The 123,369-nt window shown below is 38.7% G+C and overlaps 6 protein-coding genes across 6 annotated transcripts in view; 2 read left to right on the top strand and 4 right to left on the bottom strand.

Annotated features, from left to right (window-relative positions):
* Positions 1-16,148: 16,148 nt before the first annotated feature.
* LOC145785530 (atlastin-like) lies at positions 16,149-28,979 on the bottom strand. Its single transcript, XM_082597189.1, has 11 exons — positions 28,843-28,979; positions 25,334-25,542; positions 24,324-24,644; positions 23,813-23,968; positions 22,982-23,041; positions 22,496-22,733; positions 21,667-21,851; positions 20,961-21,041; positions 20,555-20,725; positions 19,700-19,759; positions 16,149-18,945 (listed from the first exon to the last, which is right to left on the bottom strand). Exons 1-11 carry the CDS (start codon positions 28,874-28,876, stop codon positions 17,992-17,994), a joined length of 2,469 nt encoding a protein of 822 aa, XP_082453315.1. The 5' UTR covers positions 28,877-28,979; the 3' UTR covers positions 16,149-17,991.
* Positions 28,980-31,321: 2,342 nt separating this feature from the next.
* On the bottom strand, positions 31,322-54,303 carry LOC145785697 (uncharacterized). The gene is made up of 26 exons (XM_082597392.1): positions 54,174-54,303; positions 53,535-53,701; positions 52,385-52,495; positions 50,732-50,861; positions 50,072-50,196; positions 48,688-48,815; positions 47,787-47,958; positions 46,930-47,056; positions 46,424-46,562; positions 45,524-45,690; positions 44,681-44,772; positions 44,287-44,336; positions 41,233-41,428; positions 41,005-41,115; positions 40,663-40,762; positions 40,269-40,453; positions 39,884-39,973; positions 39,066-39,185; positions 38,538-38,609; positions 38,076-38,215; positions 37,087-37,245; positions 36,641-36,804; positions 36,218-36,334; positions 35,152-35,261; positions 34,447-34,540; positions 31,322-33,931 (listed from the first exon to the last, which is right to left on the bottom strand). The coding sequence occupies exons 1-26, from the start codon at positions 54,301-54,303 to the stop codon at positions 33,834-33,836; spliced, it is 3,294 nt and encodes a 1,097-aa protein (XP_082453518.1). The 3' UTR covers positions 31,322-33,833.
* Positions 54,304-65,994: 11,691 nt separating this feature from the next.
* On the top strand, positions 65,995-72,613 carry LOC145785987 (uncharacterized). The gene is made up of 3 exons (XM_082597680.1): positions 65,995-66,293; positions 66,792-67,061; positions 72,086-72,613. Exons 1-3 carry the CDS (start codon positions 66,263-66,265, stop codon positions 72,172-72,174), a joined length of 390 nt encoding a protein of 129 aa, XP_082453806.1. The 5' UTR covers positions 65,995-66,262; the 3' UTR covers positions 72,175-72,613.
* Positions 72,614-75,840: 3,227 nt separating this feature from the next.
* On the bottom strand, positions 75,841-83,208 carry LOC145785532 (dipeptidyl peptidase 1-like). Its single transcript, XM_082597190.1, has 9 exons — positions 83,093-83,208; positions 80,941-81,097; positions 80,626-80,726; positions 80,046-80,275; positions 79,728-79,892; positions 79,470-79,575; positions 79,164-79,296; positions 78,678-78,919; positions 75,841-76,998 (listed from the first exon to the last, which is right to left on the bottom strand). The coding sequence occupies exons 1-9, from the start codon at positions 83,135-83,137 to the stop codon at positions 76,714-76,716; spliced, it is 1,464 nt and encodes a 487-aa protein (XP_082453316.1). The 5' UTR covers positions 83,138-83,208; the 3' UTR covers positions 75,841-76,713.
* A 5,247-nt stretch (positions 83,209-88,455) lies between these two features.
* On the bottom strand, positions 88,456-89,332 carry LOC145785916 (alpha-tocopherol transfer protein-like). Its single transcript, XM_082597611.1, has one exon. It carries the CDS (start codon positions 89,330-89,332, stop codon positions 88,496-88,498), a length of 837 nt encoding a protein of 278 aa, XP_082453737.1. The 3' UTR covers positions 88,456-88,495.
* A 31,866-nt stretch (positions 89,333-121,198) lies between these two features.
* LOC145785650 (uncharacterized) overlaps positions 121,199-123,369 on the top strand; it is an 11,418-nt gene continuing 9,247 nt past the window's right edge. Inside the window, exons 1-2 of the mRNA XM_082597333.1 lie at positions 121,199-121,371; positions 121,925-122,024. Coding sequence (XP_082453459.1) covers positions 121,232-121,371; positions 121,925-122,024 — 240 coding nt within the window. The 5' untranslated portion in view covers positions 121,199-121,231. The remainder of the gene's footprint in view (positions 121,372-121,924; positions 122,025-123,369) is intronic.

The raw sequence follows: 123,369 nt of genomic DNA, 5'->3' as shown, positions 1-123,369 counted from the left end.
TGACTAGGATACGTTGAAACTGAGAAACATTCACAGAAGCCCTACGATACGTTGCATTTTTAAGATAATGTATTCAGACGTTGAATCAATGTACAAATGAAATGTTATGCTAAATGGGTTCTTGGAACAATTCGAAAGGCTTCTGTGAATGTTTCTCAGCTTCAACGTATCCTAGTCAGCAAAGTTTTCTTTTCTACTCGATTTCAACGTTTAGCGACGTTAACACGATAGGCCACACATTTGGTTAGCCTTTTCATTCTGTTACTACAATGTAAAAATGAACTGCGTTCTTGGAACAAATTTTTGCTGGTCGGGATAACTAGGCTACGGTACCCGATAATTTCCTTTCAATCCAAGCTGTAGGCCACACATTTGTTGATCCAAACTAATCATTTTAACTATTCAAAAGTACTAACTTATAGACATAAACAAAATTTATTTTATTTTTTTTTGTAACATTTTCTTTATTTTATTTTCCCTTCATATCTTAAATTTTTCTGAAGGTGTTGCGACCGTGCCAAATTTCTTTCCATAGGCGCCGACTTTTCAAAAAACCTTGGGGGGCGAGAAAGGTGATGACGTCATAACCATAACGCTATTTTACTCAATTAAAATAGTCTTTGATTAAGCTTAGTGTCTTGTTTATATTAACAAATAGGTCGCAAACCAAATTTATTAGAAGCGCTGCTTGAAAGGATTAGTTTTACGCATGCAGTACGCCTAGTTGTAAAAATTTTGATATTGTTAGCTCATAATTGGAACTGTTGGAAAACAAGCCGATTCATTTCCTTTTCGTGCGAGTGAATAACAACGATCAAGACAGTGAAGTTATCGAAATAAAACGCAAAAAATCATGATCTCAAGCAGAGTGAAAACCCGCTATCAGTTTTATTAACCTCGTTTCGCTAATTACTTTCAAAGCGTTAACAACTGCGAAGTGTTTTCTCTTCTGTTGTTTATTGAAAGTCTTTATAGTCTTTTATTGAATACAGTAGGCTATACTCGAGTAAAGGTCGAGATGTTCGCAAGTGATTTTCACCTCAAAAAGACAAGTTCAACTAACACGGGACAAGCTGTTGTCTCCAGCTCGGCAATTTTCAAAATGAACGCACTAAAAATCATTGTCGACGTAGATTACGTAAGTGTGAAATCGCGTCGGCCTAAGTAAAAGTTTTGAATACGTTTATTTGCAGTGATTCAAACTTAATTTTCAAATTCAATGATTTCTTGTCAATTCTAAACTTTATGCACTTGTTGAGCAATATGCAAAGCTCACGAGACAAAACAGAAAGAGGAGATCATTTTTTTATTTTTGCGTGTAGGATATAATCGTTCTTATTATAACGTAACATTCCATGATCGTTGAAGTCGATGTCAAACCTTAGCGGCCGCATAAAACAATGATGTCAGGTTAGCTAGGTGATAATAGCGGTAAGAGACGTCGTTAATGCAGGCAATATCTGCGACCAAGACCATTAAACACCTTTTCTTTTATCGGTTTTCGATTTAATTCTCACACATTGCGAAGAAAACAAATGCGTTCTGTTGAATCATAATTTTCTCACAGCGGGAAGGCCTCGTTGAAAATAGCGCGTCTAATTTAGCTGGTTTATTTAATATTGCAGTGAATAGTTACGTGACTATTCCAGCAGTGCAAGTTACTCTACCATCTACTTTGAAACTTCCATACCGCATGAGAAAGCCATGCGATCAGCTGCTGTTTTGCGGGCAAGAGCAACGTAGGCTTTTCTTGCTTTCGGCATTCTTTAAGACCGTTTAAATTATCTAAATCTCTTTCACGAAGTGTTTTATCTTTGAAACACCACTTGTCATCACCATTTTTTTTGCCCTTCAACCATAAATTTACGGGGGGCGCCGCCCCCCGGAAGTCGGCGCGTATGTTTCTTTCAACTCAATAACTTACTTCGGTCACAAGCACGTTTCAACGTTCGTGTTTTGTCGCTTCTACCTTTTTCTACACCTTTGCTATGTTGACGTGTATTGTTTTTCATATGATGGTCAGAAATAAAAATAAAAACAACTGAACTGACATGACGAATTGTAATTTAATAGTTTAAACATTTTATTTTTATTCCTTTCTGCACGATTTCAACGTTTAGCGACGTTAAAACGATGTAAAAACGGCAATTGTAATTACGCTACGGTATCCGATAATTTCCTTTCACAAATTTCAAAAACTCGCCGAATAGGGCACTCGCCGAAAAAGGCTCTCGCCGAATAGGGAACTCGCCGAATCGGACTAGTCGAATCGGACTCGCCGAATCGGACTCGCCGAATAGTAGCAGACCCGCCATCGTGGCCTACCGGGAGCTCCTTCTCGGTGGCCAAATCTGCATGCTTGGAAGCCAAAATACAAATAACGATATCACAAGTACATAGAATTAACTTGCAACAATGCTAAAATGATCACTTAGCGTTGTTGAAGTCTTGGCCACGTCCTGCAATAGAATCGTGGTACCACGCAATTCAACTGCTTAACGGGATTGTAATCCGGTATTGCGGGACCATCTTACGACACTAAATTGTTTCAACTGCTGGCAGCTTAGTAAATTGTTTCAACTGCATACCGCCTTTCCTAAAACTTGACCATTTATTCCGTTATGATGTCACTATTGAGGGTATGAAGTCACTAACCCACAGCTGGAACATTTCTCAACTGAAAGACGTGAATACACGTGTTTCCCCTTGGATGTCAACTAACCTAGTTCTCTTTTTTGACATAAAAACGACAATATTGCTAGCCGATGTAAATTAGCATTTCGAATTAACACTTTGTTAAAATAAAAGTGGGGGATTACAAACAAGACTTAAAGCTGGTGATCGCAGCTGGATATATGCCATATGTACTGCATATTAACAGTTTAACACTTCTGTACAAGATTTGACTTTTTTATCTAAACTGTTGGGCCTACAAATCTAAAGCTAAGATAGCACGAATTTTAAAATTCAATAGCCTTAAATTCAACAGACAATAAACCAGATCGGTAATAATATGTAGTTTAGATTTTGTTGTTTCAGTTCAGTTGATAGACACTCAATTTCACTGGCGCCGACTTACGGGGTTATGAGGTGGCCATGCCACCCCGTAACCGCTGTGGCGGGGTGGCAGCCACCCCGTTTAGGTTACATTAATTACTGTAAATAAATGTAATTTGAACGGACGTTTAAATGTTTTTTTGATCATTGGTTTTCGCTTCAAGTCAATGTAAAGCAAGAGGTGAACCAATACAGTATATATTGCAAAGAAAATGATTGTTTTTGTCACAAGCATGATACTCGCGTAACATCAAGCAAGCTACGTGAAGATTAACGCAACACGTGGCTACAAGTTTTTTTCCTTGTTGTTGTTGCGATCGTTTTATTTGTTACTTGTCATAAGTCATTGTTACATTTGTTAGGTTTACAATGGGATTTATTAATCAATAAAACACGATCTTTCCATTGCCTCTCTCAAAAATCTTTTTTGAAAATATTTAAACTGCTCATAATATCGCTATAAATTATGCCAGCTATAAAATACTTGGAAATAAAATTATCTCGATGATTGATAGCTCCACCCCCTAAATGAATGTCTATTTTCAAATTTCATTAAAAAAATGCAATTTTCGAAACTTTTTGATTTTTATTTAAAAAGTGCACTTAGTGAAGTAGTAATTTTAACGTTCTGCAAATTTACATGTTTACATGATTCTATTTGAGGAAAGCTACACCCCCTGCCAATTTCCAATAATAAAAGCAACCTTTTTCAATTGCTCAAGATTTTGCATTTTGAATTATTTTCCGATTTCAATTGGAGTGTACTGTCATTAGGCTGGGCCAAAAAAAACAAGTTGTTCAGAATTTAATATAAGTTTCCTACAAGTTGTGAGTGAGTGTCAGAAACACAAAAATGTAAATTTGATGAAAAAAAATTAACGTCTTACGGTAAGACAGTCTGTTACCATGGAAACCATTACCGACAACTATATAAAATGCCTGAAATAATGATTTATCACGCTTTGAATGACCCTCAGAGATGCTGCTGGTACCAAATTATGCAGAATTGAAAGCCAAAGATGATATGACAACTAGACAGTAGGTGTGATACAATTTAATAGAAAATATTTGCAAAAAAGTCATTTTTGTTTCGGATTTTGTGTATAAAATTCAAACTTTCTGTAATAATAGGCATATTTGTTTTCTAATTGCTGGGCCTCATTTCTAAAGGCATGAATACCAAGACCTTGCTGTGGCTCTTTGACAAGTGTCCCCCTATCTTCAGTGTACCAGGAAATAGAGCTTGACCGATATCACTTTTTCAGGCCGATGTCGATATGATATACATCTACGAAAAATTTGTTACTAAAGTTATAAAGCAACAAACCAGTCCGAGAAAGTTTATGCATTGGTTGCTTTAATAGAAAAACCATTCTTAACATTAATCACAAAAAACACCAAACAAAACAGAAACAACCAGATGCAATACTGTTTTGTGTTCAATTCAATAATCAAAGTTCAACAGTTTCAAATTGTAGTTCAAAAACATAGTTTCTCAGCATTAATGCCAAAAAGAGAACATCTTTTGTCATCGTAAATCAGTCCAACACGACAGGAGTTTCTGCTAGGATTCGCACAAAGACCGGTGTCACCGCCACTAGCCCGATAAACAGAAGCACAAATACAGCAATTGGAGCGGGAACTCTAACCAGGCAGCACCAACTAAATAGGCAGCTAGAAGAGCGTCCTTCCACGTGCACGGAACAAGACATTCGAAAGCATACCCACGTGCTGCGTGCAAAAATGGATTATGTGCAGCCGTGCACATAATTAAAACAAGAGAGTTTATTAAATCGGCGAAAAATAGCCGATACAATATATCGGTCAAGCTCTACCAGGAAACCATGGATTCGCTGGCCCTTATCCACCAAACTGGGAAACAGGTTCTTCTTCAGTACCATGGGTATCATAAACAACTGTAGTAAGCCAGCCATCTTCAGTCTAGTGCATTGGAAACCGCCAGACTTGTAACAAAGGACTTGCAGCACTGGTGAGCAAATACTAGTATTACCCTTAAATCGTGGCAAGCGATAGAGCAGATGATCCTTACAGTTATTGAAGAATACAAACTAAGGAAGAGTAAGAGGAATAAGTCAACAGATACAGAGACCAAAAAAAGGGAAACACGGCAAACACGAGGCACACATTTAGGACTGGAGACAGAGTTTGGTAGAAGTCTTCTGCAACTGGCACGTAGACACCACATCCATGAGTTGCTTAGAGGGCATCTTGCTCAATTGTATATGGCCCAACCACAGGACCCAATGAACAGCTGTTCAAGTGTTCAAGCGACTGGTCAACAATTGGAGCGAATTGAACCACAACAACTACACAAAGTACACAATGGTCGAAGTGACTGCTCCACAAAGAGAGTTGACAGTCTATATCATATACATAACATCATCACCTTCCTTCAGACATGGATCAAGAACAGCACCAAGGAGACACTTCGACATGACTACCTGGAGCTGACAGAACTGACACTGCTATTTCTTGGAGGGACCGTCCCTGTCAGTCGGAGATCCATCACCATCAAAGCGCCTGGGGCATCCACCACGTCGTTGGATTAGCAAGACATTGTACACGTTCAAGGTGGCACTCTTCCGATACCAGCTTAGGGATGTATATGCACCCGAAGAATTGGAAGACATCACCACTCACCAGTCTTGCTGTATTCTTGGCAATCTTCTACACGAAAGCATGGTTAACGTGCACGAGTGCTGCCGATGCACCATCGAATGACCTGGCACTAATGAACCTCCTCAAGGTAGAGGCCAGTATCAGCAAGGACCCAATGAAGTGGCCTGCCAAATTTCTCTCCTTTGTTGTTCTGGCCAGACAGAAGCTACAAAACCATATGTGGTATCTCTCAGAGAGATTGGTCTCTTTGGCACTCTTCTCGGAACGAACATCATCTGACAAACAGACGATGAGAAAGGCTATGCTGATTGCTGAGGTACCATGACGCGACAGACAGTACACAGACAAGAAAACAGGAGATGCCAGCCTCACATCAATTGGGCACAAAACCCCTCAAAGACTTCATTGGACATTACTCTTGGAGCATGTTTGAGCTCTTGAATATAGACTCCAGCTTTGGCAAGCTCCCCATTGCACAATGAACCACCTCAGACAACTACCGTCATGGCAAGAAAGTTGTGGCCAACTTCCCTGTTGTCAATGACGCAGCAAAGCGGGCATTAGGACTCGCCACAGATTTGAACACAAATAAAGCCTCCAAACCTGAAGAGCAGCTCCGGGCACTGTACGGAGTTGTGAAAGGTGTCCGAGCGAAGGTGCATGGACAGGCAACGTCAACTGAGGTTGTGACAAAAAAGTCTCTGGCCTCCGTTGTGTACGGGACTAATAATATGAATGTTTATTGTATGAGTGTGTTGTGTAACTGTGTATTGTGTACTGATGTTACTTGGAAGTAATTGACTTCCATTGGTAGATTTTGGGATAACTAATTTTTATTTTGTTCAATAATGGACCATAAATGTGAAGAAAATATGTTTTTTTATTTAAAAGTTGAATGAATTGTTTCATAGACATCGTGTATATGTTCCATGCTCTTTGGCTGTCTTTTCTGCATATTTTGGTACCAAAATAAGCCCTGACAGTCATTTACAGCCTGAAAAATCACCAATTTAGTCAATTTGTTGTCTTGCCGGAAACGGTTGCTATGGTAACGGACTGTCTGACCGTAAGATGTCATTAAAAAATAAAAATTTTATCATGGGTTTGCTCCTGATACCCATTCACAACTTTTAGGTGACTTACAACCTCGTAGTATAAATTCTTAAAAATAACCTCTTTTTTGGCCCAGCCTAACTGTCATCTACTTCATGGCTTCATGCTTTAATTTCTACTTTGTTATCTACTTCATGCAGTAATATTACGTGTCAATGTGTGACAAACTGTGAGGCGGGAATTTATTGGTCTGACATAGGAGTTGCTTGTTCCATCATAGAAAAAATTACGAAAAGTTGTCCGGTAAAAGTTTTCGCCGACATTCCAGTTTTATTCAGCTTAAAGATGCCACCGAAAAAGCGTTCAAAGTTGCAGCCCTCCATTGACGCATTTTTTGTTGCGTCTAGTCAGGATTTCAGCCAGCATGAACGTGATCAAACGCCTGAACGAAACGAAAGTGTGCCACTGCCAAAAGGCGTTAGCACGAGCAGGATAATCGCTGTTGAAGGGAGAAGCTATCAAAAATCGTGGGGAGCGAATTCCTGTGGCTAGAATACGATAGATGCAAAGGTAGAGCATTCTGTCCAATTTGCAACTGCTTGATCTATTTGCAAGCAATGAAACAATTTCATTAATGCTTCCAAACGTGGTCTGCATTGTGAAATATACTTATCGTTGCCTTCCACCACCTGCAAGGCGGAGCGATCGTTTAGTGCACTCAGGCGCATAAAAACCTACTTGCGATCTACCATGACAACTTGACCAGTTGATTAACAGTTGGATTGACAGAGCTGCTGTTCGCAAAAATACTTTTGCCAAATGTTAAGTGTCAGAGCAGCAACGTAACAATAAAATTCACGACATACCTCCTGTGCTTTGTTTTAAAGTTGCTTTGTAAATTATCGAGCTACGAATCATGTGTGAAAAGACAATTGCATCTACAAAACACGCTTAGTAAAAAATCAAACAAAAACGTGCAGTTTGAAAGTTTTTAGGTTGTCATATTGTGCTATCCGCCACCCCGTGCAAAAATAAAAGTCGGCGCCTATGCTCAATTTGTATGTACTTTTTGTTTGTTTATCGCCAACAAAGCAATAAACTGTTCAGTTCAGTTTATTGTTTTGCTGGCGATAAACAAACAAAAAGTACATATATATACAAATTGAGTATCTATTAGCACAACAGGATGGCAGCAAAAGACCTGTAAGGTCATCTATGTAAGGACCTAAGGACCTAAACTTTAAACGAACCAGCTTACTACTTAGGCTATCACTAATCACTATGGTATGGTAATAAAGCTACCTTGACTTTTGTAGAAGTCATAGCTCATTTTTGCTGTTTTATTTATTTGCTTGAGATGTCCAATTGTCCATACATGCTACACAATACACATCCATATGGAATTACATGAGAAAAAAAAAACAAAGTGAGGAAAAATACACGTACAGGAGAAAGGGTGCAACCTAATTCGTACAATGAACAATTCATACCGTCAGTTTGTACCTTGAAAAGATCAAGAAAAAAAATTAAAAAAAGTTGAAGTCCCTGATTGCAGTTTCCGCATACATTTTTAAATTTTCCCCCTGAAACAATCGAGAAAAAATAGCACAAAGCCGAAGTCGCTGATCGCAGTTTCCGTTTTTCCGCAAACATTTTAAAATTTCCAGTAATGGTCCTAAGAGTTTGCCGAAGTCGCTGATCGCAGTTTCCGCAAACATTTTAAAAGGGTTGGGGTTAGGGTTGATTAGAGTTTCCGCAAACATTTTAAAAGGGTTAGGGTGTTTCTGCAAATAAACAAACTGAAAAAATCAAGAGAAAAAAATTGAACAAAGCCGAAATCACTGATTGCAGTTTCCGTTTTTTTGGAGTTTCCGCAAACATTTTAAAATTTCCGGTAATGATCCTAAGAGTTGGCCGAAGTCGCTGATCGCAGTTTCCGAAGATATTTTAAAAGGGTTAGGGTTGATCGGAGTTTCCGCAAACATTTTAAAAGGGTTAGGGTTGACGCAAACATTTTAAAATTTCCGGTAAAGATCCTAAGAGCTTTTGTTTGTTTGCGGAAACTTCGATCAATGCCTTCAGTTTTTTTAATTTTTTCTCTCGATCTTTTGAAGGTACGAACTAACGGTACGAATTGTTCATGGTACGAATTAGGTTGCATCCCAGGAGAAAGACTACAAAGATCTCCATCTTCCTTGTACAACAATTTACAAGCAATATCATAAAATTTGATCTTAGTTCACCAGTGTTCAGCAGGGCACAAATTAGATTATTTTTGGAGTCTGAGCAGTGTAACAAAAAATTATATACATTTTTTCTCAACAGAGCATCAATAAAGTTAGTATATACCGGTACATCACAGTGAACTTGGTGAGTACTAGTAGTAGTAGTAGTAGCCTACTCTCACTTTCATATCTATGTAAACCGAACACATGTCTAAAGTCTATATGCCTTATTATAGGCAACTTTAAACTTCCTTTTCCATTTAGCATAGAAAGTTGTTCCACAGATGTGAATTATGAAAAGGCATAGGCTAGGTAATACAATTACATCGAACGCAGCTCGTTTTACATCCACACTACAATGTTTGACAAATGAAGGCACATTATTAGCAGCACAACACAAAGCTCTGATTTGTCTTTTTACTTTTAATGTCAAGCTTTACTTTCTACTGGTTTTCTGATTTTAATTGCTTTGTATCATTTGGGTGGCAGCTCTGACTTTGGTGATCTTTTTGGTCTTTTGCTGCTATCATTGTTGTGCGAATTATTAGCGTCTAATATATTTTTCTTTATTCGCTAACAGAACAAATTAAAGGATCAGACTTTGCATACAAAAGTTCAAAATTACAGTAGCATGCCGACCAAACACATTGTCATTAGGCCCACAACTAAACTACTGTGGTGGATAAAAAAAATGTTTACGTAACTAACATAACGCACGTTAGATTTTTCAATTCGGCTGCAGACTTGTGAGCGACTGCGACGCATCCTGGTTGATTTCATAGCCCCAAACCCTTCCCCTGACTTCTGGAAGTTCTGGGTTCTGTAAATGCTGTAAACCTCAGGACCAGGTTTTTTTTCATTTTCTGGCCGTCTGTCTGTCAGTGCTGCCAAATAATCTTTTCTTTCAAAGAAAAGCAGCCCAAAATAACGGTAGTCTGGGAGCCTACGACAGAAGATTTCACCCCATAAGGTACAAAAGGTTTGAGCCCTTGAAGTTACTGGGGTCAACCATGTCACTCACAAAAAGTATGGAAGATTGACCGCACCGGGTGGATCTGGACCCTAGAGCCCCCTAAAAAGCCCAAAAAGGGGGTTAATTTCACCCCATAAGGTACATGGACCAAACTTGGTGAAAACGAAGTTCTATGTCAGGACATCACAAAAATATCAAATCTAACAATATTTTCGAGTGGAAAGGTGATGTAAGACTCCCCCCAAAGTGACCCCCCAGGGGGTTAATTTCACCCCATAAGGTACATGGACCAAAGTTGGTCAAAACGAAGTCTTATGTCAGGACATCACAAAAATATCAAATCTAACAATATTTTCGGGTGGAAAGGTGATGTAAGATGCCTTCAAAGTGACTTCCCTTAATGTGACCCCCTCGGAAGGTTTATTCCACCCCATAAGGTACATGGACCAAACTTGGTCAAAATGAAGTCTTATGTCAGGACATCACAAAAATATCAAATCTAACAATATTTTCGGGTGGAAAGGTGGTGTAAGATGACTTCAAAGTGACTTTCCTTAATGTGACCCCCTCGGAAGGTGTATTTCACCCCATAAAGTACATGGACCAAACTTGGTCAAAACGAAGTCTTATGTCAGGACATCACAAAAATATCAAATCTAACAATATTTTCGGGTGGAAAGGTGATGTAAGATGTCATCAAAGTGACCCCCAGAGGGTTTATTTCACCATAGAGTACATGGACCAAACTTGGTCAAAACGAAGTCTTCTAGGGCACCACAAAATATCAAATCTAACAATACTCTCAGTTGGAAAGGTGATAAAAGACCTACCCAAAAGTGAATCTCCTCCTATAGTTTAATTTACTTCATCCCTTTCTCGAACCAACCTTGGTGTAACGAAAGTGCTATGCCAGGACAGTACGAATGGATTAAATTTAAAAATATTTTTATATAGGTTTTGATGAAATACATTCACAAGCTGTCCCATGATGCATGAAATGGAACTATAGCCTACTTTACAAAAAGTTTTTGTATAAATCATATTAAGTCAATCGAAAAAAGGCAACAGGACATGACAATACATGGCTTTGTAACACCAAAAACAGAAAGTACACAAGAAGCATATAGGCTACAGTAGCCAGAAAATTGATCCAAGATCTTGATACCACCACTAAATGTGGACTTAATCGAACAACTGACTATCCAAATCAAAACGTTTCGAAATGAATCATTTGGAACGTTAATTTAGGCAGTAATGAACATTTTCCAGCTGCTACAATAAATAACCTAATAAACCCAATGCAGTAAATTTTTATTTAATGCCATTTGCTTCATGTCTCCAATCAGTTATCGTAACTGTTCATTCATAAACAGAGATTGTTCGTGTAAATGTAAACGGTCGTTTCTTTATTCTTCATTGTCACTGCTGTCGCTTTCACTTTCTTCATCTTATTCTTCAGATTCATACAATTCTCCTGTTATATACAGAGATAAAGCAAGCTGTCTGCGATGTACCAGCCCCAAGCAATGTGGTTATCCGCACGTCTGACACTGACTGTCTTGTAATTGGCTTAGGTTGCTATGGAACTTTTGATCCTTCATTAAAGATATGGATAGAAGCTGGCTTGCAAAGCAATAACACGCAGCGGTACATCAACATCAATCAGCTGCATAGGCCTACCGCACTTGGAGTGACGATTTGCAAGTGTTTACCTGCATATCATGCCTTTACAGATTCTGATTACACCTCGTCATTTAGCAGGAAAGGGAAAGTGCGGCCGCTGAAATTACTCCAAGGAAACCACGAAGCGCAGGCAGCTTTTAGCCAACTCGGACACGACAAAGAAATTAGTGAAGACACTATCATCGCCATAGAGAACTTTGTGTGTAACATGTACAAAAACAAGAAAATTAATTATGTCAACGAAGTCCGTTTACAAATGTTTTTAGACGGCTACAAACCCAAAAAAGAAAATGAAAGGATATCATGCATACCAGAAGCTACTGTAGATAGTAGTACTCTACCACTTTGTTTACGAGTACTTCTCCAGAAGACAAGGCGCACACATCTCATCACAAGATGGTGGTTATCTTCAACTAGAAGTGAACAAGCAGCAACGTTGCTGCTAGAGTATGGCTGGAAAGAAGAAGGAGGTTCTTATAAAGTGGTGTGGTTTGAAGGTAAAGGTATAAAGCATCTTTAGATGTCTCTGCGTGGAATCTGATCTCATCCAGGAAAGTCAAGAAGAAGGTAAACAGCATTGGATGTCGCTTGGGTTACCCTTTATAAATATAAAACTTTCTCCTGGTCTATCAGTCGTTTACTTTCTTACTGTAAACATTAGCCAATAACTGGCTGTAAAGTTTCGTTTTAGGAACCTATAACCAATAGTTTCTGCAATCTTGAGAAAAATGCCTGGGTGCACTAAATAACAAATAAATGTTGAACTTTTTCCAGTTAATAGTAAGTTGCAATGTTGCATTATTCGAAGAAAAATAGACGTCTGTAAAAGATAATAAAATTACTATTGTATGTTACGCATATCTGTAGTGCATAATAGCAATTGTTTCGTACAGTCTTTATTTCTCTGTATATAACAGGAGAATTGTATGAATCTGAAGAATAAGACGAAGAAAGTAAAAGCGACACCAGTGATTGATTGATTGATTGAATCTTTATCCTCGGACTGGGAAAGCTTCTTGCAGAGCTTAATCCTGGCAGTTTCGCATACTTGTAGAGGCTTTGAATCACTGGCGCAGGCCCGGTCACCGAGATTGACAGAGTGAAGTTTCCGATTGTTGAAGGCTTGTTGTCGGGGAATTATTCCATCCATTAGATGCCGCTGAATGGAGAGCAGCCCTTAACGTGCGTTGCTCAAGCGCACACCCCGAGAGTCGAACCAGCGCCGCTATTGATCTTGAAGCTTCTTCGTTCCAGAAGTGACGCGCTAACCAATTGAGTTACCGTTTACATTTACACAAACAATCTCTGTTTATGAATGAACAGTTACAATAACTGATTGGAGACATGAAGCAAATGGCATTAAACAAAAATTTACTACATTGGGTTTATTGGGTTATTTATTGTAGCAGCTGGAAAATGTTCATTACTGCCTAAATTAACGTTCCAAATGATTCATTTCGAAACGTTTTGATTTGGATAGTCAGTTGTTCGATTAAGTCCACATTTAGTGGTGGTATCAAGATCTTGGATCAATTTTCTGGCTACTGTAGCCTATATGCTTCTTACGCACTTTCTGTTTTTGGTGTTACAAAGCCATGTATTGTCATGTCCTGTTGCCTTTTTTCGATTGACTTAATATGATTTATACAAAAACTTTTTGTAAAGTAGGCTATAGTTCCATTTCATGCATCATGGGACAGCTTGTGAATGTATTTCATCAAAACCTATATAAAAATATTTTTAAATTTAATCCATTCGTACTGTCCTGGCATAGCACTTTCGTTACACCAAGGTTGGTTCGAGAAAGGGATGAAGTAAATTAAACTATAGGAGGAGATTCACTTTTGGGTAGGTCTTTTATCACCTTTCCAACTGAGAGTATTGTTAGATTTGATATTTTGTGGTGCCCTAGAAGACTTCGTTTTGACCACGTTTGGTCCATGTACTCTATGGTGAAATAAACCCTCTGGGGGTCACTTTGATGACATCTTACATCACCTTTCCACCCGAAAATATTGTTAGATTTGATATTTTTGTGATGTCCTGACATAAGACTTCGTTTTGACCAAGTTTGGTCCATGTACTTTACGGGGTGAAATACACCTTCCGAGGGGGTCACATTAAGGAAAGTCACTTTGAAGTCATCTTACACCACCTTTCCACCCGAAAATATTGTTAGATTTGATATTTTTGTGATGTCCTGACATAAGACTTCATTTTGACCAAGTTTGGTCCATGTACCTTATGGGGTGGAATAAACCTTCCGAGGGGGTCACATTAAGGGAAGTCACTTTGAAGGCATCTTACATCACCTTTCCACCCGAAAATATTGTTAGATTTGATATTTTTGTGATGTCCTGACATAAGACTTCGTTTTGACCAACTTTGGTCCATGTACCTTATGGGGTGAAATTAACCCCCTGGGGGGTCACTTTGGGGGGGGTCTTACATCACCTTTCCACTCGAAAATATTGTTAGATTTGATATTTTTGTGATGTCCTGACATAGAACTTCGTTTTCACCAAGTTTGGTCCATGTACCTTATGGGGTGAAATTAACCCCCTTTTTGGGCTTTTTAGGGGGCTCTAGGGTCCAGATCCACCCGGTGCGGTCAATCTTCCATACTTTTTGTGAGTGACATGGTTGACCCCAGTAACTTCAAGGGCTCAAACCTTTTGTACCTTATGGGGTGAAATCTTCTGTCGTAGGCTCTCGGTCTACGGGATTATCACTGTAAATACCATACGTGCATTCCAACAAGTATTTAAAAAACAATAGTTAGCTTGCTGGTTAAACGCTCGACTGAAATCCAATGGCGCTGATTCGGCTCTCAGGGTGTGCCCTTGAGCAACGCATTTTAGAACTGCTCTCGGCTCTCCATCCAGAGGTATCTTGGTGGATGGAATAATTTACCGACAACAACTAGGCTATCTGAAACTTCACTTTGTCAATTTCGATGACTGGGCCTGCATCAGTGGTTTAAAGCTTCTACATGTATGCTACGTTACGATAGCTCAGTCAGTTAGCGCGTGACTTCGTTAACGAAGAAACTTCAAGTCAAAAGCGGCGCTGGTTCGGCTCTCAGGGTGTGCGCTTGAGCAACGCATTCTAAGAACTGCTCTCTATTCAGCGACACCTAATGGATAAAATGACTCCCCCGCAACATCACTTCATCAATCAGAAAACTTCACATTATCAACCCCAGTAGCCTACCTGGCCCTGCGTCAAAAACCATAGCCTACCTCAAATACAACATTGTATCTTTAGAAAGTGTGCAGCGCCGAGCAACAAAACTTGTCCCATGTCTCCATGACCTACCTTACGATGAAAGACTAGACCTATCAACACGAACACTTTGAAGACTCCGAAATGACATGATTCAAACTTTCAAGTAGGCTATCTTCAAAATTTTTATGATGTTAGGCTAATGAAAAAGAACTTTTTTCCTTACATGAAAGTGTCCACAACACTCGAGGTCACAAATTTAAAATAAGTAGGCTACTTTCAAAACAACAAAGCGAAGAAACTTGTTTCCGAATCGGATCGTTAATAAATGGAATAAGTTACCCGAGAAACTTGTCACAGCACCTACTTTGAACAGCTTCAAAGCAAGATTGGATCACCACTGGTAAAATAGAGAAGTTAAATTTGACCCACTTGAGTAACGTAGCCTAGTCATATTTTGCAAGTAGGCTATCTACTGGCCGCCTCCACTAACGTTGATATTCACTACATCTTGTAACTTGTAGCCTATATAGCCTACCGTATGTTGCTCACTATGTAGGCCTATGATGTATTGTAGGCTATAGGCTACCTATCTCTACTGACAGTTATATTCTATCTCATAGGCCTATGGAGTCTCCAGCCCCAGGTGTTTTTGTTTGATTTTTAGTGTTACCGTATGCTGTGCCCTTATAAGATATGTATGCTTTAGGTAGCATTTACTCGTTGTTCCTGTTTGTTTATTTTTTCTCTTGTTTATGACTTCCTTGTTGGTATTCTATTTCTTTTTTTTTAATTTATTTAATATTGCTACGTAGGCTAAGTTATGAAGGTGAAAAAGCACTGCTGTGCTTGTAACACCATTATTATATATTATTATACAAGTAGCTTAGGTGCGAAACTACCAGAAATAACCTATCAAGGCTTTGCCAGTCCGAGGATAAAGATTCAAATCCAAACCAAAGTACGGTAGTGTGAAACTGTCAGGATTAACCTATCAAAGATTCTGTCAGTCCGAGAACAAATAAAGATTCATTAAAAGAGCAAGTAAGCAAAGAGATTAGAGAAACAACGTGCTCATTTTTATCTTGGCACAATATAAATTTACTTGTATCAAATAAATGGTAGGCTACAATTAGCAGTAATCCACTCATAGGCTACAGAGGCTCTGTAACAGAGCTGTAGTTAGTTCAGCGACATCTCGAGCACGATAGTGGTGGGGATGACCTGAGAACAATGTCTAAGACTCTAGGCTATAGCCTACTCTTGCGTAGCAGTTTATTGCAGTAAAAAAAAAAGAAATGACACCATCAGAGCAAATGGAGATGACCAGCCTGACACCCAAAATCAAACCATTCATACAACGTAGAATAGAACTGCAGAGCGCTTGGATTCAAATAGAAATCAAACTTGATTGACACATTGATTATTGGCTCGTAACAAGCTAACAACGTAGACGGGCGCAAAACTATGTGTAGGCCTATGTAACGAAATTGCAAGAGTGTGGCCGAGCACTTTGCGGAATTCCAATCCTAAGGCTGGTGAAAAAAAGCAAGGGCGCCGTGAGACACGCAGGAATTAAATAGCTATGAAAAACCTCCAGGGTTACACAGATTTCAGAACCAGTAATAAGTGACCTCAGAGAACGTAGACACGATGTAGCCTATAGTAGCCTACATAAAGCTCACAGGAGCTACACTCTTTTTTCAATCAACTTCACTTCCGACGGAGGCTGTGTCAGTTTTCGTTCTATCTACTTTTGATGACACTGTCAACTGTCAATGCTGAATGAATGAACTTGACTTCAACCAGTAGGCTACGGTACGATCTTCTATCAATCACTCAAGTTTAGTTTACGAACACATGTGGTTGCAAAACAGCACTATAAACTTAAATCTCAGAGATAAAAGTAAGCAACTTTAAAACAGGCTATGTTTGATCCCAGCACAGTACTGAAGTAGGCTATACAGCATATACTTAAGCATTGGCTACACTAAATATTAGAATCGTGCCTTCGATAGGCTACTCAAAGTTCCCGGTTCCAATCCGTTAAAGAATTTTTGTATTTTTATAGGCCCAGCAGTGCTGAAAGGTTGAGAACCACAGATAGAAGCTACGGTAAATTAAACTATTTAAGTGCATGTAACTTAGGCTATGGCAAGCAGGAATCATCCATCGCTGTCAAAATATTCCAAAAATATGAGCAGCTAAAAAGACGTTACGGTACAATATTATTTTTAAAAAAATCAGCATTTAGAGTTAGACAGTTAACCTACCAAAAGTTGGCAAAATCTGGAAAAGTCTGCAGAACGTAACAAATCAGGCCGAGGCTTATCTCTTGGTAGCCATGGGGTAGACTATTTGAAAAACAATTTAGCCTAACTTAGTTGAATAAAAGTTGTGACACGGTCTCGTTAGTGTCCATTCAGAAGGTAAAGCACTACAAGCTAGGCCTTTGCCTTAAATCATGGACAATTATGCAAAGCTACAGTAGCCTTTACAATAATCAAATAGGCCTACACCAGGTAAACTTTAAGTGAACTTCTATTGAAAAGAAGAGTAGGCTACAGGTGTAGCCTACTGTATGATAGGCCTACATGTTTATCATACAAGAAACTTTGGTAGGTCTACTTAGTCATTCTTGCGTTCGTAACCGATACGTTTACCTCTACTGAATAGGCCTACTGAAAAGTTTGGTGTTCATCAGGTCAATGATCGCTTCTAGCACTAGTTGCAACGTTCATCTGATGAAAGTAAAATTAAAAGCAACAATAAACAGGTTGATTTATTGCGTCACTGACGTTTCACGCACCATGACAATGCGCATCCTCAGAGCGAATAACATACAAAATAAAATTTACAAAGTTATAGCCTATAGGCTATTCTACAGTGCGGTTGAAAGCAAGAAAAAAAAATGAAACACACATTATTTTACTGTTTTTTATTAAAAAAAGTTATTCCTCCAAACGTATATAACGTTGTAGATTATAGGCCTATTTTGTATGTTATTCGCTCTGAGGATGCGCATTGTCATGGTGCGTGAAACGTCAGTGAAGCAATGAAAACAACTTGTTTATTGTTGCTTTTAACTTCACTTTCATCAGATGAACGTTGCAACTAGTGCTAGAAATGATAAGTCTACTCTTGAGACGGTGTTTTTTCAGGGAGGTCACTGTCTGTTTGAGTCGATATAGTTTCCGTGCGCTGTTCTGTGTCATTTTGTGGAGAACATAACTCCAATGAATCCCAGGCAGGTACTTGAGTGGAGCTTGATGCGTTTTCAGAAAGGTTATTTTCGTTCAGAGTTTCGCTTTCAGGTATGTTTTGTTGCAACTCACTTTTATCCATTGCTAAGGTTTCATCTAAATATTTGGCTCCTTTTTGAATGAAACTAGTAAAACTTGAGAAAAAATTTTGAATGCTTGATTCTTCCTCTTGAGGTGTCGTTACTGATATTTCTGCAGCTATGTGTGTCTTTTCGTCAAAGGTTTTTGGTTTTTCTTCATTCCTATTGCTTTTAGCCAAACAAACACCTTCAGAAGATGAACAATTTTGTTCCGGTTGTGACGTCACATGAGATGTAGAACTTTGTTCCTGCGGAGCCAGAGATTCACGATTTGACATTGTTTGCTCATAATACTTTTGTAAAGCTGGATAATTCTCAAACTTGGAATTCACAGATTGGTCTTCATCGTTTGAATTTTTTTTCTCGTCATGGTCGGTTTCTTTGCCTTCATCGATTTTCGTTGCTACCATATTCCCAACTTTACCCCACACAGCTGCTCCAGTCCCCACAACAACAGGCGAGGAAAGTTTCAATGCCATCGCCGCTGTAGCCACTGGAGGCAGTAGTAAAGTAGCACCGATTGCGACGGCACCGGCAGCAGCACCAGCAACAGTCCCCGCTATTTTGCGGTTTCTCGCATTTAAATCTCGAACTTCAATGAAAATAACAGCTGCTTCAATACAAAAGATTTCACAAAACACTTCGGCAACTTCTGGGTCAAGCTGATGCTTCAAGGAGAGAGATAATCTTTTTAGAGTTTCCTTTTCAAGATTCTCTAATTCATCTTTTCCTTTGAACTGCAATCCCTGCAACACAAAAAGAGATTTTTAACAACTCTGTCGATTTTCAAAATTACAGCCAGTATGCAAACGTTCGATTGTTGGTGTTTGGGAGGCACATTTTCTTTATCACTTTCTCTACGTTGTCACCAGACGATTACGAAGCTAAAAACTAAATAACTAAACAAAACAAAACGCTATAATTTTCAACCGATTAAAACGTTCAAAGTGCAGCTGCAATGCTTATTGCAGACTTATTACCATAAACGTAACCGAATGCTTGTAATAGGGAGTCAAACTATGGAAGCCCTGGTCTTATTTTTTAGCTTCAGTTATACATTTTGAGAAAGCTGTGAAAGTTTTCTGCTTTGTTAGATTGGTCCTTCCTTGTGACGGCAAATAAAAGTCTTGCAGATAAACATATACACTGTTTCTTCTCAGTTCCCCTGGTTGAACCCCACTTATGGGTTGACTTGAGGTTAGTGAAGTGCAATTTATTCAATTGTTCAAGGTCTTTTCAGTGTAACTGGTTTAACCCAATGTGGGTTGAGGTCTGTAAAATGTAGTCTGATTTATTGTACACCTTTCAGGATATTTAAAATGAATGGCTGTAAATTTTTACTTAGTCTAAAAGCACAATACTAGACGAGAGCTACTGTCTCATTATCACTTTACTTTCTTGTGGATGCAATACACATTTCTGTGGTTAATTACACAAATAATTTTTGTTCTCACACATAAGGGAAATAACCTAAACATTTTTCAAGCTACACAAACTTACTGAAGTGAGCACTTTCTGGTAATCTTCTATCGCCCCTTTGAATATATTTGTGACAAGTTCCTAAACAGCAGGTTAATAAAAAGCTATTGCATAAATTTCAACATAGCCTATTGTAAAATGAAGAAATACGAAAAAAATAACAAAAGAAACCACTATAGGCTACATAATGTATTACGCCTGTAAAGATACGAAGTCTGTAATAACTTTTTTGTTTTTTGCAATTGTAAAACAATAGGCGACTGGGTACATTGAGTGCACTGCACAGACTCAATAATAAAAATCGGTGTAATTTCCCACGGAAAATAAGAGAGACAAAACGTTACTCACAACTCACTATTGGCTACCTGGACGAATTTAAAAGACTAATAAGTGTATTCCATGCAAACAGATCCTCAGACTGGTACCCACAGACAAATGTTGTCAATTGTGATTAAATGTAACATTTAATAAATTTGGGTTTATTGGTAATGTTGCTTGATTGTAAAGGATTAACCTTGAAGTGAAACAGCTATTTGGAAGGATATTCATGCCAGCTTCTCATACTTTACTCATGTTATGCTGACAGTTAGTTTTTCTGTCTTTTATCATTTTCAGACATTCCATTACAAGCGCAATTAAACTTGTGATGAGATAAGCGTAAAAATAGAATTGAAGAAATTTGTATTCAGCCTCTCACTGACATTAAACAATGCTTGTATAATTTTTGGGGCTGGATTTAAACAGTGGGACAAGTCAGGTCTAAGCCACAATTTGCACGCTCTCTTATCAAGATGATTTGAGCCCACATATTTTATCTGTTATGAACACATAGTGTTTATTGTTGTTATAATATTATGAACACAAAAATAATTTCACCTTTATTTCACCAAAACTGCGATCAACTATCACTTCTAAGTCTTGCCTCCACTTTTCTGTAAATTCCGTATTTCCCGGTTTGTTCTCCTCATCAAAAAGGCTCAGAGCTTCATTCTTTAAATTGATGTGATCTTCTTCCAGTTTTTGCCAATCCTCTGTCTTCCACTCCATCTAGCGGAAAAAGCATATCATACAATATAAAATTGGGTCAGTTCAAGAAAGCATTGCTAGGTAAAATTGAATCCAAAGTACAATAAGTACAGTAGACCTACACCATCTACTGTATATATTTTACAAAGCCGTTCATTCAAAACACGTTTTCTAAATATTGTTTGAAAATTTACGCTTTTCAAAGGCTTATTTTGCATGGCTGACAAATCTTTCAAAACAAAAACATGCTACTTACACACGCCTTCTGCGACATCTTTTCTTTGTAGCTTATTGAACACTTGGCGGTAATGTTCTTCATCTTGGCGTTAAATCCCGCCTTGCAATGCAAAAACAATTGCTTGTTATAAGAAGCTTGGAAGTTGATATGGACAAGAAATATATGAATAAAGAAATTTATTGCTGGAAATTAGACAACCATGATGATTCAGATTGATGATGACTGTGACAATGACGATGACGGACACGATTACGGTGGCGACGGTGATGATGGTGGCGATGGTGGCGTGGTGGTGATGGTGATGATGGTGATGGTGGTGATGGTGATGATGGTGAAGGTGATGATGGTGATGATGGTGATGATGGTGATGGTGATGATGGTGAAGATAGTGATGATGATCCAGATTGAAGATCAGGCCTTTGCCAGGAAATGGCAAATCAATGAATGTACTGATAAGATTGACCAGCACAGAACAATACAGCTTTCATTAAATTGCAATTGTCACTAAAATATTGCAAAAGTTTGTCGTTTATGAAAGTTCAACTAATCAACTATTTGTTGGATGCGTTTTTCTCAGAAGTGTTGCGTGGTTCTATATTATGGAATAATCAGGATGGCAAAGATATATCACAAGAGGTCGCCATGTTAGCTACCACTCCACATCTACATATATGCACAATTACACATTGTACAGTATATCCTATGATGCAGACAATCTTCATACCAGCAAAAAGCTTTGCACGTTTTCCTTCAAATCTCCGTTCATCATCACCGAATAGGAAGTGATGTAATGGAACAACTCCCTGCCAGAAACTGTTTTGTCGTGAAACCGTTTCACCACTAGGTGGTGAGGAGAGCACATATGTGTGAAGAGCTCATTGGCTTTCTCGTAAAACTTTGGATGGAGGTCTAAAGGAAAAGTAGCTTGCTGAGTCATCAATTGAAAAAGATGATGCCAAAATGTATTCTTTTGCATCAAGAAACAGGATGAAAAGCTAAACATTTCTTGGAGAGCTTAATGCATTAGAATTCATTTTTATTTTCGAATTGAAAAATACGATGCAGCCCATACGTCTGCCTTAAAGAGTAGTAAGCCATGGTCCGCTCCGATGGCTGAGTGGTTATGCGTACGACTTTGTACGCGAATAAACCTAAAAATCAATCGACGCTGGTTTGGACTTCGGGCTGTGCGCTTGTGCAATGCATTTAAAGGACTGATCTTTGGTTAGTGGCACCTAGTGAATGAAATAATTCACAGACAAAAACACTTGAACAGCACTGCTGCGGAAACTTCACTTTGCCAAACTTGGCAACTGGCCCTGTGTGAGTGGTTCAAAGCCTTTACAGCTATGCGAAACTGCCAGGAATAACCTATCAGAGGCTTTGTCAGTCTAAGGATAAATATTCAAACCAACCAACCAATTTTGTCACTATAATACGAAAGTAAAAAAGTTTCAGAAGTGTAACATATCTGGCCATATCTTATCACAATGAGGTCAAAAGAGGCCTAGATTGGAATATCGTCACCAACATTCAATAACGAATCGTTTCACCTTCAACTGGGAACTGCTGAGAGGAGGCTTCTTCTGGGTCCTCTACTTCATCACCGGGTGGTGGCAACAGATAGCAAGCGATGTCATCAAACGTTTGATAGAGGTCATCTCTGACGCACTGATGTTCCTGCGCTTGACTCGATGACGTCTGCATGACGCTGTCAATGTATTGTCTTCCACCATCAAACCCATGACGAAACTTCCGCTTCTTCCAATCTCTCACGAGGAACATTAAAGACTGAAATAATTTTCACTTTAATGGTGGGACATAAAATTTGAAACTGAAAATTTCGTCGATTTCGTTCCATCGTTTGCCTGGCAGAGTGGTGGAGGCGTTTGACCGACACTTGAAAGAACGCCGGTCCGACACTTGTGCAGTAGAAAACATCCATTTCGAACTTACAAAGTTACAATGTAAAACAGAAATGATTAGCTGAATAGGAAACATATTTTAGGTAAAGCATTCAAAGTCACTTGAACACATACTTGAAACGGGGAATTCCCTCCATCATGTTCTTTTATGTCTTTTGCAAACTTCGCAAACCACTGTGGAAATATAGATTGTGAGGATCTAATTAAGAGTTTAAACACGATACGGTTCATGATTTACCGTTTAATTTGTATTTCTATGAGTTTCGTAAGTTTACAGTTCAATAATTTTTCTTGCAGCTGTTATGGAGTCCAGCCAATATTCCATCCACTTGGAAGCGCTAAAATCACAGATGTACAGAAAACACTCCCGCGAGCGTCAATGTTCATCTGACCTGCGTCATTTTCATTGAGAGGAAAATTTTTTAAGATAGTTTTTCAACTTATTCTTTTTTTAAAGAAGACTCTTTCGTAAATATTCGAATCCGTTCAGTTTTGTTATTGTTAGAATAATGTTAATTATTTGAGAAATAAAACAGAGTAACCTTAGCGGGTTTAACATACATTTTTACACACAAAAACTATAACATAATTAAAATAAACTCAAACGTTTTCGACACGTACGTGTGTCCTCATCAAGAATTAAATCTGCAATATACATAAAATGAAAAATCGTAAGATAAATTATTTGTCAAATGCCTGTAGTTTACACCTCTTGTGATCTGTTTCCCACCGCATAATTTACTCGTAATCATTCCTGTATCATTTGTTCAGTTTGTGCTTTTCAGTCCAGAGTGTCGTTGCAGTTGTAGTGCAAAGTCAAATTTATCTTACGATTTTTCATTTTATGTATATTGCAGATATAATTAAACATGACGGAATAACATCTCAAAGCACCAGGAGAGGTTTGTTTCGTCACTACATTGCACTCAAACAACGTCTACTCACGTAAATGTACTGCAAATGATTCCCGTCCAAATACATCATAATGTTGAACAATTGGATGGAGCTGATGAGGAAGCTCAACGCCCCGATGCGTGCGCTGTTCTGTGTCGCCTCCTTGTGATCAAACATCCCCTGGGTGTCCAAGAGGAAAAGAGCAACCTATGGAAACAATGATCTTTGTGATGGATGAATTGAATATTGTTTTACGTTCGACGACACTTTTAATAATTCAGGTAGTTTAATGTTGAACCATTTACCAATTCAGGCAATTTTTGGAAAAGTTATGTTGGCTAGTGTGGAGGCTACACCGGCATGGTTAGCGAAACACAATGCTCGCTGTTTTATAGTGAGTAGTCAGGTAGTGCTGACGCCAGGAAGATCGCTCCTTCTCAACTCAACTCAGGTGGTGTAGTCAATTTTAGAGTAGATCAGTAAAACTAGTATCGCTCATAACTTTCATGTGTTTAGTTAATTCTTCTGTTTTTTTATTTTAAATTGATTTCATTGTACTTACCCGTGGGTGTTCTTCAGTGGAAACAATGAATGGTTTCTTGAGGATGAGAATCCCTTCCGTGTGTCTCTCGACTCCTCCCTTCCAACTAAACACGTTGTCAATGTAGGACTCTTCCTGCTTATCTCCAAGAACTTTGTGATGCTTTTTATTATCACATGATTTTGCATCACCAACTGTCTCATGACTTTCATCAGAAGCATGAACATTGTCAAGAGAGTCTTTATGACTGTAATGCACGTCACTATTATCTTTACTGACTGCGTCACAATCGACATCATCTTCAGCAACGCAAGTTGTGTCTTCATAAACAGCGTCTTTCTCCTGTGCATTTCAAAAGAATGTGAGCTTTGAAAAATGGCCAGATCAATTTGGGGCAAAGTGGGAAATGTCCAGATAGCATAAGTCTTTATCTTTTTTCGTACAAGAGCAAGCAATAGTTTTGAAAGTTACATCAATGCTTGCACCACACCTGGCTTCAATAGTTTATCTATGGGATTAGATTTTTTGAGTAGGATAACAATTGTAAATAACTACGTATACCTAAGACTAATGCAAATCAACTAAAACAACATGTGGTTTTAGGTAGTTTTTCAATTCGTCAAATAGTTCCTGAGACAAAATTAAGCTGCAGCAGTCTACTCCCACCATTCGCATTCCATTAGGAGTATATTCACTTTTTATTAGGTTATTATTAGTTTTTTTTTTTCCTTAACTACAATATTTGTAAACTGAGTTACATTGTTTGTTTAGAGGCTGCGCATTGCGATGGTGCGTGGAACATTAGTAAAATAATAAAAATAATTCTGTTTCCTTTTTTTTTGCTACATCATAAGATCAGTAGTGTCCCAACTACTAGAAAAGTATTTAAGAACTGTCCTCATAAAGTAGAGTCGGTAGACGACGTAAAAACAATTTGAAGAACTGAGGATGACACAAAACCTTCATATTAATAAATCATTTTTTAAAAAGTGCGTCATAAACCTCCAGTTTATGACATCAACAATGCAGACCTGTGCGAAGTTCTTTTTTAGAAATTTCAGGAACAGATTGAGGAAGAATGACTTTCCGCTCCGGAAAGGTCCAGCGATAGAATACAATGCCACAGGGATCCCTGCAACATCCGGGTGAAGAAGTATCTCTTCCAGGACGCTTTCATCGAGGGAATTTCTGTATCCATCTTTTTCAGGGATTCTCTTGATGATGTTGACAACTTTAAAATCTATAAAATAAAAGTATCGTTGAAAACGAGCGGTCTTCCTGAAGTCAGCACTATCTGACTACTCACTGTAGAACAGCGAGCTTGTGTTTCGTTAACCATACCGGTGTAGCCTCCACACTAGCCATCAAGACTTTTCCCAAAAACATATGTTTCTCGGCAGTCGAGTGTAGCAAGAATTGACAGCGATAGACACGTTTAGTGGTGCGATACTGATGTGTCTAGCCTCATGGGGGAAACACCTGTCTATCGCTGTCAATTCTTGCTACACTCGACTGGCGAGAAACAAATAAAAGTGTCCTTGCTTAACCAATCATTCCACCCACTAGACGTCGCTAAATAGAAAACTGTCCTTGAAGTCGTTCCTCTAGACTAGAGCACCACCCAATGATTCGAACCAACGTTGCTTGATCTTTCGGTTTCCTCGTTTACAAAGGTGGACGGTGCGGGATCGGACAAGTGTCGCTCGCACCATGCACCCGGGAGAAGCAAATGATTAAGTTAGTTGCATACGATGACGTGAGAGACGAATCTGATGATCCTCTTCTTTTCTGACAAGGTTTGGTTTGGTTTGGTTTTTAAATCTTTATCCTCGGACTGACAAAGCCTTGATAGGTTATTCCTGGTACTTGTTCGCATACTTGTAGAGGCTCTTGACGCAGGGCCGGTTACCGAGATTGGCAGAGTGAAGTTTTCCGATTGTTGAAGTGTTGTTGCGGAGAAATTATTCCATTCACTAGGTGCCACTGAATGGAGAGCAGTCCTGCAATGCGTTGCTCAAGCGCACACCCCGAGAGTCGAACCAGCGCCGCGTGATCTTGAGCCCGACGCGTAACCACTGAGCTAACGGGGCGGACTCAGGTGCATGTACACAAACAGAGCTATCTTTTGCTTTTATCGGTTGGGTGGTTAATCTGTATGCTTCAGAAACAATAGACTTGAGTTTGATACTATGTGGGTTTCTGAGGCTATTTTAAGGATAATTAATAATAATGTGTACTTTTATATAACGATGTATCCATCGCAGAATGCGTTGCTCCAAACAGTATCAGTGCAGCCGTATAGAGGCGCAACTGATCTCTGAAAAGTGACATGAATCTTATTCCTACTTGGTACTCAGCAAAGGAATGGATTCATGATAATAATGTACTCGGCTGCGCCTCAAAAGAGCTGCACTGACACTGTCTGCTTTGTAAAGTGCTGAGAGTAAAAGTGAATATCTGCAGTAGATTAATCCACATTGTTGTACAATCCTTTGCCTGGACCAGGCATGGACGGCCTCAGATGAATAATTAGACCAAGTATTCCTATGACATGTTGTATGAATGATTGTTTCTGCCTTGTTATTAAAATATTTCAAATGAGATTGTCTTTGTTGCCAGGTGCCTCCTTTCCAGTAACTCAGCAGTTAAAAAGGGAAGTTTTTTTTTTTTCTTACGACGTGGCCGAACCAAGAGATTGATATTGTCTAGTAGTTTGGTATCTGTTCTAGGCAAGTAATAAACCGAACAATATGTTTCCTAAGTGGGTCTTCTACAGCAACTAGTGACCAACTAATGTTCAGTGCTGGATCAACCAAGTGCGAGGCCTGTAGCAGATTGATTTGATGTACAGATAATGACTGGGAAGTAATTGAATATTTTCTGGAGAGGAGCAATCAATAGCAATGTGCTTTACGAATTGGTGTATGCTTTGCGAGGTTGCTCCAGCGCAGATTGTAAGCTGTCCAATACTGCAAGGAAAACTTCCACCCGGAATCTGTCTTTGGTTGATATCCATTGCATCTGAAACTGAACGGCCACTGCCTACATTCTCATCGTGCGTTCGATTTTGGACAATTCTTCTTGTGCTTGTTGGTCGGTAATTCGGCACTTTAGTCAGCTTCTGCTCCTCTGACTCAAACTTAGCGAATTGTTCTCTGAAACTCTGTAAGGATCCTGCCAAAGAGGCACACAACGCTGAAGCAATGTTGAGATTTTGCCGCTTTGTTTGAAGAGAGGCTTGACTTTCCTGAAAGCGATCGGGTAGCTATTTCAAAAAATCACTAAGATTCCAATTTCGAGCAAATCCATTTTTTCGAGGAATCCATTTGCCTGCTGTCGACATTCTGCTTTTTGCACTTGGTCATTTGCAAGTTTCTCTAGTGCCTCCTTTTTGAAAAGAAAACGTTCTTTAATTACGTTAATGGCATCAGCTCTTCCGGACCATCGTGTTTCAGAGAGCTTCTTTAGCACTCCACCACCTGAACACTCCAGAACAGACCACCGGTGTGTTGAAGCAGCAAAGAATAGCCTACATAAATATTTTTAATGAAGTCAAAGAAGTGAACTGTTTCTGGACACGATTGTGCAGCGCATACACCAACTAAATTCAACGAATGAGCATAGCATGGAACATATATTCTGCAATAGCACCATTTTTTTTGACAAATGCCTTTAAGGCCTACTCCGTTATATTTTCCGCTCATGTTGGACCCGTTGTAATCACTCTGTCCAAGGCGATCGGCAAGATTGATACTCTTCTCACTGGTGTACAGTACAGTCGAATAATCTTTCAAACAACTGGTATCTTGGGCTTGTGGCACTTGATCAGGCAGTTGCCTCCTGCGGAAATTACCGGTTTTTAAAGTTTACAATAATTAGGAAGGGATAAGACGTTGGGACTAAGTAATTTAATCCTACAACTATAATATTCTCCCATGTCATTCCGGTTTGCAAGCCAAAAATTACTTACCAACTATGTTCGACAGTTTTTTTGCAAAAAAATGTTTTTTTTCACCAAGCGCGGGGCCTTGTGAAGCGCGGGGCCCGTAGCAGCTGCTACAATTGCTACTATAGTTAATCTGGCACTGCTAATGTTATGCAGTCAATCGAAAATCAAAGCTGTTACTTAGTTACATTTGATTGAAAAATTCTTCAACAATCCTCAACAGAATTTATTTTGGATTTCAAACTTGAAGTTAGCAGCGCAACAACGTTTCCTAATGTGTCCCCATCTCAAACCAAAAATTGATCCATTTATTGAGACATAGAGATGATAAATAGAATTTTTTTTGAAGTAGTTCGACCATCATGCGAGATCACTCTTCAAAAACTAAACTTGATATAAGCCAACATGATGCAAGGAAATGTTTTTAACCAAAATTTCGATAACTTCAGATACCGTACGACTTTGCAAGAACTATATTAGAGCTAATCAATCATCGTACTGACTACGATTAATTATCGTAGTCATATAACATACAATTTTAAAAGAACAATTGTTTTGTCATAAACTGCTAAACAGGTTTAGAGCTGTTCTTACCAGAACCTTCCATGTTGTCTACCTTGTGAGCCATCCAGAGAGCATGTTGTTAGTTACGGAACCGCTTGAGGCTGTGAAATCCATAGGCCTACAGGCTACACTACTGTAATTTTGAACATTTGAATATAATATTTTTGTTCAAAATGTAAAATGTCTTATCCAACGAACAACCTAAAAACATGTCAGACATGTCCAATAGGACAGATAGATAATTGCTACTTCCAAAGAGCAAAAAACGACTGAGACCATGTTCATGTAAGAATTGTGAATAAAAACGTAATAGCAACGTTATGTTAAACAACTCGATTTGCACAATAAAATTGATCCAGAGTAGGCTACTTTGCTTTCCCAATACACAAACAGTTTGTAAGGTTGTATCCATCCAATCCAATCTGTCTTAATGCGATTGGAAAATATCCCGAAGTTTACTATTTGATGCCAGTGAGAATAAAATTTCGTTGTTGTAAAAAAATAAATAGGGCTAAACTTTCGAACTACTGAACTTGCGTTGCAATGTAATGATAGAGCTCGATTGATGGTATCGTTTTATTCAAGGCTACTGCTACACTTGATGAGCTGCAATCATTTTAGCCTTGCAAAGCAACTTTAAATAATTGATAAAGAGCCTCGAAAGTGTAGGAGAAATAATTTTTGCTTTGGTTTTAAATCTTTATTCTTTCTGGCTGACTGAGAAAGTCTCAAGTGGGTTATTCCTGGCAGCTTCGCGTACTTGTAGAATGTATACATTCTACAAGTACGCGAAGCTGATTCATCACCTCTATAGAGGTATCGAATTACAGGCACAGGGCTTGCTTGCGTTGGCCTACTTCGCTTTAGAGATATGAGCATTTTCAACCAAAATATGGGAGTTGTTACCGCCTAAAAAATGGAAAACGTTGTGTATTTTAAACAACCTGGTTTGATAAAAGTGAAGTCGCTTTTATTTTTACAGTATAGCCTACATAACCAGGGCTGATTCACTTGATTGCTTTTCCTCTGTGTTTCCTTGTTTCTTTTACTGCTTCTGTATTGTGTGATATGTTTCGATTCAAACTATCAGAAACAATTTAAAAATAAACTTCCATTTCTTTTGCGACTGTGAAAGCGAAAATTAGATAAGGCACCAGTAGAACGCCTCATGTTATTTAATTATGTAAGCCAAAAATAACTCAATACTTGTCACCACACGAACAGAGTCTGAAAATATAGAAGCCACAACACCGAAACATTATACTCTGCTGTAACATGTCAACTCAACACTATCGTAGTAAAGTAGGTGATTGGTTTGAATTTGCTATAGCTTATAGTCGAATTAATTGTAATTATTACCACAGAATGTGCGTAGGCTACATACTTAATATCAGTCTCCTAATTCTACGCTGACCTGCAGTTGAGGTTTCCATTTGCGACCTAAGAAACTCTCACAAACAAATCTTTGAAAGCGGTTGCCTCAGGCTGCCTGCTTCAACGCAAATATGCGAAACGATCTGGCTCAGCATTCAGCAATAAGTGACAACTCAGATGGCAAAGCTCATTTTTTTGCATTGATTTGACGTCTGTGGATGCTGAACCAATGTCAGCTACACATAAAGTAGTCATGCCAATCGATCATTAAGTAAGCAGAAACAAAAGCCGGAGACATTGTCTTTTATCTCTTCTCAGTCTTGTTTTTGGTTAAAACTTAAAATTAGGACTAGTGCATGAACATGGTACTGCTAATTTGCATTCATCAAATGCTGGCATTTGCACAACGATCTAACCTCTTAGTGTAATTTATTAAGTTAAGAATCGATTTCGCTATAGTAATAGCATCTTCAGCTAGCACATGTAAAAAAAGAAGAAAATTTGAAAAATATTACATGAACATTACTGAACAAGCAATGCTTGCCTGGAAACCCAGAAATCAAGTCACAGGTGCTGTTCAAGTTCATTTGCTATCTCTTTGCTTTGTTATTTTACTGTTAAAGTATTATGTAGCCTATCATGTGTTTAATTTATGTTCCTGATTTTGGTGTTGTTTGTATGTTTGGATGGCAGTTGACTGTGGTCTTTCGCCAGCATCCTTGTTGTGCAAATGTGTTTTGCGTATTCTTGTTTTTTCGCCAACAAAACACAATAAATTGAACTATTATTGACACGCAAAGGCAAAAAGTGATAGCCTAGCCTACCGCAGTTGGATTTTTTCTCTTACGTTTACGTCATAACAGCAACGAAGCGTCACTGAAGCAGAGGTTGCTGCAAGTGCAAAACACCAGTTTGTGGGTCGTCTCGCCGATTTTCAATTGAGCTGCTTGCCGAACAGTGCTTCAACGTTGCTTTGCTCATGGAATTGCTTCAAATCATCAACTATTTTCTTGAATACAAGAACATCTTGAAAGAAACAAAAACGGCTTTGCTTGGAAACGGACCAAACCAAACTGGAAGGCAAATTTCGAACATTGCAAAAAAACTGGCAACCCAAAATCACACAGTGTTCATTTCAGTCGTTTTTATTCGTGATCATCACAGCGACAACAATCACGTCAACATAGCAAAGATCTGGAGCACGACGTTCCACATGACTAGCCACAGTGCTTGGCATGGTGACTACATCACGGAAGTTATAGCGAGAAAGTTGGTTACAAAATAAAGCGCTTTTGCGAGGAACAATATCCACACCAAAAATCTGCTACAGGATGTGTGACACTATGAGCCAGGCGCGAATCTAAGAGTTTTTTTCGGGGAGGGCCAGAAAATTTGAAAATCAATTAAAAAGAAAGAAAAAGCTAAACAGATATGAACAATGATACTACGACATAAACGATATGCTAGAAAATAGACATTAAAACAACCATTTTCATCAATTGTGATGCCGAGGGACTAATATCAGCTGTTTAGAAGCATATCAAACCATTTGATGCGGAAACATACAATTTTTCACAAAATTTTGGGGGGGGCCCAGGCCCCCTGGGCCCCCCCCATAAATCCGCGCCTGCTATGAGCAATGTATGAACGTCACTGCGAAAAGTTGTATGGTGCATAATAAATTTTAAATGCCTGATAGGTACAATGGTACATACTTTCCAGTATCTGGAACTGCATTGCTCGGGGCGCCTCACGGCTTTGCTAACTATACGCAGCAGCGCAGCTTGGATGATAGCTGGCTCATTTAGGCTTACAATAAGTCAGGTAATTAAACTACCTACAGTACTGGACAATTTATTATGGATTTTTTTTGGACAATTTTACAGCAAATCTCAATTTTTTTATTTTCCGATAACTGAGACCTCGGAAATAATTGTAATGGTGGCCCTAAGCAAAGATGCTGCAGTTCTACACAATCGATATTCAACATCACGTAATAATGCCGGATGGTGATGTCATAATATCGCAAGTTTCTACTACAATGCTAGCAGTTCAGTTGAGCCTTTGTGACGTCTATTATGACGTCACATGTGACACTGTTGAATACCGATTGGGTAGAATTGCAGCATCTTTGCTTTGGGCCACCAATACAATTATTTCCGAGGTCTCAGTTATCGGAAAAACAATAAAATTGAGATTTGCTGTAAAATTGTCCAAAAAAAAATCCATAATAAATTGTCCAGTACTGTACTGTATATTAAATACAAAGCCATTGCTTGTAGCACTTCCAATATCAAGTTAAATCATTCACAGTGTTTAGAATTCTCTTTCATTTCACCAGATAAACTTTTTATCTTCTCTGTCCAAAAATAGCCCACGTTGCATAGACAAGGAAAGCTTTATGACGTCATGATACATGCGGATAGCGAGAGTGGATTCAATACTAAGATGAACAACATGATGGAAAGCAAACATTGGATGGGGAAATATTCATGATGGGACCATTAGGACTAATCCACTACACCAATACTGTGGGATGGTTATACAAATAGAACATTGAATGTGGCAATAATATACATGGACTATCCCACATCGGCTGACAGAAACATCGGAGCCCATAGAAGTTTACACTCGAAGCATCACACAGGATACGAATAGATGATAAAAACTTAATTTCTTTGTTTTAAAAACGTTTCTGACACAAATACAAGGAGATAAGCAACGATTGAAAAGCTCTAAACGAAGTCATCACAGTGAGGCGTGAAGTCATAATTAGGAGGCAATTACATATCAATTTCACTAACGTTGGTACAAAATACAATTAGATCCAGGTAATGATGTCATGGCAGAACGTCAAAGGTAGGCAACTGATGATGTCACGAAACCACAGGAAACGTAATGAAGATACAAAAGTGCAGAATGAAGCGTAGTGAGGTGAAGATGCAACCGCAGAGCCCCGTGCATCGCGCGGAGGGGCAGTAGACTGTGGACGGGGGAAACCACTTTTGCATCGCGAAGCGGTGAACTCGCGACAATGAAACAATGAAAGCGTTTGTACACTCGCTTCAAACTTCCCCCAATCGCAGATATTTGAAAGAAAACATCGTATACACAGTGAGGTTACTCGTGTTGATAAAGGTTTGCAATGAATCTGCGCGACCAAACAGAGTTGGTCCGCCGTTTCATGTAATACGTAACCACCCTAGTCGGCAGAGGGCAGCATAGAAAGATTCAAATGGCGGCCAGTCATGAACAATCCGTTGAAGCACGCAGCCATTGATTGTGACGTCACATGCGTTCGTTGACACAGATACTTTGTAAGGAAACAATTCATAGAGTAAGTGCAAGGCGGTGATTTACATAAATAAAATGTTAAAAGCTTTCAAAGAACTTTACACAAAAACTTTCGATTCCTGATGAGGAATAATGCATCCAGCAAGCATCCCAGACAGAAAAATCCGTCATTTTTACACTGATTCAACATCTGCAGACGTTGAATCAATGTAAAAATGACGGATTTTGCTATCTGGGATGATGCTTGCAACAGGTTTGGATGATTAATGTCGCTTGGGTGAGATTGGCTGATCTCTGTGGAGAGTGAGCCGTTCAGAAGGACATTATCATCTTGGAGGCAAAGTCATGGTTCTCTACAACAGTTGGCTGTCACGGTTGAACGATTGCGGAACCGCCACAGGAGGGAGCGCGAGACGACGGCCCAAAGTGATTGACTGACCTGGGGATGGGACTGAAAGTAAAAATAATAAATTTATAAGCAGTTCATTGATGAAACGACAACAATATACCAATAACAAAGCTAAACTTTACTTTCATGAGTTTCAATTTTAAAATGTTCTTATTGGTTGGCTTGCAAGGGAATGTAAAGTAGCAACCACACCAAGCAATACCAGCAAATGGAAGCGCTGGCATTAAAGTTAATTACGTTATTAATTATGAAGTGGAAAAGGACAACTCCGCCACAAAGGCTCAAACAAGTTGTAGGTTATTAGAGACAGGTCACGGGTCAACCTTAAGTGAAACACAAGATGTCTCCATACCGAACCTATCACAAGTTGCAATTCTTCGAAGCAAATTTTAAAACAAAGAGTTGAAGTAGAAAATTATCAACCTCAAGCAGTGTCGGCAATAAATGTCTAAAGTGATTCACATTGGCAATACCTGCTGTGTGATGATGGCATCTACGACACATGCAACTTTAACTTCGTTTGAATAAATTGTTTGGAAATGTTTTAGTTCGCTTACCCCTCCTAATGTCTGACAAAGCAGGATAACTGGAAGAGAGAAAGTTCTTCTTTGGGGGAATTCCGGGAGGTGGATACTGTGTAGACACACCAAACTGCAAGGGAAGCAATTTCACAGTCAGTCAAATGAGGATCAACACCGTACTTCAACTCGTTGTCTACGCGGTGACGTGTTACTAACATAAAAAGCTTCAAGCGTCAACAAATTACAATTTGTACTTAGGGCATCCCACAAATTAGCAACGATAGACATTTAACATCCACTCAATAAAAGTAATTGCTGCCAACTACAGTGAAATAAAGAATACACGCGAGGCACTTCGCAACATCGATGACCTGGAGGCTTGGTAACTTTTAAATCAACTACTGGACTTGTAAGGCTTACACAAACTGTTCCATAAGTGCTTGCACAAGTTACAACTCCAATACTTAGAAATTATAAAAGAATGTTTTGGTTTTCATTCCATAATTGTAGTTACTGTAAAATACTTGAAGCTACTCATCATCATTAATTTCTTCCTCTCGTCGAGGGTTGGATGCAAAAAATCGCCAAGTTTCTCTGTTGAGTTTTATATTGCAGTTTTATAATCAAGTCCTGATCAGTCTTTAATATCGCTGAAGATACTATGGGGTCAATTTTAGTTCCACTTTGCTGGAGCCCTCCTAAGCACAACATCACAGGATGGATCACAACACCAGTTCTTACTTTGTGAAGGTCCACGCTCTGATGGAGGAACGCCTTAGTCTTCTGCGCTTCTTGCTTCAACTTCTTTGTAATCGCTCTAACGAGATCCCTCGCGTGCTTCAGTTTATAAGCTAAAAGGAATGTTAAAGGTCAAAAAAAAGAAAGGTCAACAAAGGGAGAGGTCAAAGATCAACAACGGCCAATCAGACAATTGGGTGAGTTGAGTAACTCACATCAGGCCTCCATCACGTCTGAAATGTGGGTCCATAGACAACGGACTTTAATGACAGTATCAGCAACATACAGACGTTGACACAACGTAAAAGTAACTTAAAGCATAAGAAGACGAGTTGGATGTCTGATTGAAGTTGTTCCGGTTGTAACGAAACCCTGTAGGCGTATTTATAATCTGCAGGTCGCCGCAGCAACCACGTGATATTGCGAGCGTCTTTCTCGAAACTTTCTGATAGCCTACCAAGTAAATTAAACAAGCGATTTGGTAGACGCAAACTGGCATAATGGTTTGATCACTAATTTTGATGAGGTGGGCTCGAGTCCCACCGCTACCATTACTTTTTTTTCTTTAATTACTGAACAAAGTTTAAAGCGAGAATCAATTCTCCGTCTGAGTGCTAAAAGGGTGACAAGAACTGCAGTCAGCTGGTTTATACGAAAAATTATCGTATCTTTAAGGTGTCTACCGGTCAAAACACTCCAACTGCTGCAGATTACAAATACGCAGCCGTAGACCAGAAACAGGCTTAGTACGGGACCTGCGACTACGAGTAATCATGCTCCTGGTGTTGGATTAAAGCGGGCGCGTTGTTTCATTCTAAGATATCAAACAGGAAGATTTAAAACTTGGTATTTCCACTGAAGAGCTTTCATTAACTCAATTTACACCTAAATCCATCAACTCCACTGTGTGACTAAATAGCGGGAAAATTAAGAGGTCGGGGCGATCCCATACGAAGCTACCTGGGAACAACCATAGCGTATAAATGCGATCACTCCACAAACTAGCATCTGACGTCATATTTGGTTATTTGTGACGTCATCTGTGAGTCCTACGTGGCTGCTTTCTAACCTTTAAACCTTGCAACGACGTCAGAAGTGAAAAGAGAACACGCAATCCATTCGTCATAATCATGAATAAGGTCCAAGGGCGTCACACCGCTGATGTTCTTCCTTCGTATGTCAGCACCTATGACGTAACAACATATACAATCTCATTATTGTATTGTTGTGTCACAAATCGCTCATACTCAGACAGCACAACCGGACCATTTTTACTTGATTCAACGTCTGTACACGCTGAATCAAGTAAAAAAGGAATGATTTTTTTCTGGATGGATGATGCTTTGCAAAAAATAACTCAAAAAATCGATAACTGCCGGTGTAGCTTTTGCTGTACATTGTGACGAATCTTTGTTGAAGCAGCAATCGGAGAGGTTTGCCATCGCCCAATGTCGGACTTCATCTTCAAACTGATGAGGAAGATCTAACCTACCTCGCTCTATGAGGATGCTCGCTCCGTGGAAGTTGTTGGTCTTCATTGCGTCAAATAGAGGAGAGCATTCTTCATCATTCACTCCATCCACGGCGGCTCCTGCATCCATGAGGACCTGGAGGACGTCAGTGGATCCCGTCATCCTGGTGGCTAGGTGGACACAACTGAAAACAAAATAATCTTAAATCATTCGCTGTTTCCACTTCAAACAAAAACAACAACGTTCAACAAAAACAACGATTCTACCACAATTTGAAAAAATAAACTCTAAGAATTTTTCCCACAAGAAAACGCCAACAAATAGTTCATTATAGTTGCAACAAACGTGAAAGCTACTAGCCCTGTGACACGTGAAACAAAACATCTTCAGTAGTCAAACCTTCGTCTTATTTTCATAACCTACTGAAGTTGTTCAAGATGAAGCAAGAGGAACGTGAGGTACTTACGAATCTCCTCCTTCATACTTGATGCTGACTGAACCTCCATTGTCCAGGAGAAACTTTGCAACATCCGCTCTCTCGTCGGGGATCAACTCCTGGACGAGGAGCTTGTACATGAGATGATCAGCCTCCTGTGTTTTGAAGGGCAGCCCTGCACCAACCAACCTGGCGACGACGAATCAAAATTAATGCAAACGTTGAACAAGTTTAGTAATAGATTGAGTTTCGTATTTAGCAGCATGATCGTTGCTTACTGCCTGATGTACTGATCTACATCAGACTAAAACAGGTCGTTCGTATCTACAATTGTGAAGGAACTTTAGACCGAGATGACTTTTCATCCTCGACTTGCTACCAAATGTGTGAGATCAATGTATTGAACGTGGTGTGTTGAAGTATCAACAGATCTTCTGGCGGGTCAGACAACAGATGCAACTCCCTTTGTAGGCTCTTACCCCAAGGTGGGACTCCTTATAATTTGGGAGCAGGACTGGACATTCCAGAAGGAATTTCATCATTCCTGAGTATCATTATAGGCTATCATTAAAAAGCAAGATGGAAGGATGACTGCCTCCACGTAAAAGGAACGACAAAAACGTAAATGCAACATAATATTGCATTAGTTTATATTATAAGTTTTTGAATGCGAGACTGTCAAAGTAAAAAATTCTGGAATCCTGTCATTTTTTGAATTTGTTTTGTGTGTTGTATAACAAATCGCCCTTGTTACACTTGCAAGCGTTAATCGTAGGCCTATTTTTAAAACCGACGAAATAAAAGTTTTCCTTTTTCTCGGTTTGGTGGCTGTGCATTTTTAAGATAGTGTTTTCGAAACACTGTTTTATCGATGCATATTTTAAACGTTTTGGTTCTGTCATCTTTTCCTTTTGTTGGAGCCGATTTCGTTTGTTTACTTAATGTTCTCTACATGTTCACGTCATCAATGAAAAATGAATGGAATTGAATTAGAATCTTATGACGTCATTTCCACCCACCACTCTGCGCATCCCAGGTAGTTAGCAGCAATCGCCAAATAAGGCAAGCTCGGTGGGGAAGTCCCGGATTCTTTGACGATCTCAGATTGGATGATGTCATTGTTGTCTTGCATCATCAACTCAATGACATCTTTCCGGCCCTGCAATCATGATGATGTCATTTCACTGGATGTTTTCCATTGATTGTATTAACTTTTGAAACTAGCCACACATTGGACGCATATCATTAGCACAGGCTTCAAATCGGGTGCAATGCAAAGCAATGCTGACCAATTAAATACGAAAGACTTTATATAAGCAATTCTAACCAGTGGACAAAGTTCCGGCCAACCACGCCAGGTAGGCTACTTGGTTGCTAATATGAAAGCATCTAACATTTTTTGCTTTAGGACATGGAAGTTGAATGCACTTTCCACACAACCACCGGACTAAAGTTTCGAACCTGTTACCTCTTGAACTTACCTGCATGGCGGCGCAATGGATGGGAAGAAGACTTCGTGAGTTTCTGTGAAGAATGTTCGCACCACGTGACATCTGCCAACCAATCATAATGCTTACATTTCATTCAAGAAATTGAAATAGTTTGTTTGATATCGATAATTGTTTAATTAACATGTTAAAAGTAAAAAAGCAAGGTTTATAAGTTCGATTCAACAATTACTTGGGTTTAGATTGCACGAAGATAATTGTTTAATATCTGTTAACTTCTTACTGCACATCTGAGAAGCTATGATTAAAATCTTTCAACTTTACTGAAAACAAATGTATTCCTTTGGAGACAATCAATCTTTAGACTGTATCGAATTGAATTGTAGGTCATGCATGGGAGCGGGAATCATAAGGGTGGTACGCTATGGATATAAATGATAATGTGATGTATTGAATGTTGTGGTTTCGTATTTTTGACAGCCCATATTCAGTAAAAATTTCGTTGAAATAAACAAGTCCTTCAAAATACTATGTCGCGTCACTATCCTCAATTTGACGCACCAATAGTTTGATCCCATCCAGGAAGCTTGGCTGTCCCTCCTCACCGTAAGCTCTGACGTGCAGGGCAGTGTTGCCCTCGTTGTCCGACGCGTTTATTTCGCCGTTGCTGTTTAAAATCAACTGAAAGAAACGTTAAAATTGATCAAGAACGTTGTGCGTGGATTTCTAGATTATCAACAGACAAAAAGAATAATATTCCAAAACAAAACTTCGTTGCTAAACTTTTCATCAAACTTTCTTATCATTGAACTGATGATCCACTGGGATGCGCGGTGTGACAAAACATTTGAAATAAAATAAAAAATGTCAACTGAACAAAACATCATTTTGAGACCACAACTGAAAGTGAGAATATTTTTTCGAGGACTGAGAAAGTTTTTCGAAATGCCCAGTCCAGGCACTTCCATGCCATAAACCACCGACGGAGACCCAGTCACGCAGGTTGACAGTGCTGAGTTCTACTCGTAATTGAAGCGCTCCCAGTAGTACATAACACGGCCTATGAGGCTTTTAATGGGCCGCTGATTTCACTGGTACGGTGATTAGCCATTATTGCTCGAAATCGCTTTCAATATTCTTGTAAGTCTTCCTAACCTTCCCGTGGCCGTGCAATGTACAAATATCTCTCCATATGAAGTGTGGTTGCATGTAACTGTCCATTTACTAAACCTTAAAATGATTTTAAAATCTCTTCTTAATACGGTTTTCAACCGCACTCCATGAGAGTTGAACAAGCGTCGCTTGATCTTCTCCTCTCGTTGCTCGTCGTAATCAGTAAGGACTTAAAAGGAAAGAAACCAATAAATGATTTATCCCACCTCCAAAGTCTCCCTGTCCTTGGCTCTATGTAGGGGGGTGGCACCTTGGTAGTCCTTCAAATTCACATCAACCCGGATCTTCAGGAGGTCCTGTTGGAATCAAATCAGTCATAGAAGAAGCAAGCATCTACACTACAGCATCTTAGTCATCCCACCACCATATCTAATTTATGAAAAGTGAATTTTTACAATTGAATAATTATATCTTCACTATCACAGGTAAGGTTAACATTGAAAATGATGTTTCCTCAATAAATCGAAAAATTTCTTAGCTACTGGGGTAAAGTTGAGAAGACTTCCAACAAACTGCAGACACAAAGTAAATTGTCATTAAAAACTTGATTGCCAAGCTTGGGTTACAATTCCAGGGGTTGCCAGCACTTACCTTTATAGCGGGGACATCGGCAAAGTGAACCGCTGTGTGGAGTAATGTGCTCCCCTTGATGCAACGCGCGCTCACGTCCGCCATCGTGCGAATCCCAAGCAGGTGATCTTTCACGATACGCCTCAGTGGTTCCAAACGACCTCTAGTAACCTCAGGAACAGTCATTGACCAAAGGTGACCCAACTCTGTAACAATGAGGTCAGGAATAAGATTCCAATTACGCTGAAGCTGCATTTGTCATTGCAGAGGATGAAAATGTCTTCAGATGACGAAGCCCACGAACAAGCGGTTTGGCTCGATAGAGAATTTTGGACAATGAATAAATCTGATGACGCGGCGCACTTACGTCCCTCGACAACACGTTACGTTAGTGACGCAACAATGGCGTCCTCACCTTTGAGAGACGCCTTCATCTCGTCGTGACGCATGACGTCGAAGGCGGTTTGGCAGCGGAAGTTTTGAGTTCCAGTCCTGCATCCCCATTCGATGAGCATCTGTATACGGTTAGACATGTATACTTTACATACAGGCAACTGAGTTTCATAACGATGTATTTGATAACAGAATGCATCTATTTAAACAATCTGAACAATCTAATTACAGTTCTTGGAAAAGAAAAAAAACAACCAGTTTGAATATGCACCTATCAGTTTGTGGTATATCTAAATCTATGACAAATATATTGAACAAATGCAATGAAGCAAAAGAAAAGATCAATGCAATTGATCAAAACTACCTGCCCGACTTTCTTGTGCAGTCCCTCCGCGGCGTAGAACAGGGGGGTGCACCCTGTGGCGTTCTTGCTGTTTACGTCACATCCGCTTTCAAGTAAAAACTTGCAAATATCCTGTGGAATCATTGAAGCGTGACCATATTGTAATGATTAGAAGGTCACACAAAATCATTGAACCGTGACCATATCATTGACATTTCAGTGATGTGGCAATTTAAAATTTTGACTCACAAAATGTCCGTATTTAGCTGCAACATGCAGAACAGTGTTGCCGGTGTTGGCTTCTTTCGAGAAAATAAAGTCAGGATGAGAAAACTTGAAGAAGACGACCATCTTCTTCACGACGTCATAATCACCATCGCGAATCGCCTTGAAGAGGAGCCGCTGCCACTTGGTGGTGTTGCCGGGGAAGACTTGGTACAAAAAGCTGAAAAAAAATTCAACATCAAAGTTTTTCACGCAATCTGAAAAACAGTTCGAAATTTCTGCACATTTATATTGATTGGTTCAAGCGCCACCTTGACCAAAGCACCCAAAGAAACCAGCAGATAAATCAATTTAATCTAGAAAATAACATCTTTCTTGGATGGGACAAAGCTGCTATCGGCTCTAGCTCAAAAGACACACAACCAGCTTTAGTGCTGAAGAGTTCTAATGAACGAAAATCGGTTCCACAAAATAAATTAAATTTTATTGAAATACTATTGTGAGTGTTAGCCTGGTCTAATGTTTTAAGGTTCAGACTTGAGAAAAAAAGCTATTGATTTGTTTTCTTAGTGATTGCTTTCTGTATTAGGTAGATCGCCCATTTGAGGAAGTGTCATAGTACCAGATCTCCTTTTCCGGTTAGTTTTTCCCACTTTTGATCAACCAGCTTTATCACTTATCAGTCTGTAGAAAAGTAATCCCATAATTACAATAACTTTGACCGAAGTTTAATTTATGAAGAAAGTGACGAATTTCTTGTCGATCTGACCATTTGTGCAGAAAAATAACCCTGAGACCCTTGCAAACTATTAAAGTTTATTGTCTTTGAAATGTCCTCACCACGTATTGTCAATAGAGTCATCCAACCACCAGGAATCAAATAGTGGAAGTGGACTCTGCCTGATGTATGACCCAATCACTGAGCTGACTTCATATGAACGGCTTTTAAACCGGCTCCGTGACGCCATTTATGATGTCACAATTAGCAAAATGCTTAGCTGACAGTTTTTTTCTGCAAGTGATAACAATGATGACGATATTAATCGAGATCAAGCCTGTTGAGCAAATTAAAAGTTCTGCTAAATGTTGTTTCAGTTTAAGTCCGACGTTCAACTTCAAATAATTTGATTTCCTAAATCTTGTTCAGTCTCAATATCCAAGAGCTGTCCTTTGTACAGAAGGATTTGCACTGCTGGTGCTGCTTGACGAAGGCGAAAGACACAGTAAACCACCCCACCAATGAGCTGGAACATTGCTCAGTAGGTGTACAGTCGATTGGTCGACAGGACGTTAGGTCGACAGAACAATTCATTTTAGGGTTAGGTTAGGGTTAACTAACCCTAAAATGAATCGTTCTGTCGACCTAACGTCCTGTCGACCAAATGTCTGTCGACCAACTGACCGGGTACCGCTCAGTATACTATCACTCATATAGATTGCTCTCATCTCTCACACTCATTTGCACCTGGATAATGCATCTAAGCATCGATCAGCAGTCAATAGCCAGCCTCCAATAGTCATAGCCAGCCAATACCAGTGACGTCACACCAGCAACTCACGCTATAATGTTTCTTCCTACTTTTTTTAGCTCATTTCATCAAGCCTCTTTCTATGATTCTACATGTGGAAGAAAACTTACGGTTGCCCGAAGTAAAGTTTGCCGCCGGATTATGGGAATCCGTCATTAAAGACAAACGTTCGCTTACTAAGATCATTATAGTCAGCATGCTAGCTGCTAGTTATTGAACTTAATAATAACAAACCAGAACGCTAACTTGCAATCAAGTTTTAAGAAAAATCTTGAATTCTTTCATGAGCCTGATATTATACAGGTACCTGATATACTCTTTCACGCTGCAAGTCAGTCTAATTGCTGTTTTCCACAACTCCAAGCAAAGCAATTTTAGCCTCACCCTGCTCGATCTTTCACCACCGCCACTGATGCCTCGCAAACAATAGGCCCTCGACTCGAGAGCTCTTTACTGACGCAATCGATAGAAACGCAATACAAACTTTCCATTCTTCACGATATTTCCCCAATAGAAACACAACGTGTGTTTTAATTAGTCAAATCATGGTCAAACTATACAGTATACGAGTACATTGTGTTCATGTTAACGTTATCTACATGAAACCAACCGACACAACGCGACGAAAAACTACTTTTCCTGAAGAGCTAAGAAATAAAATAGAAACAACAACTTATGACGTCACAATACAACCCCTCCAGTTGAGCGCCATCAGCAATGACGCGCATTACAGGGAAGTTGTTTGACACGCTCCTGCGTCGGGTTCAAACTATGACAAGTATTGCATGGACTTATTCCATCAAAGTTATTGCAAACATTTCAATAGTTGTGTTCAATAGTTAGGTAAATATTTCAATAGTTATCTAACTCTTTCAGTGCCAATGTCATCATGTCTTTATCACGAAACAAAGTCAACTCTTTGGCAAAGCTAGTCATCTGATATTTTCACATGTATGTATATTGTATAGTACATATATACTTCCACACACAACTTAGCATCTCAAAGCTCTTCCCAGTTCTTGGTTGTATATTTGTGACACAACAAACTAAATTCATTGCCAAACATTTCCATGAATATTCCATGAAACAAACAACGTAAAAACAACATTGCGCATACGTTGTTAAAAGATAACATGTTTATTATTAATTACATGTATATCGTTGACCGGTAATAAAACCATTAATTATTACCACTATTATTCAAACATGTCATCGTCCGCCCCGTTAGCTCAGTGGTTACGCGCCGGGCTCAAGATCACGCGGCGCAAGTGCGACTCTCGGGGTGTGTGCTTGAGCAACGCACGTTAAGGACTGCTCTCCATTCAACGGCACCTAGTGAATGGAATAATTTCCCGGCAACAAGACTTCAACAATCGAAAAACTTCACTCTGCCAATCTCGGTGACCAGCCCTGTGTCAGTGGGTCAATGCCTCTACAAGTATGCGAAACTACCAGGAATAACCTAGCAAGGCTTTGTCAGTCCGAGAATAAAGATTCAAAACCAACCAACCTATATGATATTCAAACAAACAGCGGTAACATGACTTACATTGTCCCGGCCTTTAACGTTTTGTTGCGTGATGTACTTTCAACGTAAATCTGATGTAAAAACACAGCTGTTCAAGATCTGGTGATAGCGTTGTTTTAACATTAACATAAATTAATTCAATGCAAATACGCTCATTCTCTAGCAAGGTCACATAGCCGGAAATAACTCATATCCATCCCATATACTTAGTATCGGCCTCATGCAAACATAGTGAGCTTCTGCCATTGCTCCATATCATCGTCCCATATAAACTGGAACAATTTAGCAGGACAGAAGTTAATAGAAACACGATTTCAAAGTGGTGTCAATTTTTAGTTTAAAATTCCCATCAGTTTTAAACACCCACCCATAAATTGTAGGGTTGGGCCCCTCTGCATGCATGACGCATGCTTACCTCATACTGGGGGTAGCGTGATGGCTCCACTACCACCAGTTCGTGCCGGGGGAGGCCCAGAATGTCGCGAATGTTAGAGCTGTCTTCCGCCCCTGTAACGTCAACATTACTTATGACGGAACTTTAACATTAAAAATGAACAATGACATGAAAGGAAAAATCAATGAAAACAAAAAAAAGCAAAAAAATATTCAGACGAAATTAGAAAGAAATGGAATGAAAACGAACCAACAATAAAACGAAATACTCGGTAGATGGCGCTTCAGAGGCTAAACCCCTGCAAATGTTGGAAAACGTCTGATCGACACTTCAGTTCGGTATTTCTAGCATCACAGAAAAAAATATGTCAACATAGGATGTAGAAAATGGTAGAAGCGACAAAATGCGAACATGCTTGAGACCGGAATAAAAAATAGGATACGGCCGCAACACCTTCAAATATTTAAATATGATAAAGCTTTGGTAGCAAGTTTGCTTTGTTGAACCATAATGTATTACACACAAAAAATATATAACATAATAACTCAAACGTATTCGTTTGAGGACACACGTAAGTGTCGAAAACGTTTGAGTCATTATGTGATATATTTTCTTGTGTGTAATACATTATGTTAAACCCGATAAGGTTATACCCTTACTTTGTTTTGTTTGTATATTCAAAAATGAAAAAAAAAAAACGGAATCGGAAAATAAAACAATAAACGCTTTCTATAAAGATCAGCCGCGGTGCAGTATGAAGAGAGCTGATGGTCGTGAGGGGAACACATCTTGATTTGATGCCTTTAATTCTTTATGAAGAAGAGAAAGGTAGACAAAGGAAACACCACAAAGAATCCTACCTACCGGTGAAGTCATCAAGGAATTGGTTGTTCTTCTTATCCCTGAGGACGATCCTCCGATCTGGGGTGCATGTCTCCCTCTCCTTATCGTAGGATCGGTAAAAACCTGCTCCTTGTGTCAGCTGGAGGTTAATGGCCACAGACATACAGAGATCGTTGATAGTCATGCTCCTGGAGGAATACATGGGAGAGGATGGGGTAAGTAATTTTTGAAACACATAGAAAGGAGTCGACATGTGGCGAGAGCCCTGGATTGACGTTCAATAGGGCGCCGGTTCGACCCGCTCAAAAGCATATGGCTGTGTCTTTGGCAGGACTAACACGTGTTTCTGCAAACGTTAAATCAATGTAAACCAGGATTGATTTACTGGCAGAGTACGGTTTTGAAATCCTGGAAAATTGCTGTGCAGTCTCAATAGCGCTCCTGTGCGGCCGAGTGACAACTGTCTGGCCCACGATGGAAAGGGCGTCGGCTCGACACCAGGTGGCTCTTGTCACTGTCTAGACTAGGCGATGTCAATCTAATCACTGCTTACGTCACTGGTAACGTGCAGACACACAAAGTTCGTTGATAGTCATACTCCTGGAGGTATACATGGTAACATGGGAGAGGTTATCTCATCACTTTCATCACTAAGCAGACAACTTCAACAAGATGTTGTTTGTTTGTCGTATCCAGGCTTACGCCTGGTCATTGAAGATTTAGATTAAGTGGACGGGAAGGCAAGGAAGCCAATCTTCGTGTCCACCTTCAGGCATGACTTTGAGTGTCTTGCCAAAGACACAGCTGCATGCTCTTGAGCGGTGTCGAACCGGCGGCCTTTCGAACGTCGTTCCAGGACTCTCACCACTCGGCAATGCAACCGACAACAAGATGTTGAGAAGCTAAAACGAAGACCTTTACCTCGGTAACTTCACAAGATCGAACCTCTCCTTCATCTTCGCTGAGATGATCTGACGAGTTTCCTTCTGTACTGATGCAATGTGATTGGTCCATTCGTCTATGAAAGCTACGTCATAGGTGTCTTGCAGAGTTGCCTGTTCTAAATTAACAAATTGATTAGGATTTACGAACTCATCGGTTTCACTGGAATATCCCACACAATGCCAAATATCTAGTTTTATCCCACTATTAAAAAGCAATGTTGCAAATTTTGAAAAATTCTGAACCATTTATTACTGTGCAGTGTGCACTTAAAGTGTTTTTTTTTTCAGGTAATGATATGCTTCTTTTTCATGCCTCCACATGCTGTATATTGTGATGATGGTGGCTATCCCTAGTCCTAGAGGATGATGGACAGGATGGTCTTCGCAATAAAAACGCTAACGGTGAGTTGTGTAGTTTGTAGGGTGACACGCATACAATCACATTTACACAGATGCCTCATCTGCAGCACAGTTTATTGTTACCACGTTGGTAATTTTCTAAGGTCGCTTCCAGTTCTTTCTTAGCCTTTAGTTCCTGTCGACTATTCAACTGTGCCGGGAACTGCATAAGTTCCGCATCCACCTCTTGGACCAACAAGGTGAGTTCCTTCTGCAATGTGGAGCAACTTTACGTTAGCAATGACAAACTACAATTTGAAAAGATTCATGTTTCGAGGTGAGCTCAGGAAACAGGATTTGCAAGTCAGTAATTTATCTAGAAGCTACGATAAAAAATAAGTTGGCAGTATGAATAGAGTGTCCGCCTCTGGGCCAGTGGACGTGGGTGCAAAATCTTAGTCGGGGGATACAGAAGATCTCATAAAAATCACTTTACATCATATCCACTTTTCCCTCATCTTTGAGAGAATGAATCGAGGCCAATAATGAACGTACTCGGCTGTGCCTCAATGGGGTCTGCTACTATTCGGTGAGTCCGATTCGATGAGTTCCTAACCCCTAACCCTTAACCTTAACTCCTAACTCCTAACCCTAAAACGGCAATGATAATTAGGCTACGGTACCCGATAATTTAAAACAAAATTCAAAAAATCACCGAATAGGGATTCGGACACCGAATTGGACTCACCGAATCGGACTCACCGAAACGGGCCATTCCGGCCTCAATGAGACTGAAAAATTGTCTGCTGTGTGAAGTCCTTAAGGTAAAACATATCTGAGGTGGATAGTTCCAATGGAGTGCGGGCATGGACAATCTGGAGATGGTAGAAGAGCCGCCTGGCTCCAGATTAAACAAACGAGTTTATGTCGGAGCATTGTTAATGGCGTCTTCGTCGAATCTAATGTTGCTCTATAAATAATGTTTCCACAATTTCACTCACCAGTCGTCTAATTACCGCCTTCGATTGTCTGAGCTTGTATGACGACATAAAAAAGAAACAAAGATAGGCGCATAGAGACTTAGGGTCGGCCTCACTCAGGTCGGCCGAGCCCATCGGGTTGGAAGCCCGAAGCATCTTTCCAATGACGCTCAATGCGAGGTTTATCGTCCACCTGAATGGACAAAGGTTTATTAGTCCTCTAACTGTGCATCTGCATTAGTTGTTGAAAAGCGTTTTTTTGCATCATGAAAGGTGAAAACAATCGACCCATAGGGCCTAGAACAAACGTGATATATGGATACGAAGATGCTTGACAGTCATTCTCATAAACAGTTGAAACATTAATGAAAAATACGTGAAATTACTTTTACGTTGAAAAACTTCTCTTGCAGCTTAATCCAGGTTATGTTAAGTGCTCATGGAGATGTAGACAGATTCACTGACACAACCAGTTTGATGGCAGTCAACACATATACGTATACATGAACATGACGTCAGTTAGAGTTAAATGTTGTTTTTTACAAAGCACAATAGAAAGTGAAAACGTGATTTCAGCTGAACCAATACCATCAAAGCTTACATTGTTTCGATCATTGCCACAATTCACAAGATTTCTTCGACATTAATTAACCAAACAACCAATACATAATTTATGAAATAAAGTTAAAATTACTGAAACTGAAGGCTGATATGGGACAACAGACACCAGCTTCAAAATCAGCGGAATTAGGTTTGTTCCAAAATCTGTGTACACCAGTGTCAGTCAAAACAGATGAATAAAGCGTCGTAGAAAGCTTTCCTTCAGAAAAACTATGACTTTGATCCATGCGTGATCACCATGGCGACCAACGATGCCAGTTCAGGGCAGTGCACAATGTTGGGACAACTATACAAGGAATACCTGTCGTTGAGCATCACTTCTGTCGTGAAGGTTCCTGGGATGAATGAGTTGACCAATCCACACAAGGCTCTGCTGTCCACCAGGTCGTCCAAGCTGAACACTGTAAACTTGTGTCCTTCCGATACCCTCTGCAGGAAGTATAAAGCTTCACATTAATAACGGAAGCTATGACCGCATAGTGAAGCACCTTGTTTGTTGTTGAATATGGGATATCAATTCAATTCATCTTTCAAACAGAGTCGCAATGATAATTTTAGGGTCGTTAAACAAGTGAAAGTGGGACTACATTGGGTAGTTTACACTCCAAACCGCCCACCAAGAGACGACATAGGAAAGTATTTTCTGAAATGGGGCAGCACAATAGAACAGTTTGGAAAGCCCTGCAGTAGGCCTATATACCATTGGTTCAAAACCAGGCTGTGGCCCTTGTTTAAAATGTGAAGAGTGCACAATTTTCTCCTTACAATAATGTAAGCAGCACATGGCTGAAGGTTGTCACGTCACACAAATACGAAAAAGATGAGAAAATGGTTATTCGAGCGAGCCCTGAACTCAGGACCCCTTGTTTATAAAAACTAGGCATCACACTACTGATTGAAAATAATTTTAAAAGCAAACAAAACAATTTAAAAATTTTGAAAAACTCTAAACCGACTTGTGGACATTTTATTAACACTACCAGGTCCAAATAACATCCAACAGAGAAAACTCTTAACGCTCAGTACAGAACAAGCACGTCATTTTTTAAATGCTCGTATCACTTATTGCGTCACAATGGAATACGCGTGGTTACAGTACAATCCGTCCATTGTTGACACCGCTTCAAACCATACAGCGGAGGGCAGATATAGGTGATGTACACAATAGTTTGGATCGTATTAAAGCGTCTTTCTACCTCGAAACGCGACACCATGGCACAATGGTTTAAATCGCTTCTCCATTGTTTGTCTTGCTATTCGTGCCTTTGTTGTCGAACGACTTTGTGAAAGCGATATATTCCACATTAGGTGGCTATACTACTAAGTTTTGAGCACATCCAAAACAACAAATGATGTAAATAGAAAGTCAACTTTTCATTAACAAGCAATGACAAAATTAAAGCAAGAAAACAAAAAGTATATGCATGCAAAACATAAAGTTCTTTCTGAAGTCTCACAACCTGTTAGCCCATGGCAGCCCTGCTAGATCAACATGAATTGGTCGTGGTGGTGACTCGCGCTACCACAGCGAGGACCATGCAGAAGATAAGATGGTTTCATCATCAGTGGCTGATCCTATGACGTTTGAATGTAAAAACCCTGATCAGGCTGAAGCTATTCAGCTTATGGGATTGATTGGAAAGATCTTTTCTTCGGTTTGACACGGTTTCAAAAATTTCACCCACCTGCAGTTGAGAGTTGATCATATCAATGATGCATTCATCAGGGGATGGGTAACTATACCAGCCTCCACGGGGTAAATGGGGTTTAACCGACTTCATGTCGTCAGCACCCGGATACTGGTCGTAGCCTGGAAACATAGTGTGCGTCACCAAAGGTCACCAATGTACCTATATCGTGAATGGAAGATTAAAAGTGAAGACTTGACTTGCAGCTCATTCTTGCTCAATGATCAGGGGCCCACAGCGATGACGCGAGAAACATGGCAGAGTTAGCTTTCTATTGCCTTGACAAAAGTTTGTTTCTGGTGTTATGTTAGATTCTTAATGCCGCATGCGAACGGCGACGCAATGTCCCAGCTGAGCTACAAATAAGTTTGTAAGAGTGCAGTGTGGTTGACTGGGTGATGATACTAAATATATATGTCTTGTCGCTATTATTATGTAGCCTACTGGCGTGCGAGTTACTATATATGTGATTGGTACGGCTGATAAAGTAAAACAAAAAACTGAGAAACTGCTTTAACAAACGAATCTTCGGTATTCAATGAGGATCTATGGAATGTGTTTGAATGAAGCTCTTGACAAGCACATACTTGGCTATCACAAATGAGCCTTTGTCTGCGATTGAAGAAATTACAATACTTATCAATGAGGCGCACTTACTCGGATCCGGGGAAGAGGATGAAACGTCCTCTACAACTTGCGCGGAAGAACCAAATCCGGACATCATGGAGTCCGATGTCCTCGTCACTCTTTTCTTCTTCTTTTGCTTTGGTGGTGGCTCTGGTGTCCACTGGAAGAGTTAAATTGGCAGTTTATGAACATAGTTTTCCATTATTCATATTAAGTGGTGGAAATCACGATGTGATAAAACCGTTGTTATGGCAATGAAAAGACAAATAGAATATGTTCTGTAATGGTGATACTGCCAATTTGCATTTATCAAATCCTCATGTAATGCTATGGTGTTAAGTTTCATTATTACTAAATCACACCAGCATACCAATTAACAGAGAAAGGTCGTAAATCCTTGTAAGTCAAAGGTCGCGTTCATTACTACCAGGTTACATGATTACGTGAGAAACAAACATGTAGAAACAGCAGTGTTCCTGCGCATAAGTAACAAAGTGAAAGCTGAAGCCTTCCAACTTTCTAGTTTTTCGATATTCGAAAGAATGATAATACGCTAAACGTAAATCTGAATGGATGAAAACAATTTGACAATGCGAGTTTGGAATACGGCAGTGACAGGAAAAACGAGAAAAAGAAGACCAAAGAAAACCTGGGATGACACCGAGAAAGTTGACAAAAAAAACAACAGAAAATTGAAAGTGCCAACGATAGAGATGGAGGAGTCGCTGCAGACAACTGGATGACCCTGATGTTTCAGGATAAAGACCAGGCCGCTTTGAAGCAAAATGGATGATTAATGATGATGACTACACGAATCCGTCAGTTTTGGACACAACAGAAGAACTGATTATCACACTGGTTGAGAAACTATTGCACTTTCTTTTAATAAAACTTCCGCCACTAAAAAGGTAGCATCGTGAAACCTCAGAAGCTATTGCTGCAAAAACATTGTACAGTTTTAAAACTGTCACAAAATTAATTTTCCAAACAGCTTGAGCAATAGCACTGGTTGATTTTATGTTGTGAACAGTCTCATTCAATTTTAAGATAAAAGATAACCACATTCTACCAAAACAAGGGTTTAGGACTTGAATCTCAAAACATTAATGATTCGTCCAGACAGCATTTGTTTAGCTAAATTTAGTCCGCTACAAACCTCCCACCTACTGATGTTGTGGTTTTTATATCTATGTTGTTTATTTATTTGCGCATTCAAGACTCTTAAGAAGCACTTCAAAATGCTTCTGTTTGCAAAGTCTTGCATGGTCTACAGCCCGCTCGCTACTTTACCTAGGCATTACGAGCCAAGCAGAAGTTCGATTTGCCAACTCTCACTTATGAAAAGTGCAATAAGGCAACCACAGCTTCTTAGCTGTCATTCTCAGAATTGACTGTTTTTGCATGAAACTAAAGAGAACTTAACGTATAAAACTCCTCAAAACGTTGCTCACAGATAACTCGAGTTCGGCTTATCAGCTACGTGCATAAGGCTTAAAAGCATAATTTTTTAGAACCAGGGCTGAGAGTGAGGATTTTGGCATTGTCCGGAGTCGGCCAGTTATAACTGAAATGTCGGAGTCGTATATTTTCACCCCATTCCACAGCCCTGCTTAAAGCTGGGCAAATGTTATCATAGAAATTGTTAAGATTAAAATCTTCAATCAGTTTGATAACATGGAGTACCCGGAATGGGATCCCAGATAGCATCTTGTCATCATCCAACTGAAGAAATTCCATCCGTTCCCATGTGAACCAAATATCATGGGCGACCAACCGCCAGAGAAGATCGAACACCTGAGATGGAAAAATAATAAGACAAAGATAAATAACATGATGCGCTCTACTGGTGCAGTGGCCGAGTGGTTAGCGCATTGGGCTCGCAGTCGAGAGCCTGCATGTTCGACTCCAGTCACCCGCACTTGCTGTTGTTTCTCTGGGCAAGAAACTTTACGATAATTGCCTCTACCCAGTGATCGATTTCGAGTAATGGGTAGTACCAAATTTAAGTCATAACTCATAAGTAGAGTAGACAACCGAAAACAGACATTGCCGTCGGCTGCAGCGTGAGTCAGGTGTACGTCGGAAGGCGTACACCGATGCATAGCGCTCAAGTCCGCTTTCCCGCAATGCAGGATAAAGATATAACAAACAAACAAACAAATCAAGCTAAACTATCACACGATGTATAAAGTGACAATCTCCTTTTATATTCTGATTATGCTGAAAATTGAATGAGGCTGTTTACTTGGCATTTAGTTAAATAACATGATACGTTCTACTGGTGCAAATGTCACTTTATATCATACATTGTGTGATAGTTTAGTTTAATTTGCACCAGCAGAACGCATCATGTTATTTAACTAAATGCCTGGTGAACAGCCTCATTCAATTTTAAGATAAAAGATACCCAGTAACCACATTCTATCAAAACAAGGGTTTAGGACTTCAATCTCAAAACAGTAGTAGTCATTTGTCAAGACAGCATTTGTTTAGCTAAATTGAGTCAGCTACAAACCTCCCACCTACTGATGACAAACAAAAATGATAAAGTGACAAGTAATGAAACAATGACTTCCCTTAAAACATGGCTTATGATTTGAATCTCAAGAGATAAGCAGCAATTTAACATATTCATCTTAAAATACAGCACTGCAGTTAGCTGTAAACCCACTGAGTTCTAGAAGAAAATGTTTCAACATACCTGTTGGTAAAGAGTTTGCTTCATTTTACCACAGACACATATAAGTAACCAACAACACACAATTTCTTTAAAAATGTTTTAGCTCAAGCGCAGGAATGGGCAACCGGTGCTTTTGCAACACATGACACTCACATGATCTGCTGCTTTCATAGCAACCAATCGACAGTCGATCTTAACCTCATCTGGTAAAACTTCAGACTTCTTTAGTTCAGTCACCATCCATTCTACTCGAGTGGCTTTCTGTGCTTGGGTCAAACCATCAAAGGACTGAAGCTTCTTCAAATTTTTTCCAGTTAAACCTAAAGTCACGTGTAAGTTTGTCATCACGTCAGATAATTATTACATAATATTAAAAGATTTTGATTTTAATATTGTGTAACCATCTATTTAAAATAGAATTTTTATGCATATTGATAATATCGGAGTTTGCTTTATTTGTTCGTTTTACGTATTTTTTAAATTTTCTTTTTTACATGTGCTAGCTGAAGATGCTATTACTATAGCGAAATCAATTCTTAATAAATTACACTAAGAGGTTAGATTGTTGTACAAATGCCAGCATTTGATGAATGCAAAATAGCAGATAATTAAAAGTTAATTTATTCACTTTTTTGTCAGCAGCAAAAGAATTACCACAGATAAAAACCGATTTAGATTGAGAGAGAATTATATAATAATTATCTCTAAATCTTTGAAGTCTTTACAAAAAGTCAGTTGTATAAAATTTGTTTCATACAACAGTCAAAGCAACAACTAAACAAGTTCACTCACTGTGCAGCATCTGCTGTACATGGCAACCTTTGGTAAGATCCATCAGAACATTATTCAGCAATGTATCATAAGGGCCAAGACGTAGGTTAACCCAAGCCGTAAAGCCATTTATTCTCGTTCGTAAAGACATTTTAAGGCAATGGCTGACCCTTTGCAACCAACTACCAAGCTATTAAAAAATAATTTAAATGAAAAGTTTAATAAAAAATGTAGCTATTTGGTATGATGCGAACTATTTTAAGTATCATCACATTCAAAGTAACAGTTATTTGGCAAAGCAATGTGATGGTCAGTGTGAAGGTCCTGAAAATACAAAAGTTAGGCTACAAGGGTTGACAAATGAATATTAAAATATTTGCTACATTCCATGGTAAAGAATCAGTTTTAATTAAGCTTACTTAATACGATATCTACAGTAGAAAATCATGCATTAGTTATGTGCCTAAAATGATCACTTTTAAATAACTTGAATTTGTTATAGCATAAGTTCTTGACTTACATCTGGTAATATATTTAATGGAAAAATAAAGTAACTTTCAGAATGCTTAAACTCAGTCCAAAAATTACAGTTACTTTTGGACCAATGTAACACCTGAACTGCTACACCAGTAACAAATGTCCCAACTTATTAATTGAATCTTTATCGTCGGACTGAGAAAGCTTTTTTGAGAGCTTAAACCTGGCAGTTTCACACACTTGTAAAGGCTTTGAACCACTGATGCAGGCCTGGTCACCGACATTGACGCTATCATTTCTTGAAGTGTTGTCTGCAAATTATTCCATCCATTAGATGCCAGAGAGCAGTTCTTAAAATGCGTTGCTCAAGTGCACACAACAAGAATCAAATCAGTGCGGCTTGATCTTGAAGTTTCTTTGTTTATGAATTCAGGTACTCAACCAACTGAGCTATCAGAGTGGACTTATAGGTTAACAAACAGGATAGCAGTGATATACAAATGGTAAAACTATTAGACCATACATTTTATTATGTTTAAAGTTTTAAAAGTGGCAGCAAATTTAAACAAAACATTTTACTGTATTGCTCATGATAGTCTAGCACAGGGGTGTCCAAGTGTTTATTATATATATTATAGTGGGTCACATTGTCACTTGAAATAATTCAATGGGCCGCAGAACCTATTGAATTTCAAGAAAAATAGGTATATACATAAAGAAGCAATTAAAAACCGTTAATTTCATCTTTGAAAATAGGAACAAATAACACTAGGGTCCCCAAGTACTAAACGCGTGTTTTAATTCTTCGAGTCTTATAGTTATATATAATAACAATAATAATCGTGTTTTTATTTGCGCCCATTGCGATAACATACAACACACTGCGATCACAGATGTGATACAACAGACGACAGGAAGCAGCGAAGTGACATATATTATTATATATATATAGTCTTTGAGTCAGCTGCTCCCCTTATTTTGGCTTGCCATTAAGTGTCTTTACCGAAACACAGCCGCGTGCTCTAGAGCGGTGTCGAACCCACATCCTTTTGAACGTCGCACAGACGTTCTCACCACTCGGCTACGCAGCCGACGTCCTGTTGTTGTATAGTATAATCCTGTTGCTCCCATACTACACTATTACTACGCCCCTAAAAGCTGACTGGTACCATTTAATTAGGCTAAGATTCAAAGTTCAAAATACTACTTGGAGTGAAAATGACTAGCGGGTAGGGATGCCCAAAGTAGAATAATTGCCTATTCTAGAATTTATTTTCAGATCTAGAATTTCGAATCCTATTCTAGAATCCTCGGCGTAAATTTTTAACCTTTTTATTTTATTGAGAAAATACACATAACGGCATGAAAAAGAAGCTTTACAAAGCCATCATTTTAACAAGTTCTCAATCGTTCACAACAGTGATGAATTGCAATGTAGAACGTTTATCTCCTCCAGATGACACAAGCCCGCACACACACGTAAGGGACCTCTGTTAATTACATGCAGAAACGGATTGGCATGCACGACGCACGTGACTTGCAGGCGTTTTGCGGATCAGCGGAGCATTTTTTCAAATTTTTTTTTTCCCTTTCTCCGTATTATTTCCGAATCCAATTACCCGATAAAAAAGCGGTTTTTAGATTCGATTCTGGATAAATTCGAATCTTAAGAATTCGAGATACTACTTTGGGCATCCCTACTAGGGGGCCACACAAAAATCTCAGGCGGGTCACACTGTGGCCTGCGGGCCGCAGGTTAGACATCCCTGGTCTAGCATCAATAATTTAAAATCAAAACACACTTAGCTTTTGATTAAAAAACTACGGTAACACAACGTATATACCGTAAATCATAAGCAAAACTGAACAAAGCTGCAAAGCCTTTTCAATCATAGAAAAAATTTGGATTTTAAAGTAACATGATAGTTTATAGTAGAATACGGTATAACTTTAAAAGTATTTTTTTAAAGAAAAATTATCTCAACTCAAACTGCTGTAATATAAGAGCAAGGACCTTGCTTGCTAGACTGACTAATACCATTGATTTACAGTAAAATATTAAATATCTATTTTGTATATAAATAATTACATCAGACTGCACACTTTATCATCTATTAATGCCCTCACACTTACCTAACTTGAGATGGAAATGCTTATCTTGCAGCACTTGATGTTGATAGCATCAGCCATGATAGCTTAGTTGGTTAGCGCGTGACTTCGTGAACGAAGAAGCTTCAAGATCAAGTGGCGCTGGTTCGAGTCTTGGGATGTGCGCTTGAGCAACACATTCTGAAGATTGCTGTTCAATTAGCGGCACTTAATAGATGGGATAATTCCCAGCCAACAACATTTCAACAATCGGAAACTTCACTCTGTCAATCTAGATAACCGGTCCTGAGTCAAAAGCCTCTACAAGTATATAAAACTACCAGGAGTAACCTATCAAGGCTTTCTCAGTCTGAGGATAAAGATTCAAAACCAAAACCAACACAAACTAAAGGCAGTCCCCTAGGAGAAACTGATGTCAATGCCACCACCTCATAAACAAAAATAAGATAATGATTGTCATAACATTTTCTGGTTTACTTGTGATGATAACTGGGATTAACAAATCCAATTAAACTTTTGTCTTCTACTACATCCTGGCAAATGACAACATTGTTACACCTTTTGCAATTTCAAACAAGCACAAGCTGACAAGCAGGCTGGATTTGGAATCTAGTGAAAGTGAAAACAAAACATTTATCGCTATCGGGAAAGCCCCTTTATAGCTTCTGAGGTACTTGCAAATTAAAATACAAATGTTAAGGGAGTTTTTCTCCTAGTCGATTAAAATATTATTTATTTGCAGTGAGGCAAGTTTACACTTACGAAAAAAGAGATATAAAATAAAAAAAGTAAAGTTGATTAAGTGCAATTAAATACAAGTCAGTGTTCATGGTTCAACTTGAGGAATGTTTTATTTTACAGGAACATATAGGCTACAACGGATTATTTTATCGAGAGTGTTTTTTTGTGTTGGTAAAGTGTTCATCGTCAGCCCAATTGGTGATATATCAAAATTAAAAATACGTCGTCCTGATGCATGACTATTTTTTTTTAGTAATTCATATGAAACATACCATTTGTTTGAAGCAGCCTGTGGGTAGCATACCGGTTTTTTATATTAAAACAAATTAGCCGAGAGACAAAAATAAATAGCCTGTCTGGATGCACGCTGATCCAAAGCTGCAGTGTTAAAGGTTCATTTAAACTAAATCACTCTTTGTGCACTGCATTCATAACCTGCGCACGCAACGGCCAAGCCTGCGTCAACTGCTTGCACACGCAGATGAACAAACAACGCAAGACCTGAACTTAACAGCAAAAGTCGGGTCTTCTTCTGGCATTGTCGTACTTGATCCCAAGCATTAGGCTAACTGCCTTTTGTATGAAAAGTTTCCAAGTCTCTCGGTTGTTGCTGTGTGCATTAGGTCTAGTCTATGTTGGTGTTGGTTTTGTCGGTTTGTTGGTTTATGTAGGTTAATCTTTGTCTGCCTTGGGCACGCTTCTCTTCAACTGGTCGGCAGCCGTGGCCGAGTGGTTAGCGCGTTGGGCTCGCAGTCGATAGCCTGCATGTTCGACTCCAGCCACCCGCACTTGCTGTTGTTTCTCTGGGCAAGAAACTTAACGATAATTGCCTCTACCTAGTGATCGATTTCGAGTAATGGGTAGTACCAAATTTAAGTCATAAGTAAAGTAGACAACCGGAAACAGTTGCAGTCGGCTGCAGCGTGGGTCAGGTGTATGTCGGAAGGCGTACACCGATGCATAGCGCTCAAGTCCGCTTTCCCGCAATGCAGGATAAAGATAAACAAACAAACAAACAAACTTTGTTTGTGAGAGAGAGGTTTGGGGGTTTGGTTTTGAATCTTTATCCTCGGACTGACAAAGCCTTGATAGGTTATTCCTCGTAGTTTCGCACTTGTAGAGGCGTTTGACGCAGGGCTGGTTACCGAGATTGACAGAGAGAAGTTTCCGATTATTGAAATGTTGTTGTTGGAATTATCCTACCCACTAGGTGCCGCTGAATTAAAAGAAGTTGTTAAAATGCGTTGCTCAAGCCGACTCCCCGAGAGTCGAACCAGCGCCATTTGATCTTGAAGCTTCTTCGTTCACGAAGTCATGCGCTAACCAATGTTCTAATTTTCCTTTTCGCAGCACGTGTCCTAGAAGCTGAAGTTGTTTTTCTTTGATATCTTTTTGTAGATTCTTTGTTTGTTTAACTTGATTTAAAACACTTTGGTTGTTTTTTGGCATTCCATTCAATCTTCTGCAATTTTTGGAATGCCCACACTTCAAACACACTTGTTCTTTTGGTCATTCTTTTGTTGATTGTCCAAGTTTTTGAATTATATTTGAAAATTAGATAAATGCAACCCAACACTTTAATACCGTACTCTGTATCTAGTTGAGAAAGATATGTATAGCGTATAGGCTACATAATATTGATTTCATTTGCTGAAAAGCAGCTTTTGCTTGAGCAATCGGCTATATATTAAACTCCATATTATGCTTGCGCTTATTGTTGTTGTCTCAAGATATGCAAAACTTTTTACTTACTTTATAGTTACCGTACCGTCAACAAGGCTACATTGAACACTTTTTGCACTTATTTGCTTGTATTTTCACGCGTTTTTACGTTAGAAAGCTCAGATTTAGCCAAAATTGGGGCTGTGTGTAGACGCTCAAGGAGGTGTAAGCAATTTTTAAACAAGTAAAAATTTGAGGCTTTTTCCGCCAAATTTGTGGGTGTTCAAAGTTAGGGTTGGGGTATTTGAACACTCACTTATTATGCATATTTTAGGCCCTAATTGAGCAATTTGTTTAATCTTGTATGTCACGTAGCATTATTTTGAACAAGTTTTGCCATTTAAAAAAGTTCCATGATGAAATAACTGCTAAAAAAGTCAATAACAAGCCCTCTACCCCCCTCCCCAGAAAAATTTCTCCAGGACGCGTCTCGTAATATTGATGAATATTATAGGCTACTGCCCTGGATGATGATGCAAAACTGCACGTAACGTAATCATGAAGCAATAATTACTACTTTTCTTGCAAGGTTTAATAAATCACGGGGCAAGTGGTATTAAATTTAATCACGTGAAAAAGCAGTTGTATACAGCGATCAAAACATCAGCCCAGTCAATGGTAGGCCTAATGTACAAAATGTAAAAAGGGTGAACTGAAATGACAACAAACACAACAGTTCATGCCATGTGCATGGGAAACATGGCGCAAACGAACAACCTCAATACAGCAACATATTAGGGCTACTTTGAACATCACTAAATCACAGTGGTGTAGCCCAAAGAAAACGTGCGGGCTACTTTGAACACTGTGAAACCTAAACTAAAAAGGTGATGGTATCTAGATCTTTCGTAATTACGAGCGATATCCTCAACTTAAATCCAGTTTTCAATTATCCTCGACATGCTAATAAAATTGAAACCTTTTTCTAAAAAAACTGGGTCAAAAGCTCTTTTACTTTCCAAGATCGGCATAAAAGTTTCCAGCCTACTTAAAACTGTTATCTGGGGGCAAAAAATTTAAATTTTCAGAAAATACTCTCAAAACAGTTTTTACTGTCAACATTACAATTATGTTGCCATTTTCGGAAAGGACAATTCATAACGATCATTTGATGAAGTTTTCCGCGCAATGCAATTTAAAGTGTGCCTTTTACAGGCTTTAATAGGCCTACAATGAGTAGTCGGATTTTTAAATTAGTGTTCAAAGTTAGACTACTGTTCAAAGTAGCCCTGGCTGACGGATATTCAATTTATTGGATTTTGACAAACGGAAATTTCACTTTCGTTTTTCTTTGTGATTACCATTGTCGGGTGGCGGTATAGCGGGTAGCAGGTAGCGGGTAGCAGTAGCGGGTAGCTGGTAGCCTACTATTATTTACTGTATCAATTTTCCTGATTCGCAAATCAACAAGGTCACATAAAAACGCTTCAGTTGCTGCCTTCTCGTGTTGTCGCAAAATGAGGGCACCCGTCAACTAGCCACTCCCTGCGGTGACATCATCAATGGAGACTATAGGCCTTCCATTGATAATGAAATCGGGAAGCGGCTAATTGAATGGTGCCCAGCGACAACACGAGAGACGAAAAAAGCACTGAGGCCTTTTTATGTGATTTTATTGATTTGCTAATCAGGCTAATCCAGTGGTTCTCAACGTGGGCGGTACCGCCCCCCAGGGGGCGTTTTTGATTTTGCAGGGGGGCGGTATGATTACTTCGGATTAAGGGGGCGTTTTGATTACTAGGGTGCATTTTGGTTTAACCCATCTACCGCCCAGCGTAACGATTTTGTCAAAGAGCACGTATCTACGTGGTAGCATTTCCTACCTTATACCTGGTGGAAAAGGAATTCATGTTGTTCTGCTACATACCAAACAGCGAATCCCACTTGACATATCCATAAGAGGTGATCTTCGAATGTTTCTCACTGGCTTTACACCGGATGTGAAGAAACTGACACCTTCTCACCAAGCCCAAGGTTCACACTGACTACCAATAGGCCTATACTATTTTCATGCTCGCAAATATATATTGCTTTTCATCAAATATAATTATATCGCTCTGCTTGTCTTTTTGCTTGGCATTGAGCACTTTTTGTAGAATAAATAATATTTATTGTTTTATATTCGCTTTTCATAATTAATCGTTTTTGTTGGGGGGCGGTAAAATTTTGCCAGTTTATGAAGGGGGCTTTGGGCCAAAAAAGGTTGAGAAACACTGGGCTAATCGATGCAGTGAATAATAATAGGTTTCCCGACTTTTTCTGTCAAATTCAAGTCTTTATTGCTTCCTTTTTGTTCATTTGCCGTGCATGTGCAGGTCGGACATGTATAGACTAGGCTGCCTATATATGTAGCAACACAGCCTAGCCTATATAAGTGAAGGCTGCATTTAAAGCGTGTAACTTCCGTGCCTATAGTCTCTGGGAGGCTAAAAGCACGGCTGTACCCAGTGGCGTACGCAGGATTTTGTCAAGGGGGGGGGCCATTGACAGTAAGCGTATAGCCATAAATTTGTAAAGGGAGGGGTTTGACAACGGCGGAAGAAGCCCGACAGCGTTTTTGCCTGAGAGGACACCCAGCGGCGGGGGGTCAGGGGGGCCTCCCCCAGAAAATTTTGAAAATTACTTTGAATTTGGTGCATTCTGAGAGCATTTTCAACAAAAATGTGGGTATGAATATTCCTGTAAAATGGTGCTGTCAGGTGGCATAGCAAAAGAATAAGATCATGTTTTCTTCGGCATTTTTCGGAAATAAAGCTAAGTCTCTATGTTTTCTTGTTGCTAATTCCTGGCTGAGATGTTTGAATGTTAAGCATCATTCCCAAGCATAAAGAGACTGAAGGCATGATTTTCAATATCGTGATGTCACACGCGTGCCAAAGGGGGGTTGTAACCCCCAAACCCTCCCTGGCTACGCCACTGGCCATTGATATCCCAGACGTCTTCATGATATCCCAGTATGGTTTTAGTTTAGACTTTATCCATTTTTTTCTCACAATAATAGGCTTACAGAACACTATGCCACATTGGCATACCTGGGGTGGGGTTGGTGGATTGGGCCATGTATTTCGTATTAGCTTAGTCTATAGAACAACATTGTTAATTGCTCTGACAGTGCAATCCAAAACATATTAAATGCCTTAATCTACGTTGTTAACTACTAACACATTTTTAAGGGGGGAGGGGCCATGGCCCAATGCCCCCCCCCCTGCGTACGCTAGTGGCTGTACCATATGCAGTGCGGTATCATATGTAGTTTGAAACCGGTTTCTTAAATCCTGTTAGTCCCTTTTTGATTGTTACATTACAATACGAATACGACGTCAAAACAAACACAAATTCATGCAACATCAAAATAAGGAAGTGGAAAAACGTAAACATTGATAAGAGCTGATGACCGAACGCCATATTGTTTTTATCACGACTAAGACCAATTAGCTTAGAAACGTGCTTGTCGTCAGGAGGGTTTTTGGTGTTTTATTTATTCTAACAACCGAGGTTGTTAACAACGATGATAGGACTCTGCAGCTCTACGAACATAAAATATACGGTCTAACGTCAGGACGATGAAATGCAAAAGCTTGTCTTCACGATATTATGTTACGTAGAGAAGAAAGAAATTACATCTCAAAATTACAAGTGTTTTGCATACCTAATATAGGCTATAAATGTTGCTACTTGAAGTAGTGCAACTAGTAGCCTAACCATTTGTCTTTCCCAGCAATGTACAGCCGACCAAGACCAGGGCCGTTGAGAGGACAAAAGTCAGTTGTCAAGAAGTGCCTGGTTTGTTTCTAAATTATGTCTTTGAGGGCTGGGATCATTAATTGCTTTCTGCTCCAAATCATCTTTTCAAGAGTCTTTCATGGAATTCAGACCTATCACAACAATAGTTATCCAACTTTACTCATCAATGGATAAGAGACTGAACAAGAATGCTTGAATTACGTCACAGAACAATGCGAACGACTAAAGCAGGAAGCACTGGAAGCGTTCGATCACATTTATTTTGCGGAAGACGGTCTCGCGGAAAGACCTTATGCTTAAAGTGTAATAAACGGTTTTAGAGTTTCCTGTAGGCTACTGATACGCCTAGCAAGCTATAAAATGTTTCAGTTGGCCTCATACATACAACTCAGCGGTCATATGTGGCCTTCAGATCCATAGATTTACTTTGTAAGAGCAAGTCATTTTTCATAAAGACAGAGTAGCCTATATATGCCGCATGCAATCTTTGTGCGGTTGCTTGTCTAGATGTAGCCTACAGCCCAAACTTTGCTGACAGAAAGATTGAGTTTTTATCTGTCGTAGCCTATGTCAAAAGTATTTTCGATGTCTTCCTACTGTTAAAATGAGACTACTGCAATTGGTTTAGTGCAGCAATGAACAGATTGTGAGATGGCAAATGACGACTGAAGCAAAGCAGGTAACAGAGCAAGTTGTTAACATATCTTCATGAAAGATGATGATTTGTATTGCAAAGTAGCCTATATCTTGAGCTATTCCACTAATTTCCAAAGCAGCGATATGTCACAATGATGCAGCGCAAGAAGAGGCAAAGCTCTTCAAAAAAATGAGAAATATGTTTGAAATCTATTTCGAAAATTACATAATTAACCTCTGTCTAAGTTTTATGTGAAATTTTCTTCTTTGACCTAAAATACTGTACAAGCACAGAGAAGGCTCAAGGGCTCAAGTTGCAGTATTAATTGTCAGGGGTTTTACTCAATAGGCCACTATCAGGTACGCCCCTTAGTTTTGAGTAGGCTATCCATTAATCAAACAAAAAGATAAGACGTTGAATCAATGTAGAAAATAACTGATTTATTGTAGAATTGCTTTCATATCCCCATGTCTTTATGGCTCCACATCAATAAACCAACTCCCGCTTAGCCTCTTTACTTCCCCTTCAACTACGTCACCCGTCATCGTAGGTGAATGTCCCAACACCAGCATGTTGCCAAACGGAAGCTCACTTCGGTGCGGCGCATGCTAATTGCTAATACGCTCAATATTTGGTCAGCTGATGTTGGTCTGACTTGAGTGACTTACCTTTTAGATGGGAAATTCAAGATAAAACAATTTCTGAAAATAACATACAGTATTTTAATTATTATCATTTTTAAGTCATATTCATGAGTTAATATATGTTTAGTCATTAATTGTTATAATTACATTTTAAATAGTTTGAGTTAGAAGTTTTTAGTAAATTTTCTACCTAGCCAATATTGAATGGCGATATGTGTTGGTTTGGTTTGGTTTGAATCTTTACCCTCGGACTGACAAAGCCTTCATAAGTTATCCTTGATAGTTTCGTAAACTTGTGGAGGCTCTTGACGAAGGGCCGGTAACCGAGATTGACGGAGTGAAGTTTTCCGATTGTTGAAGTGTTGTTGCCGGGGAATTATTCCATTTATTAGATGCCGCTGAATTTGCAGTCATTGCAGACTGCAGTCATTGTCACCATTCTTTAATTCTTGCTTTGAACTTTGTTTGGTAATTTAGGAAGAAAAAGGAGTAATAGCAAGGGTGGGAATCGAACCCACGTCATCGAAACGACTACTTCCCTAACCCTCAAACACTTTGGACACGGTGTCGCCGACGAAACGTTTACTTAATATACTTAAGAGTGCAATCAGCTGATTTAAATCTTTCCTTCTGATTGGCTTCAAGCTGTGACCACAGATTACAAATACGCTGACCGTCAAGACCGGAGGTCAAAAGTTGATGCAGCTACCATCCTACCAAGCAGGGCTATAACTTCGTCAGTTCCCCGGTGCAAATATCCATCATGGGAGTTACGGGCCTGTAACCAAGAAAGGGATAAGCTCACAGACAAAGAGGGTGATTCTGTAAATTGGCCCATCGCGCCTTTTCTCAAGAGATAATTGATTACAATAGGGTAATGCCTCTTTTGGAAAGCGTATTGTGACGACATAAACGTTTTCCTTCCTGACTTCCTTGAGATGAAATTTGCAAACAGGTTTTTGGTATTTTAAGGTTTCGAAGATAATCAAAACAACCAGAACAGAATGCTGCTTGTGACCTCAGAAAGTGAGAAATGAAGCTGGATAGAGTTCGTTCATTTATTCCAGGATTACTAATGGGAAAGTTACTGCATCGTTGTACTGATTTGTTAAAGTTACTTTTATTCAGATCTACTATTGAATGGAGAAATGATAAAGACAAGCAGACTGTTGCATTTTGAATGAATGCAAGACGTTGCTCTGTTCTAAGTTTATGATTACTGTATTACATTCCTGCCAATTTATCCGAAGTAGGAGGTTAGGAGTGCATGGTTGGATGACTGTATGGATAGGCTCTATTGTGTGGTTGTATAAGCATCATGTCAGGTTGGAGTTTTATAAGTTATTTCCGCACGGTCATGACATGTCTAGTTTTGGTTAGTCAGAAAAGCAACCGTTATATTATTATAACGTTCTGTTACCACTTGAGCTGCTGAAAACCAAAAACTGGCTGGTCATTGCCAAATTAGAATATATAGCACATGGTGCTTGTATTTCATCGGACGAAAGCTTAGTTTTGCATGATGTCAGACAGTGATGTTTATTTGGTAATCATGGAGTTTGAACTGCCGACGCAGGCTTGTTTACTGAGGTTGACACAGTAAAGTTTCCATTTGTAGCGGAGTTGAACAAAAATAACCAACGTTCGGTTGTTTGATGTTTTTTCAGAATCGTGTTCACATAGGCCTATTGTAGCCTACTTATCCATTAATGTGTTATCCCGCTATGTAAGATTTTTTGGGGTATGAGTGTTTTATTGTATTATGTTAAGCATTTGAGTGATCATTGTTAAGACTTTATGAGTATTTTATTGTTCTGTTTGGTTGTAACTAGTACTTTTTTTATAGTCTTCTTGTTTTCCTTGCTTTGCTAAATGTCTTCAATTTTAGAGTCTTCTTGAAATAATTAGTTACACTAAACAAGCATCAGAATTTACGTAATGACAGCAAGCCTAACCGAGTGAGGCTGACGAATTCTTCTCGAAGTCTGATCGCCCATTTGTTATCGTTGACTGACAGTCTACAAAGTAGCCTGGCCATGGAACCGCGAAGGAAACATAGCAGAAAAGGTGACATCATGAAGCAAAGAACGCAACCCAGACAATCACTTTATCTGGTACATATCGCCATCATATCGGGTATGAGTCTGGCCAGACCTGGTAAAAATATGCACCAGGTAGGGTGGTTGTCTGCTGGGAGCAAATTTTTGGAAAGTTATTTTGCAGGAACGGACACATAAGTTGTGTAGGGGGTCTCTTGATGAATGAAACTCATTGTAATGTTTGTGATACATTTTTTAAAACTCAAATTTTATTGGAATTTTGTAAAGCCTTGTCATAAAATAGATATCTTAAAACAAAATCTAACTCTTCTTTGTATTAATATTTTAAAAAGTCGTTAGAATCTCCTAGCCTGAAACTTCCTGTTTGAATTCGTACCAACGGTACGATGCTTTATTTGCATGCACGTTCCACTTAGAGTTAAACAGTTTACAGACACCGTGTCCTTCTAGTTCTAATCTTTCAAAACTTGTGTCTCATGGTTTACTTCAGTATTTTCAAACGAAGGTTCGAGAAGGAATGACCCATCCACATCCGGGATGTCGGGTACAGACACAACTGTAGAGGGTGATGCGAGCGTAAAACCTAATCTTGGAGTTCCAGGAACTTTACCGAAGCAGACCAAAAGAAGAAAGTCATCTCATCATCACAAGAGGAGCAAGTCTGCTGACTACCGCCCTCCAATGGTGGCAAAAAGTGAACGTTCAGAAGTCCAGAAAGCGGAACTCCAAGAGTTTGACAAAATCTTGGCATCTCTCAATCAAAAAGTTTACCACAGTAAGTAACAATAATGAAATGGCGTGGCCTGCAACTAGTACGTTTTTTAAGCATCCCTACCATTTTCAATTTGTTGTCATTTACAATGTGAATACTTCTTCTTGTTCTTACGCATGACGCATGAGGTGGTAGCAGTCACGTTATTCCACGCAGTCGCCGGGGATTTGACGTGGAATCGAGCTAGAGCTTATCAGCATTACAATAGGAGGCAGTAGCATCTGAGAAAATTATATCACGCATAAATCGCATGTGTGTAGTTTGCTGGCATTCAAATTGTACGGCAATATAACGTTTAATCTATGTAATCAACTTTGACCATCTGAAATTTTCATCTCATGTTCATAAGCCATATGTGCTTCAAACAAATTCATCAAATTCAAGGTCTTTTTTTTTCTTTTACTGCCATTTTGTAAGCGCAATATGTACTTTTGTATTACGTTTCATTTTCTTAACTATGACGTTTCTATTTACCCGATTACACTGGTCAACACAATTTTTGGTGCAACAATGATAAGAAGAGTTTTTGGGGTTTTCGAGAGTGAGAAATCCGAAAATGAAGTCGGTTTTCATGTATCAACTCTGTTTTATTTTTCCTGCCGCCATGCAACACATTACAAGAGTGATGGCACATTACAAGAGTGATGGCTGCAGTGAAGAAACCATATTTGATGCGCAAAATCGGAACTCATTTTCGAACTCTGCGACCCAAATTTACCTTAAACAATCTTTTTGGTAATGCACCAAAAAGTTGGTTTCAATTTGTTGACTTGTGTTATCAACGTGTAGTTTGCTGCGAAGGACAGTCCGCTTTTTGATAGCGCTATGATGCTTCAAAATTGACAGAGCTGAGACTCTAGTAAACACAACGACCTCCAATGACAAAATACCAGCAATGTCATCGAACGTCACCACCGCCAAGAAGATTGCAACTTTATTTGTTTCTCTTTGTTTGGTTTTCTGTAGAGATCATGTAATGTTTAAACATTGCAATAAAAATAAACCTAAATGATTAATTTGTCCATGTCTGCTTGCAATTTATGGTAAGTTATCAAGCAAGTGTTTAGAGGGGCACCTTGTCTGATGTGATTATAGTTTATAGGCTACATTACATAGCCCATGAAAAGTTATTGCACGTGAGAATTTTGTTCAAAATTCAAGATTTACAAGTTTACCAGAACGTTACCAGCTTTTCCTTTTTTACTTAAATATTTGCCATTTGAAGAACCTATACTTGTAACTTGGGTGTCTTCAAAGCCGAAAGTGGTCTGACATTATCTGATCTATTGTAAAGCATTAAAAATTGGCAAAAACATGCAGGCCTAAATCTTTTACTTCAATTTTTAGACGGAATCATTGTATTGAAAACGCGCACGGCATCATAGCTGTTTTGCGGCTTTTTACATGACTGAGTTTGTTAAAAGTTCTGAATATAGATATGAAGGCATTCTATTCATGTATTGCAGCGCTCTAATGTAGGTTCACTGTAGCAAATTTGTCACACCGGAAGAAGTCAAAACAGCTAATGCTTTGCAATTGCCATCCGGCATTCTACTTGGAAGCCACGCAGTCCACTAAAGATATAAAGTATAAGCAAATGTCGTTCTCACACCACCATCAATAACTCTGTAGCCTATCCACTGTAGCAACTGACTTTGGTTCTTGGGGTTTTTGGTTTGCAAAAGTAGGCTAATTATTAAACTTAAGGATCTTTATCTGCAGGTTGATTGGAAAAACCTGGTCTTTATGTTAATGTTGTCGGCAGCAGTGGCCGAGTGGTTAGCGCGTTGGGCTCGCAGTCGAGAGCCTGCATGTTCGACTCCAGCTATCCGCACTTGCTGATGTTTCTCTGGGCAAGAAACTTTACGATAATTGCCTCTACTCAGTGATCGATTTCGAGTAATGGGTAGTACCAAATTTAAGTTATAAGTAGAGTAGACAACCGGAAACAGACATTGCCGTCGGCTGCAGCGTGGGTCAGGTGTATGTCGGAAGGCGTACACCGATGCATAGCGCTCAAGTCCGCTTTCCCGCAATGCAGGATAAAGATAATACAACAAACAAACAAAACTTCCAGGCGTAAAACGTTTGGTTCAGTGCAATATTTAGAGTTTGCTGTAACACTTCTTTTACAGTGGCAATTCAAATACCTATTACTGCTATTGTATGAACAACACCTCTACGAAATCGGAGTGTCTAGGGAGCTGACTTTGTTCAGCCCCCATCTTATGGAGATGCCTCAACGTGGTGTAGAGGTGAACCCAGGCTGAAAACTAGGCTAATCCCTAGCAACTCCTGGGGCTAATAGACACACGTAAAAGTCCCCAACGGCAATCTCTTTATGGCGGAAGAGGGCAGTGTCTGACGGGCAGGCATCCTGTAAGGCGGGCCTCAATGAACAGAGCACCCGGCAGCCCGTTGCAACCGGTTCCCCTGAATCTGCACGTTCCGATCTTATTGGACCGCAGTGGACATGGAGCTGGCCAAGAGTGTGTGCGTAGCCCTCGCGTAGTCACGACCACCTTAAACAACCACACAAGCGAATGGCCTTTGTCTCAATTTGGACCAGGACCAAAACAAAGCCCAATGGCGACGACGATGAACAACAAAAGACAAAGGAAATCAGCTCTGAAATTTAGACATAAAATCGGATTTGCTTTTACCAAATCAGATTTTATGAAAGAGCAAAAAGGTCTCTCCGTGTGATGGCTGCATCAAATATCGTATGGCGTTTTTTTCATCCTTTACCAGATAGGACGTTCTTATTCACATGTATGACGCTTCTGGCTTCTCTCATGACGTCATATGTTATCTAAATATTTCTTTGACCTGTGATGGAAGTTTGCAGGAACTTTTGATACGTTGTTTAAACATTAAATACAACCACAAATCAACAGTAAAGGAGTCGGTCAATGAATCAGTCGGCCAGTTCCCTGAAAAAACCATAGTAAAGTAGCCCATCGTAGGTAGGTCCCTAATTCCAGATGGGATACTTTCTGAGAAAAGTGAGCTCCTATGCTCAACCCCACTCCCCGAATGTTGAACCTTCATGTCATCAGTTGAAGTATTGTGAGACGAACAAAATAAATCCCGAACAGCTGTTCCTTGATCTTTCACAGTTACATAGCTACAATTTGCATAATCTTGTGATAAAGGGCTTAGCTGATAGAGCTAAAAACGGGTAACCGCCATCCATTCTCAAACTACAGGGTGCGGCAAAAGTCCTTGGACAGATTTTGTAAATTAATTTAAAATAGGTTTTAATCTGTTTGCCTCGTTACTATTGTTCAATATAGAATGTAATAAACCCTATCTTTCAGATTTCATTACTTGGGTGATAAAATTTAATTGAACTTAATAGTATGAAGGCTAAACGTGAAGCCATTATTGAACTCCACCGAGCTGGAAAGACAAACTCTGAAATTTTAAAGCTGATTAAAGCTCCCAGATCAACAGTTTATCACACTGTGAAGAGATTTGAGGAACTTGGAAATGCTGCAGATCGACCTCGAAGTGGAAGACCACGAACTGCTAGCACTCCAAAGCTCGTCAAAGCTCGTGTTAGGCGCAACCCAAGGAGATCCATGAAGAGAATGGCTCATGACATGGATGTGAGTGAAAAAACCATGAGAAGAATTGTTAAAACTGAGTTGAAGTTGTCGCCTCTCAAAATGCAAACCTGCCAGCACCTCACGGATCTCCAAAAAGAAAAACGATTGACTCGAGCAAAGATTCTCCTCAACAAACTGAAAGATGGTACGGACAGAGAGGAAATCATTTTTTCTGATGAGAAATAGTTCACAGTTGAGGCGATTTTCAATCGACAAAATGATCGAATTCTTGCAAAATTATCAGCAGACATTCATGATTCTATAAAGAGGGTTTTCAGGCGTCAAAAGCCCTCATCCGTCATGGTTTGGGCCGCCATATCCAAGACATGGAAATCTCCTCTCATTTTTGTCCCTCAAGGTGCAAAAGTGAACACAAATTCTTACATTGAGTTGATTTTGACTCCGGCACTTCAAGAGGCCAAGAAACACTTCAAGGAAAGGCCATTCACATTCCAGCAAGATGGAGCACCGTCACACACGTCAAACAAAACCCAGAAATGGTGTCAGGACAATTTTCCAAGCTTCTGGAGCAAGCAACTTTGGCCCCCCTCATCACCAGATCTGAACCCCATGGATTTTTCCGTTTGATCCATTTTGGAGGCAAATGCCTGTGCTTCGTCTCATGGGTCAGTGGATGCTCTGAAACGCTCCTTGGAAAAAGCATGGCTCAAAATACCCCAGGAAACCCTGTGTAACGCTGTTAAGAGTTTCCGTAAGAGACTTGAACTTGTTATTCAGGCGAGAGGAGGTTATATTGAATGAAATTTTGTAAATATGTTGTAAACTGTCTTCTCTAATACATGTTAAAATTTTATCTTGTTTCAATAACTGTTAAAAGAATTATTCAATTTTTAAGTTGTCCAAGGACTTTTGCCGCACCCTGTACAAGTAGGCTACATGTAATAACTGGGGCTTTCATTTTTATTATTTTACCACAAAAACGATGCATTTGCAATAACAAAAAAGTGAACATTTTCAACTACGTTTGTTTTAATTAAAATAAACTTGTTGCTTGTATGCAAACAGTGACGTCAGCAGAGGAATTTGATTTTTAGACGTTCTTTCGATGTTTGAATGACGTTGCTTTCCAGGAAGTTGTTTCAGCGGCAGTTTGGTGTTTTCACTACATTTTCAAATCGCTACCACCTCGCTGCCTGTTGTTGTTTCTACTGTAATTTGTTGTTTTATAGTTTGTTTATTATTATTTTTCTTATCTGTATAAAGGTGGCAGCTGACTTTATTGACCCCGTAGTCACTCGCTGTCATCATGGTACCAGCACCATATTCAAAGCCTTTAATTATTTGATTGGTCTTTATTGTAGCCGAGATGCTGTCGCACTGAAAAGATGAAACATCTGCAAAAAATGATCTGAATCTTAGTGTTCATTGTTGACCGACCGTCCTATTATTTTTCAGCCGACACTTCGCCTGCAAGTCATCACGAAGAAAATTCGAATTTGCTTGAAAAGCTTAGAAAAATCTGTTGCTGTTGCTTCGAGAGCTGAACGTTGTTTTTATGTTTGTTTTCATCTTTAGTTGCATTTTATTTTTCAAATGGCAAAATTTTATTTGTGTTGCCAATTTTGTAATCTTCCCGTGTTGCAACCCGCAATAAAGTCAAAATAGTTGCTCATAATCATCTGTATGTCGGCTGCATAGCCGAGTGGTGAGAACACTGGAATGGCAATCGAAAGGGCGCCGGTTCGACACCGCTCAAAAGCATGCGGCTGTGTTTGTGGCAGGACACTTAAAGGCATGCCTGAAGGTGGACACGAAGATTGGCTTCCTTGCCTTCCCGTCCACTTAATCTAAATCTTCAACCACCGGGTGTAAGCCTGGATACGACAAACATCTGTATGTCGAGTGCAATCAGTGACGGATCCAGGAGGGGATTTCCCCAACACAAAAGCAGCTTCATTCACGACGTAGCCAATTTGCGTAGAATTTAACGAACGTTAAATAGACGATAACAGGTATATAGATGGCGATATTTCGGACACAATGCAGGGAGTAACTCATTGGAAAATGTAGTGTTGACTGGGATCGTGTAAGGCAGAGGCAATCAAGAACCTATCCAAGTGATTTTAAATAGAGAGAGCAAATACGTTGACCTTGAGATAGGATATCGAGCATAAGAAAACCTTCCAATGTTTCAATTGGAGTATTAGACAAAAGCAGGAAAAAGTCAGTCGCTGTATTATTCAACAATGTCTACGATTCATCAAACACGGAGGGCTCGAAGACAAAGCACATAGCTAGCAGCAATTGTCAATCAGGTGGGCCAACTTGGCTTATAAATAACATTGATTTTCTTTTTAGTTATCTTCCAGTAAGATTCCAAGGTTTAAAATCTTCAACATGGGAATGATGACGATTCATGGAGGTTAGACAAGGTTTCGCATTTCAGTTAATCACGCTCTGTAAGGAAGTGGCTTTTGAAAGTGACTGTAAATATCCCTTCGGGCGGGTTACATCACCTTACATGCATAAAATTATGGACAAAAATGTATAGGCCCACGCATAGCCGTACGAGCCAGGGGGCAGGGGGCAGCTTCTCCCCCTGTTGTTTCAAAACGTCGCGAATCCGGGCAAAATCTTGCAATTAATAGAGCAAAAATTGCTATATGAAAAGCTACAAAATTGCATGAATTAAGAAAAACTATAAATTAATATATTTTACCTATCAAACTAAGTATAGCCTCTTATTTGCACAAGAAATGTGCCGCAAAATTTTCATTTGGCACACCCGTATTGATGTATTGCATTACATGGTAATCAAACTGTAGTACGAAATGCATTTAACCAGATGCATCATGTCAATTTGGGCATCCACCAAAATATGTCTCTAATACTTTTGTGAAACTGCCCAAATCAAAATGCAAAATTTGCTAAAAAGCTAATTTTAATAATTTTCACAAATGCATCGTGTTGATTTGGGCAGCTGAAAACATGAAGTTATCTGATTAGTCTGTTTATGCAACTGCCCAAATTAGCGTGGGGCAGTTTCCCCAAAATAAACAAATTCATTAACTTTTCCCATTTACATAACTGTATTGTTTAGATTTGGGCAACAAAAAATATGAAATTATCTGATCATACTCTATTTATAAAACTGCCTGAATTGGCATGATGCAGTTGCCTCGGCATCAAAATTTACATAGTGTTTAATTTTTGTCGTAATATCCATAAATGCAACATCTTGATTTGGGCAACTACAAAATATGACTGTATATAAATCTGAATACTTTCATAAAACAATTCGGGTGAAGAGGTTACAGTACTTTTTCAACCATAAACAGACATAGCTGAACAACACCACAACATTTAACAAAAAAATGTTATACTTGTTAAATGTAATGTTGTGGTGTTGCTTAGCTTTGTTTGGTTACTTTTATAAAACTACCCAAATTAAAATGATGCAGTTGCACCCAAAAAATAAAATATTTAGTTTGTTTATGCAACTGTGTCATGTTAACTTCAATAACATTTAAAATGCTACTGCTGAAATATATAATCTCAAACCAATCATAATATATTCATTTATTTCAAAGCTTTCCAAACTTAAAACCTGCCATGCAAGCTGGCAAAATTATATAATTTCTAGCTTCTAGGAATATGTCCGGTTTAATTTGGTCCAAAATCTGTTTGTTACTTTTGCAATCCAAGGAATTTGCAACTAATCCAATATTTAAATGGGGTTGTTTTTTATTTGTGGTTTGTAAAACAATATTTGTTACTCCTACCTACCATGCCAAAGTGCAGAAGCATCGAGCAATGCACAAGCAAGGTATCTTCAAAGATGAATTCAGTTGTTCTATCTTGATTACAGTACTTTGGTAAGAAATTCTAGCTAGCTGGTGATCTTGTTATGTCAGTTTTTCACTGTTATCATGCACCGCATACATTATATTTGGGAAATTTCTATAAAAGCGTGCATATTTGGGCAAATTTACGTTCTGCCCCCCCAAAATGATTTGGTCTCTTACGGCTATGTGTATACGAGACTCTCAAAGTGAAGTTTCCTATTTTATGTTGACGAAGAAACAGTTTTACATATTTTCTCAAAATCCTTTCCACTCCATACACATGATAAACTTTATTACAAGCTTGTGAAGCCATGTTAATTTTTTATTCATTAAATTATTTGTTTTGCTGCTTTCCAACGTCATACTTTAGTGCTCATTAAAAATTGAGTGCCATCAAGCCAAAACTTCCAAAAACTTGTGCAACTTTTGCGTTGACAGGGGTGTTCAGGGGTATTTTTGGACCCTGGCCGGGATGATTTTAGGGACCCGAAAACTTGGGAAAACCACCGCATATTTGGATATGATGCGTTTTTCTTAAGAACTGTCTTGGCTTGGGCACCAAGAATCTCATTGGTACCTGGCCCAAATTATCTATTCAACGGCCCTGGTTGTGGCAAGTTTTGCAAAAAAATAATTAACACCAAAACAGCGGTAGGTGATGATTGACACTTGCAGTCATAGAAATGTTCTATTGGTCTTGTATTTTCTCTTGGTTAAAAGTAACTGAAATCAGAAAACTGATAAAGTCGTTTTCAGATCGAAATTGATGAAGTTGAAGCTAAAAAGCTGGAATAGTCGACTTCGGCGTCAGTGGAGTGTTATTGCTATAAGCCGCGGAAACGATCAAGAAAGATGCTGATACTGAAATCAACTTAATTAGCACCGGTAACGTCAGTGCACGAAAGAAATAACAGAAATCGCGGACATCCATCAACAACAAATCAGACGTAATTATTTCGCGATCGTGACGGCATAGGGGCATTTATAATTTGTTTTTAAATTCCTCATGGCTGGTTTTCTTTCATTAAATTTCTTTCCATCAGTTTTAAACATGACTGGTTTATGCATCGAAAGACTCACCAACTCTGGGTGTCCCTAACGCACCCTTGGCAACACTGCACAACTTCTCTCGTTTGACTTGTAGTAGCTTAGATTAGCAATGCCTCATCGTGCAGCCAAGATACGGTAGTTGGGTCCAGTTGTTGAATACCAGTGATTCTACTTGGGGGTCGTAAGATGGGATATTCGTGGAGTATGTGTTGCATAGTTAGTTCTACCGCTCCACAGACACATATCGGCGAAGTATGCAACCCTGCACACTTACTGCACAACGAGCAGCAGCCACAACACTGAATACTACAAATATTGATGAAAGGAAAATTTAATATTGGTGAGAAAGTAAACGCATTGCAGCAGACACAAGCTTGCTCGCGTAAATATGCTGATGGAAGTATCCGAGTGTGGGGCTATGTGAGCAGACAGTGCCGCCACCACGCCGTTCTCTGCATAGTTTAAAGCAACAAATAAAAAATCATTACCTAAGAAATGAAATCGTTTTATGTTTGAGGTTCGTTACTAAGAAACTCCAACCGATAAAAACAAACCATGTCAAAGCTTTGCAACGTCACAATGTAGTTACATGACATCATCGGTTTCCACTGCATGACGCAATCACATAAATTCAATACAAGGACATGCCATAACATCGTAGATCATGTAAAATCATGACAAGGGTGAAAAGCAATAAAAGTGATTCTAATACCAGCAACAACTCAAGCGTGACGAAGATGGAGGCGATCAATCGCACATCAAAGATTGTTCCAGACAACATGGGGCAGTTTGCTCGAGGATTGAGGAGCAATGACACCACACAAGGAAAGCAATTTCTTTGTGTTGTTCTTATGACAACGTGAAATGAAGAGAGCGCTATTTCTTGGAAGGATGATGGTCCATGGAACATTAGTGTGATTCCATTTAGATTGGTTCAGACCGGGAAAGCCACTTTACCTCAAACTTACAGAAATGATGAATTCGCGCTGAATCGTTGAAAGACACAACTTCAATTGATAAGTGCTGAAGTGAATGAATGATGTAAATGTTAAAAAATACTTTACGATCTTCACATAAGCATTGAAATCACAGCAAATACACAGCAACACAATTAAAAGACTAAGTTAAAATGTTTCTCATGATGATGCAATGTGAAAGTAGCGTACGTATTCTGACGTCATAAACAAGTTACGCAATATGAGGAATCGGGGCGCTTTGCATAGCGAGGCTCTCTATCGCCACCTCGTCAGTGCCCCGACGGATGCGGAAGTACCCCGATTCGCCCCAATTCTCGCCCCAGCTGTTCTTCACAATCCAGAACTTCTCCCCTGTCTTTGTGTCCGCCCCATAACCCACCACAAGTACTGCGTGGTTAGTCAGCTGGAACGGATTGAAATCATCCAACCGTGGAGATGACACGGAGGTCACGTGATGATAGATGCCGGATTTGTATTGCTGGAGGTCTGGATACACCTGCAAGACACAACGGATTATTCTACCAAAACAACCCAATTATACTGTCTTCATCTTCAGTGCTAAAAATGTATTCATAGCACTGAAGATGAAGACTGTTTAGTTTTCGAAACATTTGCTGAACATGAGTTTGGTATCTACATTTTGGGCTCTTTATTTGTTTGTTAGATTAACCAGGCGTTCCAACCGTTTTGCTTCTAATCCAGTTATATTATACGAAGTAGCTATATTTCCAGGCTTGTCCATGGGACATTTTTTTCTGTCCCATCCCATCCCATAGCAATTCATGCCTGTCCCGTCCCATCCCATCCCATGGGATTCCCATCAAAATACAATTCAATAAATGTTATTAAATTTATGGAAATTTAAGTCTAATGTGTACTAAATAGGACTAAATGTACAAAAAGAGACACAAAACGACAAAATTTATTGACTTTGTTAACTTTAAAGTTCAGAAAAGTTGTCTATCTATGACAATTCATTATCATTGGCACTCATATTCCGAGTCACTGTGCTCATGGGAAATGCAATTCGTGCTGTCCTATCCCATCCCATCCGATGGGACATTTCCCATGGGATTCCCGTGGGAATCCCATTCCCATGGACAAGCCTGATATTTCCAGTTGCCACGGTTGCAATCAGAAAGCTTGTTTTGCGGCAGATGTTGATAAGGTAAGGATGGATTAGGATTTTTTTCTGACTAGGACATCAAAATTTTCAAAATCACGTTTGCCTTTAACGGATTTACACTTTTCTCAGATTAGGGCAGCATTCCTTATGCGGCAACACTAGTGCGGAAAAAATAACCACTGCCTATATTCGATTATAAAGACTAAGTGTTGATCCAACTCACAAACCTCGTGTGCAGCCAACTCACAAACATCAGGTGAAAGAACATAAATTAACAATTTTTTTTATAGTTTAAGTTGATTATCCATTAATCATCGTCGAAATGCACAATAGACCATCGATTACTATCATCGTAAAGCACATCATTGGCTCAACCCAATGCATTTCGCTACAATCGTAAAACACAATGTCCTTTTTTAAATGCTTGCTTGCATTGTTTGTTGCGCCATGAACTGTTTGAAGTCACCAGCACGTGCCAAACAATAAAACTATGACGAACAATGTGGTTCAATGACCAACAATGCATTGGTTTTATGGGTCGATCATATGTTTAATAATATCGAGCCATTAAACACCCGAGTACGGTGCAAAAGTAATAACGCAATATCAAAGGACGATGGTTTGCTCACGCGGTGTGCAGCAAACTAAAATTATCCAGCAGCACCCAAAGAACAAAAACATACAAGCAACACTTCGACAAGCCGAATCTTCAGACCTGTATGAGAACCAGAGCGAATAACCCAAAGATTATATTTGCAATGCCTCAATGCAAATCCCTTATAGTATTTCTGGATGTGTTCGATAGTTGAGCGCATGGTGATGATGAACTCGGTCCTCCGATAAAAGTGTTGATACCGTTAGCACCGCATCAGTTTGTGCACAATTCGTCCATTCGGGTGTGTTTGTCCCAAGTCATTTCACCGAACCAAAAATTAACATTTTTGTTCTACTCAAAACAGCAACGCAACGGTGGACGGGGTGATACACTTGAAACTCGCCGTAGAGTTGGAGAGCTATGAATCTTATCAGGAAATTGGAAACCATCTCACCTCAATGCCAACTACGACCGGCCCGTTCGCCACCAGAGCCTCTTTCATATTTTCTTCAGTACAACCTCCATAATATCCTCCCACGTATTCGTACTCAGCGACGTATGTACGCTGGCATGTCGGCTGGTCGGGATTGCACGTGGCAGTGTCCTTGCCCTGGTATGGATAGCATGATTCCTCCACGACTCCATAATCTTGCGCGTACTTTCCTGCCACTAGATACGGGAATCCTCCGGCACAACCTGATGGAACACGTCACAATGGTAGCGGGTTAATCATGATGCGCCACCAGACGCAGAAGCTCAAACCGCAATCTTAAACTTTTATAAAACCGCCCTATCACACCGACAATGATGTCATAATGAGATTTATTAAGCAAGGACATTGTTTGAAGCGCTTGTTGTATATTAAAAACATGTTTTTCATTTCACAGATGTTTCATGGTCAGACAAGGGAGACTTATTTTAAAACCATCAAAGCTCCGACCTTGTGAGTATCCGCCGCACGATACGACATCTTGTGGCGAATATACAGGCTTCTGTGTATTGTTCGTCATAATGCGGACCCGGGACTCCAACATCGCCATGGACGCGAACGCGTAACAGCTCCCACAATCTCCCTGGAATGATTGATAATTATGATGTGATAATAATTATGTGCCTGATCTAGTACAAATCTGATCAGGTGTCTTCTAACTGTTGTTGTTAATCTTTCTGTTTTTGCCAATTTCAGAACTTCGTTGTTACTATTCAAGGTGAACAGTTCGACTGAATAACACACTACCAATCTTACCTGGTTTCTAATTGGAGAAACAAAATCCCACCCATTAACTTTCCTCCAATCAAATGAATCTGGAAGTTTTCCTCTAGGAAAGGTTACTTTCTTCGAGGTAGAAGGTCTGAAAAAAAGATAAAGCTTGTAAGCGGAACAGACACTGCTTATAATCGAGCTCAAATCATTACAGTTATATTGGCAGCACTCCATTTTATCTCGATAAATGTAAAAGTATTGAGGTTATAATATCTCCTTCATACAACCATACAAACTTACCTCGTGACCGGTCCATTACCGTACCCGGACCGCATGAGGACTTGCTTGTACGTCATTTTACTGAGGTCCGGGTAGTCGGTGGCCATCCAGGAGGTCTGCGCCTTGTTGAGGTTGATGATGAAGCTCTTGCTGGTTTTATACTTCATCTGCAGAAGACGGTGACGCCTGAAAGAAGAGTGGTCATGAATATGTTTTTAGTCTATGTTTTATCAAGTAAACATGACTTCTTAAAGCAGATAGATCAGAGAATGAACGTGTGTCGAAAAGCGATGCTGGCGGGGTAAACGTTTTCTAAACAAATCGAACCACGCCACTTACACAGGCGTTGCTGCTGGGTCTTTCACAGTGGTGCCAGCCATGAAGTTTGCTTTCATGAAAGCACTTTTTGTCTTCTTGATCGCCGTGAAGCAAGTCCAGTCATTGCCAAGTACGTCATGAGCCCACCCAGTCATAGTCCTGTCACACCAGTACTCGGTATGCTTGGCGTCGACTTGTTTCCAGGCGAAGAAAGCGAAGAACTTTCTGTGTTGGATGATGGCCTCAAATCCCTGAAAGTTAAGAAAACTGAGTTTAGAAAAAAGTTGAAGTGTAGAAACTTTAGTGCTTAACGATAAGTTAAGCTGTTGGTTTAACTTTAACAATTCAAAATTCAGCAGTTTTTTTGCGAAACAAAAGCAGTTACGTTGGTTGGTAGCAATCAGTGCTACTGTGAAGATACCACACGTGGACAATCTTAGAGCGGAGATGCACACACAGAGTATGAAACACAAGCGAATAAACTTTCGACACACAAGACATTTCAAGTGTGAGCTGAGCAACGAAATACAAGCTGTTCGTGAATCATTAGGCTGTGTACTGACGTCATAATTTGTCTCTGACAATCATCTCCTTGACCCACCTGATTGTAAATGAGGTTGAAATGTCCCAAGGCTCCGGTGTGGTCCATCATGACGGACTTGTCGCCAGAGAATGTGACAGAGATGACAGCCTGCGCTTGGCCTGTTCGATAATGATTGTTGGATTAGCGGAGACAAAGGTGATTGGCCACTACATCGAACACTAACTACATGCAGACTACACGTCAAATGAAAAATTAAGTGCGCACAGCAGGACTCTGTTGACGCGTCGCAAGCTGCATATGTCGCAATGATGATGATTCGATTCGGATAAACAAATGAAAATGCTTCTGAATCGAACTTATGATAAAGCTCACCTGTTGTGGAACAGTTGATGTTCCTGTCGTGTCCTCCACTGAACAAGTAGAAGTGCCATGTTCCGTGTAAGTCATCTAACGTGCAATTAGCCGGGGTATCGGCTTGCACGGACGCAAATGAGGCCACAAATAACACAACTGCAACTAAACTAATCATCTGCAACCAAATTAATTTTGTATTAAGACAAACTCTGTGATCTTTAAACATCGTTCGTTCATCAGCTCTGCACAACTTCAACTGGTGTGTCACAAAAATGTAGATTGTGTGATGAATAGGCTACTGCACTAAAAGTCGAGCAACGGTGAGTTACTCTTTCACGTCATTGATGATGGTGAAATTGTCATTTGTTCATATGAGATCTTGAAAAAAAAACACCTGCTGCCGTTTTCTTGTATTTATCTTCAGTTCGCAGCTGTCACAAAATAGTAACAATATAGACATAGAGCAACAGTAAATCCAACGAAGCATAACATCAGCTGTTACTTATTACGAAGAAATGAATTATACTTTTAGTAAAACTTAAAAATCTAATTTCTAACGGTCACTTTTTCTTCATATCTTGTTTAATCTATTTCTGGCATGGGCACGGTAGAGGTCGAAAAACGTTCAGCTATGGTTAGAGTTATTGGTCTGCGCAATTGACTAACTAAGCAAAAAAAAGCAATAAGTTGAGTTTCGCTTTTAGCAGCATGATCGTTGCTTACTTCACAATGTAGATATTAACGACCTGTTTTAGCCTGATGCTGCGAGTTTGCTGTGGTAATAGCGAATTGCACTGACATCAAAGAACGACTTACTGACTTCAACACCATTCGTCATAGCACATGACTTGCGAACAGTGTTCCGAAAGCTAGTGCAATTTGCTATTACCACAATACCACAGCGAACCCGCAGCATCAGGCTAAACCAGGTCATTAATATCTACATTGTGAAGTAAGCAAAAAATGCAAAGCCTCGTGGTCTTTAGTGCAAACATCTTCATTATGTTATCCAGCTGGCTTTTGTGATCACTGATTTAGAAAGTTACACTGTAGCGTGAGGTGTTCTTGCCAATGCTTCTAACTAATTACAATGTCGCCTGTGCATCACGATTGACAAGCAGGAAACTGCAAGCTGGCGAACGCTGGTTTTGTGAGAAAAAAAGAAAAGCATGACGTCATAGTCATGTGATGCTTATTTGTGATGATTTGGTGACAATCTGTTGGGAATAACAAAGAAGATGGCGAAACGCAAAAGTGAAAGTTAGGTTGATTCATTGAGCAACAAAGCGAATGTTTGCATTGGAATTACGAGACGTGCAAACGGCTGGCATTCCTGACCACTCAAACTTGTACCTCTCAATTAGTGCTGCTGATTTACGTCATCACTTTTGTTTTAAATTCTGGGAGTTGCATAACATTTCATTGTCTTCATTCATGTGGCCGACTGGCCGTTCACGTGGAAGTGACTTCTCCAAAGTAATAGCGGCCAGTTATTTAAAGGGAAACCAAATTTTTCATAAGTAAAAAATTGTGCGGAACACAGCAAGCCCTGCAATTAATGCACCCAAATATTAATAAAACGTTCCTGCAGCTGAAATGTATGGTTAAAATAACCTTGATATTGGCTGCATAGCCGAGAGCCTAGTACGCAGGGCTTTGGAATCGGGCGCTTCGACTTCACTGTTGCTCAATTTTTCTATAAATTTTTGTCTTTTTTTCACTTTTTTAAAATTTAATTTCACATACGTTGTGCTCGAAATCGAAAAGGCAACTTTCACAAAAACTGACAAGTACAAACGCTTCAATTTTTCTGGTTAAGTTTTAGAGCGCAATGCGGAAAACAAGAAATAATATTTTGAAGAAAGATTGCAAACAACAACTTTATTATTCATCGTTCTGTAAAGCCGGAGTCGGCCTTTACTTCAACGACTCCGGACACGCTAACATACCTCCGACTCCACAGCCCTGCAGGTACGGCATTCGAAAGGGCGTTGGTTGAGCATGCACATGTCTTTGGCAGTGAAGACCTGCCTAAAGATGGACTCGAAAATTGGCTTTCTTGCCTTCCAGATCACTTAATCTAAATCTTCTACCAGTCTACCACCGGGCGTAAGCCTGGATGCGACAAAAAACCTTGGTATTTTCACCAGTTCTCACATTGAGAACTAACCTGTTGTGGCACACAAGAACCAACGCGAACCCAAGCGCTGATCATGACGCGTGAAATAATCTTCTTCCAATGTTGCCTCTTAGTCTCAAAGAATTTTGTTCAAGTCTATGCTGAGTTGGTAAATATTCCAATAAAATGCTACTTGCTGAAAAGTACAATATTGGCATTGTATCTTTACTTTTTAGCTAAACCTCTCTTTGTCAATTTAGCACAAACAAGGCGGTCATAAAATAAGAATTAGCAAAAAATTCTTTTAGCACAAACTTTAACAGCAAATAGCAAGTCTCTATGTGACAAGTCTCTTTACTCATACAGCTTCGTCAATGAGGTAATCCTCTCTCGTCAACCTGAACACAACGTTTTGGCTCAAACAAACACAAAATCTAGGACAAATAAATGAAGTCACCGGCTAAGCTGTTTGCAGACTTAGAAACGAAATTTGCATGAGAGATCTGTCTTTGATGCAGCTTTGACACAGATAAAGTGATCGTATGCCATGCTTCCTAAAGCGCGCTATAGCAAAGGTGAAGCCTTGCATACTGAGCTCAGTTTCTAGAAGTAGAGTTTTGTCTTGATAATGATATCCATTTTTAGTTACTATAACAGTATTTTCCTGCAAACATTTCTTCGTGAAATGATGACTCGGAAAATCACTGCCAGGGTAAGTCAACATAATTCATCCGAGTTTTAGGTAGCTAGATATGATTGAGCTACGAAGTAAAAAGTTTATTGATTTCAATTTCTTTTGTCGTGTCCAAGCGTTTGCTAGGCGGTTGAAGTTACAAATCAAAACCTCGAAAACCGCCGACCACAAATCCTGTTCTCCATGTCCACCTTCCAACGTGCCTTTTGGTACCCGGCCATACACAGCCGCATGCTTTTCAAGCGTCGTCCTGCACTCTGGGCCACAACTACGATTGAGTTTGATAATGACAGATTGTGAGTTGAGTAATTCAGTGTCTCATGCAGACGGAGTGAATTCTTTGCATGAGATTGCTCCACAAAAGGTCAGCTCACCACACTGTCACTACAGAAGCTTCATCTGGACAATCTTCAGCCACATGTTCTCGTAAGTCACTGTCATGTCAAGTTGACACTTGTAGTGTTGGGTCCAGCTGCGAATAGACGTTCACAAAAACCACACAAGCATATTACTGTACATTGAATCTTACAAACCTGCAACAAACACAAGTATTGATATTTTAAGTTATTCGATCTGTTCATCAATACAATACAGCACCACAACGACAATCACCATCTCGAGAAAACACAACAATGACTAAGGAATGAAGCTGCAGTTGAAATTTCCACCACCACATCTCCTTTTGAGTATTTACAATTACATAGTAAATAGGTCTGAATACGCACATCGCATCCTGCTAAGCCCACACACAGCTTTGACACTAAAGGTAAAAACTTTTCGTTACAGCGTGACTATTGTGCCAATGTGCCAAACATTGACTATCATGCAACAACCTAAGGATAAACCAGAACATAGGCTAGCCTACTTAAATATTTCGCTCCTCAGGCAATTAATCCAAAGAAGCATGCCCGATTTCAAACGAAAGTTTTATATAAACGCAACAAAAGTTTGTTTTCTTGCATATCAAACAGGTCGCACGTCCCAGAGAGCGATTCAACTGTGTTACACTGATTCGACATCTGCAGACGTTGAATCTATGTAAAAAACGGTTGAATTGATTTGGGGTGAAGCTATAAACGACAAAACAATAAAATTTAAACAATGGATTAGTGACTTTTCGTGCAAAACTTCTACGAAGTACGATAATAAATAATCACTTCAATGCTACTTGAGCGGATGTGAAGGTGTAGCAGAGATCTATAAACACAAAATGTGATTCAATAGAAGTTTCATTTCTTAATCTAAAACCTGACACAATACAAACAATGGGTGCAAACTTTGTAAACAAACACAAACATCAATAAGATACATACGCGATGCAATCAAGATATTCTACTGAGCACACAGCAGAGTGATTGCTACCATTGAAGAGCTTGTATGCTACAGCACAATCTATTGTATAGCAAACAAGCTGACGTTTTTCCCAATGATAAAAACTTTTTTTCTTGAGACAACAAATGAAAGAACTTATATAATTATCTAATATATAGTTTCACAGAAGATACAGGTTGTGAAGTGACAATTAAAACTAATATATATAAAAATGATAACAGAACGTTTGCAAATCGGAATTGTATAGCATTGCCATTGAGGTAAAGTATGTCCAACAAAGTGATGCACAAAGAATTAAGGTTGGAAATAAAATGAGTACAGCATTTGTATGACAGAAAGCCAATTGTTTATGCGCAACACAACAGTAAATAATATATATATTATCGTTCCAGAAGAGAATAAAAATGCAGATTTAAAATTGAAACTAAACATCCACTTCAAAACAAAATCTATAAGGTAGATATGGTCGGTGGCAACACAACTTTCGCAGTTAATGTGGAAAAGATCAAGACTTTCTTGAACGAATTGACCAGAGCCGATTCATTAAAACTGCCCACAGTGTATTTGTTTGACTAGATCAGTGGTTCCTAACCTGGGGTCCGCGGACACCTTGGGGGTCCGTGAGAAAGCATCTGGGGGTCCGTGATGACCTTGATAAATTTTGAAAAAAAAAACGAAAAGCGATCTTTTTACTTTCATTTCTCTCTTTAAATGCAAGAAATTGGTTGGTAAAAATTTGGTCTTTGTGCGTTATGTTCATGGTGAAAGAATGAAAGAAGAGTTTTTGTTTTGTGAGCCTCTTTTGGAAACTACCAAAGTAAGTGATATATTTGGAAAGATGAAAGAATTTTTTGTGAAACAAAATTTTGATTGGAAAAAGAAACTTTGTTCTATATGCATGGATGGAGCACCAGCTATGCTCGGGAACAAATCCGGATTTGCTGCTTTATTAAAAAACGAAGCTCCTCGCGTGGTTGTTATCCATTGCTTCTTGCACAGGTACGCCTTAGCAGCAAAAACTTTACCAGCAAGTCTCAAAGAAATTCTGACAAATTGCGTGAAAGTCGTTAATTTCATCAAAAGCAGAGCTGTAAACCACCGTACTTTTAAAGCGCTCTGTCAAGAAGTAGGGTCAGATTACGAAGTACTTTTGTATCATTCTGAGGTACGTTGGTTATCTAGAGGAGAAGTTTTAAAACGACTGCAGCAGCTAAAAAATGAGGTATCAACTCAACTCAAAATTGTTTGAGAGTAAAAGTTTTCTATACGGCATGGCCTACTTAGTACTTAGCCGATTTTTTCGGTCATATTAACAATGTTAATCGTGGCATTCAAGGACCAGTTGTGACAATAATTGATGCAGCTGAAAAACTGAAAGCGTTTTTAGCCAAGTTGCCGGTTTGGAAACGCAGATTGGAAGCAAGTAATTACGCTAACTTTCCAATGTTAGAAGATCTTATCTTGATGGATGAAACTCAAATGTACTCTTTTGATCGCTACGAGAGAAAAATTTTACGCACACTTGGAAACCCTGCAAATCTCGTTTCAACGTTATTTTAATTAAGAACACCTGCCGAACGAAGTTGAAACATGGATTCGAAATCCTTTTCTTTTTGACTTAAATATCATTAGCAATGACGATCTCAGTAAAGATGACCTAATTGATTTGAGATCAAAAGAGTTATTACGCATTGAATTTCATTCAAAACCTGTGGAAGAATTTTGGTGCTCACAACTGCAAACCTACCCAGTACCCATTCTTGGCAAAGCAAGCGATTATTGTTTTGTTACCATTCATAACCACTTACCTTTACGAGGCAGGATTCTCAGCTCTTGTTACAATAAAAACTAAACATCGAAATCGCCTGGACGTTGAAGATGACATGCATGTTGCATTGTCAAAAACTCAACCACAGTTCAGTCTTTTAGTTCAGTAAAGGCAACAACAGCCCTCTCATTAAATTTGCATACGTTAAAAAGTTTCGACATGGCACTTTGGGTCACCTTAATATTCAAATACTGCTGACATTTGTGAATTTGACATTTTGTCATTTATGGCAAGAATACGGTGCGATACTGATGAGCCCAGCCTCATGGGCGAAACACGTGTCTATCGCTGTTAATTCTTGCTACAAACCGGCTACCGAGAAACATACTGCTGACATTTCTTGAACAATTCATTCATTTTCTTATTTGAGCAACTGTTTAACCTGATATTTGCCGCAGGAGTCATAGCAGTAATGCAATATGACACAATAGCCTACAGTAGTTGAGTAGCATAATTATTACAATAGTCAATAGTATGTTAATTGAGTTTCAGGCAAAATTTAGGTAGGGGTCCACAGAATTTATAATTTGTCTAAAGGGGTCCGTGACAACAAAAAGGTTGGGAACCACTGGACTAGATGGACATTATGGCAAGATGTAATAGAATGTTGAAGAGATTTTAATGCAATAAAATACAACATCTACATTTCCTAATTAAGTTAGGTAATGATCCCACCATCTACAACACATCAGACACATGAGTTTTTATAAGAAAATTACATAATTCAGTATAATAGTGATTTAAAACTACAAACTACAATAAAGGTGCGTAGGGGGAAACTGAGTCGCTCCGTCATTTCACCTGCAGGCTTTAAAAAATGAGATCATCTCAGGACAGTTTCATTCTATCTGTGGAACTTACACGTAGAGCATATTTTGCTTTCACATGAATGAAGTTCAACATGTTCAAACAGACAATGATAGACCAGACTCACAGAGACAATGAGAAGCAACAAAGGGAAGAACAAAGGTAATTGTGTAAAGTTTAACTACCTATGCATTTCCTTTTTAAAAACATGTTAAATAAAAATCTTTTGAATACAGTGAAATACCAATGGAAAAATATTCACTAAAGGTCATTTACAATTTGCCATCAAATGCTTGCTTCTTAAACACATTCCAGTAAAGTATTATTTCTTGGAGTTGGGAACAATAAATAAGTTTTGCAATAAAGGAAATTGGAATTTGAACAATTGAACATTATTCTTCATCAAAAGTTGTATTGAAATTATGTATTTATATATATTTTCTACTAAATACTGTAGCGGAAACAACTTTAAAAACATATTGTGCATCAGAAAACTTTCAATTTAAAGTAATAATTTCAAATGATCATCATATCTAAAGACAAAATTATCTAAAAACAAAGTTAGGTAGGCAGAGTGGATAAATAATATGTGTGTAAAAACACAAAAAAATGAATGAGGCTTATAGATGGCTTAGATAAGTATAATAAATTCCTAGTGCAATTATTAAATATCATATCACTGTAGTCTGTTTTTTTTTGTTTTTTTTTACATAGCTATGACTGAAGTGCATAGTTGTAATATAATAGCCACGTTTAATTTTGCAAACTGATGATGAAATGCAAAACTTTTACATTAAACACTTGCATCTTGACCAAGTATTACATGCTTCCATTTCTTAGAAAGATCTCCATCTAATTCTTGTCCGCTTCCACCATAAGCTGGAGGCAGCACAGTGGCATCAATGGTGTTGTGTAATTTATCAAACGTGCTGCCATGAACCACTAGTCGCTGTTTCATCTTTTCCTTCATGAATGGGCGAAGAATTGCAAATATGACATCAAATAGCCTTGGCTCATTTAACATGTGTAGCCCCTTTATTCTCATAGGCATTGAGTCTTGCAACCAACCAATGAAACGCTTTCCTACTGACGGGCCCATCTGTTTGACAATGTTCATACCAAAATATCCCAAATCATGAATTATCGTGACGCCATAAATTTGGTTTCTTTCTTCATCAAGGAGATGCTCAATAGATAAGGTGACAACAGCAAGAAAATCTGCTAGCTGCATCTTTTCAACTTTTCCAATGCGTCCAATGCAAACCAAGGAACCATCAACAGCTTTGCCATCTAATGGAAGAAAACAACCACCATCAAAGATGGGCTGCAGAGAAGTGGGATTCATCATTTTATCAAACACTTCAGGCCAACTGAGTTTTTGCTTATGATAGTTAATCAGCATTTGCAATGCCCTCTTATGATCAAACTTGCGAGCTCGAAGAAATCTTAAAATAAAAGCATCATTGTCTTGAACTAAATTCAAGCCTAGGTCACTATTGACAAACGAATCCCGGAGCTGATCGATCCTTGCCAGTCGCTCGTTGTTGTCTTCAGGTTCATGCAATTCCTTGATGGCCTTTTCAAGGTCTTCAAGATTTAATTTACAAGTGTATCTTTCATTGGCACTCATTGTTTCAAAGACTAATATGCTTCAATCATGAAAAACACCTACATCATAGTAATATAGTCAGTAAGTTTGAAAACAGCATATTGAGTACATCTTCAATTTAACACAGTGCTTTGAACTATATTATATATATATATACATAATAAAACAGTCATTGAATAATAATGTCGAATGTAGATATGCACATGACTGTTTCTTAGAAACACAATGTACATATTGATGTAATGAAAAGTAAACAAAGGTTAAACTCCTTGCCTTCCAGATCATTAAATTAAAATTTCAACCATCATGCGCAACAATTAAATTAATTCAGCCAGGTTTGGAAACTCGTATAATTTATTGACAAACGTTTCGATGCAGTCAATGCAGCTTCTTCATTACCTGACTTGAATAATAACATAGCAAAAGCCAATGTGACAAAATCTGACAGAATATCTCTTTGTAAGAAAACAAATCAACAGTCTAGCTTTTTTTCTCAAGTCTGAAACTTATAGTATTTCAATCAAATTTAATTTATTTTAATTTATGATATAAATTACATTTTATTGAAAATACTATTGTGAGTGTTAGCCTGGTCAAATGTTTTAAGGTTCAGACTTGAGAAAAAAGCTAGGCTATTGAATTGTTTTTTTTTAGTGATTGCTTTCTGTGTTGGGTTGATCGTCCATTTGAGGAAGTGTCATACTACTAGATCACCTCTTCCAGTTAGTTTTTTCCCACTTTTGATTGTTTTAAGTAAAGACGCAAGATCACATACGGTACCATAGTTGATTTACCAAGTTGTTTTATGCACTTCATTTGTGTGATTACTTGATTACCAATGTTCTAGAATTTAGGAAGTATATGCAATGAAACAGTTCATGCAATTTACACCAATATGCAATTAATCAATTTTGTTGATACAGTAGGCTATAGGCTTTGACAATAGATTATTTTACAAGAAAAGTCATGTAAATAAAAAAATAGAAGTTTATTTTCATGTAAATAGCTCTATTCAATAAACACTTGATAGAGCTTTTTTTTTACTATACCAACAATGCACATGCACAAACTTGTGTCATAATAGATATTAGGGTGCATCAAGCCCCCTTCATGAAAAAATTTTCTCATGGCAGTATATTAAAGTTGTACTACCTTTAGAAAAAATCAATTGTGTAAAATATTACGAAATTTGGATGAACTCTACCAGGTCCACATCGAGCTTGAAAAAACGAGAAATAGGGTCATTTCAAATGAAAACAGGCAATATAAAGATATCTCAAATATGATACCTCTCAGATTTGGTGAAATGTTGTCATACTATGCCTTAGACTACCAAACGAAAGAATCCCAAGTTTTAGATCAATATTTCAAAGGGTTTGTCCATGGCGGTCATTTAAATTTCGAGAAACACCCTCGTTTTTGACTTGGGGGTAGCGTATAGCAAATTTTGCTATTTTCAGGGCCCATAACTTCTATTGCAAACGTAATGGAAAACTAACACTGGAAAACTAATAATGCTATGCTAGCTCATTATGAACTATAGGCTACTATACAGTTCAACAATAAAAAGCTGATCGCAAAAGCGACTTCGACTTTTTTAATTTTTTTTCTTCATCTTTTCAGGGTACGAACTGACTGTACGAATGGTTCAAGATACGAACTAGGTTGCGCCCTTAGATGGATCAGGGCCTGATTAAGGCTCACGGGGGCCCAAGGCACAGCTAAGTTTAGGGGCCCCTGTTGGCAATCGCTTTCAATGCAATGCCATGTAGTCTCTGCGAATGATGAAATTATAGGCTAACAAATAGTTCAAGCAAAACTATAACTTCATAAATATTAATTTAACCAATTTATCTACAACTTTCTAACAGTATGAACACTCTTATATTTGTTACAAAAATTATTGGATGGAAAATCTCTCTAACAGATTGGAAATTGACTGGAAACACTAGCAAAATATAGGCTACACTTGAATTTGAACTAGCAGAGTTTATTAATGGTTCATTGAAACCAGTGCTGTGTTAAACCCTTTGTGGGCCAGAATAATTTTGGGCCCTCTATCGTCAAGCAGACCTATAATATTGTGTATGTTTTCACTGCACCGACATGGAAATGTGGTTCATGTCAATGGACTTTCTCACCAGTTTAGAAAACAACACAAGTGTAAGTAATCGCAAACACAGGTCTATCATTTCTTAGCTACACCTTTGCTCGGAATGAAAGCCAAAAGTGTTAACAATTTCTAATAAAAAAAATACTGGCAATGGAACATATCAAACATATCGGTCACGACGGGTTAATAGGCTACCATCGTACAAAATTTTGACTGTTTGAACTTTGCCGCCAGGTACCGCGCAGATAAAATCTGAGGATAAAACCAAAACTGTAGACATTATTAATTTCCATTCAAATTTGGTCATCTGGTAACATTATTGTTTTTCACCATTTTTATGTTTTATCTGGCAACATTGCTTGTTCTGTCAACCAAGGTAAAAACATTGTAATTGTAATTTGTAAACAAAAGCAGTGTAAAGCATTTTGAGGATCAGGTGTTCAATTATTTTTATTCAACATTATTTCATTCCAAGGCAAAGCTTTCATAATTTAATGTAGGCATTCAAGTTAATTAAAGTTTTTAGGGTATGGTAGCTTAGGTTAGTGGCAAAAATAAACAGGTCCCTTGTGTTAAGAATGATTTTTGTTTTGTACCGTACAACATGGGATATGCCAGGCTTATAAGGTATTTGAAGATAAGAGCAATTTCATGTGCATATATTCAGAAAAAGTAAATACAGAAGAACGTTTCTGCTAAAAGTACAGGACAGATTTTTCCTGCTTGCAACATCACTAGTCAAGGATATTTATAATTACGGTATTGTAAATGTTAAAAATGAAATGATAATTAAACTATCTGAAATGCTATTTTGCTTACAGCTAACAATTAAAAAAAAAACACTTTTATTGATGAAAATAAATTGAATATGTGAATTCACAAAGGGCCCAACCCCATTTTTTTATTTTACTTTTTGTGCTTTCCGATTTCTTTCCATGAAAAGAAATTGAATATGTGAATTCAAAACGGCCCTCCAGTTTTTTTTTTTTTTATTTCACTATTTGTGCTTTCCGATTTCTTTCAATGTCTTTTAAATCAGGGCTTCCCAAACTGGGGGTCGCGACCCCTTGCGGGGTCGCGTAACAAACTTCAGGGGTCGCAGAGAGTATACCAATTTTACATAAAATACTGCATAATTATCCTATGGTACTTTTCAAACGTTTATTTTACAACGCAGTTGTTAAAACTGATGTAACTGTTCAAAACATTACTTTTAAATGATTTGTAGATTCTGCGTAAATAGGCCTAGCCCTGGTATAATGGGCTAGCTTGAGGACTGCATGCTAGTAGCTAAACATTGAAAAAGTAAAACTAATCGAATCAATTGAAAGCTGGTTAAAAAAAATGAACGGTAGCGATAATTTCATCAATTTTTGCACGGAAGTGGAGCTATTTGGAAGGACTATGTTGGCATGTCTACTGAGGGAGCTTCTGCAATGACAGGACATACAGCTGGGTTTCATGCAAAAGTGCAATTTGCGAATGATAGGCCTACAGTAGACATTTATACACTATAGGCTATGATTCATTGCGAGACCTAGCTAAAAAAAAAACGTATCCTCATCGAAATGCTATTGTGTAAATTTGCTGTGAAAATATTAACTTTATTAAGAGTCGCGCACTCAATACCAGTATTTTTGCAAGTTTATATGGTGGGGTAAAATGTGATGAGAGTTCTTCCCTTTTACTGCATTGTGAAGTAAGATGGCTCTCGAAAACAAAACTTTAAAAATGCATTGAAGTCGTGGTTTTTCCAACGGAAAAAAATCAAACTTGGTCCATCATTTCTGCAATAAGTCAAATGTCATTGACATTTTGATCTTGACATTTGACTTTCAAAATTATGCTACTGTATTTGTGAGATTTGCTTGAAAAATGGAAAGAACTTAATTTATCCATCGAAGGAAAAAAACACCAATGTTTTTACATTGAAATCAAGAAATCAAAAACTTAAAGCGTTCGTTGAAAATTTAATCATCCAGAAAGAAGAAGTTGAAAATGATTCATTTGAAATTTTTTCATCTACTGTAGAGTTTTTGACTAACAGTGATGTGGAACCAAAAGTTTAAGCCTGTGGTTATCGACCACTTGTCAAATCTGTTGAAACAGTTTTAAAAGTATTTTCTTCCAGAATTAAACAATGCCAAATTAGATTGGATCCAAAACCTATTTGCAATACAAAAACAAAATACCGAGCACCTCTCTTCCAAATCTCAAGAATAACTGATCTATTTTCTGACTCTACGTTGCGGCTTGAATTTTCTGGAAAAGTTTTACACTTTTTGTCTGGTTAAAGCGGAATATTTATAAACCTAATAATCTCACTCAGCGGGGACTGCACTCTTGCCGTTTGTGTTCACGCGTCTGTGCGAGTCAACGTTATTAAAGTTGACGACAATCGCAAGAAAATACCGTTCGAAACTAAGCAACATTGAAACCGCCTTGAGACCAGCAGTAACATACATTGTGCAACGACAGGATTTGCTTTGCAGCAGAAAGCAGTCGCACTCATCGCACTGCATAAATGTGTTTTCAGTTGTGTTTTGTTTCCAATAGGCTACGTGTAAAGTAGCAGGTTTCGAGTATCGGTAGCTTGATGCTACTCTAGTTTCGTTCGAATTAAGCCTTTTAATAAATACCACAAATGTATATTTCGCACTGTTTATCATGTCAACTGTAAAGGGTCGCGGAAAATTTTAGGAGATTAAAAGGGGTCGCGAGCAAAAAAGTTTGGGAAGCCCTGTTCTAAATGATACTTAAAAGAAACAGCCAAATGTTCAAACATATTGGTAAACACATAAAAAACACCCTATTCATTTTTCCATTGATTTTGAAATGGGCCCAACTACAGCAATTGCACTTCAACTTCTCTATAGTTTCTCCACAGAATCCTCACTGAGTGAACTTTTTAGGTATGATGCTTCTTACCAGTATGTTTAAGCATATAATCATTATCGAAGTTTCACCACAAAAGTAAATGACCAAAATAATTAAAACAGTTGTGCCAAAAACACTTTGTGGCAATTGGGCCCTTTTTGAATTCATATATTCAATTGCACCCAACCTGTTATATGTTAAATACATTTCTGCAGATCATGTTACTAACATTATCGCATTTTAACTTTGTTTTTAGATGGTGTTTTTAGAGATGTTTGAGTGTAGTTAGGGCCCAAATTTGTATAATAGGGCCCAAATTTGCGATATTTTAGTATAATAAGGGCCTAAACCATCTTCTTAATGGACAAGTACATGCAGTGAACTTTAGCAACTCAAAAAAAAAAAATTACTGAAACGCAAAAATCTATTATTTGTGGGCCCCCTGAGATGGTGGGCCCGGGGTCCGGGCCCCCTTGACACGGCATTGCTTGAAACCTATAAAAGTATTGACGCTTACGGTGCTAATGTAAAAAAAAATTGGGGGCCCCCAAAACCAGGGGGCCTGAGGCCTGTGCCTCGTGTGCCTCATGGTTAATCGGGCCTTGAGATGGATGCAACCTAGTTCGTACCTTGAACAGTTCGGACAGTCAGTTCGTACCTTGAAAAGATCGAGAAAAAAAAAATTAAAAAAGCCGAAGTCGCTGATCGTAGTTTCCGCAATCATTTTAAAATTTTCCCACTGAAAAGATCGAGAGAAAAAATAGCTCAAAATTGAAGTCTGCTGATCGCAGTTTCCGCAAACATTTTTCCGCAGTTTCTGCTAACCCTAACCATAGAGTAATGTATGCTCTAACCCTCGCTGATTGCAGTTTCCGCAAATTTTTTCTGCAGTTTCCGTTAACCCTTACCCTAGTAATCTATGCTCTTACCCTAACCCTCGCTGATCGCTGTTTCTGCAAACATTTACCGCAATCATTTTAAAATTTTCACGCTGAAAAGATCATAAGAAAAAATAGCTCAAAATCGAAGTCCGCTGTTCGCAGTTTCCGCAAACATTTTTCCGCAGTTATCGCTAACCTTTACCCTAACCATAGAGTAATATATGCTCTGACCCTCGTTGATCGCAAGTTTCCGCAAACATTTTTCCGCAGTTTTGCAGTTTCCGCTAACCCTAACCCTCAAGTTTGTTTCAAATTGTTTGGGGAAACTCCGCTGATCGCAAAAGCGACTTCGACTTTTTTTAATTTTTTTCTCGATCTTTTCAGGGTACGAAGTGACTGTACGAATGGTTCAAGGTACGAACTAGGTTGCACCTTAGATGGATGCAACCTAGTTCGTAGCATGAACAGTTCGGACCGTCAGTTCGTACCTTGAAAAGATCGAGAAAAAAAATTAAAAAAGCCGAAGTCGCTGATCGTAGTTTCCGCAATCATTTTAAAATTTTTCCACTGAAAAGATCGAGAGAAAAAATAGCTCAAAATTGAAGTTCGCTGATCGCAGTTTCCGCAAACATTTTTCCACAGTTTCTGCTAACCTTTACTTTAACCATAGAGTAATCTATGCTCTAACCCTCGCTGATTGCAGTTTCCGCAAAATTTTTCCGCAGTTTCCGTTAACCCTTACCCTAGTAATCTATGCTCTTACCCTAACCCTCGCTGATCGCAGTTTCCGCAAACATTTTTCCGCAGTTTCTGCTAACCTTTACCTTAACCATAGAGTAATCTATGTTCTATCCCTCGCTGATTGCAGTTTTCGCAAAATTTTTTCCGCAGTTTCCGTTAACCCTTACCCTAGTGATCCATGCTCTTACCCTAACCCTCGCTGATCGCAGTTTTCGCAAACATTTTTCCGCAGTTTCCACAAACATTTTTTCGCAGTTTCCATTAACCCTTACCCTAACCATAGAGTAATCTATGCTCTAACCCTCGCTGATTGCAGTTTCCGCAAACCCTAACCCTCAAGTTTGTTTTAAATTGTTTGGGGAAACTCCGCTGATAGCAATAGCGACTTCGGCTTTGTGCTAATAAACCATGATTAAACTGCGATTAGCGACTTCAGCTTTTTTTAATTTTTTTTCTTGATCTTTTTAGGGTACGAACTGACTGTACGAATGGTTCAAGATACGAACTAGGTTGCACCCTTAGATGGATGCAACCTAGTTCGTACCATGAACAGTTCGGACTGTCAGTTCGTACATTGAAAACATCGAGAAAAAAATTGAAAAAGCCGAAGTCGCTGATCGCAGTTTCCGCAATCATTTTAAAATTTTCCCCCTGAAAAGATCAGGAGAAAAAATAGATCAAAATCGAAGTCCGCTGATTGCAGTTTCCGCAAACATTTTTCCGCAGTTTCCGCAAACATTTTTCCGCAGTTTCCATTAACCCTTACCCTAACCATAGAGTAATCTATGCTCTAACCCTCGCTGATTGCAGTTTCCGCAAACATTTTTCCGCAGTTTTTGCAAACATTTTTCCGCAGTTTCCGCTAACCTTTACCCTAACCATAGTGTAATCTATGCTCTAACCCTTGTTGATCGCAGTTTCCGCAAACATTTTTCCGCAGCTTTGCAGTTTCCGCTAACCGCATTCCCACTAACAATTCGTACAGTCAGTTCGTACCCTGAAAAGATTGAGAAAAACATTAAAAAAAGCCGAAGTCGCTGATCGCAGTTTCCGCAATCATTTTAAAATTTTTCCCCTGAAAAAATCAAGAAAAAAAGTAGCTCAAAATCGAAGTCCGCTGATCGCAGTTTCCGCAAACATTTTTCTGCAGTTTCCGCCAACCCTAACCATAGAATAATCTATGCTCTAACCCTCGCTGATTGCAGTTTCCGCAAAATTTTTTCCGCAGTTTCCGTTAACCTTTACCCTAATTCTAACCATAGAGTAATCTATGCTCTTACCTTAACTCTCGCTGATCGCAGTTTCCGCAAACATTTTTCCGCAGTTTCCGCTTACCCTAACCCTAACCATAGAGTAATCTATGCTCTAACCCTAACCCTCGCTGATCGCAGTTTCCGCAAATTTTTTCCGCAGTTTCCGTTAACCTTTACTTTAATTCTAACCATAGAGTAATCTATGCTCTTACCCTAACCCTCGCTGATCGCAGTTTCCGCAAACATTTTTCCGCAGTTTCCGCTTACCCTAACTCTAACCCTAACCCTCGTTGATCGCAGTTTCCGCAAACAGTTTTCCGCAGTTTTGCAGTTTCCGCTAACCGCAGTTTCCGCTAACCCTAACCCTCGAGTTTGTTTCGAATTGTTTGGGGAAACTCCGCTGATCGCAAAAGCGACTTAGGCTTTTTTTATTTTTTTTTCTCGATTTTTTCAGGGTACGAACTGACTGTACGAATGGTTCAAGATACGAACTAGGTTGCACCCTTAGATGGATGCAACCTAGTTCGTACCATGAACAGTTCGGACCGTCAGTTCATACCTTGAAAAGATCGAGAAAAAAAAAATTAAAAAAGCCGAAGTCGCTGATCGTAGTTTCCGCAATCATTTTAAAATTTTCCCACTGAAAAGATCGAGAGAAAAAATAGCTCAAAATTGAAGTCCGCTGATCGCAGTTTCCGCAAACATTTTTCCGCAGTTTCTGCTAACCCTAACCATAGAGAAATGTATGCTCTAACCCTCGCTGATTACAGTTTCCGCAAAATTTTTCCGCAGTTTCCGTTAACCCTTACCATAAAAATCTATGCTCTTACCCTAACCCTCGCTGATCGCAGTTTCTGCAAACATTTACCGCAATCATTTTAAAATTTTCCCCCTGAAAAGATTGAGAGAAAAAATAGCTCAAATTTGAAGTCTGCTGATCGCAGTTTCCGCAAACATTTTTCCGCAGTTTCCGCTAACCTTAACCATAGAGTAATGTATGCTCTAACCCTCGCTGATTGCAGTTTCCGCAAAAATTTTTCCGCAGTTTCCGTTAACCCTTACCGTAGTAATCCATGCTCTTACCCTAACCCTCGCTGATCGCAGTTTTCGCAAACATTTTTCCGCAGTTCCCGCAGTTTCCGCAAACATTTTTCCGCAGTTTCCGCAAACATTTTTCCGCAGTTTCCATTAACCCTTACCCTAACCATAGAGTAATCTATGCTCTAACCCTCGCTGATTACAGTTTCCGCAAAATTTTTCCGCAGTTTCCGTTAACCCTTACCATAAAAATCTATGCTCTTACCCTAACCCTCGCTGATCGCAGTTTCTGCAAACATTTACCGCAATCATTTTAAAATTTTCCCCCTGAAAAGATTGAGAGAAAAAATAGCTCAAATTTGAAGTCTGCTGATCGCAGTTTCCGCAAACATTTTTCCGCAGTTTCCGCTAACCTTAACCATAGAGTAATGTATGCTCTAACCCTCGCTGATTGCAGTTTCCGCAAAATTTTTTCCGCAGTTTCCGTTAACCCTTACCGTAGTAATCCATGCTCTTACCCTAACCCTCGCTGATCGCAGTTTTCGCAAACATTTTTCCGCAGTTCCCGAAGTTTCCGCAAACATTTTTCCGCAGTTTCCGCAAACATTTTTCCGCAGTTTCCATTAACCCTTACCCTAACCATAGAGTAATCTATGCTCTAACCCTCGCTGATTGCAGTTTCCGCAAACATTTTTCCGCAGTTTCCGCTAACCCTAACTCTAACCATAGAGTAATCTATGCTCTAACCCTCGTTGATCGCAGTTTCCACAAACATTTTTCCGCAGTTTTGCAGTTTCCGCTAACCGCAGTTTCCGCTAACCCTAACCCTCAAGTTTGTTTCAAATTGTTTGGGGAAACTCCGCTGATCGCAAGGTACAAACTAGGTTGCACCCTTAGATGGATGCAACCTAGTTCGTACCTTGAAAAGATCGAGAGAAAAAAATTAAAAAAGCCGAAGTCGCTGATCGCAGTTTCCGCAATCATTTTTAAATTTTCCCCCTGAAAAGATCAAGAGAAAAAATAGCTCAAAATCGAAGTCCGCTGATCGCAGTTTCCGCAAACATTTTTCCGCAGTTTCCGCAAACATTTTTCCGCAGTTTCCGCAAACATTTTTCCGCAGTTTCCGCTAACCTTTACCCTAACCATAGTGTAATCTATGCTCTAACCCTCGCTGATCGCAGTTTCCGCAAACATTTTTCCGCAGCTTTGCAGTTTCCGCTAACCGCATTCCCGCTAACAATTCGTACAGTCAGTTCGTACCCTGAAAAGATCGAGAAAAAAATTAAAAAAAACCGAAGTCGCTGATCGCAGTTTCCGCAATCATTTTAAAATTTTTCCCTTGAAAAAATCAAGAAAAAAAGTAGCTCAAAATCGAAGTCCGCTGATCGCAGTTCCCGCAAACATTTTTCCGCAGTTTCCGAAAACATTTTTTTGCGGTTTCCACTAACCTTTACCCTAACTATAGAGTAATCTATGCTCTAACCCTCGCAGACCGCAGTTTCCGCAAACATTTTTCCGCAGCTTTGCAGTTTCCGCTAATCCTAACCCTCGAGTTTGTTTCAAATTCTTTGGGGAAACCCGCTGATCGCAATAGCGACTTCGGCTTTATGCTATTAAACCATGATTAAACTGCGATCAGCGACTTGGGCTTTTTTTAATTTTTTTCTCGATCTTTTCACGGTATGAACTGACTGTACGAATGGTTCAAGATACGAACTAGGTTGCACCCTTAGGTAGATGCAACCTAGTTCGTACCATGAACAGTTCGGACTGTCAGTTCGTACATTGAAAACATCGAGAGAAAAAAATTGAAAAAGCCGAAGTCGCTGATCGCAGTTTCCGCAATCATTTTAAAATTTTCCCCCTGAAAAGATCAAGAGAAAAAATAGCTCAAAATCGAAGTCCGCTGATCGCAGTTTCCGCAAACATTTTTCCGCAGTTTCTGCCAACCCTAACCATAGAGTAATCTATGCTCTAACCCTAACCCTCGCTGATCGCAGTTTCCGCAAAATTTTTTCCGCAGTTTCCGTTAACCTTTACCCTAATTCTAACCACAGAGTAATCTATGCTCTTACCCTAACCCTCGCTGATCGCAGTTTCCGCAAACATTTTTCCGCAGTTTCCGCTAACCCTAACCCTAGAGTAATGTATGCTCTAACTCTCGCTGATTGCAGTTTCCACAAAAATTTTTCCGCAGTTGTCGTTAACCCTTACCCTAGTAATCTATACTCTTACCCTAACCCTCGCTGATCGCAGATTCCGCAAAAACATTTTTCCGCAGTTTCCGCAAACATTTTTCCACAGTTTCCGCTAACCTTTACCCTAACCATAGAATAATCTATGCTCTAACCCTCGCTGATCGCAGTTTCCGCAAACATTTTTACGCAGTTTTGAGTTTTCGCTTACCCTAACTCTAACCATAGAGTAATCTATGCTCTAACCCTCGTTGATCGCAGTTTCCGCAAACATTTTTCCGCAGTTTTGCAGTTTCCGCTAACCCTAACCCTCAAGTTTGTTTTAAATTGTTTGGGGAAACTCCGCTGATAGCAATAGCGACTTCGGCTTTGTGCTATTAAACCATGATTAAACTGCGATTAGCGACTTCAGCTTTTTTTAATTTTTTTTCTCAATCTTTTCAGGGTACGAACTGACTGTACGAATGGTTCAAGATACGAACTAGGTTGCACCCTTAGATGGATGCAACCTAGTTTGTACCATGAACAGTTCGGACCGTCAGTTCGTACCTTGAAAAAATCGAGAAAAATTTTTTTAAAAAAGCCGAAGTCGCTGATCGCAGTTTCCGCAATCATTTTAAAATTTTCCCCCTGAAAAGATTAAGAGAAAAAATAGCTCAAAATCAAAGTCCGCTGATCGCAGTTTCCGCAAACATTTTTCCGCAGTTTCCGCAAACATTTTTCCGCAGTTTCCGCTAACCTTTACCCTAACCATAGTGTAATCTATGCTCTAACCCTTGTTGATCGCAGTTTCCGCAAACATTTTTCCGCAGCTTTGCAGTTTCCGCTAACCGCATTCCCACTAACAATTCGTACAGTCAGTTCGTACCCTGAAAAGATCAAGAAAAAAATTAAAAAAAGCCGAAGTCGCTGATCGCAGTTTCCGCAATCATTTTAAAATTTTCCCCTGAAAAAATCAAGAAAAAAAGTAGCTCAAAATCGAAGTCCGCTGATCGCAGTTTCCGCAAACATTTTTCCGCAGTTTCCGAAAACATTTTTCAGCGGTTTCCGCTAACCTTTACCCTAACTATAGAGTAATCTATGCTCTAACCCTCGCTGATCACAGTTTCCGCAAACATTTTTCCGCAGCTTTGCAGTTTCCGCTAATCCTAACCCTCGAGTTTGTTTCAAATTCTTTGGGGAAACCCGCTGATCGCAATAGCGACTTCGGCTTTGTGCTATTCAACCATGATTAAACTGCGATCAGCGACTTAGGCTTTTTTTAATTTTTTTCTCGATCTTTTCAGGGTATGAACTGACTGTACGAATGGTTCAAGGTACGAACTAGGTTGCACCCTTAGATGGATGCAACCTAGTTCGTACCATGAACAGTTCGGACTGTCAGTTCGTACATTGAAAACATTGAGAGAAAAAATTGAAAAAGCCGAAGTCGCCGATCGCAGTTTCTGCAATCATTTTAAAATTTTCCCCCTGAAAAGATCAAGAGAGAAAATAGCTCAAAATCGAAGTCCGCTGATCGCAGTTTCCGCAAAATTTTTTCCGCAGTTTCCGTTAACCTTTACCCTAATTCTAACCACAGAGTAATCTATGCTCTTACCCTAACCCTCGCTGATCGCAGTTTTCGCAAACATTTTTCCGCAGTTTCCGCTAACCCTAACCATAGAGTAATGTATGCTCTAACTCTCGCTGATTGCAGTTTCCGCAAAATTTTTTCCGCAGTTTTGGTTAACCCTTACCCTAGTAATCTATACTCTTACCCTAACTAGGGATGGGCAAAATAGAATAATTAGCTATTCTAGAATATTCTAGAATACTGAAACCGAATATAGAATACAGATATCTATTCTAGAATAATTGACAGTTTTTACCATCGACACATTTTAATGATTTTTATGACTTTACAAAAAACAATGAACATCACAAAAATTGCTTATCGCAGTGTAACAAATTTAGGGTTTCTAAATTTTCACCAGTCAAACGAGATTTCAAGTTGGTGGCAGTTAAACCTGCACTTGAAAAACATCTCTCTGAAGAAGCAGATGTAGCAGGTACACAAAAATATTTTGAAACTAACTGATAGAAACAATAAAATTGGTTTTTGTTTTGCTTTCCATCAAACAAGGGCATTTTGAAGAGATGTAGTGGATGCTTTCAACAACGTGAGGTAGGTAGGCCTAGCTATTTTTGAAGCAGGGATAGCCAAATTTGCTGATTCATCTTCACTACTGCAAGCAGCATCTTCAATCCCACAGCTCAACAAGTCGTCCATGTCACTGTAGTGGCATACTGGTAGTACAGGCCCGTAGCCAGACGGGGGCCTCGCCCCCCCCCCCCTAAAAAAATTTTGCCCCCCTGGCAAAATCACAACATTCTCGAGCAACAGCTATAATTATAATGATTTTGCCCATTTAAATTTTTTTGACCCCCCCTAAATCGTTAAAGCGGTTTCAATTATCCGATTTTATATGATATGCATTTTGAAACCGGTTAGACTCTACAACCGGTTATTCTATATTCGGTATTCTATTTTGCCCATCCCTAACCCTAACCCTCGCTGATCGCAGTTTCCGCAAACATTTTCCACAGTTTCCGTTAACCTTTACCCTAACCATAGAATAATCTATGCTCTAACCCTCGCTGATCGCAGTTTCCGCAAACATTTTTCCGCAGTTTTCGCTTACCTTAACTCTAACCATAGAGTAATCTATGCTCTAACCCTCGTTGATCGCAGTTTCCGCAAACATTTTTTTGCGGTTTCCACTACCCTTTACCCTAACTATAGAGTAATCTATGCTCTAACCCTCGCTGATCGCAGTTTCCGCAAACATTTTTCCGCAGCTTTGCAGTTTCCGCTAATCCTAACCCTCGAGTTTGTTTCAAATTCTTTGGGGAAACCCGCTGATCGCAATAGCGATTTCGGCTTTGTGCTATTAAACCATGATTAAACTGCGATCAGCGACTTAGGTTTTTTTTTAATTTTTTTTCTTGATCTTTTTAGGGTGACAAAAAATAAAATGATTGATTAATTGATGTGACCGTGTTTGCCGAACGAAGCAATACATTTTTGCTCTCAACAAGTTAGTTATATACAATGCTTCTTTTAAAAAAATGGTAATGGTATGTAAATGTAATGCAACTCAAATTAAAAATTGACTGCAAAAATGCACTTCGGGTCAAAATTTAGTTAAAAAAAAAAAGAACGCTTCCGGGTAGTATCGAACTCAGTCCCTCTAGAATAGGAAGCGGCGACGTACCACACGCGCCACGTAACGAGTTGAATAAGATGGTTGGATTCAGAACTTATATATATAGGCTACGCGCTTATAGTCTTTTGCTTTGAAAGAGAAAAAGAAAAAAGTAACTGTACAATGACGTAATGACGGTCAAATAGCGTTTCAGATTCAAAGACCGGCGCCGGTCAAATAGCCACTGCCTATTTTGTCCCATGTTAAGCCTCATCCCGACTCCAGCGCAGCATTAAATATGCCAGAGTGAAAGTCTGGAACTCCTTACCAACGAGCTTGTGTAAATTGTCATTTTATTCTTTTAAAAAGCAACACAAATATTCACTCATTGCCAAATATTAGCACGACTAACTTCGTACTACCTTCATGCTACCGATAGGCTACTTTGGCTACTAAATATATTTCTCTGTGCAAGACCATCATCTAACACCTTGTCTCAATTTTCGTTATTGAATTATTCATTGTGTTCTCTATCCTATGTCGCTTATTCGTAGTGATCTTTTAGATTTCATAACTAACTGTTATCGCAATTTTAGATCTTCTATTAGAATCTAGGGTACCGGTATCTGCTTGACTCGAAGACCCAACCATGGTCTCTTTGCAGATTCCCGTTGCTGGAAATTCCTTTTTTATTGCTGTATTTATTGTACTATATTTACCTACAACGAAATAAAATCAATCAATCAATTATATGTGCTGCCAGTATCTAATTTCTTGCATTTTAGATCCATCTCAGACGATTGTAATGTCCTAGCTCAGTTGCAAATTCTTGTCTTTTTTTTTACTCTTTATTTTTAACAAATTCCTGCCATTTCTTAGCACAAATTTTCTCAAAAAAATCACACCTTCTAATAAGCTGTAAAATTATGTTTCGCTGAAGTCCGAAATTAAAACATAAATCCAGTCTCATTGTCGCACAACAATCACTCAAGTTTCAAATTATCATCTCAACCAACCCTTCAAGACAACTTTCCACCTTCACTTTACTACGCTGAAAAAAAAAAAAAAAAAAAAAAAAAAAAAAAAAATACGCTGAAGAGATCGGAAGATCGAAACACTGGCCTTTGTCCGTAGTTACTTTTCATAATGTCTTTTTAGACATTCTTTTTGGGTCAATAATGTCTTTTTAGACATTACTTTTAAAGAAATAAAAGAGTCAAAAGGCATGTAAATTTCACTCTGTGTGGAGCTACAGTACATGGGTCACTGGGTGCTCTTCCACAAGACGCCCTGTTGTTCAAGGGGACAAAATGATGACGTCACACACATTGAAATGGACTATTATGAAGGAGGAAGTGCGGGGATGAAATGCAAAGAAACACACCAGAAGGAAATTGTCTCCCATTTATTGATTTGTTGTTCAATTTAAACAAATTTGCAATCGTTGAAAAGCACAAGCATAGATCTAACCAACTAAGTTAATACCAAGTCCCAAAATACTACTAGCTCCATCTGGTGGCCACCTAAACTTGACCAAATTCAAACCATTATCGAAAGTTTATTTGCAATGATAAAAACATTAAGCGACAACCAATAAAAAGAACATGTTACTGTTTATTGAAGTGCTAACTTTCATTTTTATATCTTATTTAATATGCAATATGCATCGATTCGACATTGAAATGCATTGTGCAAAAGCTTCGTTGGGGGGCTGTCTTCGAACAACGATTGCACACATATTGGATAAGATATGTCCTAAAACAACCTAGTTCACATTGTAATCTTGTATTGTTTTTTCCACATGTGCTGTTGATGCAAATAAAAGAACTTCTCTCTCTCTCTCTCTCCATTGAAATGCATTGGGCAAAAGCTTCGTTGGGGGGCTGTCTTCGAACAACGATTGCGCGCATATTAAATAAGATATAAAAATGAATGTTCGCACTTCAATAAACAGTAACATGTTCTTTTAATTGGTTGTCGTTTAATGTTTTTATCATTGCAAATAAACTTTTGATAATGGTTTGAATTTGGTCAAATGTAGGTGGCCACCAGATGGAGCTAGTAGTATTTTGGGACTTGGTATTAACTTAGTTGGTTAGATGTATGCTTATGCTTTTCAACGATCGCAAATTTGTTTAAATTGAACAACAAATGGGAGACAATTTTCTTCTGGTGTGTTTCATTGAATGTCCACCCCGCACTTTCTCCTTCATAATAGTCCATTCCAATGTGTGTGACGTCATTATTTTGGTCGGTTGTAGAGATGCAGCGAACCCAAAATTTTTATCCGCACACCGCACCGCAACTGACTCATCTATCCGCGCACCGCACCGCACACCGCAATTTATCTGGAACTTTGACACTGCACCGCACACCGCAAATTACAAAATTAAAAAAAAATATTTTAACACTTTGCTCCTCAAAGGGAGGCCAGATTTGGCCCCCCCCTCATATTTCCTTTAATTATTTGAAGCACAGTAACGCCATGCACTTGGTTTTTCTTGACTTTTCCTAAAATTGCCAGGCGGATCTGATGATATTAAATTTGATGCTAAAAGTTGTGTAGTTTTCTTGTAAATTCAAGATTTTGGTGAATTTTTGCTATTTCTAGCTAACTTCCAGCAAAGCGTGAAATGGATTACATTGCGATAACAAGCCATAAGCTCATAATTGCTTCGTGTATCGATATGCGCGAGCAGAGAGAAGCATCCTCTTGCTTTCTTTTGTTTGGTTTGACCTCAATAATACAAAGCGCGTTATTTCTTATGCTACAAAGAAAAGCCAGTGATCGCAAAGCTGTTAATTAGAAACAATAATAGCAAGCTTTTTTGCGTTATCAGCTCTACAAAGAAGAATAGCAATCCACGATCAAAATAGTAGGCTATGGAGGCCACAAACTATTCAAAACAGTTGTTTCAAGCAGATAATATTCATTGACGAATAAAAAACGTTACAATAAGAAATCTTCTCTTGGATAAAGACACGAAAACCTGGTTTCGAAATAAACGTTCTATGGAAATGCTCTCATTGACAAAACTTGCAATTGAGGAAATGTATCACTGCAAATGCTTTTGGGAGAAGCCGGAGAAATAGCGTTTTTGCAAACAGTAATTGTGAGATACACTCAAAATTATGAGATAGGCTCCCTTTACACGTAGCAGCTAACTCGATGGCGTCCCTTCACTGCTTTATGTCGCCTACTTGTTGTTATGTCCTGTATTTTTGTTTCACAGTGCACTGTGTTTTGTTCCAAAGAGCGCAAAATAAAGATGATAATGCCTCATCTACATTACAAAATATTTTGTAATGTAGGCCTACAAACAAAATGTACAATGTACACAATGTACATTACAAAATATTTTGTACTGTAGACGAGGCATAAATTTAGGCGTCACATAAGACAAACAACAAATCAGCTTTCTTCATCATTGATTCAACATCTGAATACGTTGCGCCAATGTATAAGAGGCCGGCTATTGTGAAGACCCGCCATTTATACACGATCCGATTATACCAAAAGTGGGACAAACTAGTGGATCAAAGAATGAATAAATAATGCTGAGAAAACTAAATCTAAGTGACGAACAATACCGATGTCTTCATTTATCTTGGAAAAATGCTGCCTAAACTTATCAACAAAAAATACAGTAAATAACGGCAAGGATCCCGAAAGCAGAATTTGCTCGACTTTGGCATGAATTTAGTCAGACATCTACAGTAATAATTCCACACATGATACATAATAATCAACCTGGTTCAAGGCGATTTGTGTAACAGTTTAGGGGAAGACACTACTTGAAATGATGCACCACACAAAAGATTTTCAATGAAGACTGAGTCTAAAAACCGATGTGGATAGTGCTGCACAATAACTTCAAGTTTAGGACAGAAGAGGCACAAAATATCACGATAAAAATAAAGACCTTGTGGGAAATTTTCGAGAATCATAACACGATGCAAATACCATAAACGCTTAGTTTGCATGCTGCTCTAAGCTGGCCGGCAACCACAAAGGTAGACAATAGCCTACAGGCAGTTTATAATTCGATAACAGCGCAATAAACATTATAAATACGTAAACCGACAATTTTCTTTTACAAACGTTTTACGTCTAATAGTAAATTTTCCCCCAACAATTTTTTGTGAAGCACTTGCAAACCACGGTTTTGTAAAATAATTCATCATTATTATTTTTGACTTCTCGGATATTGTAAAACGTCATCAGCAAAATCACAAAAAAAATTTCATTACTTCAATGTAGTAGGCCTAAGAATTTTTTATAGAATTGTAGCCACGTTGTTTCAACAAAGAAGACATTTTTTAGCAATGTAAAGTTATAGAAAATAATTTGCAATCATGCAAATGGTTGGAAAGAATCTAGGAAGTCTTCTCACAATCTGGCACAAAATGATTATGTTTATTGTATCTCAGTAAAATGTTTTTTTTTGGCCAGAAACATAATCACTGCCTTGCTGACGTTGTCACTTTTACGCGTATTTTTAGTGCTTCAAACAATAAGGACCCAGTCAGCAATCCAGTTCTTTTACATTGATTCAACATTTGTAAACGTTAAATTTATGTAGATTTGCTGACTGTGGGTTATTTCACATTTCCTTTGTTTACGCATGTTCCTCAATTCGCTGTTGTATTATTTCGACGCTGGCTGACTAAAAATGTATTTTCAAATTGATTGACACAATCTTCAATAAAAAGTGAGCTTCGAACTTAGCTTTGTTGATGTAAATGCTGTATTTTTTGTGGATGTAATTTATGAGTCATGTTTATAAACACCCGTAAGCGAAATGACTTATGATGTGGCCTGCATGATATTTGTGTTGCGACTTGACACAAATCCACAATTTCAAAAGCACCTAATTTGAACTTAGAAATTTCAGATTATTTCAACAACTTGTTCAATTGTCTTCTTTCTACTAAAAATATTCATTCTACAAACTCAATTGTAGACCTAAAATACACAAACGAAGATGTAAACAGCTATTCAAGCAGGCTAAGGTGTTACTTATGAGAAATTTGGTTCCATAAAACTAGAAGCTAGCCATGAGTTTCGGAATGCATTAGTTTAGGATAAAAATGTAAGACAACAAACGCAGTTTTGTTTTTTCAAATTCGTGTAACAATATTACTCTGATTGTAACTATTTTAGAATCAGTGAGTAGCTTACAATAAGATTTGCTCGCAAGTCGTAAATTCTAATCAATGCAATGATTCGGCACACCGCACACACACTTCGTGCGTTCGATCGAGCTCTTTGTTATTTAGAAGTTTGCATGAAATCGGATTAGCACGGTAATTAAATAGCGGCAAGTTAAATCAAAATTGTCGTTTTTGGGTACCTTTGCAAAAATTGAAATATCAAGTTTAACATATAAAATTTTAAAATAATGAGTTTTCAAACTTATAGACAAATGATTTGTTTTCACACCAGTGCAACTTCTGTTGAAATAGCATCAGCGGATAACTCGTAACAGCTGATTGAATTTGATCCAAAAACGGCCCCCCCTTGAGCAGTTAACTTCCAAAAAAACGTTGAAAAGCAAAGGGTTAACGAGTTATTGTTTAGAAAGTCAATTGTAGGAAAAAGCATCCATGGCATATAACTGGTAACCTAGTACCAATACAGTTGTGCACTAATTGGCCAGGCTAACCAGATCATATTCTCTTATCAGCAATGCATCTAAGTTCTAAGACATAATACAAACTAAGACAAATAGAATGTTCCTGGATCCAGTATCAGGACTTTTGAACACTTTTTGTAAGCAATAATGCAATTATAATGCCAGTGGCTATATGAACTACACACACAAGAGTAAAACTTATAGCCTGAACTCACTGGGCTAACTGATATAGTAAATAATGCGGTAGTTGCGCTAGGCCTATAGCCTGGTAACTGAGCTTATCAGCTAGGCTACTAACCAAAAACATTCGTACAGCTTCCCTGACAAGCAAGCCCTAAAACCCTGTCAACTGCAAGCCATTTGCAATTTGCATTTGCATAGCTTTCCATCTTAGGGTTTCCGAAGGGAAAAATAACTGATCCGTGTTTCCAATTTAAATTTGAAGTTTCATAGCTGATTCTTGAAAAGTTGAAAGTTTACGTTTACGAAAGTTTAATTTCTTGAAAGTTTACGTTTACGAAAAATTAATTTCTTGAAAGTTTACGCGGCAAGCGGCGCGGCGCGGCTTTGTCATTTCAACCTTCCACGCGGCGCGGCGCGGCACGCGGCGAAAAAGTCAAAAGCGGCCGCGTACGCGGCGCGGCGCGGCGCGGCTTGCATCACTAGTCGGTTGACCAACCAGGGTTGCCACTTGGCTATTTTCATAGCCAAATTTCACGAATTTGGCTATTTTTTATGTGACTTGGCTATTGAATATTTTTTTTTAATAGCCAAGCCTATTTGGCTATATTTGGCTTTTTTGACCTGCTGCCAAGAAATATTTTTTTCTATAAGACATATCAAAAGTTCTACTGGTGAATGATAAAGTTTATCTGCATTTCCGCTGACTTATAGCCAGTGTTGGGCGCGATAACTCATTTTTCAGTTAAGCGATAACGATAATCGATAAACAAAAAATGCCTAAAGCGATAACGATAAACGATAAATCAAAAAAAAGTTAAGCGATAACGATAAACGATAAATTATCGCCGATAATGTCCGATAACGATAATTTTTTTTTTTTCTTGATTAGCGCTGCCCCATCCCATGCAGCACGAACTGTTTTCATCGACATGCCGAAAAATCGACCATAATATACTGTAAAGGGACAAAACTTTTTGTAAGTTATGCATAAATAGAATCGCAATAGCGGCAGTGGGTATCGAGTCTTCAACCTCTTGATCCAGAATCAAACCACTGAGGTAACCTGCGTGTTTATAATAATACCTTCAGATACCAGTTGGATGTTTTTATCAATTGAGTTACACTGCCGCTTACGTGCAGTAGGCAAAATAATTAAATCAAATGAAAACACCATGAAAATTCTAACCTTTGTATTTTGTTTCTGCTAGGGCTGTTTACAGCAGGGGTGTGCAACCTTTATTACAGGAGGGCCAGATATAAAAACTGGGTGAAGCCGCGGGCCGCACGTTTATTTAACATGATTTCTAGGCTAGTAGTTGCAGGCACAAAAAAGTAGTTTTTTGTTGTTGTTTATGTTATTCTTATGGCGTTATTAGGGGCTATCTTCTTTCAGAAATAATAAGTTAAGACACATAAATTTCTGAAGAAAACTGCTATTCTAATTTATTGTGACACCGTCTTTAGACGAGTTCAGTGAGAAATTTGCAGCTGGCCTCTTTTCCCAACGGCATTTTTCCAAATTTAGTTTAATGGAAGTGCTCGCAATTCGAAGTTCATTTTCCAAGTGTTTGTCTGTCAAAACCGATCGATAGGGTGATGTCATGACGCCCATTTTAGAAAAAAAATGTTTGCACAAATAGGCTACGTTGAACCAAAAAGAGACATTTTTGAAGCCATGGATTTTTTCAAATGTGGAAAGTCATCTTAATTGAGATGTTTCGTGAAAATCGCCAAAATTCATTTCTAAATACTTTGCTTTCAAATCCTTTTTTCTCTTGAAGATCAATAAGTTCAAGTTATATCTGCTGGTGCTTTGTCAATGTCTGTGTTGAATGGCGAAGAGAACATACCAAACAAATGTTCATGAGATTTGAAGTCCTTGAAACGAGCCAAAAATTCATACAATGTTTTCAAGTTGGTCTGCAAATTCAGTTTTCTTCTCAGGATGCATTCCATAGTCTCTCAAAGTTGGAAAGTGAAAAATATTTCCTGTCTGTACGTGAGCTTTTCAAAGTCGTAAATTGTTCATAATGCCTTTTATAACCATACATTTTACGTTCCAAATAATTAAATACAATGGATTAGCGGTGGCCGGTAGAAGATTTCTAAAATGGTTAACAGACCCAGTAAACATTGATTGTTGGGGCAACATTGGCAAGAAGTTTGCCGCAACATTGGCAAGATGCAGACGCCAACATTGGCAAGATGTTTTATGCACCATTTGGATGCATCTGGCCAGCATTGGCGTCTGCATCTTGCCACCGTTGGCTTCTGCATCTTGCCAACGTTGGATTATGCATCTTGCCAACGCTGGTTTCTGCATCTTGCCAACATTGGCTTCTGCATCTTGCCAACGGTGGCAAAATGTTTTATGCACCATTTGGATGCATCTGGCCAGCGTTGGCGTCTGCATCTTGCCAACGCTGGCTTCTGCATCTTGCCGTTGGCTTCTGCATCTAGCCAACATTGGCTTCTGCATCTTGCCAACGTTGGCAAAATGTTTTATGCACCATTTGGATGCATCTGGCCAGAGTTGGCGTATGCATCTTGCCACCGTTGGCGTCTGCATCTAGCCAACGTCGACTTCTGCATCTAGCCAACGTTGGCTTCTGTATCTTGCCAACGTTGGCAAAATGTTTTATGCACCATTTTGCTTCATCTTGCCAACGTTGGCATCTGTATCTGGCCAACGTTGGCAAGATGGCTTGTGCACCATTTTGCTTCATCTGGCGCCTAAATTCTGGTTGACTTTTATCAGGGATTCATAGCAGCCTATAGGGATCGCCAACTCGGCTGAAAATCCGACAATCGGAGTGTAAAAGTGTTGCCAGATATTTTTTATATTTTTAGAACAAATTATTATTTTGACATTTTTAAAGAGTAGTGGTTGCCCAAAGCTTGTCCGTTTAAAACTAACCTGAATTTTAAAGTTGCACAGGATTGAGTTAAAGTAGCTTGTAGTTGTGTAACTTTGCAATAAGAATGTTCTAAATTTATGTACTAAACTTAAATAAAACTTGCAGGTGTAAAAAAAATTATTAGAAACAAGTTAAGAACAAAAAAAATTGAGAAAATTAAAATACACCTCAGAAATAAAGAGCTTTATGTTTTAAGTGTTGAAGCTGGTAATTATTTTTCAAGTAGGCTTAATATGTTTTATGTACAAGATAGGGTAAATTTGCCAAAAATATAATAGTTTGATAAGTGAACAATAAAATTGCTTTAGACTAGTTTTAAAATATTTATTTACGGGCAAGTTTTGACCAACTACTACTTTAAAAATGCCAAAATAATATTTTTTCTAAAAACATAAAAACTATCTGGCAACACTTTTACACTCCGGTTGTCGGATATTCAACCGAGTTGGCGATCCCTATACTATGAATCCCTGACTGACCATGATGCATAAAAGTCAAAATAAAAGTCATTGCTGATATCTTCTTAGCACTCATCTAGAAGCACTGGCACTAAATTTGTCACGAGAATATTTCATATGAAAGTTTTCCATTGGTCATTGAGTTTTATAACTTTCTCTAAATTGAGTTTTATAACTTTCTTTAAATTGTGTAAACGTAGCCTAGTGACAAAAACGACTTTACACAATTATTTCAGGTCCAATGAATAAAAGACATTCACTTACCAGGTTTTCATAAACATTGTCGTAAGTCATTCCTATAGTTTCATTTTGATCATTTCTAAAACTTCTTTTGGCCGTAATAGGCCTATCTCAATTGAATTCGATTTTTTATATTTTCGATGCAAGAAGCGAAAATTCCTCTTAGCGCTGTTCACATAAGCATTGTGCTTTCGGCTCTCCACGTAATTGTGTATTGAGCACAACCGCCAGCGAAAAATTTTTTCCCACGAGATTTCTGTCTCATTTCCATATTTTGGTAAAACTTGGTATTAAAACCCTGTGAATGCATCATTTTCTCGTTGGCACGGTTGGTTCAGTGGTTTCATCCTCTGCCTAGTGATCGTGAGGACGAGGGTTCGACTCCCGTCGAAGTCAAACGTTTTTTTTTTTAAATAAATTTTTGCGGTGCACAAGAGCTTTTCAAAAAAAGTAGGGTTAGGGAAAGCTTATATTTTATTATCATTGGCAAATAGTTATTTCGCAATCTGAATCAACCAATCTCTCAAAACACTTGTCAGAACATCTTACTTTTAGAGTGACTAGAATCAATGATACAAAAATCTCGTGGGAAAAAAAATTTCGCCAACCGCCATGCTTGAACAGTCGAAGTGAATCGAGTGACGTCATAATCCCTTTAGCAAAGGATTAAGTCATGGCCTTTGTCCTCCTTCATAAAAAAACCAAGTTCTTCTGCTAAATTGCATCTCCTCACGTTGATATAACACATCGCCGCATTCTAAAGCTTTGTTGCCTCTTTCACTTCAACGCGTCATATTGCCCAGTCAAAGTTTAAGTAGTGACGTCATAATGGAGTTTTCACAACAATTATTGTGCCTGCAGTATTGTTCTATGCACCGCGAGAGGAGAAAAAACGATTCGCCGGATCGTTGAAAGTAAAAGTAGCAATCGTTTTGTGAAATCTCGCTTCAAGAAATTGAGGAGAGATTTCGACGCAACATGACTGCTCCTGAAGCTGGCCTATTGTGCAAGCTTTGCTACATTTAAAGTAAAGACGCCCCTTTGTTGGCGACACGAGAATCTCACCCACGTGGTCAAAATCAGACAGTGAGCGAGACTGCTCTCAGAACAAAATCAACAAGTGATACTGCATCAATCGATTTTTTTTACATTGATTCAGCGTCTGCAGACAGGTCAGCAGCGCGGCGGCAGTGCAGCCGCAACTCAATGATTACATGATCACCACAATCATGCTGCTGTGTCGAGCGCTACCAAACATCAACAAGTGAATTCGATTAAGCTTACAAGTTGTTTTAAATTTTCTTGAACTGCACGCAAATTTTGAGGTTAGTCCTGAAAAAATGTATTTCAAAATACAAAAATATTACAACACATTTTAGTATAGTTAAACTTGAAAATTAAAAAAGCTTTGGCAATGAAGACCTGGCAACTTGAATTAGCAACCACGTTTTTAAGTTTATCGCTTGTTAGTTACCTTACCAACGTCTGCAGACGTTGAATCAATGTAAAAAGAACGGATTATGCTAGTTGGGTATTGGAGGCGCCAAAGCCTAAACTTTCTGGAAGTGTTCTCTGAATCACAAGACATTTATTGCACTAAATTATCTGAAGCAATTGAATATGAACAAACGATTTTTATCATGGCGTTGTTGGTACAAGAATACGGTACGCTAAAGAAACTTTGTTTTTCCACTAAACCACATGAGTGATTTAGTTAAAGAGTCATTTTATTGTTGGCTATTAATATTTTCAAAGAATAAATCCAGTGAAGCTGAAATGAAGTAGCCAACGTTGCAATTGTTTATTTTGTAGAAACGCGTAGGGCGAATGGAAACTTTAAACTGGTTCGGTATCAAGCACGTTATCGCGTTCGCGTTTTGTTGCTTCTACCTTTTTCTGGACCTCTGCTCCGTTTGGCATAAACAAACTTGGCAAACTGTTGGCTACACTTCTGACCAACGCTGGTCTTAAATATTCATAGTATACTTGTACGGTATCAGAAAATAATAACAGCATTGATAGCCTATTATAAAAATGTAAAATTGTAGCAAAATCCTGGTATACATTTGCATAATTTTAAAGAAAACACCGAAATTATTATGAATTGGCACAATGCTGGCAATGCTTCTGACCGATGTTAGCCAACCACACAACAGTGTTTTGAAGCAATACCACATGAAAAGAGGTTTGTGTTAGTAATTTTAAAGATTAAAACAAATAAACCTGAAATAAAATCTTTGAGATCTTTTTGAACGCATGATAAGAAATAAGTTATTAAAATTGATGGCGTATTGTTGGCAACATGTTGGACATAATTGCCAATCTTGTGCCCTCACATCCAGCATATAGCCGACATTGCAATTGTTTATTTTGTGGAAACGTGTAGGGCAAATGGAAACTTAAACTGTTTCAGTATCAAGCACGGAATCACGTTCGCGTTTCTGTTGCTCCTACCTATTTCTAGACCTCTGCTCCGTTTAGCATAAACAAACTGAAATAAAACTACCTTGTTGGCAAACCGTTGGCTACACTTCTGACCAACGCTGGTTTTAAATATTCATAGTATACTTGTACGGTATTATAAAAACAATAACAGCATTGATAGCCTATTATAAAAATATTAAATTGTAGCAAAATCATGGTATACATTTGCATAATTTTAAAGAAAACACCGTAATTGTTATGAATTGGCACAATGCGGGCAATGCTTCTGACCGATGTTAGCCAACCACACAACAGTGTTTTGAAGCAATACCACATGAAAAGAAGTTTGTGTTAGTAATTTTGAAGATTAAAACAAATAAACCTGAAATAAAATCTTTGAGACCTTTTTGAACGCATAATAATCACCTGTCAAACGAACAATGCTTTAGCCTATATCTTTTGGGCGGAGTTTTCATTTTTCGAAATTTTTTCAGTTTTAAAGGTTTAGTAGAATATTTTCAAATCTGTAGATTGACAATTTCGAAAATCAAACTGAAGTGCTCCCATCTTTTGCAAAAGCACATTTCACTTCATTCTGAAATATGTCAAATTAATTATTATTGAGTAAGGTGTTTGGTTTGGAATACTTTAGTAGTATCTTGGTTTTTGAGGGGCTCTTAACCCATTAGTTCCCGATTGTCATGAAACTAAAGATGACTTTATTAATAAAGTTTTAACCAACTTAAAATGCGGCCACCCCAACTCAAAACATACTAAAAATGAAGGCAGGTAGCTCACAACAACAAGCAACACAAAATAGAGAACAGCCAAAAGGACAAAACACGCCAACGAAGTAATCATTAAAACAAGGAGCAGTACAGAAACAAAGTACGTAGAAATAACGTAAAACAATATATTATAACACCGATCATCGTTCTAGTCGGAATATTTTTCAATTTTTTTTATGTAAGGTTCATATAAGTTGAATATGAATATTCAAAAGAAATTTTTCTGATATCTGCACCAGGAATGCAGAAAATGGTACATCCCTGTATAGACGCTTGGGCATTCATACGAATATTTGATGTAAAATAAACAAAATTAAAATTTTCGGCAACGGAAATTTTTAAAGTCGTAAAAAACAACACTACTGCTCAAAGACGTTAAAAATGAATTTCTAATAAAAATGCATCGTTTTTTCATTAGATTTATTGAGAAACAAACAAACAAAACTCGATCTAAACAGATAATATTACAAACTCCTTTCAGTTATAATACATTTCGAAGCAATCTGGGTGCAGTCCACCATTACACCGATGGCATCTGTATGACTTGGTTTGTGACAGTGTTTGCAGACACCTTTTTTGTTCGTCTTGATGATCAGGTGATTGCCCTGATCCCTTCTGATCTCTTCAGGTTTGGCAAGTGCATGCGACGATGGTAAGCAAGAAAATGTGTTGTTTCCATTGATCATAATTGTCATTTCTACACATGATCAGATAAAGTCACGGAGGCTAATCTTTTCCATATCTCTCTCTTCTGTGATTGTCCCAATTGTTTTATAAAACCTCCAAGCTTTGATAATATTTACTCACTTAGCACATTTTCCCAAAGGTTCGTTGTCCACAAAGTTAGATGCCACGTATACTGGTCTAAAATCTTTCCACACAACAATGGTTTGATCTTCTCCAAGGTAAAGTTGCTTTATACTGTATCTCCCCTCTCTCATATCATTGGTCTCTTTCTTTGATGGTAAAGATAGATTGTTCATTCAATTTTGCTTCATTGTCCCCAAAACACGTATCCCTTTCTAAGACAAATGATCTATCAAATCCAGGCTCTTGAAAAGATTGTCGCAAACATCCTCTCGATCCAGAAATCGAGCATATTCCACAAGGCCATAAACAACGTCTGGCTCCTGACTCAATCCATTTTTGAAGATGTTTGTTTTGATCCAGCGTAAGGGACACAGTGGATTAGCTTTCCAGTGGTGGTGCACATAGACCAAATTTTAAACCCAAATTTTGTTGGTTTGCTCTTTATAAATTGCTTGAGAGGGTGGGGACCAAAATAACTGGTCATTGATTTGTCTACAGCTACGTACTCAGTTTTTTCAATAAATTTGGCTGCTGTCTCATTCAAAGTCTCAAAAAGAAGGGCAACTTTCCAAAATGGGTCGTCTTTGGGGTGGCTTGAGTTGGCGAAATGGGTATAGCGCATTACCTCATCAGAAAGACTCTTTGACATGGCTCTTCTTACCACCACATTGCTTGTATCTTTTCTCCTTTCCCAATACATCCTGCGTGTGGAAGGAGTGATGTATCCTGTCATAAACATTATGATATTGTATGCTCTTATTAAAGAATTATCCACCTTGACTGGAAGGCCAATTGGTTTTGTTGTGCTGCATACCTCTGGGTCTATCTCACTACTTTGTTTACAAAATCATTAAAGATGAAGAGTTTTATAACATCATACAGCGCTTTCACATTATCAGGATCAATGGATAAATAATCATGGCTGAATTTCTCAGCTTCAGGAAAAGGAGGATTTTTTCCCAGTTGATTTTTGACGGTAGACTATATCCTATCTTTGTTTCTGATGCGTATAAATGGTATCTTTTCTTTTGTGAACTCTTCTTCACTTGACGATGAGCTAGGAAACACAATGCTTTGTTGACGGCCCTTCCTTTTTTAGTTACAAATGTGACTTCTCCAGTACATTTGGGTGATTATGTAAACTTTCTCTTGGCAAGCTTGTTGTACTATAGTTCTTTCAAGTCATTTAACGCATTGGGTGTTGACCCACTTTCTTTACGATTTTTCTTGGGTTCCAACGCAATGGGTTGGCTTTGGATGGTCCCGGTAGCGGGTCTGTCTCATCGTTATCAAATGTAGGGCTCTTCTTCAACAAAATCCATGTCCTGAGTGTCTTCATTGTGATGAATCATTAATTTGCCTTTGTGGTTCAGGATTCCTTTTCCGATATTTTTAACGTTTTTGGCACCCTCATCTTCATTTGCACTGTCCTCATCGCTCACGTTGCAGGATTCCCCAGGAGGAAAATTTATAATATCTTGAGAAAAATTTATAATTTATATTTATAATATCTTTATAATATGTGGGCTCCTTGGGTGGAGCTTCTTCAAGAAGTTCGGGAACAGTGATATGAATTTTCCTGTAAAGAATGCAAAATTTTGATTATACATGAACTTCTTTTAAAGATAAAGATAAATTAAAGATACATGAAGATTTACAGTAAGACCTCAATTTGCAGTACAAAAACAGTGAAAGCGCCTAGATTCTAAAGCACCACCTTCTGCACATGAAAATGATGACCTAACCTACTAACCCAACTAAAACGCACGGTTTTGGAAATTGAATATCAGCACGTTGCCTATAACGTTCGTTTTTCCACCAAACATGAAACATACGAAATCCTATAGCATTAAGCAAACTTGCCTATATGTCTACAGTTTAGCCAAAAAGCGTCCGTGCCAGTGCCCAAGCATCCCTACAAGGACTCACCTAACTTGTAATGTATATTCTGAAAAAATTATAAGAAAAAAATAAAATATTTCACTTTGGGCACATAGCTATACATATTAATAGATCTATCAAAACACAAAGTTGATAAAAAAATAATTTTACATACCTCGATTTGTAGGTCACAGTTCGTGTACCATGTGCTGGCTCTATATCTCACAAAAGGTCCACCTTGAACGTTGTATAGTGAACACTAAAACTTATTTAAGAAAATACTCTTGCGCTGTTTCTATAGCTATAATGCTATTCTCACCAAAGAAAAAAAAAAAAGTTAATACCAGCAATCTGAAGAAAGCAATTCGGAATCTAAAATACCCAATTTTTACGTCCTTGTAGGGACGCGCGGGCACTAATGGGTTAAAACTTTACCGATATTATCATTCAAGTTCACTGCTTTTGCTTTAGAGATATTCCATGCATTCCCAATGCCACCCGTTAGACATAGGATGGAGCGAGCAAAACTGGATAGAAAATGTTGCATATTCTTTACAAAATTTACGTGTTTTTTTTCTATTTTTGGGAGAAATACGTGACCATAGTTATAAGCAATATTTATTTGTACGTGTGTAGTGCAAGGCTGCAATTGTTTTTACTGTAATCAATTTATTCTATGACCAAGTACTTACTTTCAACCAACTCACATTCTTGATGCCCATTTTGGACGTGTGTTCTGTTGATCCGGTAGCAACCGTTTCGCGACTCAATGGTTGGGGCCCCTGATGTACAGTATATCTTCCCCTGTTACGAGATAGATTTGTTGTAATGCTTAAAGATAAGATTTTTATGAAACAAAAGAACTCGGACTGACTGAGTCCCATAAGTCCTATTTACTCACATTCCCAAGAACAATTGGTTTTCAAATACAAAGCTAGATGTAGCCTAACAAGAAAATGGCTTCGATGAGAAATCCAACACTATTGTTACCCCATTCCTTCATGTAAATCACGAAGTGGGTGATTGCCTACAAATAGATAATCAAATATGATGCTGCCTGCCTTGTTCAATGTCATTATGATGTATATATTTATAATACTAAAACTTATTTCATGATGAATATGTTTTATTATACAATTCCATTTGATGATATATATACGCACTTGCCTTGATAATTTGTTGACAAAAGATGAAAAACCCCAGGAAAAACCTAAAATGCGCACCCTCCCCACTTGTTTTGCTTTCAAGTACTGTAGTTTACCCAAATAAAATATTGTAAATATGTCATTCAGTTGCACAAGCATGTCGTCATGGATGGATATTATGTTTCTGCAAAAGCTTTCCTTCCAACAAATCGTGACGGTAAAAATGTAAGGTCGTGTCGTTTTAGTCAATGTTAAGTTAACGTTCAATATTCGTTAATGCGATAACTTAAAAGTTGCCGAATGAAGCAGAATTTGTCATTTAATTCATCTTGGGTCATGACTTGTAGTTTTAAAAGGACAAAGCCAGTTCTCTTTCGAAAAGTTCTCTATTGAAAGAAATTCTCCTTTCAAGCCTGTAACTCCATAGGCTATTGGATGCTTTGTGTGCGTTGTCATGGAGGTGATTGTGTTCTGAACGCCACTTTCTTTTCTTTACCGATGTTTGTCCTCGTCAACAATACAAGTTCCTTCTGTGCTGTATCAGGGATGGGAAAACCTGTTTCTCTAATCTTTTATAACTTTTCAATGAAAGATCATACATTCAGAGATTGTGAAATGGATGTACGGAATATAGCTATATAGAAGTGGCAATGTTAGTTTTTGACAACATAATGCATGAGAGGTGACAATAGAAGCGCTAAGAACAATATTTGGAAGTCACAATCAAGATGAACAAAGTTAAGAAATCAGCATTTTTAGTATCAATCTAAACAACTAACCACTTTGTACATCGATTCAACGTCTGCGGTCGTTGAATATTTTTTATATAAAATTTGTCAACCACCAAACAAGTTGCTAGGAGGCTACAGCAGCATTGAATGAAGCTACCAGGGCATGACTTGTCAACATCTGTGGCTTGATTCATTTCTTTTCTATCCCTTTTTATAACAAAACCAATCAAAATACAAAACTCTCTGCCACTAGGCCAGTGTTGATTGTCTGATTAATAAAATTAGAAAATGTTGATAGTGACTTTTTTATAAAAATTAATCCATCTGTTTTACAAGAAATAATTAAAGTTACTTTCAATGTTTTCTATCCTTTTCTTTGTAAGGAATTATTCCAGATTTGTTGCTACGCTAGAATAAGATAAAATGGCTTCCAGCGTTACTGAAGAATTCCAATGTGCGATATGCATTGAACCTCTGAAGAGACCCATTCGTATGCTTACGTGTGGGCATAGCTTTTGCCACAACTGTCTAGCTAGACTTTGTCAGAACAATCAGGATAAAAGGTAAGAAGGAAATAGCCTATATTCTATAAATTGGCACATTTTGCTTTCATCGCAATACACAAGAGCTTTATTTTATATTTTTTACTTTTAAAATTACCATCAATCACTCAGCAACTTGTGACAAGTAGCCTTTTGGTTCCCAACCTGTTTCAATCCATTCCTCCCTTTACTTATGTTGAAGCCTTTCATTCGTCCTTTACTATATGAAAGCGTTGCGTATCAGTGTTGAACGACAGTACAGTTGTATCTTTGTATGTACAGTTATAGTTAGGCTATATACTCAACATCAACAGTATAGTTAACCCTTGCAGGCGTCGTACCAGCAGGCTCTCACCACTAAGTTAAAACACGTATACCGAATACGTATACCAACTATTGTATACCGAATATGTATACCAACTATTGTATACCGAATATGTATACCAACTATTGTATACCGAAACACGTAGCCTACCCTTCTTGATAAAGAATTCTTCCTCTGTTAAGAACTATTGTTATAAATATGCAGAATATTTAAAGCACAAAACCTGCAATTTTATTTCCACGGTTGCAGATGTCCAACGTGTAGAAGTCCCATTGCGTTGCCTGGCAACGGAGTGAATGGAATTTCCAGAAACATCACTTTGGAAAACGTCATTGAGAGCTTGGGAAAGGTAAAGTTTGTATAAATCAGTCAGTCATTTATTTTTGTTTGGATGCAAAACTAAACGTACATAAAAGAAAAAAACGATAACACACAGGAATCTATAAATTTCTATAAAACAATTCAATTAATTTTCATTAAAATTTCTATTCTAGTTCTAATCGATAATTTAATAGATATTGCTATTATTTTAAATCTTAAATGCGTCTTCACCAGTGACATTGAGTAATCGCATCAGCTTTTAGCAGAAATGTAAAAAAATTTAACAACAACGCTCCAACAACATTCAACCTCAATAATCAATAAGCCATTTAGTTTTGTTCGGATGCAAAAACACAAGGACACAAAAGAGAAAACAATAACATACTGTATGCATCTGATAAGAGAGTGCGAAAGGCCGTAGCCTTGGAAAGGCGTAAGAGGTCGTCGAATCGGCCTATTAAAGATTTTAAACAATAAGATTTCTTTTGGTTTTGACCTGACAGTTTGCATGTGCAAAGTTGTAGACTGCATGTGCAAAGTTGTAGGACCGCACTAATAAAATTTTAGGTAGGTTGACTCTTATGCTAGAAAAGAACGCATTTCGTACCCAGTATCCAGCGTTCAGTGGCGTAGCTAGGGTGGGGGGCGGGGGGGGGGGGGGCGGACCGCTCCGGGCGGCACGTCTGGGGGGGCGGCACTTTCAGACAGGACGTTTTTTTTTTATAATGCAAAAGTACACGAAAAATAAAAGCAAACAGAATGGCAACGTTCAAAACACAGGGCCGGATTTAGCCTAAGCGCTGCCCTAGGCAGATACGAAAAGTGTCGCCCCCCCAAAAAAAATTTTCGATGGTGCGCTACGATTTATATTTTCAATTCCTTACAAAAAAGTTATTTGCACTGTTTATTTGAATACATCAATGAATGTCATTGTATAATGAACTAATTGTTTAAAATCGCTTGCGGCGGGCTTTTTCTCTTGCAAACAAATCAATAATTTCTTCAAAGTCTGTAGAAACAAGTAAAGATGAGTTAATCCTCAAAAATGTGAGATCATTCATGGTTTACATACTTTAAGCATCAAGGCAAGTACACAAAATAGCCTGCAACTTTTCCATCAACCTAACATTGACTAAAAACATTTTTTCTAGGCTCCTTTAAATTTACTAACAGTGAAACAAACCAAACAAAGATTAATAAAAATTGCACAGACAAACCCTAGTCCTCCATACTAAGCGAGACAGAAAAATAAAACAAGCGCTAAGCAGCACATATTGTTGAAAACCAACCAAACGTGAAGTACTCTAGGGGCGATGACTTGCCATACATGACTTGCCGCACTGTTTATAAATGTGTGTGATGTGATAACATAT

Source organism: Aplidium turbinatum, chromosome 16 (genome assembly GCF_918807975.1).
Source record: "Aplidium turbinatum chromosome 16, kaAplTurb1.1, whole genome shotgun sequence".
In the NCBI taxonomy this organism is placed as follows: Eukaryota; Metazoa; Chordata; class Ascidiacea; order Aplousobranchia; family Polyclinidae; genus Aplidium; species Aplidium turbinatum.
This window is presented reverse-complemented; position numbering and strand designations above follow the sequence as displayed.

Coding starts and splice junctions, on each gene's coding strand:
- LOC145785530 (XM_082597189.1), bottom strand. CDS start 28,876: ATGGCTCACAAGGTAGACAACATGGAAGGTTCTG. Junction 21,852..22,495: donor TCAGCAGTTCCCAGTTGAAG/GTGAAACGATTC, acceptor CTTTTCCTTTAG/ACCTCCATCCAAAGTTTTAC. Junction 19,760..20,554: donor GCAGTTTTGGTGAAATAAAG/GTGAAATTATTT, acceptor CCTGCTGTTTAG/GAACTTGTCACAAATATATT.
- LOC145785697 (XM_082597392.1), bottom strand. CDS start 54,303: ATGTCTTTACGAACGAGAATAAATGGCTTTACGGCTTGGGTTAACCTA. Junction 50,862..52,384: donor TATCTGGGATCCCATTCCGG/GTACTCCATGTT, acceptor TAACTCTTCCAG/TGGACACCAGAGCCACCACC. Junction 46,563..46,929: donor CTTAGAAAATTACCAACGTG/GTAACAATAAAC, acceptor TTGTTAATTTAG/AACAGGCAACTCTGCAAGAC.
- LOC145785987 (XM_082597680.1), top strand. CDS start 66,263: ATGGAACCGCGAAGGAAACATAGCAGAAAAG. Junction 66,294..66,791: donor AAGGAAACATAGCAGAAAAG/GTGACATCATGA, acceptor TTTCAAACGAAG/GTTCGAGAAGGAATGACCCA. Junction 67,062..72,085: donor CAATCAAAAAGTTTACCACA/GTAAGTAACAAT, acceptor ATTATTTTTCAG/CCGACACTTCGCCTGCAAGT.
- LOC145785532 (XM_082597190.1), bottom strand. CDS start 83,137: ATGATCAGCGCTTGGGTTCGCGTTGGTTCTTGTGTGCCACAACAG. Junction 80,727..80,940: donor CATCAACTGTTCCACAACAG/GTGAGCTTTATC, acceptor ATTATCGAACAG/GCCAAGCGCAGGCTGTCATC. Junction 80,276..80,625: donor TCAACCTCATTTACAATCAG/GTGGGTCAAGGA, acceptor CTTAACTTTCAG/GGATTTGAGGCCATCATCCA.
- LOC145785916 (XM_082597611.1), bottom strand. CDS start 89,332: ATGAGTGCCAATGAAAGATACACTTGTAAATTAAATCTTGAAGACCTT.